At 45.1% G+C, this 144179-nt stretch overlaps 2 protein-coding genes across 8 annotated transcripts in view; one reads left to right on the top strand and one right to left on the bottom strand.

Annotated features, from left to right (window-relative positions):
• Nucleotides 1-47083: 47083 nt before the first annotated feature.
• LOC100195249 (HBS1-like (S. cerevisiae)) lies at nt 47084-127721 on the bottom strand. 4 transcript variants are annotated; one of them, NM_001140278.1, is given in 18 exon segments: nt 47084-47356; nt 48057-48201; nt 55410-55510; nt 55916-56024; nt 57243-57333; nt 57716-57820; nt 61928-61996; nt 63686-63803; nt 69509-69583; nt 69841-69987; nt 77953-78070; nt 78194-78359; nt 78508-78764; nt 87416-87524; nt 119260-119526; nt 120908-121036; nt 124122-124187; nt 127587-127721. In NM_001140278.1, coding segments are annotated over 18 exon segments (2127 nt in total). In that variant the 5' UTR covers nt 127630-127721; the 3' UTR covers nt 47084-47344.
• Nucleotides 127722-143283: 15562 nt separating this feature from the next.
• The window catches only part of LOC106571071 (transcriptional activator Myb), a 129005-nt gene continuing 128109 nt past the window's right edge, over nt 143284-144179 (top strand). For all 4 annotated transcript variants that reach the window (XM_045695507.2, XM_045695506.2, XM_045695505.2 and 1 more), the window contains exon 1: nt 143284-143456. In XM_045695507.2, coding sequence (XP_045551463.1) covers nt 143317-143456 — 140 coding nt within the window. In that variant the 5' untranslated portion in view covers nt 143284-143316. The remainder of the gene's footprint in view (nt 143457-144179) is intronic.

The raw sequence follows: 144179 nt of genomic DNA, 5'->3' as shown, positions 1-144179 counted from the left end.
GTGGAGGTTATATACAGGGGTACCGGTACAGAGTAAATGTGGAGGCTAAATACAGGGGGTACCGGTACAGAGTCAGTGTGGAGGTTATATACAGGGGTACCGGTACAGAGTCAATGTGGAGGCTAAATACAGGGGGTACCGGTACAGAGTCAGTGTGGAGGTTATATACAGGGGGTACTGGTACAGAGTCAATGTGGAGGCTATATACAGGGGGTACCGGTACAGAGTCAATGTGGAGACTATATACAGGGGGTACCGGTACAGAGTCAATGTGGAGGCTATATACAGGGGGTACCGGTACAGAGTCAGTGTGGAGGTTATATACAGGGGGTACCGGTACAGAGTCAATGTGGAGGCTATATACAGGGGTACTGGTACCGAGTCAATGTGGAGGCTATATACAGGGGGTACCGGTACAGAGTCAATGTGGAGGCTATATACAGGGGGTACCAGTACAGAGTCAATGTGGAGGCTCTATACAGGGGGTACCGGTACAGAGTCAATGTGGATGCTATATACAGGGGGTACATTTACATTTACATTTAAGTCATTTAGCAGACGCTCTTATCCAGAGCGACTTACAAATTGGTGCATTCACCTTATGATATCCAGTGGAACAACCACTTTACAATAGTGCACCTAAATCTTTTTTTGGGGGGGGGGGGTTAGAAGGATTACTTTATCCTATCCCAGGTATTCCTTAAAGAGGTGGGGTTTCAGGTGTCTCCGGAAGGTGGTGATTGACTCTGCTGTCCTGGCGTCGTGAGGGAGTTTGTTCCACCATAGGGGTGCCAGAGCAGCGAACAGTTTTGACTGGGCTGAGCGGGAACTGTGCTTCCTCAGAGGTAGGGGGGCGAGCAGGCCAGAGGTGGATGAGTGCAGTGCCCTCGTTTGGGTGTAGGGACTGATCAGAGCCTGAAGGTACGGAGGTGCCGTTCCCCTCACGGCTCCGTACCGGTACAGAGTCAATGTGGAGGCAATGTACAGGGGTACTGGTACAGAGTCAATGTGGAGGCTATATACAGGGGGTAACGTTACAGAGTCAATGTGGAGGCTATATACAGGGGTTACCGGTACAGAGTCAATGTGGAGGCTATATACAGGGTGAACCGGTACAGAGTCAATGTGGAGGCTATATACAGGGTATTACGGTACAGAGTCAATGTGGAGGCTATATACAGGGGGTACCGGTACAGAGTCAATGTGGAGGCTATATACAGGGGGTACTGGTACAGAGTCAATGTGGAGGCTATATACAGGCGGTACCGGTACCGAGTCAGTGTGGAGGTTATATACACGGGGTACTGGTACAGAGTCAATGTGGAGGCTATATACAGGGGGCACCGGCACCAAGTCAATGTGGAGCAATTATACAGGGGGTACCGGTACAGAGTCAATGTGGAGGCTATATACAGGGGGTACTGGTACAGAGTCAATGTGGAGGCTATATACAGGGGGTACCGGTACAGAGTCAATGTGGAGGCTATATACAGGGTGTACCGGTACAGAGTCAATGTGGAGGCTATATACAGGGTATTACGGTACAGAGTCAATGTGGAGGATATATACAGGGTATTACAGTACAGAGTCAATGTGGAGGCTATATACAGGGGGTACCGGTACAGCGTCAATGTGGAAGCTATATACAGGCGGTACTGGTACCAAGTCAATGTGGAGGCTATATACAGGGGTTACCGGTACAGAGTCAATGTGGAGGCTATATACAGGGGGTACCGGTACAGAGTCAATGTGAAGGCTATATACAGGGGGCACCGGCACCGGCACCAAGTCAATGTGGAGCTATTATACAGGGGTACCGGTACAGAGTCAATGTGGAGGCTATATACAGGGGGTACTGGTACAGAGTCAATGTGGAGGCTATATACAGGCGGTACCGGTACCGAGTCAGTGTGGAGGTTATATACACGGGGTACTGGTACAGAGTCAATGTGGAGGCTATATACAGGGGGTACCGGTACAGAGTCAATGTGGAGGCTATATACAGGGTGTACCGGTACAGAGTCAATGTGGAGGCTATATACAGGGGCTACCGGTACAGAGTCAATGTGGAGGCTATATACAGGGGGTACCAGTACAGAGTCAATGTGGAGGCTCTATACAGGGGGTACCGGTACAGAGTCAATGTGGATGCTATATACAGGGGGTACATTTACATTTACATTTAAGTCATTTAGCAGACGCTCTTATCCAGAGCGACTTACAAATTGGTGCATTCACCTTATGATATCCAGTGGAACAACCACTTTACAATAGTGCACCTAAATCTTTTTTTGGGGGGGGGGGGTTAGAAGGATTACTTTATCCTATCCCAGGTATTCCTTAAAGAGGTGGGGTTTCAGGTGTCTCCGGAAGGTGGTGATTGACTCTGCTGTCCTGGCGTCGTGAGGGAGTTTGTTCCACCATAGGGGTGCCAGAGCAGCGAACAGTTTTGACTGGGCTGAGCGGGAACTGTGCTTCCTCAGAGGTAGGGGGGCGAGCAGGCCAGAGGTGGATGAGTGCAGTGCCCTCGTTTGGGTGTAGGGACTGATCAGAGCCTGAAGGTACGGAGGTGCCGTTCCCCTCACGGCTCCGTACCGGTACAGAGTCAATGTGGAGGCAATGTACAGGGGTACTGGTACAGAGTCAATGTGGAGGCTATATACAGGGGGTAACGTTACAGAGTCAATGTGGAGGCTATATACAGGGGTTACCGGTACAGAGTCAATGTGGAGGCTATATACAGGGTGAACCGGTACAGAGTCAATGTGGAGGCTATATACAGGGTATTACGGTACAGAGTCAATGTGGAGGCTATATACAGGGGGTACCGGTACAGAGTCAATGTGGAGGCTATATACAGGGGGTACTGGTACAGAGTCAATGTGGAGGCTATATACAGGCGGTACCGGTACCGAGTCAGTGTGGAGGTTATATACACGGGGTACTGGTACAGAGTCAATGTGGAGGCTATATACAGGGGGCACCGGCACCAAGTCAATGTGGAGCAATTATACAGGGGGTACCGGTACAGAGTCAATGTGGAGGCTATATACAGGGGGTACTGGTACAGAGTCAATGTGGAGGCTATATACAGGGGGTACCGGTACAGAGTCAATGTGGAGGCTATATACAGGGTGTACCGGTACAGAGTCAATGTGGAGGCTATATACAGGGTATTACGGTACAGAGTCAATGTGGAGGATATATACAGGGTATTACAGTACAGAGTCAATGTGGAGGCTATATACAGGGGGTACCGGTACAGCGTCAATGTGGAAGCTATATACAGGCGGTACTGGTACCAAGTCAATGTGGAGGCTATATACAGGGGTTACCGGTACAGAGTCAATGTGGAGGCTATATACAGGGGGTACCGGTACAGAGTCAATGTGAAGGCTATATACAGGGGGCACCGGCACCGGCACCAAGTCAATGTGGAGCTATTATACAGGGGTACCGGTACAGAGTCAATGTGGAGGCTATATACAGGGGGTACTGGTACAGAGTCAATGTGGAGGCTATATACAGGCGGTACCGGTACCGAGTCAGTGTGGAGGTTATATACACGGGGTACTGGTACAGAGTCAATGTGGAGGCTATATACAGGGGGTACCGGTACAGAGTCAATGTGGAGGCTATATACAGGGTGTACCGGTACAGAGTCAATGTGGAGGCTATATACAGGGGCTACCGGTACAGAGTCAATGTGGAGGCTATATACAGGGGGGTACCGGTACAGAGTCAATGTGGAGGCTATATACAGGGGGTACCGGTACAGAGTCAATGTGGAGGCTATATACAGGGGGTACTGGTACAGAGTCAATGTGGAGGCTATATACAGGCGGTACCGGTACCGAGTCAGTGTGGAGGTTATATACACGGGGTACTGGTACAGAGTCAATGTGGAGACTATATACAGGGGGTACCGGTACAGAGACAATGTGGAGGCTATATACAGGGGGTACCGGTACCGAGTCAGTGTGGAGGCTATATACAGGGTGTACCGGTACAGAGTCAATGTGGAGGCTATATACAGGGGGTACCGGTACAGACTCAATGTGGAGACTCTATACAGGGTGTTACGGTACAGAGTCAATGTGGAGACTATATACAGGGTGTTACGGTACAGAGTAAATGTGGAGACTATATACAGGGGGTACCGGTACAGAGTCAGTGTGGAGGAAATATACAGGGTGTTACGGTACAGAGTCAGTGTGGAGGCTATATACAGGGTGTTACGGTACAGAGTCAATGTGGAGGCTATATATACAGGAGGTACCGGTACAGAGTCAATGTGGAGAATATTTTCAGGGGGGTACCGGTACAGAGTCAATGTCGAGGCTATATAGATGGTGTACCGGTACCGAGTCAATGTGGAGGCTATATACAGGGTATTACGGTACAGAGTCATAATGGAGGATATATACAGGGTATTACGGTACAGAGTCAATGTGGAGGCTATATACAGGGGGGTACCGGTAAAGAGTCAATGTGGAGACTATATACAGGGGGTACCGGTACAGAGTCAATGTGGAGGCTATAAACAGGGGGTACCGGTACAGAGTCAATGTGGAGACTATATACAGGGGGTACCGGTACAGAGTCCACGTGGAGGCTATATACAGGGTGTTACGGTACAGAGTCAATGTGGAGGCTATATACAGGGTGTTACGGTACAGAGTAAATGTGGAGACTATATACAGGGGGTACCGGTACAGAGTCAGTGTGGAGGCTATATACAGGGTGTTACAGTACAGAATCAATGTGGAGGCTATATACAGGGGGTACCGGTACAGAGTCAATGTGGAGACTATACACAGGGGGTACCGGTACAGAGTCAATGTGGAGGCTATATACAGGGGGTACTGGTACAGAGTCAATGTGGAGGCTATATGCAGGGGGTACTGGTAGAGAGTCAATGTGGAGGCTATATACAGGGGGTACCGGTACAGAGTCAATGTGGAGGCTATAGACAGGGGGTACCGGTACAGAGTCAATGTGGAGGCTATATACAGGGGGTACCGGTACAGGGTCAATGTGGAGGCTATATACAGGGGGTACCGGTACAGAGTCAATGTGGAAGCTATATACAGGGGGCACCGGCACCAATTCAATGTGGAGGTATTATACAGGGGGTACCGGTACAGAGTCAGTGTGGAGGCTATATACAGGGTGAAACGGTACAGAGTCAATGTGGAGGCTATATACAGGGTATTACGGTACAGAGTCAATGTGGAGGCTATATACAGGGGGTACCGGTACAGAGTCAATGTGGAGGCTATATACAGGCGGTACCGGTACCGAGTCAATGTGGAGGCTATATACAGGGGGTACCGGTACAGAGTCAATGTGGAGGCTATATACAGGGTGTACCGGTACAGAGTCAATGTGGAGGCTATATACAGGGTATTACGGTACAGAGTCAATGTGGAGGATATATACAGGGTATTACGGTACAGAGTCAATGTGGAGGCTATATACATGGGGTACCGGTACAGCGTCAATGTGGAGGCTATATACAGGCGGTACTGGTACCGAGTCAATGTGGAGGCTATATACAGGGGGTACCGGTACAGAGTCAATGTGGAGGCTATATACAGGGGGTACCGGTACAGAGTCAATGTGAAGGCTATATACAGGGGGCACCGGCACCAAGTCAATGTGGAGCTATTATACAGGGGGTACCGGTACAGAGTCAATGTGGAGGCTATATACAGGGGGTACTGGTACAGAGTCAATGTGGAGGCTATATACAGGCGGTACCGGTACCGAGTCAGTGTGGAGGTTATATACACGGGGTACTGGTACAGAGTCAATGTGGAGGCTATATACAGGGGGTACCGGTACAGAGTCAATGTGAAGGCTATATACAGGGTGTACCGGTACAGAGTCAATGTGGAGGCTATATACAGGGGCTACCGGTACAGAGTCAATGTGGAGGCTATATACAGGGGGGTACCGGTACAGAGTCAATGTGGAGGCTATATACAGGGGGTACCGGTACAGAGTCAATGTGGAGGCTATATACAGGGTGTACCGGTACAGAGTCAACGTGGAGGCTATATACAAGAGTACCGGTACAGAGTCAATGTGGAGGCTATATACAGGGGGTACCGGTACAGAGTCAATGTGGAGACTATATACAGGGGGTACCGGTACAGAGACAATGTGGAGGCTATATACAGGGGGTACCGGTACCGAGTCAGTGTGGAGGCTATATACAGGGTGTACCGGTACAGAGTCAATGTGGAGGCTATATACAGGGGGTACCGGTACAGAGTCAGTGTGGAGGTTATATACAGGGGTACCGGTACAGAGTCAATGTGGAGGCTAAATACAGGGGGTACCGGTACAGAGTCAGTGTGGAGGTTATAAACAGGGGGTACCGGTACAGAGTCAGTGTGGAGGCTAAATACAGGGGGTACCGGTACAGAGTCAGTGTGGAGGTTATATACAGGGGGTACTGGTACAAAGTCAATGTGGAGGCTATATACAGGGGGTACCGGTACAGAGTCAGTGTGGAGGTTATATACAGGGGGTACAGGTACAGAGTCAGTGTGGAGGTTATATACAGGGGGTACCGGTACAGAGTCAGTGTGGAGGTTATATACAGGGGTACCGGTACAGAGTCAATGTGGAGGCTAAATACAGGGGGTACCGGTACAGAGTCAGTGTGGAGGTTATATACAGGGGTACCGGTACAGAGTAAATGTGGAGGCTAAATACAGGGGGTACCGGTACAGAGTCAGTGTGGAGGTTATATACAGGGGTACCGGTACAGAGTCAATGTGGAGGCTAAATACAGGGGGTACCGGTACAGAGTCAGTGTGGAGGTTATATACAGGGGGTACTGGTACAGAGTCAATGTGGAGGCTATATACAGGGGGTACCGGTACAGAGTCAATGTGGAGACTATATACAGGGGGTACCGGTACAGAGTCAATGTGGAGGCTATATACAGGGGGTACCGGTACAGAGTCAGTGTGGAGGTTATATACAGGGGGTACCGGTACAGAGTCAATGTGGAGGCTATATACAGGGGTACTGGTACCGAGTCAATGTGGAGGCTATATACAGGGGGTACCGGTACAGAGTCAATGTGGAGGCTATATACAGGGGGTACCAGTACAGAGTCAATGTGGAGGCTCTATACAGGGGGTACCGGTACAGAGTCAATGTGGATGCTATATACAGGGGGTACATTTACATTTACATTTAAGTCATTTAGCAGACGCTCTTATCCAGAGCGACTTACAAATTGGTGCATTCACCTTATGATATCCAGTGGAACAACCACTTTACAATAGTGCACCTAAATCTTTTGGGGGGGGGGGGGGGTTAGAAGGATTACTTTATCCTATCCCAGGTATTCCTTAAAGAGGTGGGGTTTCAGGTGTCTCCGGAAGGTGGTGATTGACTCTGCTGTCCTGGCGTTGTGAGGGAGTTTGTTCCACCATAGGGGTGCCAGAGCAGCGAACAGTTTTGACTGGGCTGAGCGGGAACTGTGCTTCCTCAGAGGTAGGGGGGCGAGCAGGCCAGAGGTGGATGAGTGCAGTGCCCTCGTTTGGGTGTAGGGACTGATCAGAGCCTGAAGGTACGGAGGTGCCGTTCCCCTCACGGCTCCGTACCGGTACAGAGTCAATGTGGAGGCAATGTACAGGGGTACTGGTACAGAGTCAATGTGGAGGCTATATACAGGGGGTAACGTTACAGAGTCAATGTGGAGGCTATATACAGGGGTTACCGGTACAGAGTCAATGTGGAGGCTATATACAGGGTGAACCGGTACAGAGTCAATGTGGAGGCTATATACAGGGTATTACGGTACAGAGTCAATGTGGAGGCTATATACAGGGGGTACCGGTACAGAGTCAATGTGGAGGCTATATACAGGGGGTACTGGTACAGAGTCAATGTGGAGGCTATATACAGGCGGTACCGGTACCGAGTCAGTGTGGAGGTTATATACACGGGGTACTGGTACAGAGTCAATGTGGAGGCTATATACAGGGGGCACCGGCACCAAGTCAATGTGGAGCAATTATACAGGGGGTACCGGTACAGAGTCAATGTGGAGGCTATATACAGGGGGTACTGGTACAGAGTCAATGTGGAGGCTATATACAGGGGGTACCGGTACAGAGTCAATGTGGAGGCTATATACAGGGTGTACCGGTACAGAGTCAATGTGGAGGCTATATACAGGGTATTACGGTACAGAGTCAATGTGGAGGATATATACAGGGTATTACAGTACAGAGTCAATGTGGAGGCTATATACAGGGGGTACCGGTACAGCGTCAATGTGGAGGCTATATACAGGCGGTACTGGTACCAAGTCAATGTGGAGGCTATATACAGGGGGTACCGGTACAGAGTCAATGTGGAGGCTATATACAGGGGGTACCGGTACAGAGTCAATGTGAAGGCTATATACAGGGGGCACCAGCACCAAGTCAATGTGGAGCTATTATACAGGGGTACCGGTACAGAGTCAATGTGGAGGCTATATACAGGGGGTACTGGTACAGAGTCAATGTGGAGGCTATATACAGGCGGTACCGGTACCGAGTCAGTGTGGAGGTTATATACACGGGGTACTGGTACAGAGTCAATGTGGAGGCTATATACAGGGGGTACCGGTACAGAGTCAATGTGGAGGCTATATACAGGGTGTACCGGTACAGAGTCAATGTGGAGGCTATATACAGGGGCTACCGGTACAGAGTCAATGTGGAGGCTATATACAGGGGGGTACCGGTACAGAGTCAATGTGGAGGCTATATACAGGGGGTACCGGTACAGAGTCAATGTGGAGGCTATATACAGGGTGTACCGGTACAGAGTCAACGTGGAGGCTATATACAAGAGTACCGGTACAAAGTCAATGTGGAGGCTATATACAGGGGGTACCGGTACAGAGTCAATGTGGAGACTATATACAGGGGGTACCGGTACAGAGACAATGTGGAGGCTATATACAGGGGGTACCGGTACCGAGTCAGTGTGGAGGCTATATACAGGGTGTACCGGTACAGAGTCAATGTGGAGGCTATATACAGGGGGTACCGGTACAGACTCAATGTGGAGACTCTATACAGGGTGTTACGGTACAGAGTCAATGTGGAGACTATATACAGGGTGTTACGGTACAGAGTAAATGTGGAGACTATATACAGGGGGTACCGGTACAGAGTCAGTGTGGAGGAAATATACAGGGTGTTACGGTACAGAGTCAGTGTGGAGGCTATATACAGGGTGTTACGGTACAGAGTCAATGTGGAGGCTATATAGATGGTGTACCGGTACCGAGTCAATGTGGAGGCTATATACAGGGTATTACGGTACAGAGTCAATGTGGAGGCTATATACAGGGGGTACCGGTACAGAGTCAATGTGCAGGCTATATACAGGGGGTACCGGTACAGAGTCAATGTGGAGACTATATATACAGGAGGTACCGGTACAGAGTCAATGTGGAGAATATTTTCAGGGGGGTACCGGTACAGAGTCAATGTCGAGGCTATATAGATGGTGTACCGGTACCGAGTCAATGTGGAGGCTATATACAGGGTATTACGGTACAGAGTCATAGTGGAGGATATATACAGGGTATTACGGTACAGAGTCAATGTGGAGGCTATATACAGGGGGGTACCGGTACAGAGTCAATGTGGAGACTATATACAGGGGGTACCGGTACAGAGTCCACGTGGAGGCTATATACAGGGTGTTACGGTACAGAGTCAATGTGGAGGCTATATACAGGGTGTTACGGTACAGAGTAAATGTGGAGACTATATACAGGGGGTACCGGTACAGAGTCAGTGTGGAGGCTATATACAGGGTGTTACAGTACAGAATCAATGTGGAGGCTATATACAGGGGGTACCGGTACAGAGTCAATGTGGAGACTATACACAGGGGGTACCGGTACAGAGTCAATGTGGAGGCTATATACAGGGGGTACTGGTACAGAGTCAATGTGGAGGCTATATGCAGGGGGTACTGGTAGAGAGTCAATGTGGAGGCTATATACAGGGGGTACCGGTACAGAGTCAATGTGGAGGCTATAGACAGGGGGTACCGGTACAGAGTCAATGTGGAGGCTATATACAGGGGGTACCGGTACAGGGTCAATGTGGAGGCTATATACAGGGGGTACCGGTACAGAGTCAATGTGGAAGCTATATACAGGGGGCACCGGCACCAATTCAATGTGGAGGTATTATACAGGGGGTACCGGTACAGAGTCAGTGTGGAGGCTATATACAGGGTGAAACGGTACAGAGTCAATGTGGAGGCTATATACAGGGTATTACGGTACAGAGTCAATGTGGAGGCTATATACAGGGGGTACCGGTACAGAGTCAATGTGGAGGCTATATACAGGCGGTACCAGTACCGAGTCAATGTGGAGGCTATATACAGGGGGTACCGGTACAGAGTCAATGTGGAGGCTATATACAGGGTGTACCGGTACAGAGTCAATGTGGAGGCTATATACAGGGTATTACGGTACAGAGTCAATGTGGAGGATATATACAGGGTATTACGGTACAGAGTCAATGTGGAGGCTATATACAGGGGGTACCGGTACAGCGTCAATGTGGAGGCTATATACAGGCGGTACTGGTACCGAGTCAATGTGGAGGCTATATACAGGGGGTACCGGTACAGAGTCAATGTGGAGGCTATATACAGGGGGTACCGGTACAGAGTCAATGTGAAGGCTATATACAGGGGGCACCGGCACCAAGTCAATGTGGAGCTATTATACAGGGGTACCGGTACAGAGTCAATGTGGAGGCTATATACAGGGGGTACTGGTACAGAGTCAATGTGGAGGCTATATACAGGCCGTACCGGTACCGAGTCAGTGTGGAGGTTATATACACGGGGTACTGGTACAGAGTCAATGTGGAGGCTATATACAGGGGGTACCGGTACAGAGTCAATGTGAAGGCTATATACAGGGTGTACCGGTACAGAGTCAATGTGGAGGCTATATACAGGGGCTACCGGTACAGAGTCAATGTGGAGGCTATATACAGGGGGGTACCGGTACAGAGTCAATGTGGAGGCTATATACAGGGGGTACCGGTACAGAGTCAATGTGGAGGCTATATACAGGGTGTACCGGTACAGAGTCAACGTGGAGGCTATATACAAGAGTACCGGTACAGAGTCAATGTGGAGGCTATATACAGGGGGTACCGGTACAGAGTCAATGTGGAGACTATATACAGGGGGTACCGGTACAGAGACAATGTGGAGGCTATATACAGGGGGTACCGGTACCGAGTCAGTGTGGAGGCTATATACAGGGTGTACCGGTACAGAGTCAATGTGGAGGCTATATACAGGGGGTACCGGTACAGACTAAATGTGGAGACTCTATACAGGGTGTTACGGTTCAGAGTCAATGTGGAGACTATATACAGGGTGTTACGGTACAGAGTAAATGTGGAGACTATATACAGGGGGTACCGGTACAGAGTCAGTGTGGAGGAAATATACAGGGTGTTACGGTACAGAGTCAGTGTGGAGGCTATATACAGGGTGTTACGGTACAGAGTCAATGTGGAGGCTATATAGATGGTGTACCGGTACCGAGTCAATGTGGAGGCTATATACAGGGTATTACGGTACAGAGTCAATGTGGAGGCTATATACAGGGGGTACCGGTACAGAGTCAATGTGCAGGCTATATACAGGGGGTATCGGTACAGAGTCAATGTGGAGACTATATACAGGAGGTACCGGTACAGAGTCAATGTGGAGAATATTTTCAGGGGGGTACCGGTACAGAGTCAATGTCGAGGCTATATAGATGGTGTACCGGTACCGAGTCAATGTGGAGGCTATATACAGGGTATTACGGTACAGAGTCATAGTGGAGGATATATACAGGGTATTACAGTACAGAGTCAATGTGGAGGCTATATACAGGGGGGTACCGGTACAGAGTCAATGTGGAGACTATATACAGGGGGTACCGGTACAGAGTCAATGTGGAGGCTATAAACAGGGGGTACCGGTACAGAGTCAATGTGGAGACTATATACAGGGGGTACCGGTACAGAGTCCATGTGGAGGCTATATACAGGGTGTTACGGTACAGAGTCAATGTGGAGGCTATATACAGGGTGTTACGGTACAGAGTAAATGTGGAGACTATATACAGGGGGTACCGGTACAGAGTCAGTGTGGAGGCTATATACAGGGTGTTACAGTACAGAGTCAATGTGGAGGCTATATACAGGGGGTACCGGTACAGAGTCAATGTGGAGACTATACACAGGGGGTACCGGTACAGAGTCAATGTGGAGGCTATATACAGGGGGTACTGGTACAGAGTCAATGTGGAGGCTATATACAGGGGGTACCGGTACAGAGTCAATGTGGAGGCTATATACAGGGGGTACCGGTACAGAGTCAATGTGGAGGCTATATACAGGGGGTACCGGTACAGAGTCAATGTGGAAGCTATATACAGGGCGCACCGGCACCAATTCAATGTGGAGGTATTATACAGGGGGTACCGGTACAGAGTCAATGTGGAGGCTATATAGAGGGGGTACCGTTACTGAGTCAATGTGGAGGCTATATACAGGGTGTTACGGTACAGAGTCAATGTAGAGGCTTTATACAGGGTATTACGGTACAGAGTCAATGTGGAGGATATATATACAGGGTATTACGGTACAGAGTCAATGTGGAGGCTATATACAGGGTATTACGGTACAGAGTCAATGTGGAGACTATATACAGGGGGTACCGGTACAGAGTCAATGTGGAGACTATATACAGGGGGTACCGGTACAGAGTCAATGTGGAGGCTATAAACAGGGGGTACCGGTACAGAGTCAATGTGGAGACTATATACAGGGGGTACCGGTACAGAGTCCACGTGGAGGCTATATACAGGGTGTTACGGTACAGAGTCAATGTGGAGGCTATATACAGGGTGTTACGGTACAGAGTAAATGTGGAGACTATATACAGGGGGTACCGGTACAGAGTCAGTGTGGAAGCTATATACAGGGTGTTACAGTACAGAATCAATGTGGAGGCTATATACAGGGGGTACCGGTACAGAGTCAATGTGGAGACTATACACAGGGGGTACCGGTACAGAGTCAATGTGGAGGCTATATACAGGGGGTACTGGTACAGAGTCAATGTGGAGGCTATATGCAGGGGGTACTGGTAGAGAGTCAATGTGGAGGCTATATACAGGGGGTACCGGTACAGAGTCAATGTGGAGGCTATAGACAGGGGGTACCGGTACAGAGTCAATGTGGAGGCTATATACAGGGGGTACCGGTACAGGGTCAATGTGGAGGCTATATACAGGGGGTACCGGTACAGAGTCAATGTGGAGGCTATATACAGGGGGGTACCGGTACAGAGTCAATGTGGAGGCTATATACAGGGGGTACCGGTACAGAGTCAATGTGGAGGCTATATACAGGGTGTACCGGTACAGAGTCAACGTGGAGGCTATATACAAGAGTACCGGTACAAAGTCAATGTGGAGGCTATATACAGGGGGTACCGGTACAGAGTCAATGTGGAGACTATATACAGGGGGTACCGGTACAGAGACAATGTGGAGGCTATATACAGGGGGTACCGGTACCGAGTCAGTGTGGAGGCTATATACAGGGTGTACCGGTACAGAGTCAATGTGGAGGCTATATACAGGGGGTACCGGTACAGACTCAATGTGGAGACTCTATACAGGGTGTTACGGTACAGAGTCAATGTGGAGACTATATACAGGGTGTTACGGTACAGAGTAAATGTGGAGACTATATACAGGGGGTACCGGTACAGAGTCAGTGTGGAGGAAATATACAGGGTGTTACGGTACAGAGTCAGTGTGGAGGCTATATACAGGGTGTTACGGTACAGAGTCAATGTGGAGGCTATATAGATGGTGTACCGGTACCGAGTCAATGTGGAGGCTATATACAGGGTATTACGGTACAGAGTCAATGTGGAGGCTATATACAGGGGGTACCGGTACAGAGTCAATGTGCAGGCTATATACAGGGGGTACCGGTACAGAGTCAATGTGGAGACTATATATACAGGAGGTACCGGTACAGAGTCAATGTGGAGAATATTTTCAGGGGGGTACCGGTACAGAGTCAATGTCGAGGCTATATAGATGGTGTACCGGTACCGAGTCAATGTGGAGGCTATATACAGGGTATTACGGTACAGAGTCATAGTGGAGGATATATACAGGGTATTACGGTACAGAGTCAATGTGGAGGCTATATACAGGGGGGTACCGGTACAGAGTCAATGTGGAGACTATATACAGGGGGTACCGGTACAGAGTCCACGTGGAGGCTATATACAGGGTGTTACGGTACAGAGTCAATGTGGAGGCTATATACAGGGTGTTACGGTACAGAGTAAATGTGGAGACTATATACAGGGGGTACCGGTACAGAGTCAGTGTGGAGGCTATATACAGGGTGTTACAGTACAGAATCAATGTGGAGGCTATATACAGGGGGTACCGGTACAGAGTCAATGTGGAGACTATACACAGGGGGTACCGGTACAGAGTCAATGTGGAGGCTATATACAGGGGGTACTGGTACAGAGTCAATGTGGAGGCTATATGCAGGGGGTACTGGTAGAGAGTCAATGTGGAGGCTATATACAGGGGGTACCGGTACAGAGTCAATGTGGAGGCTATAGACAGGGGGTACCGGTACAGAGTCAATGTGGAGGCTATATACAGGGGGTACCGGTACAGGGTCAATGTGGAGGCTATATACAGGGGGTACCGGTACAGAGTCAATGTGGAAGCTATATACAGGGGGCACCGGCACCAATTCAATGTGGAGGTATTATACAGGGGGTACCGGTACAGAGTCAGTGTGGAGGCTATATACAGGGTGAAACGGTACAGAGTCAATGTGGAGGCTATATACAGGGTATTACGGTACAGAGTCAATGTGGAGGCTATATACAGGGGGTACCGGTACAGAGTCAATGTGGAGGCTATATACAGGCGGTACCAGTACCGAGTCAATGTGGAGGCTATATACAGGGGGTACCGGTACAGAGTCAATGTGGAGGCTATATACAGGGTGTACCGGTACAGAGTCAATGTGGAGGCTATATACAGGGTATTACGGTACAGAGTCAATGTGGAGGATATATACAGGGTATTACGGTACAGAGTCAATGTGGAGGCTATATACAGGGGGTACCGGTACAGCGTCAATGTGGAGGCTATATACAGGCGGTACTGGTACCGAGTCAATGTGGAGGCTATATACAGGGGGTACCGGTACAGAGTCAATGTGGAGGCTATATACAGGGGGTACCGGTACAGAGTCAATGTGAAGGCTATATACAGGGGGCACCGGCACCAAGTCAATGTGGAGCTATTATACAGGGGTACCGGTACAGAGTCAATGTGGAGGCTATATACAGGGGGTACTGGTACAGAGTCAATGTGGAGGCTATATACAGGCCGTACCGGTACCGAGTCAGTGTGGAGGTTATATACACGGGGTACTGGTACAGAGTCAATGTGGAGGCTATATACAGGGGGTACCGGTACAGAGTCAATGTGAAGGCTATATACAGGGTGTACCGGTACAGAGTCAATGTGGAGGCTATATACAGGGGCTACCGGTACAGAGTCAATGTGGAGGCTATATACAGGGGGGTACCGGTACAGAGTCAATGTGGAGGCTATATACAGGGGGTACCGGTACAGAGTCAATGTGGAGGCTATATACAGGGTGTACCGGTACAGAGTCAACGTGGAGGCTATATACAAGAGTACCGGTACAGAGTCAATGTGGAGGCTATATACAGGGGGTACCGGTACAGAGTCAATGTGGAGACTATATACAGGGGGTACCGGTACAGAGACAATGTGGAGGCTATATACAGGGGGTACCGGTACCGAGTCAGTGTGGAGGCTATATACAGGGTGTACCGGTACAGAGTCAATGTGGAGGCTATATACAGGGGGTACCGGTACAGACTAAATGTGGAGACTCTATACAGGGTGTTACGGTTCAGAGTCAATGTGGAGACTATATACAGGGTGTTACGGTACAGAGTAAATGTGGAGACTATATACAGGGGGTACCGGTACAGAGTCAGTGTGGAGGAAATATACAGGGTGTTACGGTACAGAGTCAGTGTGGAGGCTATATACAGGGTGTTACGGTACAGAGTCAATGTGGAGGCTATATAGATGGTGTACCGGTACCGAGTCAATGTGGAGGCTATATACAGGGTATTACGGTACAGAGTCAATGTGGAGGCTATATACAGGGGGTACCGGTACAGAGTCAATGTGCAGGCTATATACAGGGGGTATCGGTACAGAGTCAATGTGGAGACTATATACAGGAGGTACCGGTACAGAGTCAATGTGGAGAATATTTTCAGGGGGGTACCGGTACAGAGTCAATGTCGAGGCTATATAGATGGTGTACCGGTACCGAGTCAATGTGGAGGCTATATACAGGGTATTACGGTACAGAGTCATAGTGGAGGATATATACAGGGTATTACAGTACAGAGTCAATGTGGAGGCTATATACAGGGGGGTACCGGTACAGAGTCAATGTGGAGACTATATACAGGGGGTACCGGTACAGAGTCAATGTGGAGGCTATAAACAGGGGGTACCGGTACAGAGTCAATGTGGAGACTATATACAGGGGGTACCGGTACAGAGTCCATGTGGAGGCTATATACAGGGTGTTACGGTACAGAGTCAATGTGGAGGCTATATACAGGGTGTTACGGTACAGAGTAAATGTGGAGACTATATACAGGGGGTACCGGTACAGAGTCAGTGTGGAGGCTATATACAGGGTGTTACAGTACAGAGTCAATGTGGAGGCTATATACAGGGGGTACCGGTACAGAGTCAATGTGGAGACTATACACAGGGGGTACCGGTACAGAGTCAATGTGGAGGCTATATACAGGGGGTACTGGTACAGAGTCAATGTGGAGGCTATATACAGGGGGTACCGGTACAGAGTCAATGTGGAGGCTATATACAGGGGGTACCGGTACAGAGTCAATGTGGAGGCTATATACAGGGGGTACCGGTACAGAGTCAATGTGGAAGCTATATACAGGGCGCACCGGCACCAATTCAATGTGGAGGTATTATACAGGGGGTACCGGTACAGAGTCAATGTGGAGGCTATATAGAGGGGGTACCGTTACTGAGTCAATGTGGAGGCTATATACAGGGTGTTACGGTACAGAGTCAATGTAGAGGCTTTATACAGGGTATTACGGTACAGAGTCAATGTGGAGGATATATATACAGGGTATTACGGTACAGAGTCAATGTGGAGGCTATATACAGGGTATTACGGTACAGAGTCAATGTGGAGACTATATACAGGGGGTACCGGTACAGAGTCAATGTGGAGACTATATACAGGGGGTACCGGTACAGAGTCAATGTGGAGGCTATAAACAGGGGGTACCGGTACAGAGTCAATGTGGAGACTATATACAGGGGGTACCGGTACAGAGTCCACGTGGAGGCTATATACAGGGTGTTACGGTACAGAGTCAATGTGGAGGCTATATACAGGGTGTTACGGTACAGAGTAAATGTGGAGACTATATACAGGGGGTACCGGTACAGAGTCAGTGTGGAGGCTATATACAGGGTGTTACAGTACAGAATCAATGTGGAGGCTATATACAGGGGGTACCGGTACAGAGTCAATGTGGAGACTATACACAGGGGGTACCGGTACAGAGTCAATGTGGAGGCTATATACAGGGGGTACTGGTACAGAGTCAATGTGGAGGCTATATGCAGGGGGTACTGGTAGAGAGTCAATGTGGAGGCTATATACAGGGGGTACCGGTACAGAGTCAATGTGGAGGCTATAGACAGGGGGTACCGGTACAGAGTCAATGTGGAGGCTATATACAGGGGGTACCGGTACAGGGTCAATGTGGAGGCTATATACAGGGGGTACCGGTACAGAGTCAATGTGGAAGCTATATACAGGGGGCACCGGCACCAATTCAATGTGGAGGTATTATACAGGGGGTACCGGTACAGAGTCAGTGTGGAGGCTATATACAGGGTGAACCGGTACAGAGTCAATGTGGAGGCTATATACAGGGTATTACGGTACAGAGTCAATGTGGAGGCTATATACAGGGGGTACCGGTACAGAGTCAATGTGGAGGCTATATACAGGCGGTACCGGTACCGAGTCAATGTGGAGGCTATATACAGGGGGTACCGGTACAGAGTCAATGTGGAGGCTATATACAGGGTGTACCGGTACAGAGTCAATGTGGAGGCTATATACAGGGTATTACGGTACAGAGTCAATGTGGAGGATATATACAGGGTATTACGGTACAGAGTCAATGTGGAGGCTATATACAGGGGGTACCGGTACAGCGTCAATGTGGAGGCTATATACAGGCGGTACTGGTACCGAGTCAATGTGGAGGCTATATACAGGGGGTACCGGTACAGAGTCAATGTGGAGGCTATATACAGGGGGTACCGGTACAGAGTCAATGTGAAGGCTATATACAGGGGGCACCGGCACCAAGTCAATGTGGAGCTATTATACAGGGGGTACCGGTACAGAGTCAATGTGGAGGCTATATAGAGGGGGTACCGTTACTGAGTCAATGTGGAGGCTATATACAGGGTGTTACGGTACAGAGTCAATGTAGAGGCTTTATACAGGGTATTACGGTACAGAGTCAATGTGGAGGATATATATACAGGGTATTACGGTACAGAGTCAATGTGGAGGCTATATACAGGGTATTACGGTACAGAGTCAATGTGGAGACTATATACAGGGGGTACCGGTACAGAGTCAATGTGGAGACTATATACAGGGGGTACCGGTACAGAGTCAATGTGGAGGCTATAAACAGGGGGTACCGGTACAGAGTCAATGTGGAGACTATATACAGGGGGTACCGGTACAGAGTCCACGTGGAGGCTATATACAGGGTGTTACGGTACAGAGTCAATGTGGAGGCTATATACAGGGTGTTACGGTACAGAGTAAATGTGGAGACTATATACAGGGGGTACCGGTACAGAGTCAGTGTGGAGGCTATATACAGGGTGTTACAGTACAGAATCAATGTGGAGGCTATATACAGGGGGTACCGGTACAGAGTCAATGTGGAGACTATACACAGGGGGTACCGGTACAGAGTCAATGTGGAGGCTATATACAGGGGGTACTGGTACAGAGTCAATGTGGAGGCTATATGCAGGGGGTACTGGTAGAGAGTCAATGTGGAGGCTATATACAGGGGGTACCGGTACAGAGTCAATGTGGAGGCTATAGACAGGGGGTACCGGTACAGAGTCAATGTGGAGGCTATATACAGGGGGTACCGGTACAGGGTCAATGTGGAGGCTATATACAGGGGGTACCGGTACAGAGTCAATGTGGAAGCTATATACAGGGGGCACCGGCACCAATTCAATGTGGAGGTATTATACAGGGGGTACCGGTACAGAGTCAGTGTGGAGGCTATATACAGGGTGAACCGGTACAGAGTCAATGTGGAGGCTATATACAGGGTATTACGGTACAGAGTCAATGTGGAGGCTATATACAGGGGGTACCGGTACAGAGTCAATGTGGAGGCTATATACAGGCGGTACCGGTACCGAGTCAATGTGGAGGCTATATACAGGGGGTACCGGTACAGAGTCAATGTGGAGGCTATATACAGGGTGTACCGGTACAGAGTCAATGTGGAGGCTATATACAGGGTATTACGGTACAGAGTCAATGTGGAGGATATATACAGGGTATTACGGTACAGAGTCAATGTGGAGGCTATATACAGGGGGTACCGGTACAGCGTCAATGTGGAGGCTATATACAGGCGGTACTGGTACCGAGTCAATGTGGAGGCTATATACAGGGGGTACCGGTACAGAGTCAATGTGGAGGCTATATACAGGGGGTACCGGTAGAGAGTCAATGTGAAGGCTATATACAGGGGGCACCGGCACCAAGTCAATGTGGAGCTATTATACAGGGGGTACCGGTACAGAGTCAATGTGGAGGCTATATACAGGGGGTACTGGTACAGAGTCAATGTGGAGGCTATATACAGGCGGTACCGGTACCGAGTCAGTGTGGAGGTTATATACACGGGGTACTGGTACAGAGTCAATGTGGAGGCTATATACAGGGGGTACCGGTACAGAGTCAATGTGAAGGCTATATACAGGGTGTACCGGTACAGAGTCAATGTGGAGGCTATATACAGGGGCTACCGGTACAGAGTCAATGTGGAGGCTATATACAGGGGGGTACCGGTACAGAGTCAATGTGGAGGCTATATACAGGGGGTACCGGTACAGAGTCAATGTGGAGGCTATATACAGGGTGTACCGGTACAGAGTCAACGTGGAGGCTATATACAAGAGTACCGGTACAGAGTCAATGTGGAGGCTATATACAGGGGGTACCGGTACAGAGTCAATGTGGAGACTATATACAGGGGGTACCGGTACAGAGACAATGTGGAGGCTATATACAGGGGGTACCGGTACCGAGTCAGTGTGGAGGCTATATACAGGGTGTACCGGTACAGAGTCAATGTGGAGGCTATATACAGGGGGTACCGGTACAGACTCAATGTGGAGACTCTATACAGGGTGTTACGGTTCAGAGTCAATGTGGAGACTATATACAGGGTGTTACGGTACAGAGTAAATGTGGAGACTATATACAGGGGGTACCGGTACAGAGTCAGTGTGGAGGAAATATACAGGGTGTTACGGTACAGAGTCAGTGTGGAGGCTATATACAGGGTGTTACGGTACAGAGTCAATGTGGAGGCTATATAGATGGTGTACCGGTACCGAGTCAATGTGGAGGCTATATACAGGGTATTACGGTACAGAGTCAATGTGGAGGCTATATACAGGGGGTACCGGTACAGAGTCAATGTGCAGGCTATATACAGGGGGTACCGGTACAGAGTCAATGTGGAGACTATATACAGGAGGTACCGGTACAGAGTCAATGTGGAGAATATTTTCAGGGGGGTACCGGTACAGAGTCAATGTCGAGGCTATATAGATGGTGTACCGGTACCGAGTCAATGTGGAGGCTATATACAGGGTATTACGGTACAGAGTCATAGTGGAGGATATATACAGGGTATTACGGTACAGAGTCAATGTGGAGGCTATATACAGGGGGGTACCGGTACAGAGTCAATGTGGAGACTATATACAGGGGGTACCGGTACAGAGTCAATGTGGAGGCTATAAACAGGGGGTACCGGTACAGAGTCAAAGTGGAGACTATATACAGGGGGTACCGGTACAGAGTCCATGTGGAGGCTATATACAGGGTGTTACGGTACAGAGTCAATGTGGAGGCTATATACAGGGTGTTACGGTACAGAGTAAATGTGGAGACTATATACAGGGGGTACCGGTACAGAGTCAGTGTGGAGGCTATATACAGGGTGTTACAGTACAGAGTCAATGTGGAGGCTATATACAGGGGGTACCGGTACAGAGTCAATGTGGAGACTATACACAGGGGGTACCGGTACAGAGTCAATGTGGAGGCTATATACAGGGGGTACTGGTACAGAGTCAATGTGGAGGCTATATACAGGGGGTACCGGTACAGAGTCAATGTGGAGGCTATATACAGGGGGTACTGGTACAGAGTCAATGTGGAGGCTATATACAGGGGGTACCGGTACAGAGTCAATGTGGAGACTATATACAGGGGGTACCGGTACAGAGTCAATGTGGAGGCTATATACAGGGGGTACCGGTACAGAGTCAATGTGGAGGCTATATACAGGGGGTACCGGTACAGAGTCAATGTGGAGACTATATACAGGGGGTACCGGTACAGAGTCAATGTGGAGGCTATATACAGGGTATTACGGTACAGAGTCAATGTGGAGGCTATATACAGGGTATTACGGTACAGAGTCAATGTGGAGGCTATATACAGGGTATTACGGTACTGGGTCAACATGAGACTATATACAGGGGGTACCGGCGCAGAGTTAGTGTGCGGGGATACAGGCTAGTTGAGGTAATCTGTACATGTAGGTGGGGGTGAAGTGACTATGCATAGGTAACAAACAAACAGCGAGTAGCAGCAGTGTACAAGGGGGGGGGGGGGGGGGGGGGGGGGGTCAATGTAAGGCGACTTTTATTAATTGTTCAGCAGTGTAATGGCTTGGAGGTAGAAGCTGTTGAGGAGCCTTTTGGTCCTAGACTTGGCGCTCCGGTACCGCTTGCCGTGCGGTAGCAGAGAAAACAGTCTATAACTTTAATCCGTCTGTCTGCATATTTCATGACATGGCATATGAGGGTGTAGTGAGATACCAGATGGGCTAGGTGATTCTCATCTCATAAATCATCTTTAAAAAAACATAAACTTAAAAACTGGAAATCAACCAATCCTCCATTGTTAACACAACGGAAAGGTCAAGTACTTTATTATCGACAAATTGAAAGTGTGTGGGAGATGGAGAGAAACAAAATGGTGCCGTTTGAGGCCATGTGGCGGAGAGTGATACAGGCGCTGGAGATGGGCGTGTGAGCAGGTGTGTCTGGACAGGTGTGATGTAGTTGATGTTTTGTATGATGTTGTGGTTTGTATATGTATGTTTCATTTTGTTTATAAAATAAAAAATTAAATCATAAAAAAAAAAAAAAAACTTGTGATTGGTAAGAGAAAAAAGTACATTGATGGTTGTTGTTATAGAAATTAAGATTTCTGTGAAGGATTACTAGCAAAAGGGAATGACAAAGTTAATGCTACTATGATCTACCATTGAGGCCTGTTAGCCACCAAGCTAACTCAGCAGTGTGCTACATTCGTTTTGCCTAGTCACGCCAGAAGCTAGAAATAAGAGATTTTTTTTGGAGACAGTGTATTTTTTTTTTTGCAATAGTTTTTTGTGCACTGAGGTAAACAAAATGGCGGACGTCACAGCAGATTTAGCCACAGGCTAAAAACGTCCACAAGAGGGCAGCAAAGACAACAGAAAAACCAATGGAGGACAAGCTCCACAGGCTCATAGGGTCAAGAAGAGTAAAGCTTGGTCAGTTTACTAGCAAAATGAAGGAAGTGGATTGTCTTAAAGAAGATTATTAAGGTAATTTGGAGACAGTGGAAGACTTACATCTACAAGACTTTGCCAAACTATATGGTTCCATTTAGCTCAGTTGGTAGAGCATGGCACTTGCAGCACCAGGGTTGTGGGTTTGATTCCCATGGGGGACTAGTACGAAGAAACAAATATATATAATTAAAATGTATGCCCTCACTACTGTAAGTTGCTCTGGATAAGAGCATCTGCTAAAATATGGAGAGTTTAAAAAGTACTAGCTAGCTTACCTGAAGATGAGAAGAATATGGATGGAACTTAACTGGTTCAACCCTAAATCAGCAAGTATCAACAAGCCTGTTACTGGATGGAGCTCAGTAGCTTCCTCCACCAATCAGCTCCTCAGGTTCAGCCTGCCTAAAAGAAGAGGCAGAACACAAAGCATCTCTAAAGAAGAAGCAAACTTTAGAACTTGAAGGCTAAGGAGGAGCAGCTGGCTCCCTCTCCCCCCGTCTCTCTTTCTTTCTTTCCTCTCCCCCCCTCCACCCCTCTCTCCCCGTCTTTCTCCTCTCTCCCCATCCACCACTCTCTCCCCCCTCCACCCCTCTCTCCCCCGTCTTTCTCTCCTCTCTCCCCATCCACCACTCTCTCCCCCCTCCACCCCTCTCTCCCCCGTCTCTCTCTCTTTCTTTCCTCTCTCCCCATCCACCACTCTCTGCTCTCTCTCCCCCTCTCCCCCCTGTCTCTCTCTCTTTCTCTCCTCTCTCCCCATCCACCACTCTCTCTCTCTTTCTCTCCCGGTCTTTCTTTCTCTCTGTCCTAGTCTTTCTCCCACTGTGTCTTGGTTCCAGCGGCACAACTGACAGAACCTCAGCACAATTTATTCACTTCACTCTTCGGACAAGGGAAGAGGAGGAAGAGGAAGGAGTATGCATGTGTGTGTGTGTGTGTGTGTGTGTGTGTGTGTGTGTGTGTGTGTGTGTGTGTGTGTGTGTATGTATGTTTTGGACAGGACAAGCTGGGTCAGAAGAATCCACGGAAACCATTCCCTTCTCTCTACTCTCCCGTAGGTAGAAGCAGACTCCGACCACGGGGTCTGAATGGGCCTGTGGAGTGTGTGTGTGTGTGTGTGTGTCTGTCTGTGTGTGTGTTTGTGTGTGTGTGTATATCTGTGTGCATGCGTATGTGTGTGTTTGTTTGCACACTTGGGGCGGCAGTCAGAGAGAGAAAGCCCATACAGGTCAATGTTTTTCCTGTTATAGACCCAGTGCAGTTTGGTTTTTCCCATTATAGACCCAGTTCAGTTCTGTTTTTCCTTTTATAGACCCAGTACAGTTCTGTTTTTCCTGTTACAGACCCAGCGCAGTTCGGTTTTTCCCATTATAGACCCAGTTCAGTTCTGTATTTCCTGTTATAGACCCAGTTCAGTTCTGTTTTTCCTGTTATAGACCCAGTGTAGTTCTGTATTTCCTGTTTTAGACCCAGTGCAGTTCTGTATTTCCTGTTATAGACCCAGTGCAGTTCTGTTTTTCCTGTTATAGACCCAGTGTAGTTCTGTATTTCCCGTTATTGCTGTGTAGTACTGGTGTAGCTAACTACTGGAACTACACACTACTGTTTTACCATGTAGCGGTATAGCGAACTACTGGAACTACACACTACTGTTTTACCATGTAGTGGTGTAGCTAACTACTGGAACTACACACTACTGTTTTACCATGTAGCGGTGTAGCTAACTACTGGAACTACACACTACTGTTTTACCATGTAGCGGTGTAGCTAACTACTGGAACTACACACTACTGTTTTACCATGTAGCGGTGTAGCTAACTACTGGAAATACACACTACTGTTTTACCATGTAGCGGTGTAGCTAACTACTGGAAAAACAACATTGTTTTTGTGTTTAATAGGCTCAATAACACATTCTGTTAACATATGACCACAAAGTAATCTGTTCTTGCAATTTGTTGTCCATGACATTTCAGATTTACATATGACAATTTTTCACAAAGTAATTTAAATGTAGTGAACCTCTTTTTGAATGTAGCTCTAGTTAAGTAAACTATATAGCCTTAGTATAGCTTAACTTCGCCCAGCTTGGTCAACTCTATAGAGTAGATTTAGAGTAGATTCCCCAACATTGACAGTTGGACTTGTTTCCTGTGGGTCAATGGCCTTTGTTAACTGCAAACTACAAACACATGTACCAAATACTATGCCTGTGACCATGGTCATGTGCTGCGGAGGTCACTTACCCCTCTCTCTTTCTACCTCCCTCCCTCCCTCCCTCTCTCTCCCTCCCTCCCTCCTGTTTAGTCTACCTCAGGAGGTGTGTCGGACCAATACGGAGACAGGAAATGAAACAAGCCCCCTTCAGAAGAGAGAGAGGGGGAGCTGCGATAGAGTTATGGGGACTGGCTGGTCTAGCGCCTCTGGTAAACATGTCTACAGTGTCGACATTATTTTGAATACGGCCTTCTTCCCTTTGACATGACCTCTATCTTTCCCCTCTGTCTTCCCATCTCAATATCTAAAAAAAACAATATAATAATGAAAATTATTTTGAAAAAGGCAGCTAGACCTTTCTCCATTCACACACCATATACCTTTTGGGTAACACTTTACTTGACACCCAGTGTCATAACACGTTATGACACAGTCATAACGGTGTCATAATATGTCATGATTTAGGGCTGCTGAGTGGCGCAGTGGTCTAAGACACTGCATCTCAATGCAAGAAGCGTCACTGGTTTGAATCCAGGCTGTATCACATCCGACCGTGATTGGGAGTCCCATAGGGCGGCTAACAACTGGTCCGGATTTGGCCGGGGTAGGCCATCATTGTAAATAAGAATTTGTTCTTAACTGACTTGCCTAGTTAAATAAAGGTTAAATAATAAAATAAAAAACAACTGACATAACCTGTCAAATCACATGATCTCAGGAGAAGAGACTGCAATTGGACGACGTGGTCGTCTACTCAGACTCCTGGGAGGAGCATGTCTGTAGAGTGCAAGCCCTGTTTGAAAGACTGGTGTGGGCCAGGTTGACTATCAATTTGGAAAAGTGTGAGTTTGCCAAAGCTACAGTCACATACCTAGGCAAGGTTGTTGGTCAGGGTGTTGTCTGTCCCGTGGAAGCCAAGGTTCAGGCTGTGAAGCAGTTCCCACAGCCCTCCACAAAGAAAGAACTGATGCGCTTCCTGGGAATGGCGGGGTACTACCGTGCTTTCTGTAAAAACTTTTCGGTAGTAGTGTCCCCGCTGACCAATCTGTTGAAGGCCAAGGCTGAATTTCTCTGGTCCACCCAGTGTCAAGAGGCATTTGATGCAGTTAAGGCTCTTTTGTGTTTGGCACCCGTGTTGGCAGCACCAAATTTTGGGAAACCTTTCAAATTGCAGGTAGACGCCAGTCAAATCGATGCTGGGGCTGTGCTTCTCCAGGAAAATGATGACAATGTTGAGTGTCCAGTCAGTTTCTTTTCCCGGAAATTTAAAAAGTATCAGAAAAACGATTCTGTAATTGAAAAGGAGGCTTTAGGTCTCATTTGGGCTTTACAGCACTTCGAGGTCTATGTTGGTTCTGGTTTAACCCCTTTAACTGTGTTCACTGACCACAACCCCCTTATTTTTCTGAAGTCCCTGCAAAATCCCAACCAGCACCTGATGCGTTGGGCTTTGTTCTTCCAACCATTCAACCTGGATATTAGACACATTAGTGGTAAGGATAATATCATTGCTTATGCTCTGTCTCGTGCTCCTTTAACCTAGTTTGTATTTTCTCTCTGCTGAACCCTGCGGCTGTCTGCGCCTCTTTCCTCTTAAATTGCTCCCCAGGTACCAGGGCTGCTGAGCTTGAGGACGGACAGTCAGCTAGGGGACACGGGGCTACTGCTAGGAGCCGGGACTGGTATCTGTTTGTTTTTGTTTTTTGGGGGAATTTTGGATTGTTTTGAATATGTTGGGTCGTAATTTGGATAATTTTAAGGAGGGGGGTGTTACGGCCCCTCCTCTGCAGTGCAGGGGCGGTTCCTCCTGCAGGCAGAGGAGGGTCGTTAGTGATTGGAGCTGGCGTGATTGGAGCCACCTGGGCTCAGGGTATAAAACTGCTCCACTAACCACTCTTCTCTCTCTCTCTCTCTCTCCCTGCTCCTCCAGGTATGATCCCGTTTTGTTTGTTCCTTTGTAGTTTTACGTAGTTTCCACTCAGTCATGTTCACACACACATATTCACGCATCCATGCACTTTACATACACCCTACATTATGACATTTCCACACCTCATTCCTTTTTCTTTGTTTAGAGTTAGTTTTGTTTACAATAAAGAACCTTTTGAATTGGCCTATACCTGTTGTTGATGTCCCCTCATTTTTGCCACAGGCTATGAGCCGGCCTGTGACAAGTCACCTGTTGTGACATATATTGCATTATTTTATGTCGTAGCTACGTCCGACTTTGGGATCAGAATTTAAACTTGTTGCACCAACCAAAAATAAGACTTGTCGAAGGTAAGCCCGGCATAAGCAATGCGTATTCATGAGATTTGATGCTTCATAAGGCAGGATATAACCCAACCCACTTTGCCAAAGCACAGCCCCCACACCACTAGAGGGATATCTTCAACCACCAACTTACCATCCTGAGACAAGGCCGAGTATAGCCCAAAAAGATCTCCGCCACGGCACAACCCAAGGGGGGCGCCAACCCTTCAATAAAGACTTAAAGGTTGAGACCGAGTCTGCGCCTCTCACATGGGTAGGCAGACCATTCCATAAAAATGGAGCTCTATAGGAGAAAACCCTGCCTCCAGCTGTTTGCTGAGAAATTCTAGGGACAGTAAGGAGGCCTGCGTCTTGTGACCGTTGCGTACGTGTTGGTATGTACGGCAGGACCAAATCGGAAAGATAGGTAGGAGCAAGCCCATGTAATGCTTTGTAGGTTAGCAGTAAAATCTTGAAATCAGCCCTAGCCTTAACAGGAAGAAAGTGTAGATTGGCTAGCACTGGAGTAATGTGATCAAAAGTAGGCTTACGCCATTGAAGGCATTTATCATACCGTTGCTTAATGAAACTCCCAAAGTCATCAAACCATTTTAAATATCCGTGTCTGATCAACTATAATTTCAGCACCGTTATGATTGGGAAAGCGTTATTGCTCTGCTTTGAGACAAGCGTGGAGACTCATCTTGATAAAATCAATCAATGTCAGATTTTTTTAATGTGAGAGAATTGTATTCTCTTTAACTAAGTCATTGGCCCGGCCCCCGTGAGCACAGACACGATCAGGCAACATAGAACTGCCTTTTCTACTGTTACGAATAAAACCCCTCCTGAGGAAATCCTCTTCAGACCACGCGTACCTCGGTGTCAGCTGAGGTGGCACAGGTTGGAGTACCAAGACTGAGCAAACCCACAGCGTGAGCTGTGATTGCGAATAGTTATTGAATTCCTAACCATACCACGTGGAGCATTGGCTACACGGCTGGAAATAGTTCAACTCTGAGACTATCGATCCCTACAGAATAAGAAAAAATCTTAGATACTAATTACTAGTCTGTAGCTATAAATTATGTAAACCTGGGATGCGATGACCGACAACCACCAAAACATCTATTCTATGAGAACATTTCTGAATGGTACTCTGAAGTATCCATTCTAACCATGAAAGACTTTGATCTTTAGGGAAACAGAAAGAGGTAGAGAGTCGGATGAATGCTCCAGCAGACGGACTGACGATTCCAACAGAAATCGCTACGACACACTGGGCGTAAATATATATTGATTGCAGTTATTCCCGAATGAGTGGGCGTTCACATGCAAAGGGTTAGAATTTCAATTAATATAATTATCAACTGTATGTAGTGATCCCTCTGGTCTTTCCCGCTCTCTCTCAGTCCACACCCACTTCCCTTTGTCCACCAAGCCGTCATATCGGTTTAGCCCACTTGGGAATCTTCCCTATCCTTGTTAGTAACCTATCTACTATTAGTTTGTTTATGAATTTCTGTGATTATTTAGTTAGTTAGCTAATAAATGATTAAGACAATTGGTGTATGGATGATTCATAGTAAAGGCTTGGTTCGTGCAGATAACCAACAATTTACGACATTTGGAATGAGACTAACGTGAGGTAAAGAATAATGCATTAATTAGAAGACTAATTGATCAGATATTAAAATATCTGAAGAGTTATATTTGGGAAAATTATAACTTTGTAATCTGAAGATTTTCCTTGTTGCCCCGACTCCCTAGTTAATTAGTTTGTTTAATTACGTAATAATAATTACAGAGAATTGATTTGATAAAACAAGTCTTCACTTTTAATGATACCATAGACACGACATATCTGATCAGACTCATTTAGCATGCTATAATGTAGCTCCTAATATCTGATCAGACTCATTTAACATGCTATAATGTAGCTGCTAATATCTGATCAGACTCATTTAACATGCTATAATGTAGCTGCTAATATCTGATCAGACTCATTTAGCATGCTATAATGTAGCTGCTAATATCTGACCAGACACATTTAGCATGCTATAACGTAGCTGCTAATATCTTACCAGACTCATTTAGCATGCTATAATGTAGCTGCTAATATCTGATCAGACTCATTTAGCATGCTATAATGTAGCTGCTAATATCTTACCAGACACATTTAGCATGCTATAATGTAGCTGCTAATATCTGATCAATATGAAATCTCAGCGCTTGGGGTAACAAGTCCAAAAGAGCAGCTCACTTCCTCTACAGCAAATCGAGCCCTGTGGGTCCTGGTCAAGGTAGTGCACTATATAGGGAATAGGGTCCCCCATAGTGACAGGCTGCAGGATGACACTGCAGTATTTTTAGGTTTGTCAGGGATCTGACTTCTGATAGTACAGAACTAGGAAAAGCAGTTACACATAATTCCCTTACTGTGCTGTCTCTCTGTACTGACCCTACTGTCTCTCTGTACTAACCCTACTGTCTCTCTGAAGAATCACACTGACCCTACTGTCTCTCTGTACTGACCCTACTGTCTCTCTGCACTGACCCTACTGTTGCTCTGTACTGACCCTACCGTCTCTCTGTACCCTACTGTCTCTCTGTACTGACCCTACTGTCTCTCTGTACTGACCCTACTGTCTCTCTGTACTGACCCTACTGTCTCTCTGTACTGACCCTACTGTCTCTCCGTACTGACCCTACTGTCTCTCTGAAGAATCACACTGACCCTACTGTCTCTCTGAAGAATCACACTGATCGATAAGAGAAGAGCCCACCTACTGTTTTTGGATCAGTATTTTACAGTGACCTGATTGGGTGGATACAAGTTACTAACTATGACTCAAAACTAGGGCTGTGGCGGTCACAAAATTTCATCAGCCGGTGATTGTCAAGCAAATAACTGTCGGTCTCACGGTAATTGACCATTAATTAACATCAACACATTTAGCATCTCCTGGCTTCCACACACAGACAACAAGCCACATGATGCAGACCTTTGGAACGTCTACATTTTAAAAAGTCTAATAAATCCATGTAATAAAGCCTACACATTCACAATAAATCCATTATTTATTTTAGACAGGTCTAAAGAAACATGATATGAAGAAAATGTAGTCTATTTCAGAAGAACAGAATAGCATACTCTGAGTTGTCCTTATGTTAGGTCCTGATCTGGCTGTGCCAAATGGCTGTGGGGCTACACTAGTTAATTTGGCAGGTCCTGATGTGGCTGTGCCAAATGGCTGTGGGGCTACACTAGTTAATTTAGCAGACAAGATTTGCTTAGAATTCCGTGGCATTATTTTATGTTATTTTATAGTATGAAGAAAACAATTGAACAATGCTGAATAAAATAGAAAGGTAATTTTCTTCAAACGATTTGAGGGAGTGTGTGAAGCGGTTAACAAAGAAATAGGTATTCCTATTATTAATTATTAATGTAACTTTAGTTGTTCTACAAACGTTGGTCTTTATGTTTTGATGTTTAATACATTGTAAGGCTGCATGAAGCGACTTTAATGATGATTTGAAAAAAGTTGCTTGAAAGGCATGAGCTCTGCTTTTGTTTTTTTGCGCAGGCTGTACACACTTCATCAGTCTCTCATTCACAATTTGACAAACACTTGATAATACCTCGAATTTCCCGGCGGCATCCCCTTTGTGTGGCGGTAATGCACCCCAAAAAAAACATGCCTTTTGCGGCCAATGGCCCGGAGTGCTGTGTTGTGCCCTTTTACCAGATTGCAAAGAAAAAGCCATATCTCAGACTGGCCGATAAAAAGATTAAGATGGGCAAAAGAACACAGACACTGGACAGAGGAGCTCTGCCTAGAAGGCCAGCATCCCGGAGTCGCCTCTTCACTGTTGACGTTGACACTGGTGTTTTGCGGGTACTATTTAATGAAGCTGCCAGTTGAGGACTTGTGAGGCGTCTGTTTCTCAAACTAGACACTCTAATGTACTTGTCGTCTTGCTCAGTTGTGCACCAGGGCCTCCCACTCCTCTTTCTATTCTGGTTAGAGCCAGTTTGCGCTGTTCTGTGAAGGGAGTAGTACACAGCGTTGTACGAGATCTTCAGTTTCTTGGCAATTTCTCACATGGAATAGCCTTCATTTCTCAGAACAAGAATAGACTGACGAGTTTCAGAAGAAAGGTCTTTGTTTCTGGCCATTTTGAGCCTGGCCAGTTTTATTGCTTCTTTAAACAGGACAACAGTTTTCAGCTGTGCTAACATAATTGCAAAAGGGTTTTCTAACGATCAATTAGCCTTTTAAAATGATAAACTTGGATTAGCTAACACAACGTGCCATTGGAACACAGGAGTGATGGTTGCTGATAATGGGCCTCTGTACGCCTATGTAGATATTCCATAAAAAATCTGCCATTTCCAGCTACAATAGTCATTTACAACATCAAGAATGTCTACACTGTATTTCTGATCAATTTGATGTTTATTTAATAGACAAAAAATGTGCTTTTCTATCAAAAACAAGGACATTTCTAAGTGACCCCAAACTTTTGAACGGTAATGTTGTCATGACTTCCACCGAAGGTGGCACTTCTCCCTGTTCGGGCGGTGCTCGGCGGTCGTCGTCGCCGGCCTACTAGCTGCCACCGATCCCATTTTCCTTCTCGTTTGTGTCTGTCTGTTTTTTTCCCACCTGTGTTCAGTTAAGTTGATTTCTGTGGGTTTATATACACCCCGCTGCATGCTAGGCTTTGTACGGGATTATTTGTGTGTATTGCATGTTAGGTGTGCGTGCCTGCACTACGGGTAGATGTTACCGTGTGCTTTCGAGACTTTGTTTTTTGGAGTCGAGGTTTCTCCTCCGTGTGTAGTTAGTTTCCCTGTGGGTGCGACTACGTTTTGTGCGTGTTTTTCCCTCTTGTTTGTATTGTGAGTTCGGGACCACCTTATTAAACGTTTTGTGCCACTGGAACTTCTCTGCTCTCCTGCTCCTGATTCCTGCACCCCCCCCCCTCCCCCCTCCTACTAGGAGGCATTGTTACAAGTGTATACTAAATAATATATGTGTGACATTTGTTTTAATTTAGAATGGATCATTTATAGAGCTTGAAGAAGCCTTATTACCGTGGCTAATTTGACTGCCTTCATGACCCGTTACCGCCGGTGTGGCGGTGGTACGGTCACCGCAACTGCCCAATTCACAACATCAAAGTCAGGCCGGGACAAGTCAAGCCAGGACGAGTCAGGCCAGGACAAGTAAGGCCAGGACAAGTCAGGCCAGGAAGAGTCAGGCCAGGAAGAGTCAGGCCAGGACGAGTCAGGCCAGGACAAGTCAGGCCAGGACAAGTCAGGCCATGACAACTCAGGCCAGGACAAGTCAGGCCATGACAACTCAGGCCAGGACAAGTCAGGCCATGACAACTCAGGCTAGGACAAACATAGAGGAGAGGTTGAGGCCTCAGCTAGCTTGACCTGTTGCTGCTGCTATTTGATGAACACACACGCACACACGATACAGACACATGCACACACACACATTTACAGCTCACACACAGACAGACACACTGTCCTACATTTATCTGACTGTCAGGTTGTTCAACATTCCACCCTTTTTGGTTCATGTGATGAGCATCCGTTAGGTAACACGCTCTGATTACATAGACACACACACACACACACACACACACACACACACACACACACACACACACACACACACACACACACACACACAAAGACCCACACACTGGTTTGTTTAACCTGATTCAACTCAGGAGTTTCACACTACTCAGCGCTATCTGTCATATCTTTCCTTCCCTCCCTCTGGTTGGGGGAACTCTGTGCCAACATCAACAGACAGAGAGAGAGAGGGAGACTGAGAAAGAGAAGATAAATAATAATTACATTTACATTTTAGTCATTTAGCAGACGCTCTTATCCAGAGCGACTTACAGTAGTGAATACATACATTTCATACATCTCATTTCATTTAATGCATTTAAAAAAAAATTATAATAATTGTACTGGTCCCCCGTGGGAATCGAACCCACAACCCTGGCGTTGCAAACACCATGCTCTACCAACTGAGCCACAGGGAGGTCAATTATAATCACACATCATGAAAAGAACCAAATCATCAGAAGAATCCTGACCCTATCACAACTCAGGGACAGAGACAGCGTCTTGATAGAGGCCTGACCCTGTCACAACTCAGGGACAGAGACAGCGTCTTGATAGAGGGCCGAGGTCAGGTCAGTTATCTTTCATAACATTTATCATCATTCAAACTAAAGTAACAGTAACACTTATCCAAACGGTGTGTGTAGTGCACTCCTTTTGACCAGGGACCCTATTGCACTAATAGGAATATGGAATAGGGTGCCATTTGGGACACGTCGCAGGCACTTCTGTGCTATAGAATAGTATATTTAAGTTATTAAAGTGTTTTTACTTTGGCAGGCTCTGATAAAAAAAAAAGGTGAAAGCAATATGCTTGGCTTGGTCTGTTGCTGATCTCTTTTATCTGTCACGTAACACACACACACACACACACACACACACACACACACACACACACACACACACACACACACACACATAGAGAGAGACAAAGACACACTACAGAGGTAGACTTACTCTGCGTCCCAAAATGGCACCCAAAATAGAGACGGAAGAGAGAGAGAGAGAGAGAGAGAGAGAGAGAGAGAGAGAGAAAGAGAGACAGAGAAAAAATGCTGACATTTTATTTCCTGTTCCTCAGTTCGTGTGAGAGAGAGAGGTGTGGTGCCAAGGGCATTATCTAATAGAAATGTGTGCGTGTGTGTGTAACCGCAGAGGGGCATACCATATTATCCCCTTCTTAGCCAAAACAAAGAGGGTGGGGGACAAAAAGGGGGTGTGGTGGGTAATGTGCTGGGTGGAGCACAAACACATTAGGGTTGAATGGCGGGATGTAATGTCTAAATCTGGCCTCTCTACAGCCTCTGCATGATGAATCATCAACGCTCAGGGTGGAGACAGACAGCAAATCTCAATATGGACGAAAGACAGCCATCTCAGGGTGGAGGACAGACAGCCATCTCAATATGGAGGACAGACAGCCCATCTCAGGGTGGGGGACAGACAGCCATCTCAGGGTGGGGGACAGACAGCCATCTCAATATGGAGGACAGACAGCCCATCTCAGGGTGGAGGACAGACAGCCCATCTCAGGGTGGAGGACAGACAGCCCATCTCAGTATGGAGGACAGACAGCCCATCTCAATATGGAGGACAGACAGCCATCTCAGGGTGGAGGGACAATTCACATGTTAACTTATCATTCCATCACAGTCACTTATTTTCTTGTTTACAGGTAGATCTGTATTTGCCGCAGCATATCACTGCATGCATGCTACAGTAATGAACTGTAAAGACCGAATCTTTAATTTACACATCTCTATCTGTCTTTCGGGGGTCACCTCGTCTTTTAATTTGTACAGATGATTTTTGTATTTAACTGCAGCTGCAGATTTTTAAAACAGCATCTCACTCTAATATAGTTGCTTTCAATCAGTGCACGAGCGTTCCTCTCTAGACTCTCAGTCTTTCTCTCTCTCCATCAACTCCATTCAAATTGCATCTAAAATAGATTTCCCTGTTTTAGATTGATATATAGCCCTATATATGGGTGTCCTCTCTCAGGAAATACATTCAATGCAATATGAGCCAATTTGTTTTAATAATATCTAACTGAGAAGACGGTGCCGACAGACATGGCAGCTCTGCTTCTAGCTCCTAAGCAACTTTGCCATATTTCTTTTGTTGGTGTGTTTTATTTATTACATTAATCAAATCAAATGTTATTTGTCACATGCGCCGAATACAACAGGTGTAGTAGACCTTACAGTGAAATGCTGAATACAACAGGTGTAGTAGACCTCACAGTGATATGCTGAATACAACAGGGGTAGACCTTACAGTGAAATGCTTACTTACAAGCCCTGAAACAACAATGCAGTTAAGAAAAATACCTACAAAAAAATAAGAAATAAAAGTAACAATAATTAAAGAGCAGCAGTGAAATAACAATAGGGGGTACCGGTACAGAGTCAATGTGGAGGCCATATACAGGGGGGTACCGGTACAGAGTCAATGTGGAGGCTATATACAGGGGGTACCGGTACAGAGTCAATGTGGAGGCTATATACAGGGGGTACCGGTACAGAGTCAATGTGGAGGCTATATACAGGGGGTACCGGTACAGAGTCAATGTGGAGGCTATATACAGGGGATACCGGTACAGAGTCAATGTGGAGGCTATATACAGGGGGGTACCGGTACAGAGTCAATGTGGAGGCTATATACAGGGGGTACTGGTACAGAGTCAATGTGGAGGCTATATACAGGGGGTACCGGTACAGAGTCAATGTGGAGGCTATATACAGGGGGGTACCGGTAACTTTTTTGGGGGGAGGATTTTATTAAAACTGCATTGTTGGTTAAGGGCTTTTTCCCTACTGTATATAGCCTCTCTACTGTATATAGCCTCTGTACTGTCTATAGCCTCTGTACTGTCTATAGCCTCTCTACTGTCTATAGCCTCTCTACTGTCTATAGCCTCTCCTGTATACAGCCTCTCTACTGTATATAGCCTCGCTACTGTATATAGCCTCTCTACTGTATATAGCCTCCCTACTGTATATAGCCTCCCTACTGTATATAGCCTCTCTACTGTATATAGCCTCTCTACTGTATATAGCCTGTCTTTTTACTGTTGTTTGTATTTCTTTACCTACCTATTGTTCACCTAACACCTGTTTTGCACTATTGGTTAGAGCCTGTAAGTCAGCATTTCACTGTAAGGTCTGCACCTGTTGTGTATTCAGCATTTCACTGTAAGGTCTACTACATCTGTTGTATTCAGCATTTCACTGTGAGGTCTACACCTGTTGTATTCAGCATTTCACTGTGAGGTCTACTACACATGTTGTATTCAGCATTTCACTGTGAGGTCTACACCTGTTGTATTCAGCATTTCACTGTGAGGTCTACACCTGTTGTATTCAGCATTTCACTGTGAGGTCTACTATACCTGTTGTATTCAGCATTTCACTGTAAGGTCTACTACACATGTTGTATTCAGCATTTCACTGTGAGGTCTACACCTGTTGTATTCAGCATTTCACTGTGAGGTCTACTACACCTGTTGTATTCAGCATTTCACTGTGAGGTCTACACCTGTTGTATTCAGCATTTCACTGTGAGGTCGACACCTGTTGTATTCAGCATTTCACTGTGAGGTCTACTACACATGTTGTATTCAGCATTTCACTGTAAGGTCTACTACACCTGTTGTATTCATTATTTCACTGTGAGGTCTACACCTGTTGTATTCAGCATTTCACTGTGAGGTCTACTACACATGTTGTATTCAGCATTTCACTGTGAGGTCTACTATACCTGTTGTATTCAGCATTTCACTGTAAGGTCTACACCTGTTGTATTTAGCGCATGTGACAAATACAAATTGATTTGATTTGTATTCCTGCTTTGCCATTACTGTATTCCTGTTTTACCATTACTGTATTCCTGCTTTACCATTACTGTATTCCTGCTTTACCATTACTGTATTTCTGCTTTACCATTACTGTATTCCTGCTTTACCATTACTGTATTTCTGCTTTACCATTACTGTATTCCTGCTTTACCATTACTGTATTCCTGCTTTACCATTACTGTATTCCTGCTTTACCATTACTGTATTTCTGCTTTACCATTACTGTATTCCTGCTTTACCATTACTGTATTCCTGTTTTACCATTACTGTATTTCTGCTTTACCATTACTGTATTCCTGCTTTACCATTACTGTATTCCTGTTTTACCATTACTGTAGTCCTGCTTTACCATTACTGTAGTCCTGCTTTACCATTACTGTATTCCTGCTTTACCATTACTGTATTCCTTCTTTACCATTACTGTATTCCCCCTTTGGAAACCCTTTCCACCCTCCAGCCTATTGCACACACACTGATTTGGTCTCTAGAAAGGTACTACAGACATCTTCAACTCTAAACGGATGGGGACCAGAATTTGGAAGAAAAAAAAGTGATGTACTTATCCATTCAGAATTTGTTTGATCCTATTTGGAGAGAGTCAGGTACTTTTAACATGTACGGCCTATGGTTGACCTCTAATGTATTTTAGCACAACATCTCCATCTGCTGACAGAATGTTTGTCTTCCACTCTGTACAACACGGCCGTGGAGAGGCCTACCGCAAAATCTAGATTAGAGCCTTCAGAGCGTCCATGCTGTGGAAACAGGACAAACAGAAAATTCTGAATGGACGTTAAAACAATTGTGACTTTTATAAATTGTTAAAATAAATAATTGTGTCGAATGCTCTATAGTCTGTTCCTCAACGTAAAAAACAAAATCAAGATAGGGATATATCATTGTGATTAACATGCAGCCTGTTACTGTTAGTAACAGAACGTTGTTGACACATTGTGACAGCTCAAATAATGTGGTGGAAGATGGGCTAGAGAAGGGCTCTCCAGCCCTGTAGGTTTACACCAGGACTCTCCAGCCCTGTTCCTGGAGAGCTACTGTCCTGAAGGTTAACACCAGGGCTCCCCAGCCCTGTTCCAGGAGAACTACTGTCTTGAAGGTTAACACCAGGGCTCTTCTACCCTGTTCCTGGAGAGCTACTGTCCTGTAGGTTTACACCAGGGCTCTCCTACCCTGTTCCTGGAGAGCTACTGTCCTGTAGGTTAACACCAGGGCTCTCCAACCCTGTTCCTGGAGAGCTACTGTCCTGTAGGTTAACACCAGGGCTCTCCAACCCTGTTCCTGGAGAGCTACTGTCCTGTAGGTTAACACCAGGGCTCTCCTACCCTGTTCCTGGAGAACTACTGTCCTGTAGGTTAACACCAGGGCTCTCCTACCCTGTTCCTGTAGAGCTACCCTCCTGTAGGTTTACACCAGGGCTCTCCAGCCCTGTTCCTGGGGAACAACTGTCCTGTACCATGGACATTAAGCCATGTACCATGGACATCAAGGGACCGGCATTTACCATGAACATCAAGAGACAGCTGTTTTGTTCATTCCGGACCCTCGAAGATGGCAGAGTCCCTGATGTGCCTCATGAGGAGCCCGTATTACTCCCTGGAGGGACCCCCTTGGTCAACTACCCCCTCTACTATTACTCCCTGGAGGGACCCCCTTGGTCAACTACCCCCTCTACCCTACTCTCTAGGACGTTGCCCCATGTGGGCTTTTATCATGTGGGCGATGGGGCTTTTGTCATGTTGGCGATGGCCTTTATCATGTTGGCGATGGGACTTTATCATGTTGGCGATGGGACTTTATCATGTTGGCGATGGGGCTTTTGTCATGTTGGCAATGGGGCTTTTATCAGGTTGACGATGGGGCTTTTATCATATTTGCGATGGGGCTTTTATCATATTTGCGATGGGGCTTTTATCATATGGGCGATGGGGCTTTTATCATGTTGGCGATGGGGCTTTTATCATGTTGACGATGGGGCTTTTGTCATGTTGACGATGGGGCTTTTGTCATGTTGGCGATGGGGCTTTTATCATGTTGGCGATGGGACTTTATCATGTTGGCGATGGGACTTTTATCAAGTTGGCGATGGGGCTTTTATCAGGTTGACGATGGGGCTTTAATCATATTGGCGATGGGGCTTTAATCAGGTTGGCGATGGGGCTTTAATCATATTGGCGATGGGGCTTTTACCATATGGGCGATGGGGCTTTTACCATGTTGGCGATGGGGCTTTTATCAAGTTGGCGATGGGGCTTTTATCAAGTTGGCGATGGGGCTTTTATCATGTTAACGATGGGGCTTTTATCATGTTGCGATGGGGCTTTTGTCATGTTGGCGATGGGGCTTTTGTCATGTTGGCAACGGGGCTTTTATCATGTTGGCGACGGGGCTTTTATCATGTTGGCGACGGGGCTTTTATCATATGGGCGACGGGGCTTTTATCATATGGGCGACGGGGCTTTTATCATATGGGCGACGGGGCTTTTATCATGTTGGCGACGGAGCTTTTATCAAGTTGGCGATGGGGCTTTTATCATGTTGGCGATGGGGCTTTTGTCATGTTGGCGATGGGGCTTTTGTCATGTTGGCGATGGGGCTTTTGTCATGTTGGCGATGGGGCTTTAGTCATGTTGGCGATGGGGCTTTAGTCATGTTGGCGATGGGGCTTTAGTCATGTTGGCGATGGGGCTTTTGTCATGTTGGCGATGGGGCTTTTATCATGTTGGCGATGGGGCTTTTATCATGTTGGCGATGGGGCTTTTATCATGTTGGCGATGGGGCTTTTATCATGTTGGCGATGGGGCTTTTGTCATGTTGGCGATGGGGCTTTTGTCATGTTGGCAATGGGGCTTTAATCATATTGGCGATGGGGCTTTAATCATATTGGCGATGGGGCTTTAATCATATTGGCGATGGGGCTTTAATCATATTGGCGATGGGGCTTTAATCATATTGGCGATGGGGCTTTAATCATGTTGGCGATGGGGCTTTTATCAGGTTGGCGATGGGGCTTTTATCATGTTGGCGATGGGGCTTTTATCATGTTGGCGATGGGGCTTTTATCATGTTGGCGATGGGGCTTTTATCATGTTGGCGATGGGGCTTTTATCATGTTGGCGATGGGGCTTTTATCATGTTGGCGATGGGGCTTTTATCATGTTGGCGATGGGGCTTTAATCATATTGGCGATGGGGCTTTTATCATATGGGCGATGGGGCTTTTATCATGATGGCGATGGGGCTTTTATCATGTTGGCGATGGGGCTTTAATCATATTGGCGATGGGGCTTTTATCATATGGGCGATGGGGCTTTTATCATGTGGGCGATGGGGCTTTAATCAAATTGGCGATGGGACTTTTATCATGTTGGCGATGGGGCTTTTTTCATGTTGGCGATGGGGACTTTTATCATATTGGCGATGGGGCTTTTGTCATGTTGGCGATGGGGCTTTTATCATGTGGGCGATGGGGCTTTTATCAAGTTGGCGATGGGGCTTTTATCATGTGGGCGATGGGGCTTTTGTCATGTGGGCGATGGGGCTTTTGTCATGTTGGCGATGGGGCTTTTATCATGTGGGCGATGGGGCTTTTATCATGTGGGCGATGGGGCAGTTGTCCTGGTCTGCTCAGCTCCAAAGCGTACAGAGGTGAAGGTGAGGGAGATGGTGAGGGAGGTGAAAGTGAGGGAGAAGATGAGGGAGGTGAAGGTGAGGGAGGTGAAGGTAAGGGAGAAGATGAGGGAGGTGAAGGTGAGGGAGAAGATGAGGAAGGTGAAGGTAAGGGAGAAGATGAGGGAGGTGAAGGGAGAAGTTGAGGGAGGTGAAGGTGAGGGAGAAGATGAGGGAGGTGAAGGTAAGGGAGAAGATGAGGGAGGTGAAGGTAAGGGAGAAGATGAGGGAGGTGGAGGGAGAAGTTGAGGGAGGTGAAGGTGAGGGAGAAGATGAGGGAGGTGAAGGTGAGGGAGATGGTGAGGGAGGTGAAAGGAGGGGGAGAAGATGAGGGAGGTGAAGGTGAGGGAGATAGTGAGGGACGTGAAGGTGAGGGGTGATAAGAAGGAAAGTTTGGTGATGACGGTGAGTGGAGAAGAGGCTGGCGAGAGGTGAGGACATGTGAGAGGTGACGAGATGGGGCAGGGGAGAGATGAGGAGAGGCGGTAGGTGAGAGGTGAGAAGAGAGGACATGTGAGAGGTGACGAGATGGGGCAGGGGAGAGATGAGGCAATAGGACTGCCTGTAATTGGACAGAAACAACCACACACAAAGGTTATAACTTTTATGTTGTTCAACTGTAATCCGATAAAACAGCTGAGTCTTTTCTGGATATTTGCCCATTATTCTATTCAAATCAGAATAAACGGCTCGTCAAATTAGATGTTGATCATTGCTAGACAAATATTTTCAGGTCTTGCCATAGATTTTCAAGTAGATTTAAGTCAAAACTGTAAATCGGCCACTCAGGAACATTCAATGTCTTCTTGGTAAGAAACTCCAGCGAAGGGTGCTCTGTACCGGGCAGACAGCAGACGGCAGACAGTGTGTACGGTTTGCTGAAGTCAACGTTGTGAACAGAGTGCCCCGTGGTAAGGGTGGGGTTATGATATGGGCAGGCATAAACTACGGACAACGAACACAATTGCATTTTATCAATGGAAATTTGAATGTACAGAGATACCGTGATGAGATCCTGAGGCCCATTGTCGTGCCATTCATCTGTCTCCATCACCTCATGTTTCAGCATGATAATGCACGGCCCCCATGTCAACAAGGGATCTGTACACAATTACTGGAAGCTGAAAATGTCCCAGTTCTTCCATGGCCTGCATACTCACCAGACATGTCACCGCGTTGAGCATGTTTGGGATGCTCTGGATCGACGTGCACGACAGCGTGTTCCAGTTCCCGCCAATATCCAGCAACTTCGCTCAGCCATTGAAGAGGAGTGGTACAACATTCTCCAGGCCACAATCAACAGCCTGATCAACTCTATGTGAAGGAGATGTGTCGTACTGCATGAGGCAAATGGTGGTCACACCAGATACTGACTGGTTTTTCTGATCCACGCCCCTACATTTTTTTGTTTTTTTAAAGGTATCAGTGACCAACAGATGCATATCTGTATTCCCAGTCATGTGAAATCCATAGATTAGGACCTAATGAATTGATTTCAATTGACTGATTTCCTCATATGAACTGTAACTCAGTAAAATCTTAGAAATTCTTGCACGTTGCGTTTATTTGTTTGTATAGCTGGTTTAATGTGGCCCCATATAAGGTCTGTAGGGCAGTCTACATCCGGCCCAGAGACCTCTGGTGAGAACTCAGCCATGGCCCCATATAACGTCTGTAGGGCAGCCTGTATCTGGCCCAGAGACCTCTGGTGGGAACTCAGCCATGGCCCCATATAAGGTCTGTAGGGCAGTCTGTATCCGGCCCAGAGACCTCTGGTGGGAACTCAGCCATGGCCCCATATAAGGTCTGTAGGGCAGCCTGTATCTGGCCCAGAGACCTCTGGTGGGAACTCAGCCATGGCCCCATATAAGGTCTGTAGGGCAGTCTGCATCCGGCCCAGAGACCTCTGGTGGGAACTCAGCCATGGCCCCATATAAGGTCTGTAGGGCAGCCTGCATCCGGCCCAGAGACCTCTGGTGGGAACTCAGCCATGGCCTCATATAAGGTCTGTAGGGCAGTCTGTTTCCGGCCCAGAGACCTCTGGTGGGAACTCAGCCATGGCCCCATATAAGGTCTGTAGGGCAGCCTGTATCCGGCCCAGAGACCTCTGGTGGGAACTCAGCCATGGCCCCATATAAGGTGTGTAGGGCAGCCTGTATCTGGCCCTGAGACCTCTGGTGGGAACTCAGCCATGGCCCCATATAAGGTCTGTAGGGCAGTCTGCATCTGGCCCAGAGACCTCTGGTGGGAACTCAGCCATGGCCCCATATAAGGTCTGTAGGGCAGTCTGCATCCGGCCCAGAGACCTCTGGTGGGAACTCAGCCATGGCCCCATATAAGGTCTGTAGGGCAGTCTGCATCCGGCCCAGAGACCTTTGGTGGGAACTCAGCCATGGCCCCATATAAGGTCTGTAGGGCAGCCTGTATCTGGCCCCCCCTTCTGGGCCGGGGACCTAGGTGGGAACTCAGCCGTACCTTTGAACAGTATGTGGACCTGGGCTGAACCTTTTAATTTGACAATTATTTTTCACTATATGGTCCAGATACAAAGTATTCAGACCCCTTTACTTTTTCCGCATTTTGTTACATTACAGCCTTATTCTAAAATGGATTAAATAAAACATTTCCCTCACTAATCTACACACAATACCTCATAATCACAAAGTTAAAAACACAGAAATACATTATTTACATAAGTTTTCAGACCCCTTGTTATGAGACTAAATTGAGCTCAGGGGCATCCTGTTTCCATTGATCATCCTTGAGATGTTTCTACAACTTGATTGGAGTCAACCTGTGGTAAATTCAATTGATTGGACATGATTTGGAAAGGAACACACCTGTTTATACAAGGTCCAACAGTTGACAGTGCATGTCAGAGCAAAAACCAAGCCATGAGGTTGAAGGAATTGGCCGTAGAGCTCCGAGACAGGATTGTGTCGAGGTACATATCTGGGGAAGGGCACCAAAACATGTCTGCAGTGTTGAAGGTCCCCAAGAACACAGTGGCATCCATCATTAAATCGAAGAAGTTTGGAACCACAAAGACTCTTCCAAGATCTGGCCGCCCAGCCAAACTGATCAGCATCATGCTGTGGGGATGTTTTTCAGCGGCAGGGACTGGGAGACTAGTCAGGGTCGAGGGAAAGATGAATGGAGCAAAGTATAGAGAGATCTATGATGAAAACCTGCTCCAGAGCTCTCAGGACCTCAGACTGGGGCGGAGGACAACAACCTGAAGCAAACAGGACAACAACCTGAAGCACACAGCCAAGACAACACAGGAGTGGCTTCGGGACAAGTCTCTGAATGTCCTTGAGTGGCCCAGCCAGAGCTTGGACTGGAACCTGATCGAACATCTCTGGAGAGACCTGGAAATAGCTGTGCAGCAACGCTCCCCATCCAACCTGACAGAGCTTGAGAGGATCTGCAGAGAAGAATGGGAGAAACTCCCCAAATACAGGTGTTCCAAGATTGTAGCGTCATACCCAAGAAGACTCAAGGCTGTAATCGCTGCCAAAGGTGCTTCAACAAAGTACTGAGTAAAGGGTCTGAATACTTATGTAAATGTGATAGCAGTTTTTTTTTTTTTTAATACATTTCGAAAAATATTTTTGCTTTGTCATTATGGTGTATTGTGTGTAGATTAATGAGAGAAAAACAATCAATTTAATCCATTTTATAATAAGGCTGTAACGTTACAACATGTGGAAAAAGTCAACGGGTCTGAATACTTTCTGAATGCACTGTAACTTAGACAGTCAGTAGTGTAGTTGTAGTGACTAATGTCTTTATTGTAGTTGTAGTGACTAATGTCTTTACTGTAGTTGTAGTGACTAATGTCTTTATTGTAGTTGTAGTGACTAATGTCTTTACTGTAGTTGTAGTGACTAATGTCTTTATTGTAGTTGTAGTGACTAATGGCTTTACTGTAGTTGTAGTGACTGTCTTTATTGTAGTTGTACTGACTGTCTTTATTGTAGTTGTACTGACTAATGTCTTTATTGTAGTTGTACTGACTAATGTCTATATTGTAGTTGTAGTGAGGTTCAAGTTTGGGGAGAGATCATTTTCACCATAAAAATTCACCTTTATAATAAAAGCATTACATGCATAATCGCATTTGCGGACACTTCTGAAAAAAGGTTTATTTCACGCTAATTGATATAATTTTTGAAACATTATAGCCTACTGCCATGTGCGCATTGCTGCACTTATGTTTTAAAAAAATGTATTTCACCTTTATTTAACCAGGAAGGCTAGTTGAGAACAAGTTCTCATTTACAACTGTGACCTGGCCAAGATAAAGCAATGCAGTTCGACACATACAACAACACAGAGTTACACATGGAATGACCAAAAACATAGTCAATAATACAGTAGAAAAAAATTAAACAAAAAGTCTATATACAGTGAGTGCAAATTAGGTAAGTTAAGGGAATTAAGGCAATAAATAGGCCATGGTGGCGAAGTAATTACAGTATGGCAATTAAACGTGGCGAAAGAGCCTAATAATTTATCGACATTTAAGCAAAACGTTCTGATCTGTTGCATCAGTTTCATTGCTTTTAAAAGGTGTTTTGATGCTTGTGGTTGTATTAATTTGGGATCTATCGCATCCCACAACTGTCCCAAAATATGTCTGGAATAATTATTTCTTGCACAGAATAGGTCAACTTTTGTACTATGGGGGATAGTAGATTGACATAGGCTAGTGTTTTTACTGACGAAAAGTAAATGTGGACAGTTCTTCCAACGTATTCAATATGCACTTCGGAATTGGATAAGGACGTGCGCAGTTGGGTCCCCGATGTGTCTGTCTTCACTTGTAGCCTTTGAGAAGGAAACAATCACGTGACGGGCATGGACTAATAAGAATTTAGATATCTGAGAGAACAATGTGAGTGCGAGGTGCTTCGGAGCACGGCAGCTGGTAGAAGGGAATTATAATTATTATATTCAGCCTAAGGGCACAACGACCACCGGCCGCAAAATACATGGATTATTTAAGGGGGCATTACCGCCACACAAAGGGGATGCCGCCCGGAAATTCTAGGTATTATCAAGTGTTTGTCAAATTGTGAATGAGAGACTGATGAAGTGTGTACAGCCTGCGCCCCCAAAAAAAGCAGAGCTCATGCCTTTCAAGCGACTTTTTCCAAATCATCATTAAAGTCGCTTTATGCAGCCTTAGAATGTATTAAACATCAAAACATAAAGACCAACGTTTGTAGAACAACTAAAGTTACATTAATAATTAATAATAGGAATACCTATTTCTTTGTTAACCGCTTCACACACTCCCTCAAATCATTTGGAGAAAAATGACCTTTCTATTTTATTCAGCATTGTTCAATTGTTTTCTTCATACTATAAAATAACATAAAATAATGCCATGGAATTCTAAGCAAATCTTGTCTGCTAAATTAACTAGTGTAGCCCCACAGCCATATGGCATAGCCAGATCAGGACCTGCTAAATTAACTAGTGTAGCCCCACAGCCATATAGCATAGCCAGATCAGGACCTGCTAAATTAACTAGTGTCGCCCACAGCCACATGGCACAGCCAGATCAGGACCTAACATAAGGACAACTCAGAGTATGCTATTCTGTTCTTCTGAAATAGACTACATTTTCTTCATATCATGTTTCTTTAGACCTGTCTAAAATAAATAATGTATTTATTGTGAAGGTGTAGGTGCTATATTACATGGATTTATTGTGAAGGTGGAGGCTATATTACATGGATTTATTGTGAAGATGTAGGTGCTATATTACATGGATTTATTGTGAAGGTGTAGACTATATTACATCAATTACCGTGAGACCGACAGTTATTTGCTTGTCAATAACCGGCTGACAACATTTCATGACCACCACAGCCCTAGACCCAATGCAGTCAAAAACATGATTTTCCTGTGTTTAATATATACAGTATTTATATATCATGAGGTTGGAATAACACTGAAAAGAGCAGTTTAAAAAAGCTACCTGAAAATTCTGACCGTTTTGGTAGGACAGAATTCTGGGTAAATTAGTCAATAGACCAATAAGAAAGAGTTCCAAACCTCTCTGCCAATAACAGCTATTTTTCAATTTTCCCCTCCCCACTCACACAACTTCCAGACAGTTCTTGCTTGAGAAATTACTATTTTCTATGAAGAAAATCTTTTGTTTCTTTTTGACCATTTTAATTGAAAAACAATCACAGTAAGATACTTAATTGTTACCCAGAAATGATTTGATATCGAGATAAAAACAGCTGGATTGGACATTTTATTGGTTCATTGTTTACTTCATCTTGTTCGATAGCTTCTGCCCTGGATGGATGGATGGATAGATAGAGGGATGGATAGATAGATAGATAGAGGGATGGATGTGAACACTCAGTCTGTGAATGACACTTCTGTCAATCTCTGAAGGAATTGCACTTTGTCTGTCTGTCTGTCAGTCTGCAGCTAGCCGTCTGTCATGCAGTCTCTGGGTCCAGTTCTTGACTTGATCAAGCTGGATCAGACCGCTCGTCATTCTTTGATCTACCGAGAAAATAACACAAAACCAAGACTAGGTTAAAACATTGAACTCTAAAGTTTATGAACACCATATCCTTCACAACAGACAGATGAACAGCCTGTAACTCCAGCAGGTTTGGGGACCCCTGTTCTGTTTGCTCAGATAGAGCATTAGTGTTGTATCCCAAATGGGGCCCTATTCCCTACATAGTGCACTACTATAGACCAGAGCCCTATTCCCTATATAGTGCACTACTATAGACCAGAGCCCTATTCCCTACATAGTGCACTACTATAGACCAGAACCCTATTCCCTATATAGTGCACTACTATAGACCAGAGCTCTATTCCCTACATAGTGCACTACTATAGACCAGGGCCCTATTCCCTATATAGTGCACTACTTTAGACCAGAGCCCTATTCCCTATACAGTGCACTACTTTAGACCAGAGCCCTATTCCCTATATAGTACACTACTATAGACCAGGGCCCTATTCCCTATATAGTGCACTACTTTAGACCACAGCCCTATTCCCTATATAGTGCACTACTATAGACCAGAGCCCTATTCCCTATATAGTACACTACTATAGACCAGGGCCCTATTCCCTATATAGTGCACTACATTATACCAGAGCCCATAGGTCGCCGTTTGGGACAAAAGCCTACAATGTAGATATATTTTCCTCAGGTAGCAAGAGGAGAAGGCCGGTGCCTGGTTACCTCGGTGACGACCCCGGCAGCGATGGTTGACCCTACGTATCTCAGCATGAAGCGTCCCAGTTCCTTGAAGTCCTTATAAAGCTCCAACGCCACGGGCCTCTGGGTCTGGATCTCCACCATCGCGTTCATACCCTTACCCAGACACCTACACAACATTAAACAAACATTTATACAACATTCAGATTCTTTCCCAACACTAGGGGGGGGTAACGGTTCACCAAACCCCTGATTCTGTACGTATTGCGGTTTTGGGGGGGGTGACCAGGGTTTGGCTTTTGTACATCGGGAAAATGAAAAGCCATTCACAAATGTCCCTGGCATTGTCTGTTGTGACAGGATTGTTATATTGGGTTAAGTTTCCACTCTGATGCTGCGTTCGTAACCATGTGGGAGGTGAGGAATTTACCAGTTGTGAAGTCGTAAATACCAGTCGGATGCATTCATGTGACATGTGACAACCGTAAACTAAAAGTACGGCGATCGAAAACAAATTGAGTTCAAAAAACAGGATTGTTTTTTTTTTTTATAAATGTTTTTAACTGCTGTTATAGAGGCCATTTCCTTAGTACCACCATGTGGAAGAATGACGGGAGCTCAAGGATGAAGGGAGCTCAAGGATGAAGGGAGCTCAAGGATGAAGGGAGCTCAAGGATGAAGGAAGCTCAAGGATGAAGGAAGCTCAAGGATGAAGGGAGCTCAAGGATGAAAGAAGCTCAAGGATGAAGGAAGCTCAAGTTTCCCCACTAGTAATAGTCAGTTGGAGGGCCATTTAAAATAGATTCCCCCCCCCCCCGAGTCGTATTTGGTAAATCCACACTGGATTACAAACGCATCATGCCTCCTTCAGTGTCAGGTGAGCACTTGGTACATCTCCCACTTCGGGGTAATGTGATGGGCTGTCACTGATAAGTACTGTAAATACAGTATGGACAGTAGTTATATAGGATGGTGTGTATAGACAGTAGTTATACAGGATGGTGTGTACAGACAGTAGTTATATAGTATGGTGTGTATAGACAGTAGTTATGATAGGATGGTGTGCATAGACAGTAGATATATAGGATGGTGTGTATGGACAGTATAGACAGTAGTTATATATGATGGTGTGTATAGACAGTAGTTATATAGGATGGTGTGTATAGACAGTAGTTATATATGATGGTGTGTATAGACAGTAGTTATATAGAATGGTGTGTATAGACAGTAGTTATATATGATGGTGTGTAAAGATAGTAGTTATATATGATGGTGTGTATAGACAGTAGTTATACAGGATTGTGTGTATAGACAGCAGTTATATAGGATGGTGTTTATAGACAGTAGTTATACAGGATGGTGTGTATAGACAGTAGTTATATAGGATGGTGTGTATAGACTGTAGTTATATAGGATGGTGTGTATAGACAGTAGTTATATAGAATGGTGTGTATAGACAGTAGTTATATATGATGGTGTGTAAAGACAGTTATATAGGATGGTGTGTATAGACAGTAGTTATATAGGATGGTGTGTATAGACAGTAGTTATATAGGATGGTGTGTATAGACAGTAGTTATATAGGATGGTGTGTATAGACAGTAGTTATATAGGATGGTGTTTATAGACAGTAGTTATACAGGATGGTGTGTATAGACAGTAGTTATATAGGATGGTGTGTATAGACAGTAGTTATATAGGATGGTGTGTATAGACAGTAGTTATATAGGATGGTGTGTATAGACAGTAGTTATATAGGATGGTGTGTATAGACAGTATAGACAGTAGTTATATAGGATGGTGTGTATACACAGTAGTTATATAAGATGGTGTGTATAGACAGTATAGACAGTAGTTATATAGTATGGTGTGTATAGACAGTAGTTATATAGGATGGTGTGTATAGACAGTAGTTATATAGGATGGTGTGTATAGACAGTAGTTATACAGGATGGTGTGAAAAGACAGTATAGACAGTGGTTATATTGGATGGTGTGTATAGACAGTAGTTATATGGGATGGTGTGTTTAGACAGTAGTTATATGGGATGGTGTGTATAGACAGTAGTTATATAGGATGGTGTGTATAGACAGTATAGACAGTAGTTATATAGGATGGTGTGTATAGACAGTAGTTATATAGGATGGTGTGTATAGACAGTATGGACAGTTATATAGGATGGTGTGTGTATAGACAGTAGTTATATAGGTTGGTGTGTATAGACAGTTATATGGGATGGTGTGTATAGACAGTAGTTATATAGGTTGGTGTGTATAGACTGTAGTTATATAGGATGGTGTGTATAGACAGTAGTTATACAGGATGGTGTGTATAGACAGTATAGACAGTAGTTATATAGGATGGCGTGTATAGACAGTAGTTATATAGGACGGTGTGTATAGACAGTAGTTATATAGGATGGTGTGTATAGACAGTAGTTATATAGGATGGTGTGTATAGACAGTAGTTATAAAGGATGGTGTGTATAGACAGTAGTTATAAAGGATGGTGTGTATAGACAGTAGTTATAAAGGATGGTGTGTATAGACAGTAGTTATAAAGGATGGTGTGTATAGACAGTAGTTATAAAGGATGGTGTGTATAGACAGTAGTTATATAGGACGGTGTGTATAGACAGTTTAGACAGTTATATAGGATGGTGTGTATAGACAGTATAGACAGTAGTTATATAGGATGGTGTGTATAGTCAGTATAGACAGTAGTTATATAGGATGGTGTGTATAGACAGTAGTTATATAGGATGGTGTGTATAGACAGTATAGACAGTAGTTATATAGGATGGTGTGTATAGACAGTAGTTATATAGGATGGTGTGTATAGACAGTATAGACAGTAGTTATATAGGATGGTGTGTATAGACAGTAGTTATATAGGATGGTGTGTAACGACAGTAGTTATATAGGATGGTGTGTATAGACAGTAGTTATATAGGATGGTGTGTATAGACAGTAGTTATACAGGATGGTGTGTATAGACAGTAGTTATATAGGATGGTGTGTATATACAGTAGTTATATAGGATGATGTGTATAGACAGTAGTTATATAGGATGGTGTGTATACACAGTAGTTATATAGGATGGTGTGTATAGACAGTATAGACAGTAGTTATATAGTATGGTGTGTATAGACAGTATAGACAGTAGTTATATAGTATGGTGTGTATAGACAGTAGTTATATAGGATGGTGTGTATAGACAGTAGTTATATAGGATGGTGTGTATAGACAGTAGTTATATAGGATGGTGTGTATAGACAGTAGTTATATAGGATGGTGTGTATAGACAGTAGTTATACAGGATGGTGTGTATAGACAGTAGTTATATAGGATGGTGTGTATAGACAGTAGTTATATAGGATGATGTGTATAGACAGTAGTTATATAGGATGGTGTGTATAGACAGTAGTTATATAGGATGGTGTGTATAGACAGTATAGACAGTAGTTATATAGGATGGTGTGTATAGACAGTAGTTATATAGGATGGTGTGTATAGACAGTAGTTATATAGGATGGCGTGTATAGACAGTAGTTATATAGGATGGTGTGTATAGACAGTAGTTATATAGGATGGTGTATATAGACAGTAGTTATATAGGTTGGTGTGTATAGACAGTAGTTATATAGGATGGTGTGTATAGACAGTAGTTATATAGGATGGCGTGTATAGACAGTAGTTATATAGGATGGTGTGTATAGACAGTATAGACAGTAGTTATAAAGGATGGTGTGTAACGACAGTAGTTATATAGGATGGTGTGTATAGACAGTAGTTATATAGAATGGTGTGTATAGACAGTATAGACAGTAGTTATATAGGATGGTGTGTATAGACAGTATAGACAGTAGTTATATAGGATGGTGTGTATGGACAGTATAGACAGTAGTTATATAGGATGGTGTGTAACGACAGTAGTTATATAGGATGGTGTGTATAGACAGTAGTTATATAGGATGGTGTGTATAGACAGTATAGACAGTAGTTATATAGGATGGTGTGTATAGACAGTATAGACAGTAGTTATATAGGATGGTGTGTATGGACAGTATAGACAGTAGTTATATAGGATGGTGTGTAATGACAGTAGTTATATAGGGTGGTGTGTATAGACAGTAGTTATATAGGGTGGTGTGTATAGACAGTAGTTATATAGGATGGTGTGTAACGACAGTAGTTATATAGGATGGTGTGTATAGACAGTATAGACAGTAGTTATATAGGATGGTGTGTATACACAGTAGTTATATAGGATGGTGTGTATAGACAGTATAGACAGTAGTTATATAGGATGGTGTGTATAGAGAGTATAGACAGTAGTTATATAGGATGGTGTGTATAGACAGTATACACAGTAGTTATATAGGATGGTGTGTAACGACAGTAGTTATATAGGGTGGTGTGTATAGACAGTATAGACAGTAGTTATATAGGATGGTGTTTATAGACAGTATAGACAGTAGTTATATAGGATGGTGTTTATAGACAGTAGTTATATAGGGTGGTGTGTATAGACAGTATAGACAGTAGTTATATAGGATGGTGTTTATAGACAGTATAGACAGTAGTTATATAGGATGGTGTTTATAGACAGTAGTTATATAGGATGGTGTGTATAGACAGTAGTTATATAGGATGGTGTGTATATACAGTAGTTATATAGGATGGTGTGTATAGACAGTAGTTATATAGGATGGTGTTTATAGACAGTAGTTATATAGGTTGGTGTGTATAGACAGTAGTTATATAGGATGATGTGTATAGACAGTAGTTATATAGGATGGTGTGTATAGACAGCAGTTATATAGGATGGTGTGTATAGACAGTAGTTATACAGGATGGAGTGTATAGACAGTATGGACAATATATGATAGAAAAGGTGTGTACAACAGTAGTTAGACGGTATGGCTAGAATACAGTAGGTACATGTTCCTTCAGAAAGTATTCATACCCCGTGACTTATTCCACATTTTGTAGTGCTACAGCCTGAATTCAAAAATGGATAAAAAAAAATATATATATTCTCACCCATCTACACAAAATACCCCATAATGACAAAGGGAAAACATGTTTTTAGAAATGTTTGCTAATTTATTGGAAATTAAAAACAGAAATATCACATTTACATAAGTATTCAGACCCTTTACTCAGTACTGTGTTGAAGCACCTTTGACAGCGATTACAGCCTTGAGTCTTCTTGGGTATGACGCTTGGGTAATACACCTGTATTTGGGGAGTTTCTCCCATTCTTCTTTGCAGATCCTCTCAAGCGCTGTCAGGTTGGATGGGGAGCGTTGCTGCAGAACTATTTCCAGGTCTCTCCAGAGTTTTGTGAGATCGGGTTCAAGTTCAGGCTCTGGCTGGGCCGCCGCTCAAGGACATTCAGAGACTTGTCCTGAAGCCACTCCTGCGTTGTCTTGGCTGTGTGCTTAGGGTTGTTGTCCTGTTGGAAGGTGAACTATCGCCCCAGTCTGAGGTCCTGAGAGCTCTGGAGTAGGTTTTCATCAAGGATTTCTCTGTACTTTTCTCCTTTCAACTTTCCCTCGATCCTGACTTGTCTCCCAGTCCCTGCCGCTGAAAAACATCCCCACAGCATGATGCTGCCACCACCATGCTTCACCGTAGGGATGGTGCCAGGTTTCCTCCAGAGGTGACGCTTGGCATTCAGGCCAAAGAGTTCAATCTTGGTTTCATCAGACCAGAGAATCTTGTTTCTCATGGTCTGAGAGTCCTTTAGGTGCTTTTTGGCAAACTCCAAGAGGGCTTTCATGTGCCTTTTACTGAGGAGTGGCTTCCGTCTGGCCACTCTACCGTAAAAGGCCTGATTGGTGGAGTGCTGCAGACATGGTTGTCCTTCTGGAAGGTTCTCCAATCTCCACAGAGGAACTCCGGAGCTCTGTCAGAGTGACCATCGGGTTCTTGGTCACCTCCCTGACCAAGGCCTTTCTCCCCCGATTGCTCAGTTTGGCCGGGCGGCCAGCTCTAGGAAGAGTCTTGGTGGTTCCAAACTTCTTCGATTTAATGATGGAGGCCACTGTGTTCTTGGGGTCCTTCAACGCTGCAGACATTTCTTGGTAACCAGATCTGTGCCTCAACAAAATCCTGTCTCGGAGCTCTACGGATAATTCCTTCGACCTCATAGCTTGGTTTTTGACCTGACATGCACTGTCAACTGTGGGACCTTATATAGACAGGTGTGTGCCTTTCCAAATCATGTCCAATCAATATATTTTACCACAGGTTGACTCCAATCAAGTTGTAGAAACATCTCAAGAATGATCAATGGAAACAGGATGCACCTGAGCTCAATTCTGAGTCTCATAACAAAAGGGTCTGAATACTTATGTAAATAAGCTTCTGATTTAAAAATGTTATAAATTTGCAAAAACCTGTTTTCGCTTAACCATTATGAGGCATTTTGTGTAGATTGATGAGGGAAAAAAATAATTGAATCCATTTTAGAATAAGGCTGTTGTGCAACAAAATGTGGAAATAGGGAAAGGGTCTAAATACTTTCTGAATGTACTGATCGGGTCCTACCTGTTTACTGAAATGGGTTCGCAACGTGGCTCGAGAAATTTGGTGCTGAAACCTAAACTATTCTCAACCACCGAGAATGGGAGCATACCTATAATCAAGACAGTAAAAGATTTAAATATAGCCTACCTATCTATCGCTCTTGTACCTTCTTTGGCCCGGTCAGAATCAGCTGCCAAGGGCAGCATGAATGCAAAGGGCAGACGTTGTGCTGTTTCTCTGTGTTTCCGTCTTGCCCCGATATACTGGGGTGATGAAGAGTTGGCAGCTGCGTAGGCTATTCTCGTTGAGCGTGGCGATGACATACTGTTAACGTATTATCCACCACTCTTGTCCATCTCTACTGTGAACCCAACATGTTCCCAAACTAGAGATTTTAACGATGGATCCTCCGATTCTGGTTTATCGACTCCACCATTTTACAGAAATAGTTCCTGCCTGTACATCACAAAAAGGACAGTTTGAAATGTGCCAATTAAGATTAGAATCTTGATAACGTGTATGTTGACTCTCGTTGCTTTAACAGAATAGTCTGAAAGGTTTTCATTCGGGTTCACAGTGAGGACAGAACCGAGGTCCCTGTGCCGAACAATTCGGTACGAATACATGTTCCTGTTACAAACCCAACCAAAACACAATGTTAATGTAATGTTAACTGAATACTGCATTGACATTAAAGGTAGAATCAGACGTAGCGATATCGGGCCGACTCCCTCAACAACAAAACCGTGTGATGAGCGAGGCTAAACTTCTCTTCTGTTATGGTCCCTCGGCAGCATGAATCAGCTTCATTATCTATGAAGACTTCAACCTTGATACTCACTTTGGTTTCTTCTTGAGCACCTCCCCGCTGCTCTTGTGCAGAACACTGACAAGCTTCCTAATGGTGGCAGGTTCACTGATCGTCTGGTAGTGCAACACAACCTACACACAGAACACACACTTAGAACCACACACACTTCACAGACTTAGAACCACACACTTAGAACCACACAGACAATATTCTTAGAGCTACTTAGAACCACACACTTAGAACCACACAGACAATATTCTTGTGGCTACAAACAGGCTTAGAACCAAACAGACAATATTCTTAGAGCTACTTAGAACCACACAGACAATATTCTTAGAGCTACTTAGAACCACACACTTAGAACCACACAGACAATATTCTTAGAGCTACTTAGAACCACACACTTGGAACCACACACTTAGAACCACACAGACAATATTCTTACGGCTACAAACAGACTTAGAACCACACAGACAATATTGTTAGAGCTACTTAGAACCGCCCGCGGAACACAGATTGTCTGTGTGTGTACTCACGGGGAAGCCCTGTGTGATGGGGACCTCTATGTTGAAGAGCAGGACTCTGGCCCTGAAGCGGGAACACGCTCTGATTGGCTCCTTAATATCACAGAACACACAGCCCACACTGGAGGAGAGATTATAGACACTGAGTGGACAAAACATTAGGAACACCTGCTTTTTCCCATGACATAGACTGACCAGGTGAATCCAGGTGAAAGTTATGACCCCTTATTGATGTCACTTGTTAAATCCACTTCAATCAGTGTAGATGAAGGGGAGGAGACAGGTTAAAGAAGGATTTTTAAGTCTTGAGACATGGATTGTGTATGTGTGTCATTCAGAGAGTGAATTGGCAAGACTAAATATTTAAGTGTCTTTGAACAGGGTATGGTAGTAGGTGCCAAGCGCACCGGCTTGTGTCAAGAACTGCAACGATGCTGGGTTTTTCACGCTCAACAGTTTCCCCTGTGTATCAAGAATGATCCACCACCCAAAGGACATCCAGACAACTGGACACAACTGTGGGAAACATTGGAGTTAGAGGTTAGGGGTTAGAGGGTAGGGGTTAGAGGGTAGGGGTTAGAGGGTAGGGGTTAGGGGTTAGAGGGTAGGGGTTAGAGGGTAGGGATTAGAGGGTAGGGGTTAGAGGATAGGGGTTAGAGGGTAGGGGTTTAGAGGTTAGAGGGTAGGGGTTAGAGGGTAGAGGGTAGGGTTTAGAGGGTAGAGTTTAGAGGGTAGGGGTTAGAGGGTAGGGGTTAGAGGGTAGGGGTTAGAGGGTAGGGGTTAGAGGGTAGGGGGTAGATGGTTAAAGGGTAGGGGTTAGGGTTTAGAGGGTAGGGGTTAGAGGGTAGGGGTTAGAGGGTAGGGGTTAGAGGGTAGGGGTTAGAGGGTAGGGGGTTAGAGGGTAGGGGGTTAGAGGGTAGGGGAGTAGAGGGTAGGGGTTAGAGGGTAGGGATTAGGGGTTAGAGGGTAGGGATAGAGGGTAGGGGTTAGAGGGTAGGGGTTAGAGGGTAGGGGTTAGAGGGTAGGGGTTAGGGGTTAGAGGGTAGGGGTTAGAGGGTAGGGGTTAGGGGGTAGGGGTTAGAGGGTAGGGGTTAGAGGGTAGAGGGTAGGGGTTAGAGGGTAGGGGTTAGGGGTTAGAGGGTAGGGGTTAGAGGTTAAGGTTAGGGTTTAGGTTCTATACTTAATCTAGATGCTGCCCATGCCAGTGGGTTAAGGATAGAGGTCACGTGTTAAGGATAGAGGTCACGTGTTAAGGATAGAGGTCACGTGTTAAGGATAGAGGTCACGTGTTGAGGATAGAGGTCACGTGTTAAGGATAGCGTTTATGTTATATACTAACTTAATCTTGATGATGTCCATGCCAGTGACGGTCAGACTGACATGATCTCCTGCTGCTGCCCAGTCCAGAGGCTCATCGTGGAGAGTGATGCCTACACAGAGACAACACAGAGACAGACACATAGGGAGAGAGACAGAGAGAGAGGGAGGGAGAGAGACAGAGAGAGAGAGAGGGAGAGAGAGAGAAGGAGAGAGACAGAGGGAGAGAGACGAGAGACAGACACACAGAGAGAGACAGAGAGGGAGGGAGAGAGACAGACAGATAGGGAGAGAGACAGAGAGGGAGGGAGAAAGACAGAGAGAGGGAGGGAGAGAGAGAGAGTGACAGAGATGTGTTGTATGTCCACAAGGTGGCACTGGTGTATTAGACATTGAGAAACATACACACACAGAGAGACAGACACATAGACACAGAGAGACAAGAGACACAGAGACAGACAGAGAGAGATACAGACATACAGAAACATACAGTACCTTTAACAGTGCATGTCTCATTGGGGGGCATGGCCAGTACTCTGTCTCCTGTCTGAATGTAGCCCGCCTCGATCTTCCCTGTTACACAGAACCCTGAGCCTTGATCTAGAACCACAGAGAACAGGGTTAGAACACAGAACCCTGTGCCTTGATCTATAACCACAGAGAACAGGGTTAGAACACAGAACCCTGAGCCTGATCTAGAACCACAGAGAACAGGGTTAGAACACAGAACCCTGAGCCCTGATCTAGAACCACAGAGAACAGGGTTAGAACACAGAACCCTGATCTAGAACCATAGAGAACAGGGTTAGAACACAGAACCCTGATTTAGAACCACAGTGAACATGGTTAGAATACAGAACCCTGAGCCCTGATCTAGAACCACAGAGAACAGGGTTAGAACACATAACCCTGATCTAGAACCACAGAGAACAGGGTTAGGACACATAACCCTGATCTAGAACCATAGAGAACAGGGTTAGAACACAGAACCCTGATCTAGAACCACAGAACCATGCACCCTGATCTAGAACCACAGAGAACAGGGTTAGAACACAGAACCCTGATCTAGAACCACAGAGAACAGGGTTAGAACACTGAACCCTGATCTAGAACACAGAGAACAGGGTTAGAACACAGATCTTTAAAAATAATATCAACAGCTGATCGAGCACAAAAAGCTTATTTCTCTCCAATGTTGTGTTTACATTCCTGTTAGTGAGCATTTCTCCTTTGTCAAGATAATCCATCTACCTGGCAGGTGTGGCAAATCATGAAGCTGATTAAACAGCATGATTATTACACAGGTGCACCTTGAGCTTGGGACAATAAAAGGCCACTTTAAAATGTGCAGTTTTGTCACACAACACCACAGATGTCTCAAGTTGAGGGAGTGTGCAATTGGCATGCTGACTGCAGGAATGTCCACCAGAGCTGTTGCCAGATAATTTAATGTTCAGTTCTCTACCATAAGCCGCCTCCAATATCATTTTAGAGAATTTGGCAGTATGTCCCAACCAGCCTCACAACTGCAGACCACGTATAACCATGCCAGTACAGGACCTCCACATCCGGCTTTTTCACCTGCGGGATCGTCTGAGGGGGACCCTTTTGTGGGGAAAAACTAATTCTGATTGGTTGGGCCTGGCTCCCAAGTAGGTGGCCCTATGCCCTCTCAGGCCCACCCTTGGCCGTGCCACTGCTCAGTCATCTAAAATCCATAGATTAGGGCCTAATGAAATTATTTAAATTGACTGATTTCCTTTTATGAACTGTAACTCTGTAAATACCTCAGCCAACTTGGTGACAAATATTTCGATGTGCTCTTGAGCAAAGCACTTAACCCTAATTGCTCCTGTAAGTCGCTCTGGATAAGACATCTGATAAATGACTAAAATGTAAATGAGATATTTCTGTATTTCATTTTCATTAGATTTGATTATTTTCTTTTTTACATTTTCTCTGTCATTATGGGGTATTGTGTGTAGATGGTTGAGAGAAAAATCAATGCTATCCATTCTGAATTCAGGCTGTAACACAACAAAATGTGGAATAAGTCAAGGGGTGTGAATACTTTCTGATGGCATCGTATGTTCTCAATTTAAAATGATACCTGCAGACAATGTGTATACGAGACAAACCATAAACCAGATGTTGCCTTTTAAAAATGACATTTAAAATTGTTTAGTACAAATCCAACCCTTGTAATTTAGGTCCAGTATGGAAATAAGGAGAAGATAATTAGACTACTGGAGATTTGCATTACAGGTTCAATATATTATTTTGTAAATATCACTTTAGTTCATTATCTTTTTTTTAGCAATGTCACTTACAAAAATGATCGCAGTTGTTCCCATAGCAACCATGTACCGGATAAGCTAGCGACCTTTTAGGTCAATAATATGCTGTTTTTTTAATAAACAAAAAATTGTTGGCTTTATAATCGTGAGAGAAAATGTAACTAGCTAGTAGCTAGCTAGTTAGTTATACCTAGGTAGCATACAAGGTTAAGCTGACTTTTCTCAAAACTAACCTCCTTGTGGCTAGCTAGTTATTGTCCCTTATGCTAGCCTTTACAGCCAAATATCACTTTAGAAACGTCTAAATTAAAAAAAATATTGATACGGCCAACATTGTAGAACATTTCTCCTATCTTACTGCAGCTTTAGCTCATATCGAAATAGCAGAGAAATGCGGAAACATCTTTAGTCCTCACACACTTTAGTCCTCACACACTTGCTCCTACAGCACTAATACGATGAGCAACGTCGGAGCTCTGACCAAGCAAGGCATTTCATTGGTTTAACGTGACGCGAGGAGTCACAGATTTACAACTGGTTCCGACCCTCTATAGGGGATTTCTGCAATAGAACTTCCCCAGGCTTCCCATTTTAGGGAATCCCTTGTTCAGCACAAGGTTAGTATCTCTGCAATGTATCTCTGTAATGTATCTATATCTATGTAATGTATCTATATATCTATATCTCTGTAATGTATCTATATCTATGTAATGTATCTGTATCTATGTAATGTATCTATATCTATGTAATGTATCTATATCTATGTAATGTATCTGTATCTATGTAATGTATCTCTGTAATGTATCTGTATCTATGTAATGTATCTCTGTAATGTATCTATGTAATGTATCTGTATCTATGTAATGTATCTGTATCTATGTAATGTATCTATATCTATGTAATGTATCTATTTCTATGTAATGTATCTATATCTATGTAATGTATCTATATCTATGTAATGTATCTATGTAATGTATCTGTATCTATGTAATATATCTATGTAATGTATCTATATCTATGTAATATATCTATGTAATGTATCTGTATCGATGTAATGTATCTATATCTATGTAATGTATCTATGTAATGTATCTATATCTATGTAATGTATCTATGTAATGTATCTATATCTCTGTAATGTATCTATGTCTATGTAATGTATCTGTATCTATGTAATGTATCTGTATCTATATCTATGTAATGTATCTGTATCTATGTAATGTATCTATGTAATGTATCTGTATCTATGTAATTGATCTATGTAATGTATATGTATCTATGTAATGTATCTATATCTATGTAATGTATCTGTATCTATGTAATGTATCTGTATCTATATCTATGTAATGTATCTGTATCTATGTAATGTATCTATGTAATGTATCTATGTAATGTATCTGTATCTATGTAATGTATCTGTGTAATGTATCTATATCTATGTAATGTATCTGTATCTATGTAATGTATCTGTATCTATGTAATGTATCTGTATCGATGTAATGTATCTATATCTATGTAATGTATCTATGTAATGTATCTATATCTCTAATGTATCTATGTCTATGTAATGTATCTGTATCTATGTAATGTATCTGTATCTATGTAATGTATCTATATCTATGTAATGTATCTATATCTCTGTAATGTATCTATATCTCTGTAATGTATCTATGTCTATGTAATGTATCTATATCTATGTAATGTATCTATATCTCTGTAATGTATCTATATCTATGTAATGTATCTATATCTCTGTAATGTATCTATGTCTATGTAATGTATCTGTATCTATGTAATGTATCTGTATCTATGTAATGTATCTGTATCTATGTAATGTATCTATGTAATGTATCTATATCTATGTAATGTATCTATATCTCTGTAATGTATCTATGTCTATGTAATGTATCTATATCCATGTAATGTATCTGTATCTATGTAATGTATCTATATCTCTAACTGTATCTATGTAATGTATCTATGTAATGTATCTGTATATATGTAATGTATCTCTGTAATGTATCTATGTAATGTATTTGTATCTCTGTAATGTATATGTGTCTATGTAATGTATCTATATCTATGTCTATGTAATGTATCTATATCTATGTAATGTATCTCTGTAATGTATCTGTATCTATGTAATGTATCTATGTAATGTATCTATATCTATGTAATGTATCTATATCTATGTAATGTATCTGTATCTATATCTATGTAATGTATCTATGTAATTTATCTATATCTATGTAATGTATCTATATCTATGTAATGTATCTATATCTATGTAATGTATCAATATCTATGTAATGTATCTATGTAATGTATCTATATCTATGTAATGTATCTATATCTATGTAGACCCACACAGAACCCTGATCTAGAACCACAGAACAGAGTGTGATCTCACCTTTGAAGACGTCCGAGACACACAGTCGGAAGGGCTTTTCTATCGACCTCTGGGGTGGTTTGAAATAATCTATGGAGAGAGAGGATGAGGAAGAGAGAGGAGGTAGACGGAGAGAATAGATATGGAGGGACAGAGATAGAATAGATATGGAGGGAGAGAGAGAGAGAGAGATAGAATAGATATGGAGGGAGGGAGGGAGGGAGAGAGAGAGAGAGAATAGATATGGAGGGAGGGAGAGAGATATAATAGATATGGAGGGAGAGAGAGATATAATAGATATGGAGGGAGAGAGGGAGAGAGAGATAGATATGGAGGGAGGGAGGGACAGAGAGAGATAGAATAGATATGGAGGGAGGGAGATATAATAGATATGGAGGGAGGGAGGGAGGGACAGAGAGAGATAGAATAGATATGGAGGGAGGGAGGGAGGGAGATATAATAGATATGGAGGGAGGGAGGGAGGGACAGAGAGATAGAATAGATATGGAGGGAGGGAGGGAGAGAGATAGAATAGATATGGAGGGAGAGAGAGATAGAATAGATATGGAGGGAGGGAGAGATAGAATAGATATGGAGGGAGGGAGAGAGAGATAGAACAGATATGGAGGGAGAGAGAGAGATAGAATAGATATGGAGGGAGAGAGAGATAGAATAGATATGGAGGGAGAGAGAGAGATAGAATAGATATGGAGGGAGGGAGGGGCAGAGAGAGATAGAATACATATGGAGGGAGGGAGGGAGGGACAGAGAGAGATAGAATAGATATGGAGGGAGGGAGGGAGGGACAGAGAGATAGAATAGATATGGAGGGAGGGAGGGAGAGAGATAGAATAGATATGGAGGGAGAGAGAGAGAGATAGAATAGATATGGAGGGAGAGAGAGATAGAATAGATATGGAGGGAGAGAGAGAGAGATAGAATAGATATGGAGGGAGAGAGGGAGGGACAGAGAGAGAGAGAGAGAGAGAGAGAGAGAGAGAGAGAGAGAGAGAGTAGATATAAGGGAGGGAGGGACAGAGAGAGATAGAATATATATGGAGGGAGAGAGAGAGAGAGAATAGATATGGAGGGAGGGAGGGACAGAGAGAGAGAGATAATAGATATGGAGGGAGGGACAGAGAGAGAGAGAGAGAGAGAGAGAGAGAGAGAGAGAGAATAGATATGGAGGGAGGGAGGGACAGAGAGAGATAGAATAGATATGGAGAGAGGGACAGAGGGAGAGAGATAGAATAGATATGGAGGGAGGGAGGGACAGAGATAGAATAGATATGGAGAGAGGGAGGGCGAGAGAGAGAGATATGGAGGGAGGGAGCAGAGAGAGAGAGAGAATAGATATGGAGGGAGGGAGAGAGATATGGAGGGAGGGAGCAGAGAGAGAGAGAGCATGAAAAATAGTGAGCTGTTATCTTCATATCAGACTGTTGACTGCTACCACTGAGTTACTCTGTTACCATGCTGACTAATACCATAGCAACATCACAATGATTACTACTTTTACTATTGTCACAGTCATAACACTACTTAAGACACACACTTCCAGATCATTACAGGAGAGAGCGGAGGCTAAATCAAACAGTCAATATGTCTCAGCTACTCTGCTCTCTCTGAAGACGGAAATCATTCTGTCTTCGTTAAATACACTTGTCCAACAGCCATGTACATAACGGGTGTTTTAATGTTAAACATTGATGAGTTGTCTCGTTATTTTCTAAAGCTTTGTGGACTTGAATAAGAGTGTGTGTGTGTGTGTGTGTCTACCGATCTGTTCCAGCAGACAGGGTCCAGAGTACCAGGATGTTAGCATCAGAGCAGAACTCTTAGTGGTCAGGTTCTCTCCTGATAGGCCACTGGTCGGCACGTAGAACACATCAGAGTCCTGGGAGAGAACATAGAACAGCTATTACACCAGCCTCACGAAGGTTAAAACCAGCCTCAGACTCACGAAGGTTAAAACCAGTCTCAGACTCACAAAGGTTAAAACCAGTCTCAGACTCACAAAGGTTAAAACCAGTCTCAGACTCACAAAGGTTAAAACCAGTCTCAGACTCACAAAGGTTAAAACCAGTCTCAGACTCACAAAGGTTAAAACCAGTCTCAGACTCACAAAGGTTAAAACCAGTCTCAGACTCACAAAGGTTAAAACCAGTCTCAGACTCACAAAGGTTAAAACCAGTCTCAGACTCACAAAGGTTAAAACCAGTCTCAGACTCACAAAGGTTAAAACCAGTCTCAGACTCACAAAGGTTAAAACCAGTCTCAGACTCACAAAGGTTAAAACCAGTCTCAGACTCACAAAGGTTAAAACCAGTCTCAGACTCACAAAGGTTAAAACCAGTCTCAGACTCACAAAGGTTAAAACCAGTCTCAGACTCACAAAGGTTAAAACCAGCCTCAGACTCACAAAGGTTAAAACCAGCCTCAGACTCAGGAAGGTTAAAACCAGCCTCAGACTCAGGAAGGTTAAAACCAGCCTCAGACTCAGGAAGGTTAAAACCAGCCTCAGACTCAGGAAGGTTAAAACCAGCCTCAGACTCAGGAAGGTTAAAACCAGCCTCAGACTCAGGAAGGTTAAAACCAGCCTCAGACTCAGGAAGGTTAAAACCAGCCTCAGACTCAGGAAGGTTAAAACCAGCCTCAGACTCAGGAAGGTTAAAACCAGCCTCAGACTCAGGAAGGTTAAAACCAGCCTCAGACTCAGGAAGGTTAAAACCAGCCTCAGACTCACGAAGACGAAGGTTAAAACCAGCCTCAGACTCACGAAGGTGTAAAACATTCCTTTTTATTCTATGAGTTGTATTTTCCCATATAAAATCTGTTATGACTGAGTATAGTTCTTTAAGCAATGTCTTATTACCGATAATAAGTATGAAAACTTTAGGAGCCAAGCCATTCCTAAGAGGCTTATTCTCCCTGTAAAATTTAGCGGAACATTTTTCCATTTAATTAGATGTTCTTTCATATCGTTGAGTAACTGGATAAAGTTATCGTTATATATTTGTTGTTTGTTGTCAATTATTAAGCATCCTAATTATTTTATACATTTTATGGTCCACTGAAAGGATGTAGATGATGAGTTAGTATTTTTCATTTTTCCTATTGACATTATTTCAGGTTTTTCCAAGTAAATTTTATATCCTGAGATCTGCACTGAGCTAAAGGCTAGAGCTGCCGTTTTCAAGGAGCGGGATACTAATCCGGACGCCAATAAGAAATCCCGCTATACCCTCAGACAAACCATCAAACAGGCAAAGCATCAATACAGGATTAAGATTGAATCCTACTACGCCGGCTCTGACCGCTCGTCGGATGTGTCAAGGCTTGAAAACTATTACGGACTACAAAGGGAAACCCAGCAGTCCATGCACGAGAGCACCAGCTGTTCTGGATGACCGTGTGGTAACGCTCTCGGTAGCCAATGGGAGCAAGACATTTAAACAGGTCAACATACACAAAGCCGCTGGGCCAGATGGATTACCAGGACGTGTACTCAAAGCATGTGCAGACCAACTGGCAAGTGTCTTCACTGACATTTTCAACCTCTCCCTGACCGAGTCTGTAATATATACATGTTTCAAGCAGACCACGATAGTCCCTGTGCACAAGAACACTAAGGTAACCTGCCTAAATGACTACCGACCCGTAGCACTCACATCTGCAGCCATGAAGTGCTTTGAAAGGCTGGTCATGGCTCACATCAACACCATTATCCCAGAAACCCTAGACCCACTCCAATTTGCATACCACCCCAACAGATCCACAGATGACACAATCTCAATAGTACTCCCCTTTCCCACCTGGACAAAAGGAACATCTATGTGAGAATGCTATTCATTGACTACAGCTCAGCATTCAACACCATAGTGCCCACAAAGCTCATCAATAAGCTAAGGACCCTGGGACTAAACACCTCCCTCTGCAACTGGATCCTGGACTTCCTGACGGGTCGCCCCCAGGTGGTAACGGAAGGCAACAACACATCTGCCACACTGATCCTCAACACAGGTGCCCCTCAGGGGTGTGTACTTAGTCCCCTCCTGTACTCCCTGTTCACCCACGACTCCGTGGCCAAACACTACCCCAACACCATCATTAAGTTTGCTGATGACACAACAGTGGTAGGCCTGATCACCGACAACGATGAGACAGCCTATAGGGAGGTCAGAGACTTGGCCGTGTGGTGCCAGGACAACAACCTTTCCCTCAACGTGATCAAGACAAAAGGATATGATTGTGGACTACAGGAAAAGGAGGACCGAGCACGCCCCCATTCTCATTGACAGGGCTGTAGTGGAGCAGGTTGAGAGCTTCAAGTTCCTTGGTGTCCACATCACCAACAAACTAACATGGTCCAAGCACACCAAGACAGTTGTGAAGAGGGCACGACAAAACCTATTCCCCCTCAGGAGACTGAAAAGATTTGGCATGGGTCCCCAGATCCTCAAAAGGTTCTACAGCTGCACCATCAAGAGCTTCCTGACGGCTTGCATCACTGCCTGGTATGGAAACTGCTTGGCCTCCGAATGCAAGACACTACAGAGGGTAGTGCTTACGGCCCAGTGCATCACTGGGGCCAAGCTTCCTGCGAACCAGGATCTCTATACCAGGCGGTGTCAGAGGAAGGCCCTAAAAATTGTCAAAGACTCCAGCCACCCTAGTCATAGACTCTGTTACCGCACGGCAAGCGGTACCGGAGCGCCAAGTCTAGGTCCAAGAGGCTTCTAAACAGCTTCTACCCACAAGCCATAAGACTCCTGAACATCTAATCAAATGGCTACCCAGACTATTTCAACTGCCCCCCCCCCCTTACACTGCTGCTACTCTCTGTTTATTATCCATGCATAGTCACTTTAATAACTCTACCTACATGTACATATTACCTCAATTACCTCGACTAACCGGTGCCCCGCACATTGACTCTGTACCGGTACCCCCTGTACAGTGGGGGAAAAAAGTATTTGATCCCCTGCTGATTTTGTACGTTTGGTCACTGACAAAGAAAGGATCAGTCTATAATTTTAATGGTAGTTTTATTTGAACAGTGAGAGACAGAATAACAACAAAAATATCCAGAAAAACGCATCTCAAAAATGTTATAAATTGATTTGCATTTTAATGAGGGAAATAAGTATTTGACCCCCTCTCAATCAGAAAGATTTCTGGCTCCCAGGTGTCTTTTATACAGGTAACGAGCTGAGATTAGGAGCACACTCTTAAAGGGAGTGCTCCTAACCGCAGCTTGTTACCTGTAAAAAAGACATGTCCACAGAAGCAATCAATCAATCAGATTCCAAACTCTCCACCATGGCCAAGACCAAAGAGCTCTCCAAGGATGTCAGGGACAAGATTGTAGACCTACACAAGGCTGGAATGGGCTACAAGACCATCACCAAGCAGCTTGGTGAGAAGGTGACAACATTTGGTGCGATTACTCACAAATGGAAGAAACACAAAAGAACTGTCAATATCCCTCGGCCTGGGGTTCCATGCAATATCTCACCTCGTGGAGTTGCAATGATCATGAGAACGGTGAGGAATCAGCCCAGAACTACACGGGAGGATCTTGTCAATGATCTCAAGGCAGCTGGGACCATAGTCACCAAGAAAACAATTGGTAACACACTACGCCGTGAAGGACTGAAATCCTGCAGCGCCCGCAAGGTCCCCCTGCTCAAGAATACATATACAGGCCCGTCTGAAGTCTGCCAATGAACATCTGAATGACTCAGAGGACAACTGGTGAAAGTGTTGTGGTCAGATGAGACCAAAATGGAGCTCTTTGACATCAACTCAACTCACCGTGTTTGGAGGAGGAGGAACGCTGCCTATGACCCCAAGAACACCATCTCCACCGTCAAACATGGAGGTGGAAACATTATGCTTTGGGGGTGTTTTTCTGCTAAGGGGACAGGACAACTTCACCGCATCAAAGGGACGATGGACGGGGCCATGTACCGTCAAATCTTGGGTGAGAACCTCCTTCCCTCAGCCAGGGCATTGAAAATGGGTCGTGGATGGGTATTCCAGCATGACAATGACCCAAAACACATGGCCAAAGCAACAAAGGAGTGGCTCAAGAAGAAGCACATTAAGGTCCTGGAGTGGCCTAGCCAGTCTCCAGACCTTAATCCCATAGAAAATCTGTGGAGGGAGCTGAAGGTTCGAGTTGCCAAACGTCAGCCTCGAAACCTTAATGACCTGGAGAAGATCTGCAAAGAGGAGTGGGGACAAAATCCCTCCTGAGATGTGTGCAAACCTGGTGGCCAACTACAAGAAACGTCTGACCTCTGTGATTGCCAACAAGGGTTTTGCCACCAAGTACTAAGTCATGTTTTGCAGAGGGGTCAAATAGTTACTTCCCTCATTTAAAATGCAAATCATTTTATAACATTTTTGACATGCGTTTTTCTGGATTATTTTGTTGTTATTCTGTCTCTCACTGTTCAAATAAACCTACTATTAAAATTATAGACTGATCATTTCTTTGTAAGTGGGCAAACGAACAAAATCAGCAGGGGATCAAATACTTTTTCCCCTCACTGTATATTGCCTCGCTATTGTTGTTTTACTGCTGCTCTTTAATTATTTGTTACTTTTATTTATTTCTTTTTTTTAGAATTTTTCTTAAAACTGAATTGTTGGTTAAGGGCTTGTAAGGAAGCATTTCACTGTTCACTCTCCTCAACCTGTTGTATTCGGCGCATGTGACAAATAAAATCTGATTTGATCTCAACATCCTCTCCTAATCTGTCCGCTGCATAACACTGTTATAGAACCCTTAGTGGTCAGGTTCTCTCCTGATAGCCTACGGGTCGGGACAGACAACACACTTATAATACTACATAACACTGCAATAACTAATGTAGAACACAGAGTCCTGGGAAAGAGCAGAACCATAGAATTAGGCTACAAAATAGACAGAGGATCTCTATAAATATAACACTTAAAACTGCTAGAAAAGCTTTAGAAATCTGCTATAACACTATTAGAAACACAATAAAACTGTAGTTTAGGTTAGCTTGATTGTCTTATTTCAGTGTTCACTAACACTAGCTCCAGGTCAAAGGACAGAGGTCCTAACCCTAGCTCCAGGTCAAAGGTCCTAACCCTAGCTCCAGGTCAAAGGTCCTAACCCTAGCTCCAGATCAAAGGTTAAAGGTCCTAACCCTAGCTCCAGGTCAAAGGTCAAAGGTCCTAACCCTAGCTCCAGATCAAAGGTTAAAGGTCCTAACCCTAGCTCCAGGTCAAAGGTCAAAGGTCCTAACCCTAGCTCCAGGTCAAAGGTCCTAACCCTAGCTCCAGGTCAAAGGTCCTAACCCTAGCTCCAGGTCAAAGGTCCTAACCCTAGCTCCAGGTCAAAGGTCCTAACCCTAGCTCCAGGTCAAAGGTCCTAACCCTAGCTCCAGGTCAAAGGTCCTAACCCTAGCTCCAGGTCAAAGGTTAAAGGTCCTAACCCTAGCTCCAGGTCAAAGGTCCTAACCCTAGCTCCAGGTCAAAGGTCCAAGGTCCTAACCCTAGCTCCAGGTCAAAGGTCCTAACCCTAGCTCCAGGTCCTAACCCTAGCTCCAGGTCCTAACCACCCACCTTAAATCCAGCCTGTTTCAGGAAATGTCCAAGTTTGGAGATGATCTCTTTGAATCGCTCCTGTTGCCAGTTTACCTGTTACACACACACACACACACACACACACACACACACACACACACACACACACACACACACACACACACACACACACACACACACACACACACACACACACACACACACACACACACACACACACACACACACACAGTTCCTTGTTAAACATTTCCATATCTGTTCCAATACGATTGTACCATAAATTACACTGTTGTCAGAGTAACGGGCGTTGCCGTGGCTACACCTATTAGTAGTGATAACTTTGTTCTCACCTGGTCCATCTTGTTGACGGCAACAGCGAGCTGCGTGACGCCCAACGAACGGACCAGAAGGCCGTGCTCTCGCGTCTGACCACCCGCCTCGAACCCTGCCTCAAACTCACCTCTGCTGGCATCAACCACTAACACCGCCACGTCCGCCTGTGAGGAGAGACACACACAGGTTATACAAACACCAGCTGTATCACAGGCCATAATGAGGACATTCTCTGATCTGTATTACAGGCCATAATGAGGACATTCTCTGATCTGTATTACAGGCCATAATGAGGACATTCTGATCTGCATTACAGGCCATAATGAGGACATTCTGATCTGCATTACAGGCCATAATGAGGACATATTCTGATCTGTATTACAGGCCATAATGAGGACATATTCTGATCTGTATTACAGGCCATAATGAGGACATTCTGATCTGTATTACAGGCCATAATGAGGACATTCTGATCTGTATTACAGGCCATAATGAGGACATTCTGATCTGTATTACAGGCCATAATGAGGACATTCTCTGATCTGTATTACAGGCCATAATGAGGACATATTCTGATCTGTATTACAGGCCATAATGAGGATATTCTGATCTGTATTACAGGCCATAATGAGGATATTCTGATCTGTATTACAGGCCATAATGAGGACATTCTGATCTGTATTACAGGCCATAATGAGGACATTCTGATCTGTATTACAGGCCATAATGAGGACATTCTGATCTGTATTACAGGCCATAATGAGGACATTCTGATCTGTATTACAGGCCATAATGAGGACATTCTGATCTGTATAACAGGCCATAATGAGGACATTCTGATCTGTATTAAAGGCCATAATGAGGACATTCTGATCTGTATAAGCCGTATTTATACTGAACTAAAATATAAACGTAACATGCAACAATTTCAAAGATTTACCTAACTTCAGTTCAAATCAAATCAAACTTTGCCACATGTGCCGAATACAACAACTGTAGACTTTACCGTGAAATGCTTACTTACAAGCCCTTAACTCTATTTCTTGAACTGCATTGTTGGTTAAGAAAATATTTACCAAATAAACTAAAGTAAAAAATAAAATAAAAAGTAACACTAAATAACAATAATGAAGGTATATACAGGGTACTGAGTCAGTGTGTGGGGGTACAGGTTAGTTGAGGTAATATGTACATGTAGGTAAGGGTGAAGTGACTATGGGGGTACAGGTTAGTCGAGGTAATATGTACATGTAGGTAGGGGTGAAGTGACTATGCATAGATAAGAAACAGCGAGTAGCAGCAGTCAAATGTAAATAGTCCGGTGGCCATTTTGATTAAATTGTTCAGCAGTCTTATGGCTTGGGGGTAGAAGCTGTTAAGGAGCCTTTTGGACCTAGACTTGGCGCACTGGTACCGCTTGCCGTGCGGTAGCAGAGAACAGTCTGACTTTTTGGGCTTTCCTATGACATCGCCATGATGAAGCCAATGACTGAGGTGGTATACTCCTCAATGCCATTGGATGAATCCCAGGACATATTCCAGTCTGTGCTAGCAAAACAGTCCTGTAGTTTAGCATCTGCGTCATTTGACCACTTCCGTACTGAGCGAGTCACTGGTACTCCCTGCTTTAGTTTTTGCTTGTAAGATAGAATTATGGTCAGATTTGCCAAATGGAGGGCGAGGGAAAGCTTTGTACCCGTCTCTGTGTGTGGAGTAAAGGTGGTCTAGAATTTTTTTCCCCCTCTGGTTGATCATGTGACATACTGGTAAAAATGAGGTAGAACAGATTAAAGTTTGCCTGCATTAAAGTCCACGGCCACTAGGAGCGCCACATCTGGATGACAATTTCTTGTTTGCTTATGACCTTATACAGCTCGTTGAGTGCGGTCTTAGTGCCAGCATCGGTTTGTGGTGGTAAATAGATGGCTACGGAATAATATAGATGAAAACTCTCTTGGTAGATAGTGTGGTCTACAGCTTATCATGAGGTACTCTACCTCAGACAAGCAATGCCTCGAGACTTCTTTAATATTAGACATCGCGCACCAGCTGTTATTGACAAATAGACAAATAGTCTTACCAGACGTAGCTTCTCTGTCCTGCCGATGCATGGAAATGCCCGGCAGCTCTATATTATCCGTGTCGCTGTTCAGCCACGACTCGGTGAAACATAAGAAATTACAGTTTTTAATGTCTTGATGGTAGGATAGTCTTAATCGTATATCATCCATTTTGCCAATAGAACGGATGGTAGAGGAGATTTACTCACTTGCCTACGAATTCTCAGAAGGCAGCCCAATCTCCTCCCCCTTTGTCTCTGTCTTTTCATCAAGCAAATGACGGGGATTTGGGCACGTTCCCGAGAAAGCAGTATATCCTTTGCGTCGGATTCGTTAAAGAAAAATCTTTGTTTAATTCGAGGTGAGCAATCTCTGTTCTGATGTCCAGAAGTTATTTTCGGAGACGGTAGCAGCAACATTATGTACAAAATAAGTTTAAAAAAAAAAAGTTATAAACAACGCAAAAAAACGTACAAAATAGCACAGTTGGTTAGGAGCCCGTAAAAGCCATCCCCTCCGACGCCATTCTCTGTCAGTTCATATCAGCAAATCAGTCAATTGAAATAAATCCATTAGGCTCTTATCTATTGATTTCACACGATTGGGAATACCGATATGCATCTGTTTGTAACAAATGCCTTTAAAAAAAATAAAAAATAGGGGTGTGAATCAGAAAAAAATAGTCAGTATCTGGTGTGACCACCATTGGGCTCATGCAGCGTGACACATCTCCTTCACATAGAGTTGATCAGGCTGTTGATTGTGGCCTGTGGAATATTGTCCGACTCCTCTTCAATGGCTGTGTGAAGTTGCTGGATATTGGCGGGAACTGGAAGAGACTGTCGTACACGTCGATTCAGAGCATCCCAAAACATGCTCAACGCGGTGACATGTCTGGTGAGTATGCAGGCCATGGAAGAAGTGGGACATTTTCAGCTTCCAGGAATTGTGTACAGATCCTTGCGATATGGGGGCCGTGCATTATCATGCTGAATCATGAGGTGATGGTGGTGGATGAAATGGCACGACAACGGGCCTCAGGATCTCGTCGATAAAATGCAATTGTGTTTATTTTCTGTAGCTTATGCCTGCCCATACTATAACCCCACCGCCACCATGGGGCATTCTGTTCACAACGTTGCCAACAGCAAATCGCTCGCCCACACGGATGCAATACACACTGCCATCTGCCCAGTGCATTTGAAACCCGGGATTCATCTGTGAAGAGCACACTTCTCCAGCGTGCCAGTGGCCATCCAAGGTGAGCATTTGCCCACAAGTCGGTTACGATGCTAAACTGCAGTCAGGCCAAGACTCCAGTGAGGACGACGAACACGCAGATGAGCTTCCCTGAGACGGTTTCTTACAGTTTGTGCAGAAATTCTTAGGTTGTGCAAACCCAGAATTTCATCAGCTGTCCAGGCGGCTGGTTTCAGACGATCCCGCAGGTGAAAAAGCTGGATGTGGAGGTCCTGGGATGGCGTGGTTATACATGGTCTGTGGTTATGAGGCCAGTTGGACGTACTAACAAATTCTCTAAAACGACTTTGGAGGTGGCTTATGATAGATAAATGAAGATGAAATTCTCTGGCAACAGCTCTGGTGGACATTCCTGCAGTCAGCATGCCAGTTGCACGCTCCCTCAACTTGAGACATCTGTGGCATTGTGTTGTGTGACAAAACTGAACATTTTAAAGTGGCCTTTTATTGTCCCCAGCACAAGGTGCACTTGCGTAATGATCATACTGTTTAATCAGCTTCTTGATATTCCACACCTGTCAGGTGGATTAATTATCTTGGCAAAGGAGAAATACTCACTAACAGGGATGTAAACAAATGTGTTCACAAAATGGAACATTTCTGGGATCTTTTATTTATGTAAATGTAATATTTATGATTTCACTGTCATCATGGAGTAATCTATTTAATCCATTTTGAATTCAAACTAACAACAAAATGTGGAATAAGTCAAGAGGTATGAATACTTTATGAAAGCAGTGTATATATGTTTTTTGGGGAACTCAAATCGGGATCTGAACTTACTGTTGAGAGATAGAATAGTACAATACACAACGTGCAATTTAGAAATGTGTGCATCAGAAGTATTTCTCTTATTATGTCAGTCACTCAATTAGCCCATGTCAGCTAACATGTTTTAGATAGCTACCTAGACAAATGTAGCAATCTAAACTTGTGGTAATCGTGGTCGAATCCACCCCATGGCAAAATGCGTAGAATTGCAGCAAACGTATTTAAAACTGCAACATTTTCTCTACGCCCCAAGGCAAAATGTGTAGATCCAGTATCCCTTCTTTCTTCAGTTTAGTTCCACAGTAGCGACTTACAGTTAAGCGACTTCATCTTAATATAGCTAGGTGGGACAATCACATATCAAAAGTTCACTTTTCCTCAAAGTAGCTATCAGCAAAGTCAGAGCAAGAGGGGGAGGGGGGCTGGTTCCACCATTGGAGAGCAAGGACAGTTTAAAGCTTGGACTTTAGAGGTGGGTGGGCCAAGACACCAGAGGTGGCAGAACAGGTTGTGGGGTGCCAGGACAGAGAAGAGCTCTGGACTGGGCTGAGCGGGAGCTGCCTTCCTGTAGAGGTGGGCGGGCCAAGAGACCAGAGGTGGCAGAACAGGTTGTGGGGTGCCAGGACAGAGAAGAGCTCTGGACTGGGCTGAGCGGGAGCTGCCTTCCTGTAGAGGTGGGCGGGCCAAGAGACCAGAGGTGGAGGAACAGAGAGCTCAGGTTGGGGTGTTGTGTTTGAGCCTAGGCTGAAGGTAGGAAGGGGAAGTTCCTCTTGCTGTTCCGTAGGTAAACACCATGGTCTTGTAGTGGAGTGTCTGGAGGAGCGGGGTGATATGAGAGAACTTGGGAAGGTTGAAAACCAGGTGGGCTGCAGAGTTCTGGATCAGTTGCAGGGGTCCAGCCAACAGCGAGTTGCAGTAGTCCAGACGGGTGATGATAAAAGTCTGGATTAGGACCTGTGAGCTTCCTGTGTGAGGTAGGGCCATACCCTACAGATGTTCCTCTTCCTGTGTGAGGTAGGGCCGTACCCTACGGATGTTCCTCTTCCTGTGTGAGGTAGGGCCGTACCCTACGGATGTTCCTCTTCCTGTGTGAGGTAGGGTCGTACCCTAGGGATGTTCCTCTTCCTGTGTGACGTAGGGCAGTACCCTACGGATGTTCCTCTTCCTGTGTGAGGTAGGGTCGTACCCTACGGATGTTCCTCTTCCTGTGTGAGGTAGGGCCATACCCTACGGATGTTCCTCTTCCTGTGTGAGGTAGGGCCGTACCCTACGGATGTTGTAGAGCATGAACCTGCAGGAGCAGGTGTTGTTTGATGCTTTGATGTTTGCAGAGAATGACAGGGTGTTGTCCAGGGTCAAACCAAGGTTCTTTGCTCTCTAGGAGGGCGACACTGTGGAGTTGTTGACTGTGTGGAGAGGTCTTTGAGTGGGCAGGCCGTCCCGGGAGTAAGAGCAGCTCCGTCTTGTCGAGGTTGAGCTTGAGGTTGGTGGGCCAACATCCAAGTTGAGATAGCTGCCAGGCACGCATAGATGTGTGTCGCCACCTGGGTGTCAGAAGGGGGAAGGAGGAAAGTAGTAGATTGTCATCCGCATAGCAGTGATAGGAGAGACCATGTGAGGACATGACAGAGCTGAGTGACTTGGTCTATAGAGAGAAGAAGAGAAGTCCATCCTCATAGCAGTGATAGGAGAGACCATGAGAGGATATGACAGAGCTGAGTGACTTGGTCTATAGAGAGAAGAAGAGAGGTCCATCCTCATAGCAGTGATAGGAGAGACCATGAGAGGATATGACCAGTGACTTGGTCTATAGAGAGAAGAAGAGAGGTCCATCCTCATAGCAGTGATAGGAGAGACCATGAGAGGATATGACAGAGCTGAGCGACTTGGTGTGTAGAGAGAAGAGGAGAGGTCCATCCTCATAGCAGTGATAGGAGAGACCATGAGAGGATATGACCAGTGACTTGGTCTATAGAGAGAAGAGGAGAGGTCCATCCTCATAGCAGTGATAGGAGAGACCATGAGAGGATATGACCAGCGACTTGGTCTATAGAGAGAAGAGGAGAGGTCCATCCTCATAGCAGTCATAGGAGAGACCATGAGAGGATATGACAGAGCTGAGCGACTTGGTGTGTAGAGAGAAGAGGAGAGGTCCATCCTCATAGCAGTGATAGGAGAGACCATGAGAGGATATGACCAGTGACTTGGTCTATAGAGAGAAGAAGAGAGGTCCATCCTCATAGCAGTGATAGGAGAGACCATGAGAGGATATGACCAGTGACTTGGTCTATAGAGAGAAGAAGAGAGGTCCATCCTCATAGCAGTGATAGGAGAGACCATGAGAGGATATGACAGAGCTGAGCGACTTGGTGTGTAGAGAGAAGAGGAGAGGTCCATCCTCATAGCAGTGATAGGAGAGACCATGAGAGGATATGACAGAGCTGAGCGACTTGGTGTGTAGAGAGAAGAGGAGAGTTCCATCCTCATAGCAGTGATAGGAGAGACCATGAGAGGATATGACCAGTGACTTGGTCTATAGAGAGAAGAGGAGAGGTCCATCCTCATAGCAGTGATAGGAGAGACCATGAGAGGATATGACCAGCGACTTGGTCTATAGAGAGAAGAGGAGAGGGACTGGAACCAAGCCCTGGGGGACACCAGTAGTGAGAGTCCGTGGTGCAGCCACAGACCCTCTCCACGTCCCCTGGTATGAGCTACTGGGGAACTAAGTGAAGGTGTCCTGTATAAACTACTGTGGAACTAAATGAAGGTGTCCTGTATAAACTACTGTGGAACTAAATGAAGGTGTGTCCTGTATAAACTACTGTGGAACTAAATGAAGGTGTCCTGTATAAACTACTGTGGAACTAAATGAAGGTGTCCTGTATAAACTACTGTGGAATTAACTGAAGGTGTCCTGTATAACTACTGTGGAACTAAATGAAGGTGTGCTGTATAACTACTGTGGAACTAAATGAAGGTGTGTCCTGTATAAACTACTGTGGAACTAACTGAAGGTGTCCTGTATAACTACTGTGGAACTAAATGAAGGTGTGTCCTGTATAAACTACTGTGGAACTAACTGAAGGTGTCCTGTATAACTACTGTGGAACTAAATGAAGGTGTGTCCTGTATAAACTACTGTGGAACTAAATGAAGGTGTCCTGTATAACTACTGTGGAACTAAATGAAGGTGTGTCCTGTATAAACTACTGTGGAACTAAATGAAGGTGTCCTGTATAAACTACTGTGGAACTAAATGAAGGTGTCCTGTATAAACTACTGTGGAATTAACTGAAGGTGTCCTGTATAACTACTGTGGAACTAAATGAAGGTGTCCTGTATAACTACTGTGGAACTAAATGAAGGTGTGTCCTGTATAAACTACTGTGGAACTAACTGAAGGTGTCCTGTATAACTACTGTGGAACTAAATGAAGGTGTCCTGTATAAGCTACTGTATAACTAAATGAAGGTGTCCTGTATAACGACTGTGGAACTAAGTGAGGAGATTCACTGAGTCTACCCCTTTCGGTAATATAGAACGCCCTTAGTCATGGCAGACACACAATACCATAGAACAAGCCCCGTAGATAGTCAAAGATTACAATTCATCTGGTGAATGAGGAGAAGACCTCAACCCAAAGTCACAGAAGGGGACATTTAGGAACCTCTGGCAGCTCCAGGTGAGATATAATACATTGGCACACCTTGCACTTTACAAATGGAGTGGAATGAAGCAGAATGTTCCTTTGTTTTTTGAACTGTTTGAATGTCGATGTTCTCCCTGTAGGCACCTGTAACTTCCCACCAGTAGTATGAATAACACTCCAACCCAAATTCATATCGAATCATTTAGTCCAGGTCATTTTTCAGTTTATTATATTTTCTTTTATCTTGTTCAGTTGTAAATCAAACAAATAAAAGTTTTTGATTGCAACTTATTTCACAAGATAGTGAATCAAATACTGAATCATGTCAAGGGTGGCGATATTTCTGATGAGTACACACGCATGTTAGGGGTGAAGTCTGGATGTACCTGGGCCGCTCCGGTGATCATGTTAGGGATGAAGTCTTTGTGTCCAGGAGCGTCCATCAGAGTCACCACCTTAGAGGCCGTCTCAAACTTGGTCATCCCCACATCCATGGTTACACCCCTGGAAAACACACGCACGCACGCACACGCACACGCACACACACACACACACACGGATTCAGTGGGTGTTTTAGCAGAGTAGGTCGGTATGTGCGTGGAACCGTCTCCGTCTGTACACACACACCTGTTCCTCTCCTCTCCGGTCTCATCCAGAACCCATGCGTAGGCGAACGAGGCCTTGCCGGCCTTCTTGGACTCCTGTTCGTACTTGTGCATGGTGCGTTTATTGACGTTTCCCAACAGGTACAGCAGGTGACCCATCAGAGTGCTCTTCCCAGCATCCACATGACCTGGAGAGGAGGGTGAAGTGAAAACAGGAATCATACTGAAAATGTTCTGTTCAATCTCTGTAACCACGCCGACAGTGTAGTCTATGTGATTCAGTCCATGCGTGAGTGTGTGTGTGCCTCAGAGGAATGTGTACGTGCGTTTATGTACCTATAACCACCAGGTTGAGTAGAGACTTGCCCCCTTGTCTCTTCTCCAGCTCTGCCCTGACGTTCAGCTGTTGCTTGGCCTTCCCCGGGGTACGTCCTGGGGTGGGGACAGTAGGGGGCTCCTCGGCCCCCCCGAACCCTTTAGAGGGTGTCTCCGGCCGCTTGGAGGGAGTGTCAGGGCTGGTTTTCGCGGTCATGTCATCAGGGCTACCTCCGCGATGCACGGAGGGGCTGGGGACAACCCCGTTCTCCTCTGTACTGGACAGACAGGACAACAAGAAGAGGGAGCATTTATTTAACTCTTCTTCTTTTTAAGGAAATCTTCAGTATAACCCTGGTAAGACACGCTACAATCAAATTAGTTTGTTTTGATAGGACAGTGAAGAGGAGACAGAGAAGAGGAGACAGAGAAGAGGGGACAGAGAAGGGGAGACAGAAGGGGAGACAGAGAAGAGGGGACAGGGAAGAGGAGACAGAGAAGAGGGGACAGAGAAGAGGAGACAGGGAAGAGGGGACAGAAGAGAGGGGACAGAGAAGAGGGGACAGAGAAGAGGGGACAGAGAAGAGGGGACAGAGAAGAGGAGACAGGGAAGAGGGGACAGAAGAGAGGGGACAGAGAAGAGGAGACAGAAGGGGAGACAGAGAAGAGGGGACAGGGAAGAGGAGACAGAGAAGAGGGGACAGAGAAGAGGGGACAGGGAAGAGGAGACAGAGAAGAGGGGACAGAGAAGAGGAGACAGAGAAGGGGAGACAGAGAAGAGGGGACAGAAGAGAGGGGACAGAGAAGAGGGGACAGAGAAGAGGAGACAGAAGGGGAGACAGAGAAGAGGGGACAGAGAAGAGGAGACAGGGAAGAGGGGACAGAAGAGAGGGGACAGAGAAGAGGAGAAAGAAGGGGAGACAGAGAAGAGGGGACAGGGAAGAGGAGACAGAGAAGAGGGGACAGAGAAGAGGGGACAGAGAAGAGGGGACAGAGAAGAGGAGACAGGGAAGAGGGGACAGAAGAGAGGGGACAGAGAAGAGGAGACAGAAGGGGAGACAGAGAAGAGGGGACAGGGAAGAGGAGACAGAGAAGAGGGGACAGAGAAGAGGGGACAGAGAAGAGGGGACAGAGAAGAGGGGACAGAGAAGAGGGGACAGGGAAGAGGAGAGAGGGAAGAGGGGACAGAAGAGTGGACAGAGGAGAGAGGGAAGAGGAGAGAGGGAAGAGGAGACAGAGAAGTGGAGACAGAGAAGTGGAGACAGAGAAGAGGGGACAGAGAAGAGGAGACAGAAGGGGAGACAGAGAAGAGGGGACAGGGAAGAGGAGACAGAGAAGAGGGGACAGAGAAGAGGGGACAGAGAAGAGGGGACAGAGAAGAGGGGACAGAGAAGAGGGGACAGGGAAGAGGGGACAGAAGAGTGGACAGAGGAGAGAGGGAAGAGGAGAGAGGGAAGAGGGGACAGAGAAGAGGAGACAGAGAAGAGGAGACAGAGAAGTGGAGACAGAGAAGAGGGGACAGAGAAGAGGAGAGAGGGAAGAGGAGAGAGGGAAGAGGAGAGAGGGAAGAGGGGACAGGGAAGAGGAGAGAGGGAAGGGGAGACAGAGAAGTGGAGACAGAAGAGGAGAGAGGGAAGAGGGGACAGGGAAGGGGGGACAGAGAAGACAGGGAAGAGGAGAGAGGGAAGCGGGGACAGGGAAGCGGGGACAGGGAAGAGGGGACAGGGAAGAGGGGACAGGGAAGAGGGGACAGGGAAGAGGGGACAGGGAAGAGGGGACAGGGAAGGGGAGACAGAAGGGGAGACAGAAGGGGAGACAGAAGGGGAGACAGGGAAGAGGGGACAGTGAAGAGGAGAGAGAGAAGGAGAGATAGGGAAGAGGGGAAAGAGAAGAGGGGACAGGGAAGAGGGGACAGAGAAGAGGGGACAGAGAAGAGGGGACAGAGAAGAGGGGACTGGGAAGAGGGGACTGGGAAGAGGGGACTGGGAAGAGGGGACTGGGAAGAGGGGACAGGGAAGAGGGGACAGAGAAGTGGAGACAGGGAAGAGGAGACAGGGAAGGGGAGAGAGAGAAGAGGGGACAGAGGGGACACGGAAGAGGGGACAGAGAAGAGGGGACAGAGAAGGGGAGAGAGAGAAGAGGGGACAGAGGGGACACGGAAGAGGGGACAGGGAAGAGGGGACAGGGAAGAGGGGACAGGGAAGAGGCGACAGGAAAGAGGGGACAGAGAAGAGGGGACAGGGAAGAGGGGACAGAGAAGGGGAGAGAGAGAAGAGGGGACAGAGGGGACACGGAAGAGGGGACAGAGAAGAGGGGACAGAGAGAAGAGGGGACAGAGGGGACACGGAAGAGGGGACAGAGAAGAGGGGACAGGGAAGAGGCGACAGGAAAGAGGGGACAGAGAAGAGGGGACAGGGAAGAGGGGACAGGGAAGAGGGGACAGGGATGAGGGGACAGGGAAGAGGGGACAGAGAAGAGGGGACAGAGAAGAAGGGACAGGGAAGAGGGGACAGGGAAGAGGGGACAGAGAAGAGGGGACAGGGAAGAGGGGACAGGGAAGAGGGGACAGGGATGAGGGGACAGGGAAGAGGGGACAGAGAAGAGGGGACAGAGAAGAGGGGACAGGAAAGAGGGGACAGGAAAGAGGGGACAGGGAAGAGGGGACAGGAAAGTGGGGACAGGAAAGTGGGGACAGGGAAGAGGGGACTGGGAAGAGGGGACTGGGAAGAGGGGACTGGGAAGAGGGGACTGGGAAGAGGGGACTGGGAAGAGGGGACAGGGAAGAGGGGACAGGGAAGTGGGGACAGATGAGACAGGGAAAAGGGGACAGGGAAGAGGAGACAGGGAAGAGGGGACAGGGAAGAGGGGACAGGGAAGAGGGGACAGAGGAGACAGGGAAGTGGAGACAAGGAAGAGGGAACAGGGAGGAGGAAACAGAGAAAAGGGGACAGAGAAGAGGGGACCGGGAAGAGGAGGCAAGGAAGAGGGGACAGGGAAGAGGAGGCAAGGAAGAGGGGACAGGGAAGAGGAGACAGGGAAGAGGAGGCAAGGAAGAGGGGACAGGGAAGAGGGGACAGGGAGGAGGAAACAGAGAAAAGGGGACAGAGAAGAGGGGACAGGGAAGAGGAGGCAAGGAAGAGGGGACAGGGAAGAGGAGACAGGGAAGAGGAGGCAAGGAAGAGGGGACAGGGAAGAGGAGACAGGGAAGAGGAGACAGAGAAGAGGAGACAAGGAAGAGGGGACAGGGAAGAGGGGACAGAGAAGAGGGGACAGAGAAGAGGAGACAAGGAAGAGGGGACAGGGAAGAGGGGACAGAGAAGAGGGGACAGAGAAGAGGAGACAAGGAAGAGGGGATAGGATAGAGGGTAGATGACTAAGTGACACGGGACTCGTCTGAAGTTAACCCACACAAATGAAGGGAAGTATGAACGCAGTTTTGTGCCAACAAAAATAAGGGGTTAAAATATGTGTCCAAAAAATATATATACACATATATACACAAATATATATACACACACAGATATATACACAAATATACATACAGTACCAGTCAAAAGTTTTAGAACACCTACTCATTCAAGGGCTTTTCTTATTTTTACTATTTTCTACATTGTAGAATAATAGTGAAGACTTCAAAACTATCAAATAACACATATGGAATCATATAGTAACCAAAAAAAGTGTTAAACAAATCAAAATACAGTTGAAGTCGGAAGTTTACTTACACCTTAGCCAAATACATTTAAACTCAGTTTCACAATTCCTGACATTTAATACTAGTAAAAAATTCCCTGTCTTAGGTCAGTTGGGATCACCACTTTACTTTAAGAATGTGAAATGTCAGAATAATAGTAGAGAGAATGATTTATTTCAGCTTTTATTTCCAGTGGGTCAGAAGTTTGCATACTCTCAATTAGTATTTGGTAGCATTGCCTTTAAATTGTTTAACTTGGGTCAAACGTTTCAGGTAGCCTTCCACAAGCTTCCCACAATAAGTTGGGTGAATTTTGGCCCATTCCTCCTGACAGAGCTGGTGTAAGTGAGTCAGGTTTGCAGGCCTCCTTGCTCACACACACTTTTTCAGTTCTGCCCACAAATTTCTATGGGATTGAGGTCAGGGCTATGGTGATGGCCACTCCAATACCTTGACTTTGTTGTCCTTAAGCCATTTTGCCACAACTTTGGAAGTATGCTTGAGGTCATTGTCCATTTGGAAGACCCATTTGCAACCAAGCTTTAACTTTCTGACTGATGTCTTGAGATGTTGCTTCAATATATCCACATTATTGTCCTACCTCATGATGCCATCTATTTTGTGAAGTGCACTAGTCCCTCCTGCAGCAAAGCACCTCCACAACATGATGCTGCCACCCTCGTGCTTCACGGTTGGGATGGTGTTCTTCAGCTTGCAAGCCTCCCCTTTTTCCTCCAAATAACAATGGTCATTATGGCCAAACAGTTAGATTTTTGTTTCATCAGACCAGAGGACATTTTTCCAAAAAGTACGATCTTTGTCCCCATGTGCAGTTGCAAACCGTAGTTTGTCTTTTTCATGGCGGTTTTGGAGCAGTGGCTTCTTCCTTGCTGAGCGGCCTTTCAGGCTATGTCAATATAGGACTCGTTTTACTGTGGATATAGATACTTTTGTACCTATTTCCTCAAGCATCTTCACAAGGTCCTTTGCTGTTGTTCTGGGATTCATTTGCACATTTCGCACCAAAGTACGTTCATCTCTAGGAGACAGAACGCGTCTCCTTCCTGAGCGGTATGACGGCTGCGTGGTCCCATGGTGTTTATACTTGTGTACTATTGTTTGTACAGATGAACGTGGTACCTTCAGGCGTTTAGAAATTGCTCCCAAGGATGAACCAGACTTGTGGAGATCTATATTTTTTCTGAGGTCTTGGCTGATTTCTTTTGATTTTCCCTTGATGTCCAGCAAAGAGGCACTGCGTTTGAAGGTAGGCCTTGAAAATACATCCACAGGTACATCTCCAATTGACTCAAATTATGTCAATTAACCTATCAGAAGCTTCTAAAGCCATGACATCATTTTCTGGAATTTTATAAGCTGTTTAAAGGCACAGTCAACTTAGTGTATGTAAACTTCTGACCCACTGGAATTGTGATACAAATAATTATAAGTGAAATAATATGTCTGTAAACAATTGTTGGAAAAATGACTTGTGTCATGCACAAAGTAGATGTCCTAACCGACTTGCCAAAACTATAGTTTGTTAACAAGAAATTTGTGGGAGTGGTTTAAAAACAAGTTTTAATGACTCCAACCTAAGTGTATGTAAACTTCCCACTTCAACTGTATATTTTATATTTGAAATTCTTCAAGTAGCCACCCTTTGCCATGATGACAGCTTTGCACACACTTGGCATTCTCTCAACCAGCTTCACCTGGAATGCTTTCCAACAGTCTTGAAGGATTTCCCACATATGCTGAGCACATGTTGGCTGCTTTTCCTTCACTCTGCGGTCCAACTCATCCCAAACCATCTCAATTGGGTTGAGGTCGGGGTATTGTGGAGGCCAGGTCATCTGATGCAGCACTCCATCACTCTCCTTCTTGGTCAAATATCGCTTACACAGCCTGGAGGTGTGTTGGGTCATTGTCCTGTTGAAAAACAAATGATAGTCCCACTAAACCCAAACCAGATGGGATGGTGTTTCGATACAGAATGCTGTGGTAGCCATGCTGGTTAATTGTGCCTTGAATTCTAAATAAATCACAGACAGTGTCACCAGTACATCTCCTCCTCCATGCTTCACAGTGGGAACCACACATGCGGAGATCATCAATTCACCTACTCTGCGTCTCACAAAGACACGGCGGTTGGAACCAAAAATCTCACATTTGGACTCATCAAATCAAAGGACAAATTTCCACCGGTCTAATGTCCATTGCTCGTGTTTCTTGGCCCAAGCAAGTCTGTTCTTCTTATTGGTGTCCTTTAGTAGTGGTTTCTCTGTAGCAATTCGACCATGAAGGCCTGATTCACGCAGTCTCCTCTGAACAGTTGATTTTGAGATGTGTCTGTTACTTGTACTCTTCGAAGCATTTATTTGGGCTGCAATCTGAGGTAAAGTTAACTCTAATGAACTTACCCTCTGCAGCAAAGGTAACTCTGGGTCTTCCTTTCCTGTGGCGGTCCTCATGAGAGCCAGTTTCATCACAGCACTTGATGGTGTTTGCGACTGCACTTGAAGAAACATTCAAAGTTCTTGGAATTTTCCGGACTGACTGACCTCATGTCTTAAAGTAATGATGGACTGTTTTTTGAGCTGTTCTTGACATAATATGGACTTGGTCTTTTACCAAATAGGGCTATCTTCTGTATACCACCCGTACCTTGTCACAACACAACTGATTGGCTCAAACGCATTAAGAAGGAAAGAAATTCCACAAATTAACTTTTAACAAGGAACACCTGTTAATTGAAATGCATTCCAGGTGACATACTCATGAAGTTGGTTGAGAGAATGCCAAGAGTGTTGAAAGCTGTCATCAAGGCAAAGGGTGACTATTTGAAGAACCACAAATATAAAATATATTTTTATTTGTTGAATATTTTTTGGGTTAGTAAATGATTCCATATGTGTTATTTCATAGTTTTAATGTCTTCAATATTATTCTACAATGTAGAAAAAAGTAAAATAAAGAAAAACCCTTGAATGAGTAGGCCTATAGTAGCAAAGGCAAAATGCAATATTTAATTTTTTGGGGATATCAAAAGGGGTCCTAAAATTCCAAATCAAAGAGCTTGAGGATCTTAAAACAATTCTGTTAGCTAAGTACTACACCCCCCCCCCCCCCCCCCCAACCAGGCCTTTTAGATGTACAGTAGTGGCATAGGAAGGAGATCAGGGTGTGTTGTCTGTCCCTGTCCCCTATTGTCTCTGTTCCTGTCTCAAACTGACCCTGTCCCCTAATGTCTCTGTTCCTGTCTCAAACTGACCCTGTCCCCTAATGTCTCTGTTCTTGTCTCAAACTGACCCTGTCCCCTAATGTCCCCATTTCAGTCTCAAACTGACCCTGTCCCCTATTGTCTCTGTTCTTGTCTCAAACTGACCCTGTCCCCTATTGTCTCTGTTCCTGTCTCAAACTGACCCTGTCCCCTAATGTCTCTGTTCCTGTCTCAAACTGACCCTGTCCCCTAATGTCTCTGTTCTTGTCTCAAACTGACCCTGTCCCCTAATGTCTCTGTTCTTGTCTCAAACTGACCCTGTCCCCTATTGTCTCTGTTCCTGTCTCAAACTGACCCTGTCCCCTAATGTCTCTGTTCTTGTCTCAAACTGACCCTGTCCCCTAATGTCCCCATTTCAGTCTCAAACTGACCCCGTCCCCAACTGTTCCCGTCCCCAACTGTTCCCGTCCCCAACTGTTCCCGTTCCCGTCCCCAACTGTTCCCGTTCCCGTCCCCAACTGTTCCCGTTCCCGTCCCCAACTGTTCCCGTTCCCGTCCCCAACTGTTCCCGTTCCCGTCCCCAACTGTTCCCGTTCCCGTTCCCGTCCCCAACTGTTCCCGTTCCCATCCCCAACTGTTCCCGTTCCCAACTGTTCCTGTTCCCGTCCCCAACTGTTCCCGTTCCCGTCTCCAACTGTTCCTGTTCCCGTTCCCAACTGTTCCTGTTCCCATCCCCAACTGTTCCCGTCCCCAACTGTTCCTGTTCCCGTCTCCAACTGTTCCTGTTCCCGTTCCCGTTCCCAACTGTTCCTGTTCCCGTCCCCAACTGTTCCTGTTTCCGTCCCCAACTGTTCCCGTTCCCAACTGTTCCTGTTCCCGTCCCCAACTGTTCCTGTTCCCGTCTCCAACTATTCCTGTTCCCGTTCCCGTCCCCAACTGTTCCCGTTCCCAACTGTTCCCGTCCCCAACTGTTCCTGTTCCCGTCTCCAACTATTCCTGTTCCTGTCCCCAACTGTTCCCGTTCCCGTCCCCAACCGTTCCCGTTCCCAACTGTTCCTGTTCCCGTTCCCGTCCCCAACTGTTCCTGTTCCCGTCCCCAACTGTTCCTGTTCCCGTCTCCAACTATTCCTGTTCCCGTTCCCATCCCCAACTGTTCCCGTTCCCGTCCCCAACTGTTCCCGTTCCCGTCCCCAACTGTTCCCGTTCCCGTCCCCAACTGTTCCCGTTCCCGTCCCCAACTGCTCCTGTTCCTGTTCCCGTTCCCAACTGTTCCTGTTCCCGTTCCCGTCCCCAACTGTTCCTGTTCCCGTCCCCAACTGTTCCTGTTCCCGTCTCCAACTATTCCTGTTCCCGTTCCCATCCCCAACTGTTCCCGTTCCCGTCCCCAACTGTTCCCGTTCCCGTCCCCAACTGTTCCCGTTCCCGTCCCCAACTGTTCCCGTTCCCGTCCCCAACTGCTCCTGTTCCTGTTCCCGTTCCCAACTGTTCCTGTTCCCGTCCCCAACTGTTCCTGTTCCCGTCTCCAACTATTCCTGTTCCCGTTCCCATCCCCAACTGTTCCCGTTCCCGTCCCCAACTGTTCCCGTTCCCGTCCCCAACTGTTCCCGTTCCCGTCCCCAACTGTTCCCGTTCCCGTCCCCAACTGCTCCTGTTCCCGTTCCCGTCCCCAACTGTTCCCGTTCCCGTCCCCAACTGTTCCCGTTCCCGTCCCCAACTGTTCCTGTTCCCGTCCCCAACTGCTCCTGTTCCTGTTCCCGTTCCCAACTGTTCCCGTTCCCGTCCCCAACTGTTCCTGTTCCCGTCCCCAACTGTTCCTGTTCCCGTCCCCAACTGCTCCTGTTCCTGTTCCCGTTCCCAACTGCTCCTGTTCCTGTCCCCAACTACTCTAGTTCCTGTCCCCAACTACTCCTGTTCCTGTCCCCAACTACTATAGTCGTTATCTCTCCAGTCTGCTCCAGAGAAAAGCTGATGAACATTGTGTGTGTGTGTGTGTGTGTGTGTGTGTGTTATACCTCGGCACGTCAAAGCCCATGGTCTGTTTCTTCCCCGAGACGGTCATGCGGGCCACTTTAGGCAGAACCTCTGAGTCCAGTTGACATTTCCCCGCCTCACGGCCCTTAGCTGGGAGAGAGAGAGACACACTCAGTAATATACACACACACACACACAGTCTCTCTCTCTCACACACTAACACACACACACACACACTTCATGCAACTCCGTACAAACACACACACACAATAATATTCTCTCACACACAGGAATACAACAAAACACAGTATACACAGTTTCATCATGCAATTTTAATGTATAACTTAGCAAATTAATTTGAGTGAACTAGTAAAGCACAACATGTGCAGAACCATTAGCAAATACACAAGGTGTGTATCAGATACAGCAGGCTTCATCACCAGATACAGCAGGCTTCATCACCAGATACAGCTGGCTTCATCAACAGATACAGCTGGCTTCATCAACAGATACAGCTGGCTTCATCAACAGATACAGCAGGCTTCATCAACAGATACAGCAGGCTTCATCACCAGATACAGCAGGCTTCATCAACAGATACAGCTGGCTTCATCAACAGATACAGCTGGCTTCATCAACAGATACAGGAAGCTTCATCACCAGATACAGGAAGCTTCATCACCAGATACAGCAGGCTTCATCACCAGATACAGCAGGCTTCATCACCAGATACAGCAGGCTTCATCACCAGATACAGCAGGCTTCATCGACAGATACAGCAGGCTTCATCGACAGATACAGCTGGCTTCATCGACAGATACAGCAGGCTTCATCACCAGATACAGCAGGCTTCATCACCAGATACAGCAGGCTTCATCACCAGATACAGCAGGCTTCATCACCAGATACAGCAGGCTTCATCACCAGATACAGCAGGCTTCATCAACATAATTGTAGATGGTGTTAACTCATTCATTCGTGTTTGTAAATCTTTGAATATAACAGCCCATTAGTATCAGTATAGAGACTGTGGATGTAACAGTCCATTAGTATAGAGACTGTGGATGTAACAGTCGATTAGTATAGAGACTGTGGATGTAACAGCCCATTAGTATAGAGACTGTGGATGTAACAGTCCATTAGTATAGAGACTGTGGATGTAACAGTCCATTAGTATAGAGACTGTGGATGTAACAGTCCATTAGTATTAGTATAGAGACTGTGGATATAACAGTCCATTAGTATAGAGACTGTGGATATAACAGTCCATTAGTATAGAGACTGTGGATGTAACACTCCATTAGTATAGAGACTGTGGATGTAACACTCCATTAGTATAGAGACTGTAGATGTAACAGCCCATTAGTATAGAGACTGTGGATGTAACAGCCCATTAGTATAGAGACTGTGGATGTAACACTCCATTAGTATAGAGACTGTAGATGTAACAGCCCATTAGTATAGAGACTGTGGATGTAACAGCCCATTAGTATAGAGACTGTAGATGTAACAGCCCATTAGTATAGAGACTGTGGATATAACAGTCCATTAGTATAGAGACTGTGGATGTAACAGTCCATTAGTATTAGTATAGAGACTGTGGATATAACAGCCCATTAGTATAGAGACTGTGGATATAACAGTCCATTAGTATAGAGACTGTAGATGTAACAGCCCATTAGTATAGAGACTGTGGATATACCAGTCCATTAGTATAGAGACTGTAGATGTAACAGCCCATTAGTATAGAGACTGTGGATGTAACAGCCCATTAGTATAGAGACTGTAGATATAACAGTCCATTAGTATAGAGACTGTGGATGTAACAGTCCATTAGTATCAGTATAGAGACTGTGGATATAACAGTCCATTAGTATAGAGACTGTGGATGTAACAGTCCATTAGTATCAGTATAGAGACTGTGGATATAACAGTCCATTAGTATAGAGACTGTGGATGTAACAGCCCATTAGTATTAGTATAGAGACTGTGGATGTAACAGTCCATTAGTATAGAGACTGTGGATGTAACAGTCCATTAGTATAGAGAATGTGGATATAACAGTCCATTAGTATAGAGACTGTGGATGTAACAGTCCATTAGTATAGAGACTGTGGATGTAACAGCCCATTAGTATAGAGACTGTGGATGTAACAGCCCATTAGTATAGAGACTGTGGATGTAACAGTCCATTAGTATAGAGACTATGGATATAACAGCCCATTAGTATAGAGACTGTGGATGTAACAGCCCATTAGTATAGAGACTGTGGATGTAACAGTGCATTAGTATAGAGACTGTGGATGTAACAACCCATTAGTATAGAGACTGTGGATGTAACAGCCCATTAGTATAGAGACTGTGGATGTAACAGTCCATTAGTATAGAGACTGTGGATGTAACAGTCCATTAGTATAGAGACTGTGGATGTAACAGTCCATTAGTATAGAGACTGTGGATGTAACAGCCCATTAGTATAGAGACTGTGGATGTAACAGTCCATTAGTATAGAGACTGTAGATGTAACAATCCATTAGTATAGAGACTGTAGATGTAACAGTCCATTAGTATAGAGACTGTGGATGTAACAGCCCATTAGTATAGAGACTGTGGATATAACAGTCCATTAGTATTAGTATAGAGACTGTGGATGTAACAGTCCATTAGTATAGAGACGGTGGATGTAACAGTCCATTAGTATAGAGACTGTGGATGTAACAGTCCATTAGTATAGAGACTGTGGATGTAACAGTCCATTAGTATAGAGACTGTGGATGTAACAGTCCATTAGTATAGAGACTGTGGATATACCAGTCCATTAGTATAGAGACTGTGGATATACCAGTCCATTAGTATAGAGACTGTGGATATACCAGTCCATTAGTATAGAGACTGTGGATATACCAGTCCATTAGTATAGAGACTGTGGATGTAACAGCCCATTAGTATAGAGACTGTGGATGTAACAGTCCATTAGTATAGAGACTGTGGATGTAACAGCCCATTAGTATAGAGACTGTGGATGTAACACTCCATTAGTATAGAGACTGTAGATGTAACAGCCCATTAGTATAGAGACTGTGGATGTAACAGCCCATTAGTATAGAGACTGTAGATGTAACAGCCCATTAGTATAGAGACTGTGGATATAACAGTCCATTAGTATAGAGACTGTGGATGTAACAGTCCATTAGTATTAGTATAGAGACTGTGGATATAACAGCCCATTAGTATAGAGACTGTGGATATAACAGTCCATTAGTATAGAGACTGTAGATGTAACAGCCCATTAGTATAGAGACTGTGGATATACCAGTCCATTAGTATAGAGACTGTAGATGTAACAGCCCATTAGTATAGAGACTGTGGATGTAACAGCCCATTAGTATAGAGACTGTAGATATAACAGTCCATTAGTATAGAGACTGTGGATGTAACAGTCCATTAGTATCAGTATAGAGACTGTGGATATAACAGTCCATTAGTATAGAGACTGTGGATGTAACAGTCCATTAGTATCAGTATAGAGACTGTGGATATAACAGTCCATTAGTATAGAGACTGTGGATGTAACAGCCCATTAGTATTAGTATAGAGACTGTGGATGTAACAGTCCATTAGTATAGAGACTGTGGATGTAACAGTCCATTAGTATAGAGACTGTGGATATAACAGTCCATTAGTATAGAGACTGTGGATGTAACAGTCCATTAGTATAGAGACTGTGGATGTAACAGCCCATTAGTATAGAGACTGTGGATGTAACAGTCCATTAGTATAGAGACTGTGGATATAACAGCCCATTAGTATAGAGACTGTGGATGTAACAGCCCATTAGTATAGAGACTGTGGATGTAACAGTGCATTAGTATAGAGACTGTGGATGTAACAACCCATTAGTATAGAGACTGTGGATGTAACAGCCCATTAGTATAGAGACTGTGGATGTAACAGTCCATTAGTATAGAGACTGTGGATGTAACAGTCCATTAGTATAGAGACTGTGGATATACCAGTCCATTAGTATAGAGACTGTGGATGTAACAGCCCATTAGTATTAGTATAGAGACTGTGGATGTAACAGTCCATTAGTATAGAGACTGTGGATGTAACAGTCCATTAGTATAGAGACTGTGGATGTAACAGTCCATTAGTATAGAGACTGTGGATATACCAGTCCATTAGTATAGAGACTGTGGATATACCAGTCCATTAGTATAGAGACTGTGGATATACCAGTCCATTAGTATAGAGACTGTGGATGTAACAGTCCATTAGTATAGAGACTGTGGATGTAACTGCCCATTAGTATAGAGACTGTGGATGTAACAGTACATTAGTATAGAGACTGTGGATATAACAGTCCATTAGTATAGAGACTGTGGATGTAACAGTCCATTAGTATAGAGACTGTGGATGTAACACTCCATTAGTATAGAGACTGTGGATGTAACAGTCCATTAGTATAGAGACTGTGGATGTAACAGTCCATTAGTATAGAGACTGTGGATATACCAGTCCATTAGTATAGAGACTGTGGATATACCAGTCCATTAGTATAGAGACTGTGGATATACCAGTCCATTAGTATAGAGACTGTGGATATACCAGTCCATTAGTATAGAGACTGTGGATGTAACAGTCCATTAGTATAGAGACTGTGGATGTAACTGCCCATTAGTATAGAGACTGTGGATGTAACAGTACATTAGTATAGAGACTGTGGATGTAACAGTCCATTAGTATAGAGACTGTGGATATAACAGTCCATTAGTATAGAGACTGTGGATGTAACAGTCCATTAGTATAGAGACTGTGGATGTAACACTCCATTAGTATAGAGACTGTGGATGTAACACTCCATTAGTATAGAGACTGTAGATGTAACAGCCCATTAGTATAGAGACTGTGGATGTAACAGCCCATTAGTATAGAGACTGTGGATGTAACACTCCATTAGTATAGAGACTGTAGATGTAACAGCCCATTAGTATAGAGACTGTGGATGTAACAGCCCATTAGTATAGAGACTGTGGATATAACAGTCCATTAGTATAGAGACTGTGGATGTAACAGTCCATTAGTATTAGTATAGAGACTGTGGATATAACAGCCCATTAGTATAGAGACTGTGGATATAACAGTCCATTAGTATAGAGACTGTAGATGTAACAGCCCATTAGTATAGAGACTGTGGATATACCAGTCCATTAGTATAGAGACTGTAGATGTAACAGCCCATTAGTATAGAGACTGTGGATGTAACAGCCCATTAGTATAGAGACTGTAGATATAACAGTCCATTAGTATAGAGACTGTGGATGTAACAGTCCATTAGTATCAGTATAGAGACTGTGGATATAACAGTCCATTAGTATAGAGACTGTGGATGTAACAGTCCATTAGTATCAGTATAGAGACTGTGGATATAACAGTCCATTAGTATAGAGACTGTGGATGTAACAGCCCATTAGTATTAGTATAGAGACTGTGGATGTAACAGTCCATTAGTATAGAGACTGTGGATGTAACAGTCCATTAGTATAGAGACTGTGGATGTAACAGTCCATTAGTATAGAGACTGTGGATGTAACAGTCCATTAGTATAGAGACTGTGGATGTAACAGCCCATTAGTATAGAGACTGTGGATGTAAGAGTCCATTAGTATAGAGACTGTGGATATAACAGCCCATTAGTATAGAGACTGTGGATGTAACAGTCCATTAGTATAGAGACTGTGGATATAACAGCCCATTAGTATAGAGACTGTGGATGTAACAGTCCATTAGTATAGAGACTGTGGATGTAACAGCCCATTAGTATAGAGACTGTGGATGTAACAGCCCATTAGTATAGAGACTGTGGATGTAACAGTCCATTAGTATAGAGACTGTGGATGTAACAGTCCATTAGTATAGAGACTGTGGATGTAACAGTCCATTAGTATAGAGACTGTGGATGTAACAGTCCATTAGTATAGAGACTGTAGATGTAACAGTCCATTAGTATAGAGACTGTGGATGTAACAGTCCATTAGTATAGAGACTGTGGATATAACAGTCCATTAGTATTAGTATAGAGACTGTGGATGTAACAGTCCATTAGTATAGAGACTGTGGATGTAACAGTCCATTAGTATAGAGACTGTGGATATACCAGTCCATTAGTATAGAGACTGTGGATGTAACAGTCCATTAGTATAGAGACTGTGGATGTAACAGTCCATTAGTATAGAGACTGTGGATGTAACAGTCCATTAGTATAGAGACTGTGGATGTAACAGTCCATTAGTATAGAGACTGTGGATGTAACAGTCCATTAGTATAGAGACTGTGGATATAACAGTCCATTAGTATAGAGACTGTGGATGTAACAGTCCATTAGTATTAGTGTAGAGACTGTGGATATAACAGTCCATTAGTATATTGACTGGATGATTTGTGCTTTGTCATTCCTCTCTGAAATGAACCCTTGACTGATGAGTGTGCAGCAGTCTGCTCCAGAGCCTGGGCTGGGTCTAGCTAGATGAGTCAGTGATGTGCTGGTATGACTGGTATTTGACTGGGAACACTGGTAGCCTGGTCGGTAAAGGGTTAATTTCAGAACTGGCAGTTGCTGTGGAAATAGAACGGTGATACATTTTCGCAGAATGATTCTTGGGGCGCCAACTAAACAAACGCAATACCTTGTCATGAACACAAATGTACACACACACTCACAGCCAGTGTCTCTCTCTCACACACACACACAACAATGTCTCTCTCTCTCACACACACACACACACACACACACACACACACACACACACACACACACACACACACACACACACACACACAACAATGTCTCTCTCTCTCACACACACACACACACACAACAATGTCTCTCTCTCTCACACACACACACAACAATGTCTCTCTCTCTCTCACACACACACACAACAATGTCTCTCTCACACACACACAACAATGTCTCTCTCACACACACACACAACAATGTCTCTCACACACACACACAACAATGTCTCTCACACACACACACAACAATGTCTCTCACACACACCGTCTCTCTCTCTCACACACAGTCTCTCACACACACACACACACAGTCTCTCACACACACACACAGTCTCTCACACACACACACAGTCTCTCACACACACACACAGTCTCTCTCACACACACACACACACACACACACACACACACACACACACACACACACACACACACACACACACACACACACACACACACACACACACACACACACACACACACACACACACACACACACACACACACACACACACTGTCTCTCTCACACACACAGGGAGAGATGTTTCAGAGAGAGGAGGAGAGATGGTATGATCCAGATATTTATCACACCTTGTCCACACACGGAGAGAAACGCAGAGACCAAACTGAGCTGAGATCTGCATCGCCCCAGTGGTGAACCCTCTGGAGGAACGCAGAGACCAAACTGAGCTGAGATCTGCATCGCCCCAGTGGTGAACCCTCTGGAGGAACGCAGAGACCAAACTGAGCTCTGATCTGCATCGCCCCAGTGGTGAACCCTCTGGAGGAACGCAGAGACCAAACTGAGCTCTGATCTGCATCGCCCCAGTGGTGAACCCTCTGGAGGAACGCAGAGACCAAACTGAGCTCTGATCTGCATCGCCCCAGTGGTGAACCCTCTGGAGGAACGCAGAGACCAAACTGAGCTCTGATCTGCATCGCCCCAGTGGTGAACCCTCTGCAGAGACAGTATCAGAAGTATGAATGCCCTGAATACTACAGAGACAGTAGCAGATAGCAGGATGACCATGCAGAGCACTGAAGGAAACCAATGGCATTTGGCTGAGCTTTCCCTTTCAGGTTCACTTTATTAGTCCAAACGAGAGGGAAATGTCTCTTCTGTTTTTTACCCAACTACACACACACACACACACACACACACACACACACACACACACACTCTCTTGTACAGCTAAGTTTGTGGGGACACACAGATTGTTTTCTAACTGAGGTTTCTCTGAATGAGTCTTTCTGGAGGACAGGAAAAACCCTCTGCTGAAATAAGACTGATTCACGAAAACCACCCAGTAGCCACCTCTCTCTGTCTGTGTGTGTCTGTGTGTGTGTGTGTGTGTCTGTGTCTGTGTGTGTCTGTGTCTGTGTGTGTCTGTGTCTGTCTGTGTCTGTGTGTGTCTGTGTCTGTCTGTGTGTGTGTGTGTGTGTGTGTGTGTGTGTGTGTCTGTGTGTGTGTGTGTGTCTGTGTGTGTGTGTGTGTGTGTGTGTGTGTGTGTGTTAGTGTGTGTGTGTGGCTATTCTTGTGGGGACCAGACGTCAAACTAAACAAACAAACATTTGACCAACTGGGGACATTTTGTTGGTCCCCCACGAGGTCAAATGCTATTTCAAGGGGGTTTAGGGCTAGGTTTAGGAGCTAGGGTTAGGTTTAGAGTTAGGAGCTAGGTTTAGGGTTAGGTTTAGGAGCTAGGTTTAGGGTTAGGTTTAGGGTTAGGAGCTAGGTTTAGGGTTAGGTTTAGGGTTAGGAGCTAGGTTTAGGGTTAAGGTTAGAATTAGAACCCTGATCGCTGAAGCTGGAGACTTATATTTCCCTCACTAACTTTAAACATCAGCTATCTGAGCAGCTAACCGATCGCTGCAGCTGTACATAGTCCATCTGTGAATAGCCCACCACATCTTCCTACCTTATCCCCATATTGTTTTTATTTACTTTTCTGCTCTTTTGCACACCAGTATTTCTACTTGCACACCATCATCTGCTCATCTATCACTCGTGTTAATCTGCTAAATTGTAATTACTTCGCTACTAAGGACTATTTATTGCCTTACCTCCTCATGCCAGTTGCACACACTGTATATAGACTCATTTTTCTACTGTATTATTGACTGTATGTTTGTTTATTCCATGTGTAACTCTGTGTTGTTGTTTGTGTTGAACTGCTTTGCTTTATGTTGGCCAGGTCGCAATTGTAAATAAGAACTTGTTATCAACTGGCCTACCTGGTTAAATAAAGGTGATTTAAAAATATTTTTTTTAAAGTTTAAGGTTTAGTGTTAGGGTTAAAGGTTAAGGGTCTCCTGTTTAGGGTCTCCTGTTGTCATTCAGCTAAATCCTGAAGAATACAGTGTTACTACTGTTGACCTGCCCTGCCCATCACACAGAACCTAAACAGCCTGCATCACAATGATAGCAGGCAGGGAGGGAAAAAGGGAGGGAGGGAGGGAGGAAGGGAGGCAGGGAGGGAGGGAGGAAGCAGGGAGGGAGGGAGAGAGTTAGGGAGTGAGGGAGGGCGAGAGTTAGGGAGTGAGGGAGGAAGGGAGGAAGAGGGAGCCGGGAGGGAGGGAGGGAGGGAGCAGGGGGAGCGAGGGAGGGCGGAAGAGGGAGAGAGGGAGGGAGAGAGCAGGGGGAGCGAGGGAGGAAGGGAGGCAGGGGGAGCGAGGGAGGAAGGGAGGAAGAGGGAGCAGGGACGGAAGGAGGGAGAGAGCAGGGGGAGCAAGGGAGAGCGGAAGAGGGAGAGAGGGAGGAATAGGGAGCAGAGGGAGAGGGCAGGGGGAGCAAGGGAGAGCGAGGGAGGGAGGGAGAGAGGGAGCAGGGGGAGAGGGCGGGGGGAGCAAGGGAGAGAGGGAGAGAGGGAGCAGGGGGAGAGGGCAGGGGGAGCAAGGGAGGAAGGGAGGAAGAGGGAGCAGGGGGAGAGGGCGGGGGGAGCAAGGGAGGGAGGGAGAGAGGGAGGAAGAGGGAGCAGGGGGAGAGGGCAGGGATGGAGGGAAGGAGCAGGGGGGAGCGAGGGAGGGAGAGGAAGCAGGATATGCAAACCCTCTCCTTCTAGGATTACAGAAAGCCCCATCTGATCAGGATGGTAGTCGCAGGCTTCATCTACCCTCTTACAACACCTGTTCTCTCCTCCCATTGACCACACACACACACACACACACACACACACACACACACACGGCCTGGAGGTAGGTTTTGGACAAAAGGTTCCAACCCTGAGGGTTATAGTTAATGACCAGAATCCATCCGTCAGTCAGCTGTGTTTGCCTTCCTAACACACTGAGCAAATAACAGGAAGTCAAGCATGTACAGTTCTGGGCATTCAAAATGTAACCTAATATTAGAGCATATTTACTTCAAAGTGGATGCAACTGCACCGAGGGAATGACTGCAATACGGAGAATGGACAGGTGTGAGAGATAGAGACAGAGAGACAGAGGAGAGAGAGAGAAAGAGAGAAAGGCAGAAGGAGAGAAAGAGAAAGACAGGAGAGAAAGAGAGAGGAGAGAAAGAGAGAGACAGAGAGGAGAGAGAGACAGAGAGGAGAGAGAGACAGAGAGGAGAGAGAGACAGAGATGCCGAGACAGAGATGAGAGAGAGACAGAGAGGCCGAGACAGAGAGGAGAGAGACAGAGAGGAGAGAGACAGAGAGGACAGAGACAGAGAGGAGAGGCCGAGAGGAGAGAGAGAAAGAGAGAGACAGAGGAAGAGAGAGGCCGAGACAGAGAGGAGAGAAACAGAGAGGAGAGAGACAGAGAGGTGAGAGACAGAGAGGACAGAGACAGAGAGGAGAGACAGAGAGGAGAGGCCGAGAGGAGAGAGAGAAAGAGAGAGACAGAGGAAGAGAGAGGCCGAGACAGAGAGGAGAGAAACAGAGAGGAGAGAGACAGAGAGGTGAGAGACAGAGAGGACAGAGACAGAGAGGAGAGAGAGAAAGAGAGAGACAGAGGAAGAGAGAGGCCGAGACAGAGAGGAGAGAAACAGAGAGGAGAGAGACAGAGAGGAGAGAGACAGAGAGGACAGAGACAGAGAGGACAGAGACAGAGAGGAGAGAGAGAAAGAGAGAGACAGAGGAAGAGAGAGGCCGAGACAGAGAGGAGAGAAACAGAGAGGAGAGAGACAGAGGAGAGAGACAGAGAGGACAGAGACAGAGAGGAGAGGCCGAGAGAAAGAGAGAGACAGAGGAAGAGAGAGGCCGAGACAGAGAGGAGAGAAACAGAGAGGAGAGAGACAGAGGAGAGAGACAGAGAGGACAGAGACAGAGAGGAGAGGCCAAGAGGAGAGAGGGAAAGAGAGAGACAGAGGAAGAGAGAGGCCGAGACAGAGAGGAGAGAAACAGAGAGGAGAGAGACAGAGGAGAGAGACAGAGAGGACAGAGACAGAGAGGAGAGGCCGAGAGGAGAGAGAGAACGAGATAGACAGAGGAAGAGAGAGGCCGAGACAGAGAGGAGAGAAACAGAGAGGAGAGAGGCCGAGAGGAGAGAGACAGAACATGTGAATCTATAATAATCTCCACTGTAATCTCCCTCCTTGCCACTAGGGTGCAGTAGAGGCTGTGGCAGAGTAAAGTATAGTAATTAACTGCTGTAAAACTAACAAACCCATCATGTCATCAACAACAGCCCTCGTAGTAATTTAGTATACGCTTATCTATTTGAATAAAACATTTACATGTGTTGAAAGCAGGGTATTCACAATAGGGTTGGGGAGTTTAGGAGGCTACCATCTGTTCAATCACAAGAGAGAATACCTGTTTGAATGTACAAACACGTGGCCCTGGGCCCTGCGCTCTGCACCCTTGGCCCCTCTATATAAAGAATAAGGGGTTCCATTAGGGACACAGCGCATAAGTCCAGAAACAACCCCTAGCCCCTATTAAACAGTCTTTCACAGTGCCTTCGGAAAATATTCAGACCCCTTGACTTGTGGGGATATTTTTCAGCGGCAGGGACTGGGAGACTAGTCAGGATCGAGGGAAAGATGAACGGAGAAAAGTACAGAGAGATCCTTGATGAAAACCTACTCCAGAGCTTTCAGGACCTCAGACTTACATATGTAAATGTGATATTTCTTTATTCAATTTTTTTGGACGGGACAGGACATTTCTTTAAACCTGTTTTTGCTTTGTCATTATGGGGTATTGTGATGTCATTATGGGGTATTGCGATGTCATTATGGGGTATTGTGATGTCATTATGGGGTATTGTGATGTCATTATGGGGTATTGTGTGTAGATTAATGAGAGAAAAAATTTTAAATAAATTCAATCCATTTTAGAATAAGGCTGTACCGTAACAAAATGTGGAAAAAGTCAATGGGGTCTGAATATTTTCCAAAGGCAATTTAGATGAGAAAGGACATGATTTACAGGTAGTACTGTACAGTGAATATTTCACTTCGTTACTAGTGAGGGGAGCTGTCTGACTGACACATATAACCTCTCCTCGGATGACTCACACACACACACACACACACACCCACGCACGCACGCACACAGGGGAAATGCTACAGACATATCAATAAGCTTTCAGTACTTATTAAAGGACCTGAATGTAAAAAGACATCCCCTTGAAGTCTGTCAACCAGCCACTCACCAGACAGTCAAAGCCCTCGTCTGTCAACCAGCCACTCACCAGACAGTCAAAACTCACCACACAGTCAAAGCCCTCGTCTGTCAACCAGCCACTCACCAGACAGTCAAAACTCACCACACAGTCAAAGCCCTCGTCTGTCAACCAGCCACTCACCAGACAGTCAAAACTCACCACACAGTCAAAGCCCTCGTCTGTCAACCAGCCACTCACCACACAGTCAAAGCCCTAGCCTGTCAACCAGCCACTCACCAGACAGTCAAAGCCATAGTCACAGGGTGAACGGATAGAATAGAAAAGCACGTTATTGAATTCTCCAAGCTGCAATTTTTGATATGATCGAACATGTACTGAATGCAGATGCAGAAGGCATCAGGTACAAGGTCGTAGCAACACGTCTACTGAGTTAAAGATACAAAACAAACTGCTTCCTCCATAAGCACAGGCTACAGTTGTGCAGCTAAAGTAGTGCACTATAAAGGGAATAGGGCCCTGGTCTATAGTGCACTGTATAGGGAATAGGGTGCCATTTGAGACTCAGTCTGATGCGTCTTCCAATCTCCTGACCTCCTGACCTCTTGCTGGAGTGATGCTACTTTTCCTACCCATCTGCAGGAATGCAACACCAGCATCAATCTGCAGGAATGCAACACCAGCATCTATCTGTCTGCAGGAATGCAACACCAGCATCTATCTGCAGGAATGCAACACCAGCATCTATCTGCAGGAATGCAACACCAGCATCTATCTGCAGGAATGCAACAAGAGCATATTTCTGCAGGAATGCAACAAGAGCATATTTCTGCAGGAATGCAACACCAGCATCTATCTATCTGCAGGAATGCAACACCAGCATCTATCTATCTGCAGGAATGCAACACCAGCATCTATCTATCTGCAGGAATGCGACACCAGCATCTATCTGTCTGCAGGAATGCGACACCAGCATCTATCTGTCTGCAGGAATGCGACACCAGCATCTATCTATCTGCAGGAATGCGACACCAGCATCTATCTATCTGCAGGAATGCGACACCAGCATCTATCTATCTGCAGGAATGCGACACCAGCATCTATCTATCTGCAGGAATGCGACACCAGCATCTATCTATCTGAAGGAATGTGACACCAGCATCTATCTGCAGGAATGCGACACCAGCATCTATCTATCTGCAGGAATGCGACACCAGCATCTATCTATCTGCAGGAATGCGACACCAGCATCTATCTATCTGCAGGAATGCGACACCAGCATCTATCTATCTGCAGGAATGCGACACCAGCATCTATCTATCTGCAGGAATGCGACACCAGCATCTATCTATCTGCAGGAATGTGACACCAGCATCTATCTATCTGCAGGAATGCAACACCAGCATCTATTTATCTGCAGGAATGCGACACCAGCATCTATCTATCTATCTGCAGGAATGTGACACCAGCATCTATCTGCAGGAATGCGACACCAGCATCTATTTATCTGCAGGAATGCGACACCAGCATCTATCTATCTGCAGGAATGCAACACCAGCATCCATCTTTCTGCAGGAATTACATTTACATTTACATTTTAGTCATTTAGCAGACGCTCTTATCCAGAGCGACTTACAGTAGTGAATGCATGCATTTCATTTCATGTATTTTTTTATTTATTTTGTACTGGCCCCCCGTGGGAATCGAACCCACAACCCTGGCGTTGCACACACCATGCTGGCGTTGCAAACACCATGCTCTACCAACTGAGCCACAGGGAAGACCAGGTAATTAGAAAAATTATAAACAAGAATACACACGAGAAATACTAAATATTGATTATTTACACGATATAATAAAAAGGCTATAAATATCTACTTGCTAGGTTACTTGCTACTTGTCGATGAGTTTGCATTGAGAAATGTGCCTTGAGGGATGATGTCAAAGCTTGCGACAAGGAATGCAACACCTGCATCTATCTGCAAAACCAAGACTGCAGAACAGAGACCAATGACGATGGCCTGGTGATTGACGCACAATCACTTTTTCCTACGTAGGTGGTGAAGAGAGAAAAGAGAGAGAGAGAGAGGAGAAGCGCAAAGTGATCAGGAATTGTGTGTGTGTGTGTGTGTGTGTGTGTGTGTGTGTGTGTGTGTGTGTGTGTGTGTGTGTGTGTGTGTGTGTGTGTGCTGTGACATTTGCATTCCTGCAGCAAACCACGCTAGCACTGTCTGAAGAGCATAAACATACAGCTAGAGAGACAGCTGGACATACAGCTAGAGAGACAGCTGGACATACAGCTAGAGAGACAGCTGGACATACAGCTAGAGATGGACAGCTGGACATACAGCTGGACATACAGCTAGAGAGACAGCTGGACATACAGCTAGAGAGACAGCTGGACATTCAGCTAGAGAGACAGCTGGATATACAGCTAGTTATAGACAGCTGGATATACAGCTAGTTATAGACAGCTGGATATACAGCTAGTTATAGACAGCTGGATATACAGCTAGTTATAGACAGCTGGATATACAGCTAGTTATAGACAGCTGGATATACAGCTAGTTATAGACAGCTGGATATACAGCTAGTTATAGACAGCTGGATATACAGCTAGTTATAGACAGCTGGATATACAGCTAGTTATAGACAGCTGGATATACAGCTAGTTATAGACAGCTAGTTATAGACAGCTGGACATACAGCTAGTTATAGACAGCTGGACATGCAGCTAGTTATAGACAGCTAGTTATAGACAGCTAGTTATAGACAGCTGGACATGCAGCTAGTTATAGACAGCTAGTTATAGACAGCTGGACATGCAGCTAGTTATAGACAGCTAGTTATAGACAGCTAGTTATAGACAGCTGGACATGCAGCTAGTTATAGACAGCTAGTTATAGACAGCTGGACATACAGCTAGTTATAGACAGCTAGTTATAGACAGCTGGACATACAGCTAGTTATAGACAGCTAGTTATAGACAGCTGGACATACAGCTAGTTATAGAAAGCTAGTTATAGACAGCTGGACATACAACTAGTTATAGACAGCTAGTTATAGACAGCTAGTTATAGACAGCTGGATATACAGCTAGTTATAGACAGCTGGATATACAGCTAGTTATAGACAGCTGGACATACAGCTAGTTAGAGACAGCTGGACATACAGCTAGTTAGAGACAGCTGGACATACAGCTAGTTAGAGACAGCTGGACATACAGCTAGTTAGAGACAGCTGGACATACAGCTAGTTATAGACAGCTGGACATACAGCTAGTTATAGACAGCTAGTTATAGACAGCTGGACATACAGCTAGTTATAGACAGCTAGTTATCTTGTTATGGATAGGGGGCAGTATTTTCACGGCCGGATAAAAAACGTACCCGATTTAATCTGATTATTACTCCTGCCCAGAAACTAGAATATGCATATAATTATTAGCTTTGGATAGAAAACACTCCAAAGTTTCTAAAACTGTTTGAATGGTGTCTGTGAGTATAACAGAATTCATTTGGCAGGCCAAAACCTGAGAAGATTCCAAACAGGAAGCGCCCTCTCTGACTATTTCTTGGCCTTCTTGATCATCTCTATCCAAAGCAGGGGATCTCTGCTGTAACGTGACATTTTCTAACGCTCCCATAGGCTCTCAGAAGGCGCCAGAACGTTGAATGATGACTTTGCAGGCCATGGCTGAAAAACAGTAGCGCATTTGGTAAGTGGTCGATCTGAGAACAATGAGACTGGCGCGCGCATGCACGAGACGACTCCATGTTTTTATTTTCAGTCTTTGAACGAAAACAAGGTTTCCCGGTCGGAATATTATCACTTTTTTACGAGAAAAATCACAATTTTTTTTATTTTAAACAGCGTTTGACATGCTTCGAAGTACGGTAATGGAATATTTTGAATTTTTTTGTCACGAAACGCGCCGGGCGCGTCACCCTTCTTTACCCTTCGGATAGTGTCTTGAACGCACAACAAAACGCCGCTATTTGGATATAACTATGTATTATTTGGAACCAAACCAACATTTGTTATTGAAGTAGAAGTCCTGGGAGTGCATTCTGACGAAGAACAGCAAAGGTAATCCAATTTTTCTTATAGTAAATCTGAGTTTGGTGAGTACCAAACTTGGTGGGTGTCAAAATAGCTATGTACTCAGAATATTGCAAAATGTGCTTTCACCGAAAAGCTATTTTAAAATCGGACACCGCGATTGCATAAAGGAGTTCTGTATCTATAATTCTTAAAATAATTGTTATGTTTTTTGTGAACGTTTATCGTGAGTAATTTAGTAAATTCACCGGAAGTGTTCGGTGGGAATGCTAGTTCTGAACGTCACATGCTAATGTAAAAAGCTGGTTTTTGATATAAATATGAACTTGATTGAACAAAACATGCATGTATTGTATAACATAATGTCCTAGGAGTGTCATCTGATGAAGATCATCAAAGGTTAGTGCTGCATTTAGCTGTGGTTTTGGTTTTTGTGACATTATATGCTAGCTTGAAAAATGGGTGTCTGATTATTTCTGGCTGGGTACTCTGCTGACAATCTAATGTTTTGCTTTCGCTGTAAAGCCTTTTTGAAATCGGACAGTGTGGTTAGATAAAGGAGAGTCTTGTCTTTAAAATGGTGTAAAATAGTCATATGTATGAAAAATTGAAGTTTTCGGATTTTCGAGGAGTTTGTATTTCGCACCACGCCTATCATTGGATATTGGAGCAGGTGTTCCGCTAGCAGAACGTCTAGATGTAAGAGGTTATAGACAGCTGGACATACAGCTAGTTATAGACAGCTGGACATACAGCTAGTTATAGACAGCTAGTGATAGACAGCTGGACATACAGCTAGTTATAGACAGCTAGTTATAGACAGCTGGACATACAGCTAGTTATAGACAGCTAGTTATAGACAGCTGGACATACAGCTAGTTATAGACATCTAGTTATAGACAGCTGGACATACAGCTAGTTATAGACAGCTAGTTATAGACAGCTGGATATACAGCTAGTTATAGACAGCTGGACATACAGCTAGTTATAGACAGCTAGTTATAGACAGCTAGTTATAGACAGCTGGACATACAGCTAGTTATAGACAGCTGGTAGTCAGGTTTTTGGTAGTCAGGTTTTTCCACCTGGTAAAAACCTGGTAGTCAGATTTTCCGACCTGGTAGTCAGGTTTTCCGACCTGGTAGTCAGGTTTTCCGACCTGGTAGTCAGGTTTTTCGACCTGGTAAGTCAGGTTTTCCACCTGGTAAGTCAGGTTTTCCGACCTGGTAGTCAGGTTTTCCGACCTGGTAGTCAGGTTTTCCGACCTGGTAGTCAGGTTTTTCGACCTGGTAGTCAGGTTTTTCGACCTGGTAGTCAGGTTTTTCGACCTGGTAGTCAGGTTTTTCGACCTGCAGGTTTTTCACCTGGTAGTCAGGTTTTTCACCAGGCACCTGGTAGCATGTAGGTTTAAGCTGGTTTTAGTGGTGAAGAATGTTTTCTAGAGTGAATTAACGGGTGGAAACCCATGGTAGCACAGCTATGCCACACCTTGTTGTGGTCCATGAGAAAACACACACTTTCCACACAAACACACGAGTTATACACACAGTAGGGATCCCGTACTCTAACGGACGTCAAAATCTTTAACCAGAGATGTTTCTTTTTCTAAATACTGTAAAAACTATTTGTTGGAATGTTCTTTGTGCACAGTCGTTCTTCCTAAATTCCCTTTCCCCTTCGTGTCTCACTCGATTACGTTCTGACGGCTCCCCGTAAGCCTACAGAAATAAATACCTATTAAAAACGTATCTGATGTGACACACAAGCTACAAAATGTGTTTAACTCACCCAATTGAGACCTGTTTCAAAATGTTCACTCTGATAATAACTCTGAATAAGACAGATGTGTTATCTGTCACGGTTATATTAAATGAGGCATTGTTGCACACTGTGCAAAAACAAATTCCAGTGTGGGCTTTGTGTTCTAAAAATATATATTTTTCCATTCCAGTTCTGGAGGACTCTGAAAAATAATTATGTGAGTACTTAAAACAGTCAAAACATTTCAAATACACACACATCACCCAGAGAGAGAGAGGACTGATCACCCAGAGAGAGAGAGGCATGATCACCCAGAGAGAGAGGCCTGATCACCCAGAGAGAGAGGACTGATCACCCAGAGAGAGAGGCCTGATCACCCAGAGAGAGAGAGGACTGATCACCCAGAGAGAGAGAGGACTGATCACCCAGAGAGAGAGAGGCCTGATCACCCAGAGAGAGAGAGGCCTGATCACCCAGAGAGAGAGGCCTGATCACAGAGAGAGAGGCCTGATCACCCAGATCAGAGAGGCCTGATCAGAGTACAGAAATGAACATCTTTATTTCAGTGTTATTAAAAAACACAAACCTCAAGCAATTTTTTATTTTTTTTTACTCAGTTAAGAACAAATTATTATTTATAATGACGGCCTAGGAACAGTGGGTTAACTGCCTTGTTCAGGGGCAGAACGACAGATTTGTACCTTTTCAGCTCGGGGATTCGAACTTGCAACCTTTCGGTTACTAGTCCAACGCTCTAACCACTAGGCTACCCTGTCTCCCCAGGTAGCCTAGCCGTTGTCTGCCTGCGAGTGTCCCAAACGGGATGCTATTCCCTATATTATGCACTATTTTACACTAAATCTTTTCCCTATAACTTATAGTCCAAGCCCTAAGGGCCCTAGTCAATAGTGCACTTCATAGGGAATTAGGGTGCCATTTGTGTCAATGGAAACAACTCGACATCACCTCTTTAAAAGACAGTGAAAAGCTTAATTGTTTTGATGGACAAAAGGCCTTCAGTTTAACACATTATTTTTATTTCATTAGTGCTTCATGTCATACTTACGATCATGCAAACCATTAAAGAGGTTCAAGAGTGTGTGTGTGTGTGTGTGTGTATATATATATGTGTGTGCACATACTTGAGTAAAAGTAAAGATGAAAGTATAGATACCTTAATAGAAAAATGACTCAAGTAAAAGTGAAAGTCACCCAGTAAAATACTACTTGAGTAAAAGTCTAAAAGTATTTGGTTTTAAATATACTTAAGTATCAACAGTAAATGTAATTGCGAAAATATACTTATGTATCAAAAGTAAAAATATAAATAATTTCAAATTACTTATATTAAGCAAACCAGACAGCACGATTTCCTTGTTTTTTTTAATTTACAGATAGCCAGGGGCCCACTCCAACACTTAGACATAATTTACAAACAAAGTATTTGTGTTTAGTGAGTCCTTAAGGCCAAAGGTAGTATGATGACCAGGGATGTTCTATTTAAGTGTGTGAATTGGGCCATTTTCCTGTCAAAATGTAACGAGTACTTTAGGTTGTCAGGGAAAATGTATGGAGTAAAAAGTACATTATTTTCTTTAGGAATTTATTGAAGTAAAAGTAAAAGTTGTCAAAAATATAAATAGTAAAGTACAGATACCCCCAAAAACTACTTAAGTAGTACTTTAAAGTATTTTAAAACCACTGGTGTGTGGACGTGTTTTACTATATTTGTAGGGACCAGAAGTCCCCACTAGAATAGTAAACTAACAAACATTTGACCAACTGGGGACATTTTGTTGGTCCCCACAGGGTCAAATACTATTTCAAGGGGGTTTAGTGTTAGGAGCTAGGGTCAGGTTTAAAATTAGGTTTAGGGTTTGAATTAGTGTCAGGGTTAGAATTAGGTTTAAAATGAGGTTTAGGGTTTGAATTAGTGTCAGGGTTAGAATTAGGTTTAAAATGAGGTTTAGGGTTAGAATTAGTGTCAGGGTTAGAATTAGGTTTAGGGTTTGAATTAGGTTTAGAATTAGTGTCAGGGTTAGAATTAGGTTTAAAATTAGGTTTAGGGTTAGAATTAGAATCTGGGTTAGAATTAGGTTAGGTTTTGGGGTTAAGGTTAGGGAAAATAGTACTTTGAATGGTTATAAATTGTGTGTCCCGACAAGGTTAGTAAAACAATTGTGTGTGTGTGTGTGTGTGTGTGTGTGTGTGTGTGTGTGTTCAGTCATGGGAAAAACTCCAGGTGTCCTGTAAACTCAAACGTCTCCCCCTCCAAACACACACACACACACACACATGCACACGCACGCACACACCACACACACAGGTGGTAAGCCAGAACAAAGGTTAACAGATGCATATTTCCAATTCCAGCTGTACAACCCCTCTAGCCTATATCACTATTCTTTCCTTCTGAAGATGATTTCGCTTATCTTTCTTGAAAAGAGTTACCGTAAAAGAGTTACCGTAAAAGAGCTACCGTAAAAGAGATACCGTAAAAGAGATACCGTAAAAGAGATACCGTAAAAGACTTACCGTAAAAGAGATTCACACTCAAAAAGATGCTAGAATTATAGACAAAAATCCAACAAAAAGCCTCTATTCCTAATTACAAAAAAAAACACAATCCAAATCTTTTTTTTTTCTCTCTCAATAAAATTCTCAGAATACTTTCAAAAGAGCAGTTTTGGGAAATTCACTTTCTTTTCTAAACCTACAACTGCCGAGTATCAAATCAAATCAAATGTATTTATATAGCCCTTCTTACATCAGCTGATACCTCAAAGTGCTGTACAGAAACCCAGCCTAAAACCCCAAACAGCAAGCAATGCAGGTGTAGAAGCACGGTGGCCAGGAAAAACCTCCCTAGAAAGGCCAAAACCTAGGAAGAAACCTAGAGAGGAACCAGGCTCTGAGGGGTGGCCAGTCCTCTTCTGGCTGTGCCGGGTGGAGATTATGACAGACCATGGCCAAGATGTTCAAATGTATCCATGTTGTTGTGCTTGAATCCATGAATCCACGTTCCTTGCTTGGCGTACGAGGCAGCCTATAGTCAGACAGTCAGTCCACTTCCGTAGCACCTACACTCCAGGGTGAAGTTTCCCCTACGTACACATCTAGTATCAGCTTCCCCTTCCTCAAGCAATAACCTTAACCATTAGTGGTGAAAATGCATAACTGACCCCAGATCAGCATCTAGGGGTCTTTACCCTACTCCCTAGAACATGTGAGGTAACCTAGCAACAGGCAGTCCACTTCCTTAGCAACCTCTACTTGGGGTGAAGGCCTTCTTCTGATTGGCTCGTACGATGTCGTCGGGGGGGAGGGCGTGTCGAAAGGTGAAAGGTGAGGAATATCCTACCACCTATCAGGCAGCACCAGAGGAGCTCAAGGGCCTAGTTCGAGGAGAGGAATGTCCTACCAAATCAAATTTTATTGGTCACATACACATGTTTAGTAGATGTTATTGCGGGTGTTTCTTGCTCCAACAGTGCAGTAATATCTAACAATTTCACAACAATACACACAATATACACAAATATAAAGTAAAGGAATGGAATTAAGAATATATAAATATATGGACGAGCAATGTCAGAGCCGCATAGACTAAGATACAGTAGAATAGAATACAGTATATACATATGAGATGAGTAAAGCAGTATGTAAACATTATTAAAGTGACTAGTGTTCCATTTATTAAACTGGCCAGTGATTCCAAGTCTATCTATATGGGGCAGCAGACTCTTAGGTGCAGGGTTGAGTAACCGGGCTAAAACCGCCTAGTGATGGCTACTTAACAGTCTGATGGCCTTGAGATAGAAGCTGTTTTTCAGTCTTTCGGTCCCAGCTTTGATGCACCTGTACTGATCTCGCTTTCTGGATGATTGCGGGGTGAACAGGCAGTGGCTCGGGTGGTTGTTGTCCTTGATGATCTTTTTGGCCTTCCTGTGACATCGAGTGTTGTAGGTGTCCTGGAGGGCAGGTAGTTTGCCCCCGGTGATGTGTTGGAGAGCCCTGCGGTTGCAGGCGGTACAGTTGCCGTACCAGGCGGTGATGCAGCCCGAAAAGATGCTCTCAATTGTGAATTTGTAAAGGTTTGTGAGGGTTTTAGGTGCCAATCCAAATGTCTTCAGCCTCCTGAGGTTGAAGATGTGTTGCTGCGCCTTCTTCACCACACGGTCTGTGTGGGTGGACCATTTCAGTGATGTGTACGCCAAGGTCCCGTCGATGTGGATAAGGGGGCACTCCACTGTTTCCTGAAGTCCACGATCAGCTCCAGGTTATTTTCCTGGCACCACACTCCCAGGGCCCTCACCTCCTCCCTGTAGGCTGTCACGTCATTGTTGGTAATCAGGCCTACTACTGTTGTGTCGTCTGCAAACTTGATGTTTGAGTTGGAGGTGCGTCTGGCCACGCAGTCATGGGTGGACAGGGAGTATAGCAGAGGGCTGAGCACGCACCCTTGTGGGGCCCCTGTGTTGAGGATCAGTAAAGTGGAGGTGTTGTTTCCTACCTTCACCACCTGGGGGTGGCCCATCAGGAAGTCCAGGACCCAGTTGCACAGGGCGGGGTTCAGACCCAGGGCTTCAAGCTTAATGATGAGCTTGGAAGGTACTATGGTGTTGAATGCTGAGTTATTGTCAATGAACAGCATTCTTACATAGGTATTCCTCTTGTCCAGATGGGACAGGGCAGTGTGCAGTGTGATGGCGTTTGCATTGTCTGTGGATCTATTGGGGTGGTAAGCAAATGGAAGTGGGTCTAGGGTGTCAGGTAAGGTAGAGGTGATATGATCCTTAACTAGCCTCTCAAAGCACTTCATGATGACAGAAGTGAGTGCTACGGGGCGATAGTTATTTAGTTCAGTTATCTTTGCCCTCTTGGGTACAGGAACAATGGTGGACATCTTGAAGCATGTGGGGACAGCAGACTGGGATAGGGAGAGATTGAATATGTCCGTAAACACTCCAGCCAGCTGCTCTGCGCATGCTCTGAGGATGCGGCTAGGGATGCCATCTGGGCCGGCAGCCTTGCGAGGGTTAACACACTTAAATGTCGTACTCACGTCGGCCCCCGGAGAAGGAGAGCCCACAGTCCTTGGTAGCTGGCTACGTTGGTGGCACTGTGTTATCCTCAAAGCGGGTGAAGAAGGTGTTTAGCTTGTCCGGAAGCAAGACGTCGGTGTCCGTGACGTGGCTGGTTTTCCCTTTGTAGTCCGTGATTGTCTGTAGACCCTGCCACGTACGACTCGTGTCTGAGCCGTTGAATTGCGACTCCACTTTGTCTCGGTACTGACGGTTTGCCTGTGTGATTGCCTTACGGAGGGAATATCTACACTTTTTTGTATTCGGCCATATTCCCAGTCACCTTGCCATGGTTAAATGGGGTGGTTCGCTCTTTCAGTTCTGCACAAATGCTGCCATCTATCCACGCTTTCTGGTTTGTCACTTCTCAGACAGCGCCAGAGTGGCTCCTCACTGGAGTAAAACCTGCTTTTATAAACCGCCGTTCCGCAACAAATAACAATTCTAAATTCAATTGCGTGTTAAAAACTTTGGTGGCCACGATTTAAAAGAAATGTATTTCTCAATCTCAACTCGAAAAGCGCGCCTCCCATTCGGATGCAAAACCCTGCCTACCGTCACCCTCCAGTTTGCAACGTGAACTAGAGGCAGTATAATGGAACGTAAGCTAGAGGAAGTATAATGGAACGTGAGCTAGAGGCAGTATAATGGAACGTGAGCTAGAGGCAGTATAATGGAACGTGAACTAGAGGCAGTAGAATGAACTAGAGGCAGTATAATGGAAAGTGAACTAGAGGCAGTATAATGGAATGTGAACTAGAGGCAGTATAATGGAATGTGAACTAGAGGCAGTATAATATAGAATGAACTAGAGGCAGTATAATGGAATGTGAACTAGAGGCAGTATAATATATAATGAACTAGAGGCAGTATAATGGAATGTGAACTAGAGGCAGTATAATGAAATGTGAACTAGAGGCAGTATAATGGAACGTGAACAAGAGGCAGTATAATGGAATGTGAACTAGAGGAAGTATAATGGAATGTGAACTAGAGGCAGTATAATGGAATGTGAACTAGAGGCAGTATAATGGAACGTGAACTAGAGGCAGTATAATGGAATGTGAACTAGAGGAAGTATAATGTATAATGAACTAGAGGCAGTATAATGAAATGTGAACTAGAGGCAGTATAATGGAACGTGAACTAGAGGCAGTATAATGGAATGTGAACTAGAGGAAGTATAATGTATAATGAACTAGAGGCAGTAAAATGGAATGTGAACTAGAGGAAGTATAATGTAATGTGAACTAGAGGCAGTATAATGGAATGTGAACTAGAGGAAGTATAATGTATAATGAACTAGAGGCAGTAAAATGGAATGTGAACTAGAGGAAGTATAATGTAATGTGAACTAGAGGCAGTATATTGTATAATGAACTAGAGGAAGTATAATGTAATGTGAACTAGAGGAAGTATAATGTATAATGAACTAGAGGCAGTAAAATGGAATGTGAACTAGAGGCCGTATAATGTAATGTGAACTAGAGGCAGTATAATGTATAATGAACTAGAGGCAGTATAATGGAATGTGAACTAGAGGAAGTATAATGGAATGTGAACTAGAGGCAGTATAATGTAATGTGAACAAGAGGCAGTATAATGGAATGTGAACTAGAGGAAGTATAATGGAATGTGAACTAGAGGCAGTATAATGGAACGTGAACTAGAGGCAGTATAATGTAATGTGAACAAGAGGCAGTATAATGGAATGTGAACTAGAGGCAGTATAATGTATAATGAACTAGAGGCAGTATAATGGAATGTGAACTAGAGGAAGTATAATGGAATGTGAACTAGAGGCAGTATAATGTAATGTGAACAAGAGGCAGTATAATGTAATGTGAACTAGAGGAAGTATAATGGAATGTGAACTAGAGGCAGTATAATGGAACGTGAACTAGAGGCAGTATAATGGAATGTGAACTAGAGGCAGTATAATGTAATGTGAACAAGAGGCAGTATAATGGAATGTGAACTAGAGGCAGTATAATGTATAATGAACTAGAGGCAGTATAATGGAATGTGAACTAGAGGAAGTATAATGGAATGTGAACTAGAGGCAGTATAATGTAATGTGAACAAGAGGCAGTATAATGGAATGTGAACTAGAGGCAGTATAATGTATAATGTGAGGAAGATACAAAGCGAGAGGATTCACTCTCTCCGAAATAAATCCAATGCGTTTCTATGGGCTTATTTTGGGCCTAAGTGTCGCCTGCCTTCCCACCTTCGGACGACTCCCATTGTTAGGGCTGAAACACAAGCATCTTGTCATTATATACAGATCTCTGACAGTATTTTCTGTTGGTCACGTCCTTTTACTGTTTGAATATTTTTTTTAACCATTTGTTGATGGTTAATGAGGGTCAGTTAGTCGGAACCAAATATGACCGAAATTTGCATCCCTAGTTTCTTTAAAACCTGTTGAGGCTAGGGGGGCAGTATTTTCACGGCCGGATAAAAAACGTACCCGATTTAAACTGGTTACTACTATTACCCAGAAACGAGAATATGCATATAATTAGTAGATTTGGATAGAAAACACTCTAAAGTTTCTAAAACTGTTTGAATGGTGTCTGTGAGTATAACAGAACTCATATGGCAGTCAAAACCCTGAGACAAATCCTAACAGGAAGTGGAAATCTGATTTGTGGAATCACTTTCAAGCCTTTGCCTATGAAACACACCGTGAGTTAGGATTCATTTAGCACTTCCTAAGGCTTCCACTAGATGTCAACAGTCTTTACAAAGTGGTTTGAGTCTTCTCCTGTAAAAACTGACCGAACGAGAGGCCTGGAAAGTTTGTCATAGGGGGAGGGCCATTACTACTATGATGCGTGTGCCCGTGGGTACTCTTTCGTTCCGAAACGTTTTGTAAGACAATGCAATCGTCCGCCTTGAATATTATTGAAGTTCTGATTGAAAAAGGCCCTAAAGATTTATGTTATACAACGTTTGACATGTTTGAACGAACGTTAAAAAAAAAATGCACATTCGTGAGGACAAGTCCCGCGCGCTTCGTACATTTGGAGTAGCCTTCAGAACGCGCTAACAAGAAGGAGCTATTTGGACATAAATTATGAACTTCTTCGAACAAAACAACATTTGTTGTGGACCTGGGATTCCTGGAAGTGCCTTCTGATGAAGATAATCAAAGGTAAGGGAATATTTACAATAGTATATTTGATTTTAGATGGTACTAGTCTGTATCGCCTAGCCTATTTTTCTGAGCATAGTACCTCGTTTATTGCAAAGTGTGATTTCCCAGTAAAGTTATTTTGAAATCTGGCAATGCGGTTGCATTCACGAGATGTTAATCTATAATTCTTTGAATGACAATATTATATATTTTACCAATGTTTTCGAATAGTAATTTTGTAAATTGTAGCGCAGATTCACCTGCAGTTTTGGAGGCTAAATATTTTCTGAACATCACCGCCATTGTAAAATGCTGTTTTTGGATATAAATATGAACTTGATAGAACAAAAAATCCATGTATTGTCTAACATAATGTCCTAGGAGTGTCATCTGATGAAGATTGTCAAAGGTTAGTGCATAATTTTAGCTGGTATTCTGCTTTTGGTGACGCCTGTCTTTGCATTGAAAATAGCTGTGTGTAATGTTTTGTCAATGTACTGTCCTAACATAATCTAACTTTATGCTTATGCTGTAAAGCCTCTTTGAAATCGGACAACGTGGTTGGATTAACCTGTTGGGGGTAGGGGGCAGTATTGACACGGCCGGATAAAAAACGTACCCGATTTAATCTGGTTACTACTCCTGCCCAGTAACTAGAATATGCATATAATTATTGGCTTTGGATAGAAAACACCCTAAAGTTTCTAAAACTGTTTGAATGGTGTCTGTGAGTATAACAGAACTCATATGGCAGGCAAAAACCTGAGAAGATTCCTTACAGGAAGTGCCCTCTCTGACAAGATCTTGTTCTTCTTGTCTCTGTTTATTGAAGACTGAGGATCTTTGCTGTAACGTGACACTTCCTACGGCTCCCATAGGCTCTCAGAGCCCGGGAAAAAGCTGAATGATATCGAGGCAGCCCCAGGCTGAGACACATTTGCGCGTTTGGCAAGTGGCCGATCAGAGGACAATGGGCTTAGGCGCATGCACGAGTCGACCCCGTGCTTTATTTTCTTTCGTCTTTTTACCTAAACGCAGATTCCCGGTCGGAATATTATCGCTTTTTTACGATAAAAATGGCATAAAAATTGATTTTAAACAGCGGTTGACATGCTTCGAAGTACGGTAATGGAATATTTAGGATTTTTTTGTCACGAAATGCGCCGTGCTCGTCACCCTTATTTACCCTTTCGGATAGTGTCTTGAACGCACGAACAAAACAGAGGATATTTGGATATAACAATGGATTATTTGGGACCAAACCAACATTTGTTATTGAAGTAGAAGTCCTGGGAGTGCATTCTGACGAAGAACACCAAAGGTAATAACATTTTTCTTATAGTAAATCTGACTTTGGTGAGTGCTAAACTTGCTGGGTGTCTAAATAGCTAGCCCTGTGATGCCGGGCTATCTACTGAGAATATTGCAAAATGTGCTTTCACCGAAAAGCTATTTTAAAATCAGACATATCGAGTGCATAGAGGAGTTCTGTATCTATAATTCTTAAAATAATTGTTATGCTTTTTGTGAACTTTTATCGTGAGTAATTTAGTACATTTTTTGTAAATTCACCGGAAGTTTGCTAGTTCTGAACGTCACATGCTAATGTAAAAAGCTGGTTTTTGATATAAATATGAACTTGATTGAACAAAACATGCATGTATTGTATAACAATGTCCTAGGTGTGTCATCTGATGAAGATCATCAAAGGTTAGTGCTGCATTTAGCTGTCTTCTGGGTTTTTGTGACATTATATGCTAGCTTGAAAAATGGGTGTCTGATTATTTCTGGCTGTGTACTCTGCTGACATAATCTAATGTTTTGCTTTCGTTGTAAAGCCTTTTTGAAATCGAACAGTGTGGTTAGATTAACGAGAGTCTTGTCTTTAAAATGGTGTAAAATAGTAATATGTTTGAGAAATTGAAGTAATAGCATTTCTAAGGTATTTGAATAACGCGCCACAGGATTCCACTGGCTGTTACGTAGGTGGGACGATTTCGTCCCGCCGGCCCTAGAGAGGTTAAGGAGATGTTTATCTTTCAAATGGTGTAAAATAGTTGATTGTTTGAGAAATTGAAATTATTAGATTTTTGCTATCTTGTCAAGCAATCCCGTTACCGGGATGAGAACGGGAAGGGGTCCCATAGAGGTTTTTAACAAGCACTTTTAATTTCAAACTGAACCTCTCTGCTGTTTGACAACCAGACCTTTGAATACTATTTCAAATCATTTCAAATACTTTATCTGAGCTTGATTGAGCTTGCCTGGAGCAATGGAACCAATAAAACAGTCAGAAAACGAACCATTGGCATGAAAACGAAATTGACTATTCTAGAGTTGAGTCATAGCCTACATTTCATATCTCAAATCTCAAAAATTAACAACAACAAACATACAGTACCAGTCAAAATTTGACAGCTACTCATTCCAGGGTTTGTCTTTATTTTCAATATTTTCAACATTGTAGAATAACAGTGAAGACATCAAAACTATGAAATAACACGTATGGAATCATGTAGTAACCAAAAAAAGTGTTTAACAAATCAAAATATATTTTAGATGTTAGAGTCTTCAAAGTAGCCAACCCTTTTCTCTTGATGACAGCTTTGCACACTCTTGACATTCTCTTTCCTTGTTTTGATGTCTTCACTATTATTCTACAAATTTGACTTGAAAACAAAGGTTTGAATCCAGCGTTGTTTCGTGTACCAGTTGTGCCATTGAAAATCTCTTCCCTACTATTTTGCAATCTACATGTCACAGCTGTACATTTTTTGGTCCTTAAATGAAACTGGAATACTTTTTAATTTATCACAATTTTCTTTAACCAATTTTGGTCTTTATTTCTGGTGCCGACAGACAAGTTCCTTACTTTGTCCCCCTTCCACTTGTCTCTTCCATTTCTGCTGTAATGCTGCAATTCGTTGGTTGTAATTTTGGGTAGAGCAGACATTTCCATATATATATGTTTATTAGCTGCATGTGTAACATAACTCCACCAGTCCCTGTTATGATATTATTTACAAAGACTATTATTATTTTGATTTTTTTTAATCAATTAGTATATTTGAGTTTATTCGTAATATTTGTTCTGTCTTTACTGGTGTATTAAACTGAAATTGCAACCAACTTTCTATGGCTTGTTTTAAAAAAGATAACGATATATTGTTCCTTCTGTTCCTCGACACTGTCTCAGCGCTCTACGGACAATTCCTTTCCACCTCATGGCTTGGTTTTTTGCTCAGACATGCACTGTCAACTGTGGGACCTTATATTAGACAGGTATGTGCCTTTCCAAATCATGTTCAATCAATTGAATTTACCACAGGTGGACTCCAATCCAGTTGTAGAAACATCTCAAGGAGGATCAACGGAAACAGGATGCACCTGAGCTCAATTTCAAGTCTCATAGCAAAGGGTCTGAATACTTATGTAAATAAGGTATTTGTTTTTATTTGTAATAAATTTGCAAAAAAAACTTTTCACTTTGTCTTTATGGAGTATTGTGATGTCGTTATGGGGTATTGTGATGTCGTTATGGGGTATTGTGATGTCGTTATGGGGTATTGTGATGTCGTTATGGGGTATTGTGATGTCGTTATGGGGTATTGTGATGTCGTTATGGGGTATTGTGATGTCATTATGAGGTATTGTGATGTCATTATGGGGTATTGTGATGTCATTATGGGGTATTGTGATGTCATTATGGGGTATTGTGATGTCATTATGGAGTATTGTGATGTCATTATGAGGTATTGTGATGTCGTTATGGGGTATTGTGATATCGTTATGGAGTATTGTGATGTCGTTATGGGGTATTGTGATGTCATTATGGGGTATTGTGATGTCATTATGGGGGTATTGTGATGTCATTATGGAGTATTGTGATGTCATTATGGGGTATTGTGATGTCATTATGGGGTATTGTGTGTAGATTGTTGAGGATATGCATTTATTTAATCCATTTTAGAATAAGGCTGTAACGTGACAAAATGTGTAAAAAGTCAAGAGGTCTGAAAACTTTCTGAAGGCACTGTACATACTAAAAAAATCTTGCATATCTTAATTTATTTCTACAATTAACAAACAATATGAGTTTTAATGTTGGCGGTTCATACGAAGGATTGTTACCTTTAACCAGGATCAGCATTACAAACATTTTAGAAAACAATTGTGATTCATCCTATTTTGTCCCTAACATCTTTACCCCTTACCAACAGATGTGGGACACACACACACACACACACACACACACACCCCACAAACAACCACAAGCTCAGATGTTCAACAGCTGTTCCATCCCTGAGCCCAACTCAACAGAAGACTTGAATGCATATAGAGTTGTAGCTGTTTGAGAAGGCATGCGACACGGAGCAAGAATGGGGAGATTTGATTAACCAATGTCATGTCCTTGCTGACAGGAGTTCAGATACACCCCTCTTCCCCTCTTCACCCACACACGCTGCTCCCCCCGTTGTCAACCCATCTCCCTAAGCACCTCTGTACAATCACACATTTGCTTATTATTGTGCCACCAGGGCCACCATAATATACCCGCTCTCTGATTGTCCTAGTGTGACCCCCTCCCTCCGTCTCTCCATGGGTTACTGCAGCTAGTGTTGCCAGCACTGTCACTACCTAGGTGGGGGGCCTATTTCAACCATACTGACATATTGCTACTTGTAGGCTACTTGTCTAATTGGTCTCAATACAATTCATGACGTGTAGCCTAACGTGAGCAACGATGTGTCAACTCTGTGATTCAGAGCATTATTACTGGCTAAGCGTTAGAATAAGCCTAATCAATATTTGCAGCTGTAGGTGGTATTAACTTCGTTTGGGATAGGTGGCAGTATTTTCACGGCCGGATAAAAAAACATACCCGATTTAATCTGGTTACTACTCCTGCCCAGAAACTAGAATATGCATATAATTAGTAGATTTGGATAGAAAACACTCTAAAGTTTCTAAAACTGTTTGAATGGTGTCTGTGAGTATAACAGAACTCATATGGCAGGCCAAAACCTGAGAAGATTCCATACAGGAAGTGCCCTGTCTGACAATTTGTAGTCCTTCTGTTGCATCTCTATCGAAAATACAGCATCTGTGCTGTAACGTGACATTTTCTAAGGCTTCCATTGGCTCTCTAAAGCCGCCAGAAAGTGGAATGGGGTGTCTGCTGTCTCTGGGCGAAGAACAGCAGGAGTATTTGTAAGTGGTCAGCCTGGGGACAGTGACACTGGAGATGCGCGTTCACAAGACTAAGGTTAATATCTCTAGGAGCTGATCCACCGTCAATATTGTGAAATAATGATAAAAACATTATTTTTTTTAAAATAGTTAATTAAGGAAAGATTTGAACTGAAAAAGCTGATCTTCGGCCGTTGTAGGAAAGACGCATCGTTAATATTCCCTGTAAACCTAAATTGGCCATTTGGAAACCGGGCCCTGGAGTAAAAAACCATACCTTTCTCTGGTCGCGGTGCAGCTGAGGCTTCCTGATTGGCTCTTGGTACAACTGCCGTCTCCTTATTCGCTCTCTGCGGCAGTGGTGCGTCGTTATTGGTTCTGGCGTCCAGGGGGGCCGGCAGCCCGGCGCTCTCGTCTGATAGAACGGCATCCAAGGCTCTCTGAGGGTCGAAGGCGCACCGCAAGGCAGCCTGGGTAAGGACCGACTCTGGCACGGCATCACCCAGCACCGCACGCATCTGGTCCAGACACGAGTACAATTTGCCTGTGGAGACACACACAATGTTCATTCAGGGGTTCCAATAAGAGTTGAATCATGTTACAGCTGAAAGTCACCTTCCAGGGGGGTGGTGGGGGTGGGTGGGGGTAAGGGTACCTTGGTCCAGGGGGTTGGTAGGGGTAAGGGTACCTTGGTCCAGGGGGGTTGGTGGGGGTATGGGTACCTTGGTCCAGGGGGGTGGGTGGGGGTATGGGTACCTTGGTCCAGGGGGGTGGGTGGGGGTAAGGGTACCTTGGTCCAGGGGGGTTGGTGGGGGTAAGGGTACCTTGGTCCAGGGGGGTTGGTGGGGGTAAGTGTACCTTGGTCCAGGGGGGTTGGTGGGGGTAAGGGTACCTTGGTCCAGGGGGGTGGTGGGGGTAAGGGTACCTTGGTCCAGGGGGGTGGTGGGGGTAAGGGTACCTTGGTCCAGGGGGTTGGTGGGGGTAAGGGTACCTTGGTCCAGGGGGTTGGTGGGGGTAAGGGTACCTTGGTCCAGGGGGTGGTGGGGGTAAGGATACCTTGGTCCAGGGGGTTGAGGTTGGGGGGGTTGGTGGGGGTAAGGGTGGTCCAGGGGGGTGGTGGGGGTAAGGGTACCTTGGTCCAGGGGTGGTGGTGGGGGTAAGGGTACCTTGGTCCAGGGGGGTGGTGGGGGTAAGGGTACCTTGGTCCAGGGGGGTGGTGGGGGTAAGGGTACCTTGGTCCAGGGGGGTGGTGGGGGTAAGGGTACCTTGGTCCAGGGGGGTGGTGGGGGTAAGGGTACCTTGGTCCAGGGGGTTTGTGGGGGTAAGGGTACCTTGGTCCAGGGGCTTGGTGGGGGTAAGGGTACCTTGGTCCAGGGGGGTGGTGGGGGTAAGGGTACCTTGGTCCAGGGGGTTTGTGGGGGTAAGGGTACCTTGGTCCAGGGGCTTGGTGGGGGTAAGGGTACCTTGGTCCAGGGGCTTGGTGGGGGTAAGGGTACCTTGGTCCAGGGGGGTGGTGGGGGTAAGGGTACCTTGGTCCAGGGGCTTGGTGGGGGTAAGGGTACCTTGGTCCAGGGGGGTGGTGGGGGTAAGGGTACCTTGGTCCAGGGGATTTGTGGGGGTAAGGGTACCTTGGTCCAGGGGCTTGGTGGGGGTATGGGTACCTTGGTCCAGGGGCTTGGTGGGGGTAAGGGTACCTTGGTCCAGGGGCTTGGTGGGGGTAAGGGTACCTTGGTCCAGGGGGGTGGTGGGGGTAAGGGTACCTTGGTCCAGGGGCTTGGTGGGGGTAAGGGTACCTTGGTCCAGGGGGGTGGTGGGGGTAAGGGTACCTTGGTCCAGGGGCTTGGTGGGGGTAAGGGTACCTTGGTCCAGGGGGGTGGTGGGGGTAAGGGTACCTTGGTCCAGGGGGGTGGTGGGGGTAAGGGTACCTTGGTCCAGGGGGTTGAGGTTGTGTGTGAGGGTGGGAGAGGTGGGTATGGCCTCCTCCATCTCCTCTTCCTCTAGGGGAGGCTCAACGTTGGGCCTCTCCTGCCTGCTGGAGTAGATGAACTGGGCCGCTATGGATACCACAGAACACACAACGGATCACTCAAGAGCCAATCACAGTGCTTGGGAATGTCAACAATGGGTCACAAGTCAGTTAAGAACAAATGTATTATTTACAATGATGGCCTACCGGGGAACAGTGGGTTAACTGCCTTGTTCAGGGGCAGAAACACAGATTTGTCCCTCGTCAGCTCAGGGATTCAATCCAGCAACCTTTCAGTTACTAGTCCAACGCTCTAACCACTAGGCTACCTGCCGCCCCATGATAATGTTAAGTAAACTAGACATCTTCCATATTGACTGATCTGATATTAAAAGGTTGAGTTAAGTAAGAATTCTCCACAAACCAAAGTTTCTATCATATGAAAGGTTGCAAGATCGAATCCCCGAGCTGACAAGGTACAAATCTGTAGTTCTGCCCCTGAACAAGGCAGTTAACCCGCTGTTGAATGAATGAATCTAGTTGATGATCCCTGATTTAAGGTTACTCATTATGTATTTATTATTACATGCTATTACTTTTCTATTATTTATCTCTTTTCCTTCTCTCAGCGTGGATGGGAACAACCCGTAACTAAGCATTTACTCTTAGTCCAGACCTGCTGTTTACCAAGCATGTGACGAATACCATTTTGACTCGATTTGACAGTATAGAGTACTTGGGTAGTGTGACAGACCTGTAGCAGGGGAGATACAGTATAAAGAACTTGTGTACTGTACTAGATTGGTGTGACAGACAGACCTGTAGCAGGGGAGATACAGTATAAAGAACTTGTATACTGTACTAGGGTGGTGTGACAGACCTGTAGCAGGGGAGATACAGTATAAAGAACTTGTGTACTGTACTAGGGTGGTGTGACAGAACTGTAGCAGGGGAGATACAGTATAAAGAACTTGTGTACTGTACTAGATTGGTGTGACAGACCTGTAGCAGGGGAGATACAGTATAAATAACTTGTGTACTGTACTAGGGTGGTGTGACAGACCTGTAGCAGGGGAGATACAGTATAAAGAACTTGTGTACTGTACTAGATTGGTGTGACAGACCTGTAGCAGGGGAGATACAGTATATAAAGAACTAGTGTACTGTACTAGCGTGGTGTGACAGAGCTGTAGCAGGGGAGATACAGTATAAAGAACTTGTGTACTGTACTAGGGTGGTGTGACAGACAGACCTGTAGCAGGGGAGATACAGTATAAAGAACTTGTGTACTGTACTAGGGTGGTGTGACAGACAGACCTGTAGCAGGGGAGATACAGTATAAAGAACTTGTGTACTGTACTAGATTGGTGTGACAGACCTGTAGCAGGGGAGATACAGTATAAAGAACTTGTGTACTGTACTAGGGTGGTGTGACAGACCTGTAGCAGGGGAGATACAGTATAAAGAACTTGTGTACTGTACTAGGGTGATGTGACAGACCTGTAGCAGGGGAGATACAGTATAAAGAACTTGTGTACTGTACTAGATTGGTGTGACAGACAGACCTGTAGCAGGGGAGATATAGTATAAAGAACTTGTGTACTGTACTAGGGTGGTGTGACAGACAGACCTGTAGCAGGGGAGATACAGTATAAAGAACTTGTGTACTGTACTAGGGTGGTGTGACAGACCTGTAGCAGGGGAGATACCGTATAAAGAACTTGTGTACTGTACTAGATTGGTGTGAAAGACCTGTAGCAGGAGAGATACAGTATAAAGAACTTGTGTACTGTACTAGGGTGGTGTGACAGACCTGTAGCAGGAGAGATACAGTATTAAGAACTTGTGAACTGTACTAGGTTGGTGTGACAGACAGACCTGTAGCAGGAGAGATACAGTATAAAGAACTTGTGTACTGTAGGAGGGTGGTGTGACAGACAGACCTGTAGCAGGGGAGGTACAGTATAAAGAACTTGTGTACTGTACTAGATTGGTGTGACAGACCTGTAGCAGGGGAGATACAGTATAAAGAACTTGTGTACTGTACTAGGGTGGTGTGACAGACCTGTAGCAGGAGAGATACAGTATAAAGAACTTGTGTACTGTACTAGGGTGGTGTGACAGACCTGTAGCAAGGGAGATACAGTATAAAGAACTTGTGTACTGTACTAGGGTGGTGTGACAGACCTGTAGCAGGGGAGATACAGTATAAAGAACTTGTGTACTGTACTAGATTGGTGTGAAAGACCTGTAGCAGGAGAGATACAGTATAAAGAACTTGTGTACTGTACTAGGGTGTTGTGACAGACAGACCTGTAGCAGGGGAGATATAGTATTAAGAACTTGTGTACTGTACTAGGTTGGTGTGACAGACAGACCTGTAGCAGGAGAGATACAGTATAAAGAACTTGTGTACTGTACTAGATTGGTGTGACAGACCTGTAGCAGGGGAGATACAGTATAAAGAACTTGTGTACTATACTAGATTGGTGTGACAGACCTGTAGCAGGGGAGATACAGTATAAAGAACTTGTGTACTGTACTAGATTGGTGTGACAGACCTGTAGCAGGGGAGATACAGTATAAAGAACTTGTGTACTGTACTAGGGTGGTGTGACAGACAGACCTGTAGCAGGGGAGATACAGTATAAAGAACTTGTGTACTGTACTAGGGTGGTGTGACAGACCTGTAGCAGGAGAGATACAGTATAAAGAACTTGTGTACTGTACTAGGGTGATGTGACAGACCTGTAGCAGGGGAGATACAGTATAAAGAACTTGTGTACTGTACTAGGGTGTTGTGACAGACCTGTAGCAGGGGAGATACAGTATAAAGAACATGTGTACTGTACTAGGTGACAGACCTGTAGCAGGGGAGATACAGTATAAAGAACTTGTGTACTGTACTAGGGTGGTGTGACAGACAGACCTGTAGCAGGGGAGATACAGTATAAAGAACTTGTGTACTGTACTAGGGTGGTGTGACAGACCTGTAGCAGGGGAGATACAGTATAAAGAACTTGTGTACTGTACTAGGGTGGTGTGACAGACCTGTAGCAGGGGAGATACAGTATAAAGAACTTGTGTACTATACTAGATTGGTGTGACAGACCTGTAGCAGGAGAGATACAGTATAAAGAACTTGTGTACTGTACTAGATTGGTGTGACAGACCTGTAGCAGGAGAGATACAGTAGTCATCATCAACAGACTGTCCATACATGTCGTCATCGTCAAGGTCTGCAGAAACACCAGAAAAAGTGGTACAGTTAACAGTGGCAGGTAGCTAGCTAGGTCCCACATAAACACACATCGTAATCACTCACACACACACAAACACAAACACACAGACAGTATGCTTTCATTGAAATGGCTGCCTATCACTTGGCCTAGTCAGCAACTCTGCCTGGCTGGCTGACAGCTCGTACGAGGCCTTTACTGGTGGACTGGATACACAACAATATCTTTCAATAGTGAAACAATCACCTAACATTGAATAATGACTATACTGTAAAAATTTTACTAAATTGCTAATAGCCGCCCGTCCTTTTTAATAGCCGGGCAATGGCACATAAACGGCCATTTCTAAATCAACTGTTTACCAGGTTACCGTGAATTACCATGAATTTGTTACATTAAGTAATGACTGGGGAAAAATGCCAATCATCCATTTTTTTTTAAATCGCCAGTAAGAAACTGCTAGTCATTGGCTGCTGAGAAGTGATAACTAACTACCAAGCACAACTTTGGGAGTACAGATCCCTTGAACTGCTTAGTCAAAGAGGAGAATAATTATTCTGTCAACGAATAAATACACATATAAAAATATATATATATATTAGGCATACTAAGATAAAAAAAAAACGTGACAGTGTAAATGATAACGCATCAGTGAAAGAAATTAAGACATTTATTAAAATGCTGGAATTGAATGCTGCAAATAAACAATTAACTACAGTGCATTCAGAAAGTATTCAGACCCCTTGACTTTTTCCTCATTTTGTTACGTTACAGCCTTATTATAAAATGTATTAAATTTGATTTTTTTCCTCATCAATCTACACACAGTACCTCATAATGACATCACAATACCCCATAATGACATCACAATACCCCATAATGATGGAAGCAAAACGAGGTTTTTAGACATTTTAGAAAATGTATTGAAATTAAAACTGAAATGCTACATTTATGTAAGTATTCAGACGCTTTACTCAGTACTTTGTTGAAGCACCTTTGGCAGCGATTACAGCCTTGAGTCTTCTTGGGTAAGACGCTACAAGCTTGGTACACCTGTATTTGGGGAGTTTCTCCCATTCTTCTCTGCAGATCCTCTCAAGCTCTGTCAGGTTGGATGGGGAGTGTCGCTGCACAGCTATTTTCAGGTCTCTGCAGAGATGTTTTCGATCGGATTCAAGTCCAGGCTCTGGCTGGGCCACTCAAGGACATTCAGTCTCCTGAAGCCAAGCCACTCCTGTGTTGTCTTGGCTGTGTGCTTAGGGTCATTGTCCTGTTGGAAGGTGAACCTCCGCCCCAGTCTGAGGTCCTGAGGGCTCTGGAGCAGGTTTTCATCAAGGTTCTCTCTGTACTTTGCTCCATTCATCTTTGCCTCGATCCCGACTAGTGTCCCTGCAACTGAAAAACATCCCCACAGCATGATGCTGCCACCACCATGTTTCCCCGTAGAGATGGTGCCAGGTTTCCTGCAGACATGACGGTTGACATTCAGGCCAAAGAGTTCATCTGACCAGAGAATCTTGTCTCTCATGGTCTGAGAGTCCTTTAGGTGCCTTTTGGCAAACTCCAAGCGGACTGTCATGTGCCTTTTACTGAGGAGTGGCTTCTGTCTGTCCACTCGGCCATAAAGGCCTGATTGGTGGAGTGCTGCAGAGATGGTTGTCCTTCTGGAAGGTTCTCCCATCTCCACAGAGGAACTCTGGAGCTCTGTCAGTGACCATCGGGTTATTGGTCACCTCCCTGACCAAGGCCCTTCTTCCCCGATTGCTCAGTTTGGCCGGGCGGCCAGCTCTGGGAAGAGTCTTGGTGATTCCAAACTTCTTCAATTTAAGAATGATGGAGGCCACTGTGTTCTTGGGGACCTTCAACGCTGCAGACATTTTGTGGTGCCCTTCCCCAGATCTGTGCCTCGACACAATCCTGTCTCGGAGCTCTACAGACAATTTCTTCGACCTCATGGCTTGGTTTTTGCTCTGACATGCACTGTCAGCTGTGAGACCTTATATAGCCAGGTGTGTGCCTTTCCAAATCATGTCCAATCAATTGAATTTACCACAGGTGGACTCCAATCAAGTTGTAGAAACATTTCAAGGATGACCAATTGAAACAGGATGCACCTGAGTTCAATTTCAAGTCTCGTAGCAAAGGGTCTGCATACTTATGTAAATAAGGTATTTGTTCTTTTATTTGTAATAAATTTGCAAAATGTTCTAAAAACCTGTTTTCAAACCGAATTTCAACTCAAATTGTATTTGTCACGAGCCGAATACAACAGGTGCATCACCTTACCGTGAAACGCTTACCTACAAGCCCTTAACCAACAGCGCAGTTCAAGAAAGAGTTACTAAATAAACTAAAGTAAAACAAACATAATTAAATCAAAAAGTAACAAGAAAATTACACAACAATGACAAGGCTATATACAGAGGATACCTGTAGCGAGTCGATGTGTGGGGGTACAGGTTAGTCAAGGTAATTTCTAAAGTGACTATGCATAGATAATAAACAGCGAGTTTTCGCTTTGTCATTATGAGGTATTGTATTGATGAGGTATAATAATAATAATTTAATCCATTTTAGATTAAGGTTGTAACGTGACAAAAATGTGGAAAAGGGGAAGGGGTCTGAATACTTTCTGAATGCACTGTATAGAATTAACATTTTGGGGCAATTCGACCAAATTCACATAGAAATGGGAGTTATAGATCGGTCATTCTCATCGAAAGCAAGTCTAAGAAGGGGTAGATCTGTTCTATGTGCGCTATTTCTACGCTTCCTGTTCTTAAGTTTCGTTTTTGCTTCTTTTACTTTTAAGTTTTGTACACCAGCTCTAAACAGCTGAAAATACTATACTTTTGGTTATGGAAAATAGATTTCGCAGACGTTTAGATGGTTGAATGATTCTCTACATTATACACCCTTGTTTTGCCACATTAACTGAAATAAGGCAAACTATTAGAAATTTAGCAACCAGGAAACGGTGGAGCTATTTCTACATAGCGCAGCTTTAAATACGTTTCATGGTTCGTTTCCTTGCCCCGATACTCATGAGTATCCCGATATCCTAGCTAGGCTAGTTAGCTTTTCAAGTTCCACTCACTGAAGCTGGCCAGTAGGATACTCATGAGTATCCCGAGCTAGCTAGCTAACTAAACAATAATATGAACACATACAGGCGATAGAGTAGCTTTAGTTAAATTAGCTAAATAGTTAGACTTAGTTCTCTGAAATATATTCCTTTAATGTTAATATTACGACATATAACAGCCCAAATAGGACACGACAGCAAAATAAATCGACGCTTATCAAGCTAGTCGGCTAACGTTAGCTAGCTCGCTAGCTAGATAACAAGTTGGGTTAGTTCAGGCCTTTTCATCACTAGCACTTTTCACAGATTCTAACCTTCATCATAGTTGTATCCTCGGACATTTCTGTGCCGGGACATGTTGCCTTATACTTGTCCTTTCGGCCGTGTAGAGGAGGGTTTTTTGGGGGCTCACAGTGTTTGTTGTAACATGTCATGCGTCCATATGGGCGAAGCGAGAGGTTTTACTCCGCTCGAAATCTGGCCACGAAGTGAGGAATAGTTTGTATGGAGGTCAATGGAGAAAAAAAAATGTTGAATTTGGTCAACAACAAAAAAATATATATAATTACTAATTTGCTACGTGAGATTATTTGATCAAATAGAATTATCGTAATGACTAGATTGTTATGAATGGACGACTTTATTTTAGAGTTCCTCTTGTCATAGAGATAGATAGATGACTCCTAATGGATTATAACTCGTTTTTGCATTGTCATTGAGGGTTTCCACTATTTTAAAGTATTCAACTGGGTGAAGACTCCTACGAGTTGAGAGCAATCAGCCAGTGAAGAAGAATCACAGTGACTATTTTAAAATGGAAATTGCGTCAATGGCGCTACCCGTGTTGTCACAGACCCTGTAATGGTACAGAGACAAAGAGGAGTCAACTATCTATCTCTATGGCCTGTTGTTCACACTCTTTTATCTTCCCTCTCATTGGCTAGAATGGTCCCACCTGACCTCGCCTTCCCTTCTATCTTTTCGGACATGTAATTCCATTGTTAGAGCGGTGCCTCGAATATCTATAATATAATAGACAATCTTTTGACTTTCCTAGAGCCATAAACCCCATTTAGATACCCCTACCCGAGTTTAAACCAAACCGAAAATTGTTTTCCCTGATCTCTAAGGTCCCCCCCATATGTGAAATGGACGGTTGTGTAAATATTATTTTACTGCAAAAGTGTTTACATTCATAGATATCGTGACACCACTTTAACTAAAACAGTGCAGAATAATGCCTGGTGTGAGCTGGGTGGAATTCCACCAATCCGAAGAGAGGAAAAAGCCTTCCTGCTCTGTGGACAACGAATCCCATTATTAGGGCAGAGACGTAGGCGTCCAGTCAATGGCGGCGTTTAGAGAGCATACAAATCCATGAAGCATTGTGGGTAAACGGTGACTGATTGACTGATGATACCAATAATAATGAGTAGTTATTTATGACGCCAGGTGATTTGTAGATCTAATGAGTAGTTATTTATGATGCCAGGTGATTTGTAGATTTAATGAGTAGTTTATTTATGATGCCAGGTGATTTGTAGATCTAATGAGTAGTTATTTATGATGCAAGGTGATTTGTAGATCTAATGAGTAGTTATTTATGACGCCAGGTGATTAGTAGATCTAATGAGTAGTTATTTATGATGCAAGGTGATTTGTAGAGCTAATGAGTAGTTATTTATAATGCCAGGTGATTTGTAGACCAGTCAGTCGGCAGTCTCCTGCACTGTCGAACAAGCCCATTATAACCAGTATGTCTGGCTGGATACACACCTCTGCACAGACTGTAGAGTAGAGGGTTCTGCTGTTGAGAGGTTCAAAACAAGAGAGGTTACAGTGAGGCAGCTTGCTACGTGACATCGACGTTACCATTTGTACTTTAACTATTTTCACATCGTTACGACACTGTATATAGACATAATATGACATTTGAAATGTCTTTATTCTTTTGGAATTTTTGTGAGTGTAATGTTTACTGTTTTATTTATTTATTGTTTATTTCACTTTTGTTTATGATCTATTTTACTTGCTTTGGCAATGTAAACATATATATCCCATGCCAATAAAGCCTCTTTAAATTAAAATGGTAATTTAAGTTACTTCTAAATGCAGAGCTAGGGTCTGTCACACTGCTCCAATCCTAAACTGAAATCCTGGCATGGCGAAAGATAAAACCGGATTCACTGTCAGAGCAACGTTAAAATACGGTAGGGTGAAACCTCTTCAGTAGCATTACGGCTACGCTACAATACATCTATTCCAACAACAATACGAACATTTACTTTAACTTTGATCAATTAAAAATTAGAAGAAAATATTCTAACATCAAAGCTGTTCCAAAGACAATTATATTCCCTCATCAAATCATTTAAAAAAACAGCTCCATCTTTCTTTCTTTTTTCCATTTATGAAAAACAGGAAACCCCACATTACTGTGAAGGTCGTTTTCTGTAGCCTTTTCCAAGGAAACTTCACCTTCTGAGCTCATGCAGCTTCGGCCTGTGTTTCTGGAAACCACCCGTTTGACGGTTGTGACTAGAAAAAAGTACAGCTATGGACCAAAAGTTGCCTGTTTGAGTCGTGGCAGGGTTAGGGCTAGGGTTAGAACTTTAGCTAAACCTAACCCTTTTCCTAATCTTAACCTAATTCTCCTAACCTGGTCCTTTAGTTTTCCTAACCTTAACCTAGTTCTCCTAACCCACTCCTTTAGTTATCCTAACCTTAACCTAGTTCTCCTAACCTGCTCCTTTAGTTATCCTAACCTTAACCTAGTTCTCCTAACCTACTCCTTTAGTTATCCTAACCTTAACCTAGTTCTCCTAACCTACTCCTTTAGTTTTCCTAACCTTAACCTAATTCTCCTAACCTGGTCCTTTAGTTATCCTAACCTTAACCTAGTTCTCCTAACCTGGTCCTTTAGTTTTCCTAACCTTAACCTAATTCTCCTAACCCACTCCTTTAGTTATCCTAACCTTAACTTAATTCTCCTAACCTACTCCTTTACTTTTCCTAACCTGCTTCTGTCCAACTCCATCTAGCCAAAACCCCTTTAGAAACTGAGTGTGTCTGCCAATCTGGTGCTAACACCCACCCACTGCCCTGGCTGAATGGTATGTAAAGCGGTGGTGATGATGATGATGATAATGGAAGAGGATGATGAGATAACTGCTAAGTTACCACCACCACCGGATAACTAACTAGGTCTATATGTGTACACTACCCTGTCACGTTCGTCATAGGAAGGAGACCAAAGTGCTGCGAAGGTGTCGTTCCACATCTTTTATTTTAATGTGAAACTTTACAAAAACAAACAATAAACTACAAACAAAACACAAACCGTGACGAAAGAGGTGTAACATGCACTAACTCAAAATAATCTCCCACAAACACAGGTGGGAAAAACAACTACTTAAATATGATCCCCAATTAGAGACAACGATGACCAGCTGCCTCTAATTGGGGATCATACAAAAATCCCAACATAGAAAAAATAAACTAGAACCAAAACAACATAGAACTAAATAAACCCCCCCCCCCCAGTCACGCCCTGACCTACTCTACTATACAAAATAAGAGCTCTCTATGGTCAGGACGTGACACTACCATTCAAAAGTTTAGGGTCTCTTAGAAATGTTCCTTGTTTTTGAAAGAAAAGCACTTTTTTTTTGTCCATTAAAATAACATCACATTTATCAGCAATACACTGTAGATATTGTTAATGTTATAAATGACTATTGTAGCTGGAAACGGCTGATTTTTTATGGAATATCTACATAGGTGTACAGAGGCCCATTATCAGCAACCATTACTCCTGTGTTCCAATGGCACATTGTGTTAGCCAATCCAAGTTTATCATTTTAAAAGGCTAATTGATCATTAGAAAACCCTTTTACTATTAAGTTATCACAGCTTAAAACGTTTGTCCTGATTAAAGAAGCAATAAAACTGGCCTTCTTTAGACTAGTTGAGTATCTGGAGCATCATCATTTGTGCATTCGATTACAGGCTCAAAATGGCCAGAAACAAAGACCTTTCTTCTGAAACTCGTCAGTCTATTCTTGTTCTGAGAATTGAAGGCTATTCCATGCGAGAAATTGCCAAGAAACTGAAGATCTCGTACTCTGCTGTGTACTACTCCCTTCATAGAACAGCGCAGACAGGCTCTAACCAGAATAGAAAGAGGAGTGGGAGGCCCCGGTGCACCACTGAGCAAGAGGACAAGTACATTAGAGTGTCTAGTTTGAGAAACAGACGCCTCACAAGTCCTCAACTGGCAGCTTAATTAAATATTACCCACAAAACACCAGTCTCAACATCAACAGTGAAGAAGCAACTCCGGGATGCTGGCTTTCTAGGCAGTAGTAGAGTTGCAAAGAAAAAGCCATATCTCAGACTGGCCAATAAAAAGAAAAGATTAAGATACTGGACAGAGGAACTCTGCCTAGAAGGCCAGCATCCCGGAGTCACCCCTTCACTGGACTGAGGAACTAGAAGGCCAGCATCCCGGAGTCCCCGCTTCACTGGACAGAGGAACTAGAAGGCCAGCATCCCGGAGTCACCTCTTCACTTGACAGAGGAACTAGAAGGCCAGCATCCCGGAGTCTCCTCTTCACTGGACAGAGGAACTAGAAGGCCAGCATCCCGGAGTCGCCTCTTCACTGGACAGAGGAACTAGAAGGCCAGCATCCCGGAGTCTCCTCTTCACTGGACAGAGGAACTAGAAGGCCAGCATCCCGGAGTCGCCTCTTCACTGGACAGAGGAACTAGAAGGCCAGCATCCCGGAGTCCCCGCTTCACTGGACAGAGGAACTAGAAGGCCAGCATCCCGGAGTCTCCTCTTCACTGGACAGAGGAACTAGAAGGCCAGCATCCCGGAGTCTCCTCTTCACTGGACAGAGGAACTAGAAGGCCAGCATCCCGGAGTCGCCTCTTCACTGGACAGAGGAACTAGAAGGCCAGCATCCCGGAGTCACCTCTTCACTGGACAGAGGAACTAGAAGGCCAGCATCCCGGAGTCACCTCTTCACTGGACAGAGGAACTAGAAGGCCAGCATCCCGGAGTCCCCGCTTCACTGGACAGAGGAACTAGAAGGCCAGCATCCCGGAGTCACCTCTTCACTGCTACTAGCATTATCAGAGGTTACCTTGGAGTTGACAAAAAAACCCGTAGGTTATTCTGGCTGGAATTGTTACTCCCCTGCCATGTAAAAATGATTGACATGGCAGATTCGGACGGGACTAAAATTACCTGACCTCACCCAGTACAACTAATCCTGTCCGAATGGAGTTTATGGGGTTGGAATAATACTGTGAAAATGACGATAATGCACTTTTAGAATTAGTTGTTAGACCAATAACAAAGAGAGTTTTGCCCTCCTCTCTGTCAATAACAGATAGTTTTCAGGTTACACATCTCTCCCATTAGGCCGACAATCCCAGCAACATTTCTTGCCTGAGTAATTTAATTTTGCTAAGAAGCTATTTTTGTTTTGTTTTTGACAATTTTATTTTAAACAATCACAGTAAGATACTTCTTCTTCTTTTTTTTTACCCAGAAATGATTTGATATTGAGATTAAAAATGACTGCATTGGATCTTTAATCCCCTTCTATTTAATAAAAAATAAACATATCTACCAAAACCAGCTACATGTAAAGGATAAGAATTAAGTTCAAATTAGTTGTTGCTTTTTTTTGTTGCACACTTCAATATTGAGACAGGTTTTAAAAGTCAGGCTTAGGAACAATGACTCAAGAAATGAGATTTGATGTAACGGGGTCGCAAGCTGTGCATGGAAATTGTATGACAATACCAACACCACACACACACACGCACGCACGCACGCACGCACACACACACACACACACACACACGCATGCACAAACAAAGCCTCCAACCCAGACCCACCTGTGTTCTAGAAGTGTGTGTGCAGCCACACACACACACACACACACACACACACACACACACACACACACACACACACACACACACACCCTTCAAAGGTCAACCCAGCCCTGTGAGCCCACCCTGACCACAACACCCAGACAGAGAAAGCGTTTCAGATGGACCCAGTGACATCACTTTATTTCCATCACCGAGGGGGTGGGTGGGGGGGGGGGGTGGGGGGAGGGGGGGTGAGTTGAGTTGAGGGAGTGAACACGTCTGATTCCAGAATGGCACCCTATACCCTACACAAGTGCACCATCTGAGGCTCTGGTCTAAAGTAGTGCACTATATAGGGAATAGGGCTCTAGTCTAAAGTAGTGCACTATATAGGAAATAGGGCTCTGGTCTATAGTAGTGCACTATATAGGGAATAGGGCTCTGGTCTAAAGTAGTGCACTATATAGGGAATATGGTGTCATTTGGGATACACCCTTCTATATCTAGGCAACTTTCTGACAAACTGTCACCTGGAACAGAAGCATGTTCATTGTAAAGGTCTCCAGCGTTTACCAGGTGCCTGCTCTTTATTTAGCCATACAGGGTAGATTCAGACTGTCAGTGTATCTGACAGGGCCATACAGGGTAGATTCAGACTGTCACCGTATGTCAGTGTATCTGACAGGGCCATACAGGGAAGATTCAGACTGTCACTATATCTGACAGGGCCATAGACGGTAGATTCAGACTGTCACCGTATCTGACAGGGCCATACAGGGTAGATTCAGACTGTCAGTGTATCTGACAGGGCCATACAGGGTAGATTCAGACTGTCAGTGTATCTGACAGGGCCATACAGGGTAGATTCAGACTGTCACCGTATCTGACAGGGCCATACAGGGTAGATTCAGACTGTCAGTGTATCTGACAGGGCCATACAGGGTAGATTCAGACTGTCAGTGTATCTGACAGGGCCATACAGGGTAGATTCAGACTGTCACCGTATCTGACAGGGCCATACTGTCACGACAGTGACGGATGGTGGCGCCCCTCCTCGGCCGGGCGGAGCTCGGCGGTCGTCGTCGCCGGCCTACTAGCTACCATCGATCCCTTTTTGTTTCACTTTCGTTTGGTTAGGTCTAGGTAGGCACACACCTGTTTTGGGTTAGTCATTAGTAAGGGGGGGTTATTTAGGTTAGCGTAGGATGTATGTGGTTGTACGTGATTGTGTTGCTTGTCCGGGTTTTGTGTGTTCGTAAGAACGTGTATTTAGTTTCTCCTTCTGCCAGTGGTTTCTTTTATTTTGTGTACACCACCGCAGAATCGTTCAGGGCTGCGCCCCTATACCTTGTCGACCACGTACAGTGCTTCAAATAAAGAAGGGTGGTCACGAACTCTCTCTGTCTCCTGCGCCTGACTCTACCTCTCCTGTTGTTCCTCGAGCCAGCCCGTGACAGAAATCACGTACCGTAACTAAATGGAGTCAGCAGGAGCTTCAGCGCCAGCCATGTCCATGGAGGAAACCGTCGACCAACACTCCACCCTGCTCCACCGGCTGGGGAACGCCATGGATCAGGTGTTGGCGCGCCTGGAGAGCTGGGACCGACGCGCTCTCGGCCCCCTGAACTCGGCAGGCCAACAGCCTGCGCCCCCACCAGCACCCACAGCACCCAGTACCAGTGGGGTGAAACTCGCTCCCCCCAGGGAGTACGATGGAACGGCCGCTGGGTGTAAGGGCTTCTTGCTCCAGTTGGAGTTATACCTGGCGACCGTTCGTCCCTCTCCCTCGGGGGAGGAGAGCGTCAGCGTCCTCGTCTCCTGCCTCACGGGTAAGGCCCTGGAATGGGCAAACGCCGTGTGGGACAGTCCGGACTCAGCCAGGGACAACTACCCAGAGTTCACCCGCCGCTTTCGGGCAGTATTCGATCATCCCCCGGAGGGGAGAGCGGCGGGTGAGCGGCTGTTTCACCTGAGGCAGGAGACGAGGAGCGCGCAGGACTTCGCTCTCGAGTTCCGGACCCTGGCCGCGGGAGCAGGGTGGAATGAGAGGGCCCTTATAGATCACTACCGTTGTAGTTTGAGGGAGGACGTCCGCCGGGAATTAGCCTGTCGGGACACGACCCACACACTGGACCAACTGGTGGATCTGTCCATCCGACTGGACAATCTGCTGGCCGCCCGCGGACGTCCGACCCGGGCCCTGCTCATTCCACCCTCCAGTCCTCCTGCTCCCACGCCTATGGAGATAGGGGGGGCAGCAGCCAGGAAGACTGGAGGGGGAGGTCGCTCCTGCACCTCATGTGGTCGCAGAGGGCACACTGTGGACCGGTGCTGGGGAGACTCCCCTAGGAGTCCAGAGGGCAGGCAGAGCGCTCCTTTGACACCTCAGGTGAGTCAGCACCAGCCTCACCCAGAGCCCCCTGTCCGTCACATGTATGTGTCAGTGTCCTTTCCTTGTTTCTCCCCTCACTCCCGGTTTAAGGCGCTAGTCGATTCAGGCGCAGCAGGGAGTTTTATGGACCGTGGGGTCGCGGCTAAGTTAGGGATTCCCCTGGTCCAGTTGGACCAACCCTTCCCCGTGCACGCCCTAGACAGTCGACCACTAGGGTCAGGGCTGGTCAGGGAGGTCACTGTGCCTCTGGTCATGGTAATGCGGGGGGGTCATGAGGAATGGATTAGTCTTTTCCTCATCGATTCCCCAGCATTTCCAGTGGTTCTAGGGATTCCCTGGCTAGCCACTCACAACCCTAAGATTTCGTGGGGACAGAGGGCTCTTAAGGGGTGGTCAAATGAGTGCTCGGGCAGGTGCATAGGAGTTTCCATCGGTGCGACTACGGTGGAGAGTCCAGACCAAGTATCCACCGTGCACATTCCCTCAGAGTATGCCGATTTGGCTATCGCCTTCAGTAAAACGAAGGCGACCCAATTACCACCTCATCGACGAGGAGACTGTGCGATAAACCTCCAGGTGGGCGCTGCCCTTCCTCGTAGTCACGTTTATCCCCTGTCTCAGGAGGAAACAGCGGCTATGGAGACATACGTCACTGAGTCCTTGAGGCAGGGATACATTCGGCCATCTCACTCACCCGTCTCCTCGAGCTTCTTTTTCGTGAAGAAGAAGGAGGGAGGTCTGCGCCCGTGCATTGACTATAGAGGTCTAAATGCCATCACAGTGGGTTTCAGTTACCCACTACCTCTCATCGCCTCGGCGATGGAGTCATTTCACGGGGCGCGCTTCTTCACGAAATTGGATCTCAGGAGCGCATATAATCTGGTGCGTATCCGAGGAGGGGACGAGTGGAAAACGGCATTTAGTACCACATCTGGCCATTATGAGTACCTCGTCATGCCGTATGGGTTAAAGAATGCTCCCGCAGTCTTTCAATCCTTTGTGGATGAGATTCTACGGGACCTGCTCGGTCAGGGTGTAGTGGTGTACATCGATGACATTCTGGTCTACTCCACTACACGCGCCGAGCATGTGTCTCTGGTGCGTAAAGTGCTTGGGCGACTGGTGGAGCATGACCTATACGTCAAGGCTGAGAAATGTGAGTTTTCCAAACCAGCCGTCTCTTTCTTGGGGTATCGCATTTCCTCATCAGGGGTAGTGATGGAATGTGACCGCGTTTCAGCCGTGCGTAATTGGCCGACTCCCACCACGGTGAAGGAGGTGCAGCGGTTTTTGGGATTTGCCAATTACTACCGGAGGTTTATCCGGGGCTTTGGTCAGGTGGCGGCTCCCATTACCTCACTGTTGAAGGGGGGCCCGGTGCGGTTGCAGTGGTCCGCGGAGGCGGACAGGGCCTTTAGTCGTCTGAAGGTTTTGTTCACCGACGCTCCGGTGCTGGCGCACCCGGACCCCTCTTTGCCCTTCATAGTGGAGGTGGACGCGTCCGAGGCTGGGGTAGGAGCCGTGCTGTCCCAGCGCTCGGGCGCCCCCCCAAAGCTCCGCCCCCGCGCCTTCTTCTCTAGGAAGTTGAGTCCGGCGGAGCGTAACTATGATGTGGGGGACAGGGAGCTGTTGGCTGTGGTCAGAGCCCTGAAGGTGTGGAGACATTGGCTTGAGGGGGCACGTCACCCTTTTCTCATCTGGACTGACCACCGCAATCTGGAGTACATCCGGGCGGCGAGGAGACTGAACCCGCGTCAAGCCAGGTGGGCGATGTTCTTTACGAGATTTCGGTTTAACATCTCGTATATCCCAGGTTCCCGGAACACTAAGGCCGACGCACTGTCTCGTCTCCATGACGCCGAGGAACGGTCCACCGATCCCACGCCCATACTTCCAGCCTCCTGCCTGGTGGCACCGGTGGTCTGGGAGGTGGACGCGGACATCGAGCGGGCGTTACGGACGGAGCCTACTCCTCCGCAGTGTCCAGTGGGTCGTAAGTACGTTCCGCTCGATGTTCGCGATCGGCTGATTCGGTGGGCTCACACGCTTCCCTCCTCGGGTCACCCAGGGGTTGAGCGGACAGTGCGTGGTCTTAGTGGGAGATACTGGTGGCCCACCTTGGTGAGGGACGTGAGGCACTATGTCTCCTCCTGTTCGGTGTGCGCTCAGAGTAAGGCTCCCAGGCACCTGCCTAGAGGGAAATTACAACCCCTCCCGGTTCCACAACGACCATGGTCCCACCTGGCGGTGGATTTCTTGACCGATCTCCCGCCGTCTCAGGGCAACACTACGATCCTGGTCGTTGTGGACCGGTTTTCTAAGTCCTGCCGTCTGCTTCCGTTACCCGGTCTTCCTACGGCCCTGCAGACCGCAGAAGCCTTATTCACCCACGTCTTCCGGCACTACGGGGTGCCCGAGGATATCGTCTCAGATCGAGGCCCCCAGTTCACGTCCAGAGTGTGGCGGGCGTTTATGGAGCGACTGGGGGTTTCGGTCAGTCTGACCTCGGGGTTTCACCCCGAAAGTAATGGGCAGGTGGAAAGGGTAAACCAGGAGGTGGGCAGGTTCCTGCGGTCCTACTGCCAGGACCGGCCAGGGGAGTGGGCAAGGTTCGTGCCATGGGCCGAAATGGCTCAGAACTCTTTGCGCCACTCCTCCACCAACATATCACCATTCCAATGTGTGTTGGGTTATCAGCCGGTCCTGGGGCCATGGCATCAGAGCCAGACGGAGGCCCCTGCGGTGGAGGAATGGGTTCAGCGCTCAAGGGAGACCTGGAACGCTGTGCAGGAATCCCTGGAACGAACCAGGGTACGACAAAAAGCGAGCGCTGACCGGCACCGCAGCGAGGCCCCGGTGTTCACCCCAGGGGAGAGAGTCTGGCTCTCGACCCGGAACCTGCCCCTCCGCCTGCCCTGCCGGAAGCTGGGTCCGCGGTTTGTGGGGCCATTTAAAGTCCTGAGGAGAATAAACGAGGTGTGTTACAGATTACAACTTCCTTCTTATTATCGCATTAACCCCTCGTTTCATGTGTCTCTCCTCAGGCCGGTGGTAGCTGGTCCGCTGCAGGAAAATGAGGTACGGGAGGTCCCTCCACCCCCCCTGGACATCGGGGGGCCCCCGGCGTACACAGTCCGGTCCATCTTGGACTCCAGACGCCGGGCGAGGGGCCTGCAGTACCTCGTGGACTGGGAGGGGTACGGCCCGGAGGAGAGGTGCTGGGTACCGGTGGAGGACATACTGGACCCAGCGCTCATCCGGGAGTTCCACAGCCTCCATCCGGATCGCCCTGCGCCTCGCCCTCCGGGGCGTCCTCGAGGCCGGCGTCGGCGCGCTGCGGGAGCCGCGCGTCAGGGGGGGAGTACTGTCACGACAGTGACGGATGGTGGCGCCCCTCCTCGGCCGGGCGGAGCTCGGCGGTCGTCGTCGCCGGCCTACTAGCTACCATCGATCCCTTTTTGTTTCACTTTCGTTTGGTTAGGTCTAGGTAGGCACACACCTGTTTTGGGTTAGTCATTAGTAAGGGGGGGTTATTTAGGTTAGCGTAGGATGTATGTGGTTGTACGTGATTGTGTTGCTTGTCCGGGTTTTGTGTGTTCGTAAGAACGTGTATTTAGTTTCTCCTTCTGCCAGTGGTTTCTTTTATTTTGTGTACACCACCGCAGAATCGTTCAGGGCTGCGCCCCTATACCTTGTCGACCACGTACAGTGCTTCAAATAAAGAAGGGTGGTCACGAACTCTCTCTGTCTCCTGCGCCTGACTCTACCTCTCCTGTTGTTCCTCGAGCCAGCCCGTGACACATACAGGGAAGATTCAGACTGTCACCGTATCTGACAGGGCCATACAGGATAGATTCTCAGACTCAGGTTTCATATACACTACAGATGTGCTGCTCACCGTATCTGGCAGGACTGCACCATATTAACCTATGATTTTCTCTCAAATGCCACCCTATTCCCTTAATAGTGCACAACTTTCTTTAAGTAGTGCACTCAATAGGGAATATGGTGCCATTTGGGAGACAGCAGAGAGATGGTGTGGGAGAGGAGTATGGAGCCATTTGGGAGACAGCAGAGAGATGGTGTGGGAGAGGAGTAGGGGTCATTTGGGAGACAGCAGAGAGATGGTGTGGGAGAGGAGTGGAATGACAGAGTAAACAGAGAAAGGAGAGATCTGATCTGAAGAGGTAAACAGTTGGGGTAAACAGAGGTAAACGGTCGGGTGCCTCCGGACTCACCTCGGGTGGGGGTGTCTCACTGTATGCTTGGGGGGGGGGGGATGCCCCATGAGTTTAGTTCAACTGTTTTACCTCATCAGAACAGAATTATAGAATTATAGACTGAATTATAAACTGAATTATAGACTGAATTATAAACTGAATTACAGACTGAATTACAAACTGAATTATAGACTGAATTATAGACAGAATTATAGACTGAATTATAAACTGAATTATAGACTGAATTATAAACTGAATTATAAACTGAATTATAGACTGAATTATAGACTGAATAATAAACTGAATTATAGACTGAATTAAAGACTGAATTACAGACTGAATTATAAACTGAATTATAGACTGAATTAAAGACTCTCCTCCCCTCCCCCCTCTCCTCCCCACCTCCTCTCCTCGCCCCTCTCCTCCACTCTCCTCTCTCCACTCCCCTCTTCTCCTATCCCCCCTCTCCCCGCCTCTCCTCCCCCATCTCTCCTCCCTACCTCCTCTCCTCCCCTCCTCCTCCCTATCCTCCCCTCCTCTCCTCACCTCTCTCCCCTCTTCTCCTCTCCCCTCCATTTCTCTTCTCCCCTCTCCTCCCCACCTCCTCTCCTCTCCTCGCCCCTCTCCTCCACTCTCCTCTCCTCTCCCTTCCCCTCCCCTCCTCTCTTCTCTTCTCCTATCCCCCCTCTCCTCCCCCATCTCTCCTCCCTACCTATCCTCCCCTCCTCTCCCCTACTCTCCTCACCTCTCTCCCCTCTTCTCCTCCCCATCTCCTCTCCCCTCCATTTCTCTTCTCCCCTCTCCTCCCCCCACTCCTCCCCACCTCCTCTCCTCACCCCTCTCCTCCACTCTCCTCTCCCCTCCTCTCTTCTCCTCTCCTCTTTTTTCCTTCCCTCCCCTCCCATCCCCTCCTCACCCCAACCTATGATATATCTCACAGTAGCTTTGAAAGCCTGACTATAGCTCAACATCTCAGGGCTAAGAAGTATTCAAATAACCCTACCCGACCACACAATGCTTTGCAAAGAGGGCTGCCTTGACAATGGCAGCACTAACCTGTCCAATCGTGCTCATGCAAATGACCTCATCCCACTGGCCAGGAGACAGACAGACAGGCTCTGTGCATGCCAGGTCAAACGTTGTGGAACGTTCAGATAGAATTACTCCCCAATGGCATCCTATTCCCTATATAGTGCACTACTTTAGACCAGAGCCCTATGGCACCCTATTCCCTATATAGTGCACTACTTTAGACCAGAGCTATATGGCACCCTATTCCCTATATATAGTGCACTACTTTTGTCCAGGGCCCATGGTGTGCAATTTGGGACATAGTCATAGAACTATACCACATAGAATAAACATGCCTACCTAACATGTAAAATAAGGAATTTGGTGAGTTCTAGTCATGACATTTCTATTTGCAGTGGTCCTAATGTGGTAGATTTGACAACAGGTCTGTCTCTAACCCCTAGGAGCTGAGGGAGTTACCTCGGGAGTGTGTGTGTGTGAGAGAGAGAGCCAGAGTGAAAGTGTGTGTGTGTGTGTGTTAGTCAGGGCTTTATCAAGATGTCATTTTTACTACTGCCCTCTAGGGAGAAGAAAAACACCAGACTTTGACTTAGAAAGCCGTACCTGAGTGTCTCACAACACACAGGTACACTCAGGTGTGTGTGCTGCAGGGAAATGTATCCAGGCAACAGGTAGCCCCATCATAAGATGAGGGAACGAACTGTAAGTCACTCTGGATAAGCATCTGCTTCATGACTCAAATGTTAATGTATTGTAGGTACAGTATGAGTCATACACTATGAATTTTTTTTTGAATTTATTCATTTACATAATTCGGATGCATTTTTTTAATAAACATAATCAGAAAAACACTTTTTATGCAGGAAACTAAGCAAAGACCAAATAAAAGGTAAACGTGTTTAATTAGATTTGTTAAAAAAAAAAGTTTGCTTGTGTCAAACAATCTAACCTTAATACCAAAATAGTGTTTTAAAGATGTTAACTCTCTAATTTCAGGACTAATGAGTACCTGCCTACTATAAAACGGTTTAACTACGTGCGCGGTGTCTGTCCACGCCGCATGCAAAGTTTTGTTCGGTGAATTGACCCCCATCACGCCTGGATGAGTGACCCGGGGACAATAGCGTGTTTTTTTTTTTTTTTTTTGGGGGGGGGGGGGGGGATTGACGGTAATTGTAAGTGACTGAGACAATACGATAGTGTATCGGGAAGAACAATACCTATGAGAACATACATTTATACAAGTAAGTGTGACCATCGGACTCCTCTCCTCTAGGCCACACTGAAGAGACAGGCCCTGAGATTACATCATGGTTATGTGGCTTTACAAAAACAAACTTGACTTCTAGTTTTGTGTTTATGAGGAAAAACCGGTTGTCCCAGACTGGCTTGTTTTTTAATGGACCTGTAAAACACACACACATATATATAGATCAAATAATATCCACAATGTGACATGAAGTTAACCCAAACACGTTGCCTGAGTGATCATGAGAAGATGGTGCTATCTGAAGGTAATTAACATTAGCATGTCATTTCACCTCAAAGTGAAAGTCAACGATGACTAATTTTCTCATCTTTAGGCTACAACAACACTCTCCCTACTGACATAAAGTCACACACGTAATTTATCAGTACTTTTCACAAACTCCCTCATTTTTGATCAATACCCCGATACGGCTACAATAACCTAGTTTATAAATAGGTAACTACGATCTAATTATTCATAATTATAGAGTTGAAATGAATCTCCTTTCATTACTAGAGAATGTTTTCCCTGTTGACGTTAGACCACTGCTGTTTACAAACTCACTGATCATTTTAGCTTATCGATACGCGACATGAAATAGGTTACAGTAGCCTAGGGGAATAGGCTACGGTCATAAAATTCACTTGAATGACTCATCTCACGATACAAGAGCACTTTTATCCTTCATTTAGGACACAAAATGTTTTGTACGACCGCCGTTCAACAACAACAATAACAAAAAAACGCACCAGGGTTAATCATTTTAGGCGTTATCAATACGACGCGACATCGATATGAATAGAGGCAGTAGCCTACTTCGGTAGCACGATAAATAGTAAAATAACTGTAGTAAACTAGTATTCAACAGCAGCAGCAGCCCAGCAACAGGTAGAGAGAGGAGAAACCACCATGCCACCTTGCTTCACCACGAGGTCCACTCAACTCCATGCCAAAAACATTACGTCCACAATTGTTTACATTGTCCTCAGATACAATAAACCCCCTTCCCTGTCCACAAATTACTTTTTTTATGTTTTTGCCTCCAAGAAAAAACGAGAATGAACCTCTTGAAAAGTAGCGACAGAGTTTAGCGCGGAAAGGGTAAGGAATACGCGCCTATGTCGAGGCGCCAAACGGAGCGGGTTGCAGGAGGAGGAAGAGGAGGAGGAGGGTGAGGAGGAGGAGGAGGAGGAGGAGGGGCTATAGCGGGACTCGTGGCTTTCCGCTCTGTTTACAAGCCTGCGTGATCCTTCACTCTTTTAATGTCAACCTGCTCCTTCTTCCTCGGCAGACAGGAGAGACAGTCAGAACAGAACCGCAGCGCAGCGCTCAGAGAGGACACGGACATAGAGTTGCTCTCTACAGAAACCAACCTTCGCATGGCTAGGCGGCCAAGACACAGGTACAATAAACTTCAAATACTACGCTACAGTTGCTGGTATCTGGGCTTTTAGATGGACTATCATTTAATGTATCTTTGTCTCTCAACAACTGCGTTAAAATTACGTTTCGATTTCCTGCATGTGGATTGTTTCTGTTGGAGTTAGGAGTTATTTAAAAACGTTATTTTGTGTAGCTAAGAGAGCGAGAGATGTTTTTGAGAGGATCTGTAGCTCTGTTCTGTCTCAGATAACAGGTGCTGGTAGTCATCTGGCATGTGTTGGCCTCACGCTGCTTCGCTGCGCTAGTGATGACTCTCTCTCTTACACACGCTCTGTCTCTCTCTCTCTCTCTCTCTCTCTCTCTCTCTCTGTCTCTCTGTCTCTCTCTCTCTTTCTCTCTCTCTCTTTCTCGCTCATCTCTGCCTCTCTCTCTCTGTCTCTCTCTCTCTTTCTCTCTCTCTCTTTCTCGCTCATCTCTGCCTCTCTCTCTCTCTCTCTGCCTCTCTCTCTCTCTCTCTCTGCCTCTCTGCCTCTCTCTCTCTATTTCGCTCTCTCTGTCTCTCTGCCCACCTCTCTCTCTTTCTCTCTGTCTCTCTCTCTCTCTTTCTCTCTTTCTCTCTCTGCCTCTCTCTCTGCCTCTCTCCTTCTCTCTCTTTAGCTCTCTTTCTCTCTCTATCTTTCTATCTCTCTCTCATTTCACACCGCAAAATATCTAATTAATTCCACGAGGCAGGTGCTAATTC

The sequence above is a fragment of the Salmo salar genome, chromosome 15 (genome assembly GCF_965601325.2).
Source record: "Salmo salar chromosome 15, fSalSal1, whole genome shotgun sequence".
In the NCBI taxonomy this organism is placed as follows: Eukaryota; Metazoa; Chordata; class Actinopteri; order Salmoniformes; family Salmonidae; genus Salmo; species Salmo salar.
The sequence above is the reverse complement of the archived record's forward strand: the minus strand, read 5'-3'. Positions and strand labels throughout refer to the sequence as shown.

What these genes read in the sequence shown, in the direction of transcription:
- LOC100195249 (XM_045695171.2), bottom strand. Translation starts at nt 120,968, where the DNA reads ATGGAGGAGGCCATACCCACCTCTCCCACCCTCACACACAACCTCAAC. An exon ending in CTGTCTGCTGGAACAGATCG is followed by an intron (nt 61,997 to 63,685) that starts GTAGACACACAC and finishes CTCTCTCCATAG; the next exon opens with ATTATTTCAAACCACCCCAG. An exon ending in GTGCTCAAGAAGAAACCAAA is followed by an intron (nt 48,202 to 55,409) that starts GTGAGTATCAAG and finishes AATGTTGTGTAG; the next exon opens with GTGTCTGGGTAAGGGTATGA.